General features: G+C 45.8%; 1 protein-coding gene across 2 annotated transcripts; it reads right to left on the reverse strand.

Annotated features, from left to right (window-relative positions):
* Positions 1 to 13,023: 13,023 nt before the first annotated feature.
* Positions 13,024 to 115,358, reverse strand: FAM78B (family with sequence similarity 78 member B). 2 transcript variants are annotated; one of them, XR_005021749.1, is made up of 3 exons: positions 114,906 to 115,358; positions 22,229 to 23,152; positions 13,024 to 13,092 (listed from the first exon to the last, which is right to left on the reverse strand). XR_005021749.1 is itself a non-coding variant. In XM_036868450.1 (2 exons), the coding sequence occupies exons 1-2, from the start codon at positions 115,166 to 115,168 to the stop codon at positions 22,630 to 22,632; spliced, it is 786 nt and encodes a 261-aa protein (XP_036724345.1). In that variant the 5' UTR covers positions 115,169 to 115,358; the 3' UTR covers positions 22,116 to 22,629. The 2 variants fall into 2 exon arrangements, 1 of the variants encoding a protein (XP_036724345.1); XM_036868450.1 differs by lacking the exon at positions 13,024 to 13,092 and having other exon boundaries at positions 22,116 to 23,152.
* Between the last annotated feature and the right edge of the window lie 28,821 nt (positions 115,359 to 144,179).

The following is a 144,179-nucleotide window of genomic DNA, read 5'->3' on the forward strand; positions in this document are numbered from 1 at the left end:
TTTTTTCCTCCTGTTTGAAGGGCTGTGTTTCAGGCTCTCCTTTATTTCATGCTTCTGCTTTAATCATCTCAACCCCCAAGATTTTTTATGCAGCTTCTCTTGCCAGGGAGCCAGTTTTACAGAAAACATGATTTGAAATGTCTAACAAATAAATAAGCATTCTACACATTTGTTCTACAAAGGATTTGTTTTCTCACACCTTGGTGCCCCAGACAAATACATCTGCCTCACTGGCACCTTCAGTGGCAGCTGGTGTGCTTCTGTGTGATGGCTAAGAGGCAGGGGCAGTGCCGTGAGTGCATAAGGTGTGAAAGACAAATGTCATTTGGGAGTGCGCTTTCATGGGCATTTGGGGGAAGGCTGTGGTTGCACCTGGGCCACTGCCTCTTCTCACTGAAGTGTGACTTCCACTGGTTACTGGCTCCTGCAAAACGGTCTTTTGTGATAGGGGCATTTGAGAGTAAGCCCTGCACTCTTGAAGTAGCAAATACCATGGCTGAAATCTCACTTTGGCAAAAGATAAGCAACCAAAGCCAATGAAAGTTTTCTTTTTCCTGTTGGGCCCCTAAAAATGGCACCGATGTAGATTCCTGCTTGGGTTTATCGTATAAGCACTTAGTAGCAGTGATGGGATCCCCCAACCCCATCCTGCATCCCCACTCACCTCCATCACCTTTCCAAGTCTTCATGGAGACAAGGCTGTGTTCAGTCGATTCCAGCTCTGGGGAGGCCCGGCCCAACACCAAGGGTGTCAAGTCTCAGGCCCATGGGGAACAGGACAGATGGCCTGTTTCAAGGGCCTAATGCATCTTCCCACAGATGCAGTGGGAAAGGAACTACAAAAAGGAAGTGTTTTGCTCCAATGTAGATGCTCCCTCCACTGGCTGCAATAACCTCAGAGCACTAGATTCTAAAGAAAGCTCCGTGATCCTAGAATTTCATATCCATTCACTCAACAAACATCTATTCTGAGGTCCTGGGTGTACGGCATTGCTCTTGACCTCGAGAAGCTCACAACAAACAAACTGCAGAACAGCTGATGTGAGTACAGAGGTATGTGTGGGTAGATGGAATGACCGGGCACTGCATCATGAGTTGGGGCAGGGAGCAAGGGGCATTCGTAGAGGGGACAGCTTGTACAAAGACACCAAGAGAACAGCATGACATGTTCGCAAAGTTCTGTTCCTAAGTGTCCTATACTTGCTTCTCCTCATTTTATTTTCTTCCTTTCTCCATTCAGAGTTCCGAAATCACCTCGATCCCCTGTCAGAGACCTAGGAACTCCTGCAGAATCTTCATGGGGAGCTTGGCCATCCGGCCAGGACATCCTTACCTCTGATGAAGACCAGTGGGCAGTGTCAGTTCAGACTCAGTAGGGCTCTCGAATGAGCTCCTGGCATGCTGGGTCTTAAAGACGAGGCTCATTCTCCTCTCACCCCACTGGGCCTCTGCTCTTCCTCAATTGTATCCACATCCGGCCTGCTCCAGGCACAGGACCTTTGCACTGCCTGTTTCCTCTTCCTGGTAAGCTTCCTTCCCTAGGTATCTGCATGACTCACCCACTTTTTTTTTTTTTTTTTTTAATGTAGCTGCCATTTATTAAGTGCCTACCATGTGACAGGGGCTGATCTAGCATTTTATGCATTATCTCATTTAATCCTCACAATAAGCCCATGAAGTAAGTATCATCATTCACTTCTTAAGAACTGGAGGTCGCAGAGATTGAATGACTTGCCCAGGTCTCCTCTGCTAGGAAGTAAAAGGCTCTGTGTGTGTCCAGGTTTATCAGGTTTCAATGTCTGTGCTCTGTTCCTGTTGCTTTTTTTTTTTTCCCCACCCACTTCTTTTAAGTCTATTTTTAAACGCTCCCTTCTCAGTGAACCTTCCCTGGCCATCGTATCTTCAACCCCTCATCAATCTACATCTTCATTTCCTGCTCTATTTTCCTCCAGAGCATTTATTAACATAGCTTATATTTTGCTTACAAATTGTCTTTATTATCTACCACTCCCCAGCCTGCAATTAGAATGTAAGCTCCTGAGGGCAGAGCTTTGCCTGCCTTGCTCGCTCCTGGGTCCCTCAACCCTAGAACAGTGCCTAGCACGTAGCAGGTGTGCCCTACATGTGTGTTGAATAAATAATGGAGACATGGATATTTCCGAGGACTGAATAATGGGACTGAAGAGACGTGGCTGGGCCCATCTTGTACCTCTGCTGAGGGGTGGTTGTGCATTGCAAGAGAAATCGCTGGGAAATTCCTCCGCCTGGTTTCCAAACCCCTGCTCCCGTGACTCGGGGGCCCACCAATTTCTTTCAGAGAGGCCTCATGCCCCTCTGCCAGGTCCTGTCACAGCATCTTCACGATCTCATTGGGGCATTGGCACTAGGAAGACAGTGGCGGCCCCTCTTCCCATCCTCCACACAGCAGATGCTGCTCGGATGTTTGTTCAGCTGAATGGGCCACCCCCTCCCTGCTCTCACCACAGGCAGTATTTTCTTAGCGTAACTTGGCAACAAAGGTGTGAAACAGAGATATAAGAATGTCCTTGTTCACGACTTCTGGTTTCTGCCTACCTGAACTCACCAGCAGGAAGATCTTTTATTGGGGGGGGGGGGGTGGGCGGGGAAGAGGGAATGCAGAGCCGGGGGCCCTGGTTAGCTTTCTCGCTGTTTCTCCTGCTGCTTTTGCAGTGGCCTCTCTGCCCTTCGGATCCCAGGCTGTCTGGTTACTGAGTAACTCAGCTCCCAGCCTCGCCATGCGTACACCACCACTGCAGTGATGCTGGTCTTCGTTCCGTCCACCCTGAGACCTCCTAGCACCCCTCCCCTGTCTTTAGGGGAGATGGGGGTTGTGCAATAGGAAGGTGACACAGGAGCCAATCATGAGGGGAGAGATTGGAGGGAAATCCCATCGTTCCCTCACAGAGGTGGGTCAGACCAGAATTCCCTTAAAATCCCCCTTCCTAGAATGGGGCCAGGTGAGGGGGATTTCCTCAGGGCTGGAATAGCCCAGCCTTCATGGGGCCTTAGCAGGGCTCCCAGACACAGCTGCCTCTGCTGCCCCTTCCCACAGCAGAGGGAACCTTGGTCCTCCGGGAACCTTCAGCTAGAAAGGAGCTCGAGTGGGAGTCGGGACCCAGTGCTGGACTGAGCAGGCACGTGAGCGCCAACTCTGGATGAGTTGGTGGACGGGCCAGCTCTGGCATGGGCCAGCCCTCTGTGAGCTTCAGTGATGTTTGGGGCTCTCATCCAAAGGCAGGTGGTTTCCCCGGTCCTCCCATTGCTTCTGTAGCTTTAGACACAGAACTGATGCTATGCATGAAGTAGTTTACTTGCTGTTATCCCCAAGAGGGCCCTCAGCCCTCCCGTGCTGCAGGGTTCAGAGGGAGAATTCTAGTTCTGGGGCCTGTTCTTGTGATGGAGGCTGATTGTGCCTGGAGGGTCGATCTCTGGTGGAAGAGATACACCAGTAGCTTTCCAGGAGAGCACAAATCCATGGGAAATAAGTTGCGGCTTTCCCTGCCTGTCCCAACCTGACAGGGGAGAGAGAAGCCTGGGCTGAGAGTGACTGCCCGCTGAGTCACCTCTCGAGGGAACTTTCTCTGGATTGGTCACCTCTCCATCCCTGAACCCGGGGCTAGACCCTGACCAGCCTTGTGCTGGGGATCCGGGGACCTATTCCCTGCGCTTCGGGTAAGTCCTGCGGCCAAGCAAAAAATGCAATGACTTTTTGGACCTCAGTGTTCTCGTCTCTAAAATGGCCTGACCGATGATAAGTGGGCTTTTTCTTCCTTCTAAACTCCCAAGCTGGAGCCTTGCAATGTGCACTGCATAGACCAGAGACCAGGAAACTCCAATTACAGCTCCAGCTCAACATTTATTCGCTGTCTTTCAGCCTCATTGAATCTCTTTTTTTCTTCCTATGCAAATATGGGCTCATAACACCCCCCAAGGTTACTGGTAGGATAAAGTGAGGTATTATATGGGACAAAACTTTATAAACTTCTAGGTTTTATACAATGGAAAATGCTTAGAAATCTCTGAATCTGGGAATGAGAGGAGCCTGCAAGTCAGGGGGCATATGGGACCTTAACTCTCAGGGGGCTGGCTCACTTCTCTCTCAGACTAAATTATCACTACAAATGGACAGCAGCCCTGAGGTAGCTCTTTATTTGACCTTGAAGAGACATTTGAATATCATTAAACACTCCAGAGAGTCAGACGACCTGAGAACTCTTGACAACTTTAAAATGCAACCTGGTCATGGGCATCCCAAGTTGCCCTGCTTTCCACTGGGCTGCTTGGAGGTGGGCTCTCTTAAAGAGGTGGCATTTGGGGGGTCCTTCTAGCCATCAGTTTACAACTTTGGTATTTGGAAGAAAGAGCCAGAGTCAACTCAGAATTGCCCAGGACAAACTCTCCAGTCTGCTGTGTTTGCTGCTGCCAGATGGACCCCTCTATCTGGGATGGGAGAGGGATGTTAGGAAGAGAAGAAAAATTCTCCACCAGATACCATTTTTAACTCGCTCAGAAATTTAACTAGGGATCTCTACAGCTTCAGTTGGAGCCCATTTCTCTTTGTCTTTCCTCAGTGAAAGGAAAATAATTGGTTCCCATCATCTTCAATGTAGATAATCTCACTAGAGTGAACAATTGCTACACCACAGATTGGGCTGTGGGGCTGAGACAAAGGCAAATTCCAGAATTTTGCAGATAGATTTGATTTATTTTGTGTCTCTGTCTCATCTGTGACATGAATTTTCGGTTTGAAAACTATGATCATCATGATTTTAGCTTTTCCCACATCCTTTTTATTTCTTCCTGAAGTTCTTTTATCATCTATCTTGGTTCATTCTCTATTCTTACACATGAAAATGAGATTTGCCTACTTCCTTCATCTTGAACCTGGGCTCATCAAGGTTTCTCTGTCTTTTGGGTGGTTTTATCCAACTTCTCTTGGAATCTTGATGGTAGGAGCTGCAGGAGCAGGGTGAGGATACTTTTTATACATCCTTCAGGCTGGGAGGGTGGATGGAGAGGTTACTGTCTTTCCTGGTTGCTCTAAAGCCTCCCACCCTGACCACGGGGAGAAGAAAGCAGGCAACATTTGGCAGCTCTATAAAGGTGCACTTTATTTTTGTAGAACTTTCAAATTTTTTCCCGAGGGCAAGTACATTCCCTTTGTAGAAGCACAGGGATTGGGCAGTTATATTTAAGAACCATTTCAGAAAATAGAGTATGCCTCTTGTCTTAGTTTGGGCTGCTGTAACAAGAACACCATAAACTGGATTGCTTAAATAACCACGAACATTTATTTCTCACAGTTCTGGAGGCTGGAAACCCAAGATCAGGGTACCAGCATGATTGGGTTCTAGTGAGGGCCCTCTTCCTGGTTTCTTCAGATGGGGGATGGTAGGGGGGAGAGAGAGAACAAGCTGGGATCTTTTCATGAAGGGTACCAAACCCATCATGGAGGTTCCTCCCGCACACAACCTCATCCAAACCTAATTACCTCCCAAAGACCCCATGTCCAAATACCATCACTTTGGGGATTAAGGCTTCAACATATGAATTTGGGGGGGTACACAAATATCCAGTCCGTAGCACCTCTCCTCCTGTAGCTTGCATCTTCTAAGCTTTCACAGAAGCCATATTCAGTCTTTTTTTTTTTTTTAAAGAAGTTTTAATTAATTAATTAATTTCTTTATGGCTGTGTTGGGTCTTCGTTTCTGTGCGAGGGCTCTCTCTAGTTGCGGCAAGCGGGGGCCACTCTTCATCGTGGTGCGCAGGCCTCTCACTATCGCGGCCTCTCTTGTTGCGGAGCACAGGCTCCAGACGCGCAGGCTCAGCAATTGTGGCTCACGGGCCTAGTCGCTTCGCGGCATGTGGGATCCTCCCAGACCAGGGCTCAAACCCGTGTCCCCTGCATTGGCAGGCAGATTCTCAACCACTGCACCACCAGGGAAGCCCGCCACATTCAGTCTTATTTCCTAGCTTAAACTAATGGGGTCAGTACCAGCTGCCTTTCAGGCCAATGTGACAGTTTTTTGTGTTCACTGGTGGGCATTCTCCAACTGCTGAGATGACAAAGTTAACAAAGGGGATGCAGAGGTCTGGAATAGGACAAGAAATCCAACTGGTTGCTCACAGCCACAACTGAACCCCTGGGATCTGTCACAGGAGTGTCCTTTTCTCCACACTGATGCTCAGAACTTCCTAACAAGGCCCGTGTACCAGTGCTTCTTCAATACGTTTAGTGTGATTATGCACCTGCTGTTACAGAACACCTTTGAAGTGGGCTTGCTTTGAATTTACTTGAATCAGATAATTAGTTTACAGACAGAAAATATATACCGTTTTAATTTGTCCAACTTTAGTAAGAACTGCTTTGGGAGTTGTGTGCAGCATGCTATAAAAATAACTCCTTTTAATTATATTTATTTACTTAATGAATCACACAGATAGTAGGTAAGTGGAATGTTGAGGCAGCCTGCAGAGTTGCCCCAAAGCATCACATTTGTACCGTGCCTTACGATTTATAATGTAATTTCAAATCCAGTCTTATCTTACATCTGCAGGGAATTTTTCGAGGTTTTGTACACCTAGTAAGATACAATGCTGGATCTCAGTTTTGCATCTTCTGGCTTCATGTCTTGTGCCGTTTACAAATGCATTGAGAAAAATCACACAATGGAGTCAAGAGAGCCTTATTGGAGTTCTCACTCTGACGCTTAGTAGCCATGTGACCTAGGGAAGGTCACTTAACTTCTCTCAGCTGCAGCAAATGAAGTCCTCATAGGTTAAAATAGGAGACAATAAACCTGAGACTGCTTTGGAATGCATATAGTGTAGATCTCAAGCCTTACATGGAAAAGGATGCCTGTTAATGCAGAGATTAAATGGGGTGCCTGGAGAGGCCATAATTATTCATGTTGTTGTTATTAGTCAGTGCAATTGACAACTGCTTCTTTGTATATAGCCTACACAGAAATTCACCTGGAAGCAGATCTTCTAGAACTCTTGATCCCTCTTACCTGTTCTTTTTACCCCCTCCCATAGTACTTCTCACCATCTAACACACTATACAATTTCCTTATTTATTGTGCCTATTGTCTGTCTTTCCTCCCACCAGAATGGAAGCTCCAGGAGGGATGGATTTTTGTCTGTTTGGTTCATTGAGGAATGTCCGGCATCTAGAATGTAGTATCTGGCACATGTTGGTCACTTTATAAGTATTTGTTGAAATAAAAAATCTTTTTGCTCTGTGGGTCAATCCAGTGATTTCCTTCACTTATGCAAATGTGGGCTTTCAGGGAGGGGGCATGGAAGAAACGCAGCAACTTGCAAAGGTAACCTGGGCCTTTCTGTAAGACAAAGAAAGCCAACTCCTCCTTCCCAGGCTGGAAGTTGGGATCTTCAGGGGGCCCAGAACCAGGCTAAGAGCAGGATGAGTTGAGATAGCTGACCCGGGGAGGAAAGGGCTCAAGTCGTCTGCCTGGGTATAATGCAGAGATGTAGAAATTTGTCAGGAAGGTGATTTCAGCACACCGTAGGACTGATTCTGGAAGTGCCTCCAGTCCCAGCCCCATTGGCATCCTTTGAGAATAGAGACTGAGCAAAGCATGGTGCTCAAAGCTATATCAAGGGGACAGCTTGTGTCCTGGGCATCCTGGATGTCTTCCCTCAGGCAGTGGGCAGGGAAGGCAGGAGGAAGGCAGGGCAGGAACGGGTTAATGTGACCCTGTTCTTTCTGCTTGGTGTTTTGGTATGAGTTCAGGATCCAGGGTCCCTGAGAAATGGGGGTGTGGGTGGGTGGGGAGCCTCAAGAAGGGACTGCTGAGCTCTCTGCTAACAGGACCTAAGAAAGTTCAAGTAATGAATTTGAAAAAGAAAAGAAAGACGACCATATTTGTACTCCAAGTTGATTAAGTTGTGACGTTCTTTTCACAGAAATAGCAATAAATACATAGTTTTTGTTTGAATATTCTGTCTTTGCTCCCCCAAATCTCTTCTTTAAGTGTATGTGTATATAATTAGTTAAGTTTTAAAAAATCAAACACATCCCTGTTTCCTTTTCCAAACCATTACAGAGTTTAACATAGAACTTTACAGTTTTTTTTTAAGTGAAAAAGAAATACCACTTATAATTTCAGTTTGCCTCAACTGTCACTTACGTTCCCCAAACCTCATCTGTACATTTGAACTGTACAGATATCCCCCACTTTTTGTAAGTTTGTTTTATGAAACTTCATTTTTATGAAAGACCTACATTAGTACCTGTTTTTGCTGACGGAAAGAAATCTGAAGAAGATTTTTGCTTTGCAAGGTGAAAAGCGAAAGTTCAGTGTTTCTTTTGCAGGAGCCCTTATAGAGGCAGCAGGCATCTGGAGCAGTGACAGTGGCCCTGCGAAGCTCCTTCCCCAGGAATTACGCTCAGCGTCTTAGCACCAAGCCGCCATGGCTTTGACTTGTGTCTGTGAGCATCTGTGCTTTGTCTCAATCTGTTTTGTGCATCCGTTAGCAAGATGTGTCCTGAGGTAATTGCTTCTTCGCTTTACACCACTTGGGTTAATGCAAGGTTTTATCGGATAGTGGGGGAGACCTGTATATATACATGCATTCACACTTGGTGTGTTCAGCCAGCACCAACGCATGGTTTATTTCTTAAAATAAATGAACTGGGAAAAAAGTGCAAATTGCCCTTTCCCAGAGAGTGTACCTCAGATCACACTTTCTAATGGAGAAGATGCGGAAATTCCTCGCCTAAAATGTGTCTACAAAGCTGCTTCCCATAGAATTGAGCATGTGTTGCTTGGTTGAGTTGGTGAAGGTTGGGGATGTCTTAGATTATAAATACATATGCTTAAAAATATACTCCCCTCACCTCATGACATGTATGATAGAGAAATTTTTTTTTTCCAAGAGTGGAAACCACTATTTACCACTCTCTATTTCAGTATCTGGGTCTCCTTTCTTGCTTTACCTCTTTTGAGTGGTGGTGGTGGTGTGTATGTGTGTGTGTGTGTGTGAATGTGAGAGAGAGACAGAGACAGAGAGAGAGAAAGAGAATGAAAGAGAGAGGAGAGAGAGAGAATATGAACTAGTGACTCTCAGCCCTCTTAGAACTGCTGATCCCACAGAATGGTCACATCTCTTATTTAAAATAGCCATGACAGATTTGAATAATAGGTGCAGTAGAGAGAACAGCTGGTACCTAGAGGACACCAGGCACTTAACAGTCAGGCACTGGCTTCCAAAGCAGAAAAGCAGGTCGGGGTGAGGCGGTCAGGAGAGGCAGGGGGCAGGGTTCTGATGGACTGGGTCCCCAGTTCCTCCTACCTCCATCGGGTTTTCAGAATACAAGTACAGGTCAAGAGCTCCATCCCCACTATACTTCCCACTCTTGCCTAACTGTGGTCTAATCATTTAAAAATGCAGCTCTGTGGGAGAGAAGGCAATATCCCGAAGACTTAACTGCCTTCGGGAGCTCAGACTCTTCCAAATATCTTGTTTTAGTCTGACCTTGGGTAGCAAGTGTTAAGCTAAAGGAAAATCATTTAGCAAAAGCAAAGCAGAAACTGATCAAAGGGTGCTCTAGGGAGGAGTGGAGGTGGGGAGAGGATGGAAGGGCAAGATTTGCCCTCTGTGTTTCTAGAATTTCTTCTTCCCCCAATTTCACAGCACTGAGTCACAGCCTAAGATAGTGCATTATCAGGGAGAAGGATGAGGACCCCTTTCTGTTCCTTACTCAACGTCATCCAGCTTCTTTCTCATCTGAGACTTGCCTTCTGGACCAACAATGATTGCAGCGCTCTGCCTTAGTCTGCAAGTTTTCCTAGCTGGGCAGGACTCCTGCATCTGCCCTCAGTATGTCCCTGGGGCCTTCCCTGGGCTTTTTGGAAAACCAGGCACTGCATCTTTAAGGACCAAATTAAAAAGAAAAGAGACGTTGTTGTTGTTCTTGAATACATACTGTATTTAACATTTTTTTTAATCCCAGAGAAGTGAAATGCAACATCTGTTTGAGTTTATGTAACATCCAAAGACTGACGACTCAGAATTTCCTAATTAAAGTCATTTTTAAGGCACTCTGCAGAGCCAGCTTTCATCTCTTCCTTCGTTGGGTTTTTCTCCAAACTGTAGCAGAATACCTGGGTTCTCTTTCTTCAAAGTGATACACACATGCTCATGCTTTTAACCTGCTCTTTGTCCGGATGACACCGAAAAACAGCACAATTCCAATTGGGAAACAGGAAAGGAAGGAAATACATGTGGGGAGATGTGTGAGGAGAGCGCGGAGAGAACATCCAAGTCGATGAACTGATGTGGTAGAAGAAAAGAGAAGGAGCAGAAGGGAAATGGAACAGGGTAGCGTGGGCCAGATGGCTGGCGGCCGGTGAAAAATAGGCTACATTTCCCAGTGAGGTTTCAATTAATTTAGCTGGTTCCTTTTTTTTTTTTTTTTTCATTTTTAAACATAGGGAAAGTATAGGAGAGGTGTCTCAAAATTATGGAAAGTGTATATAGGTTAAGTGTGCTTGCTTGTGCTCATGCACTGATGAAGGTTTGATTTTAGAGATAGGTATGATTTGAGGGGTTGTAAAACATCCCCCTCTGATAAAAAATAATCTCCCCTACTGGCCCACTACTGTGCCTGAAATTCCCACCATGAGGGCCACTCTTTCAGATTAAGGCATTATCTGTAGCCCCTATTAAAACATAATTGTCACCTGGGAGGGGTAACACTCAACTCTTTAGCACCCACTGACTGAACTGTCTGTCACCTATCAGAGAGTAGGACCCTGAGAGATGGGACGTAGGGCAGGGACATTCTGACTAATTGGGAAACAAGGCTTGGTGATATGGGATACAGGAGAGGGACCAGCTGGGCAGCTGAGGGTGTGCTTGACATAGTAGTTGCCCCAGGAGGTTACTTGGGGGCAAGAGAGTAACCTTTGAGGGCGATGGGGTAGCAAAAACAACTCTTCCCACATCACAGGTTTCCCTAGGCTGTGTGTGTGTGTGTGTGTGTGTGTGTGTGTGTGTGTGTGTGTGTGGTGTGTCTAACAGTTTGTAGATATTACAACATTCTGTGTATATATCCAATATAGAATTCACTTGGGTCTATTATGAATGTAGTATATCTCTATGATTTGTATATAGTGTGTGCACATGTGTACACACACACACACATATTTACTCACACTCAGCAGTGGAGATCGTGTAAGTGTGAAATGTGAGGTGTCTCTTCTTAGCCATCTGGGGTATGGATGGTCCAATTCTTGGGGAAAGGACTGGCGTGGGGCAATGTGACTCCTTTCTCTGTTATCAGCAGACCTGCGTTCAATTCAGGTGGCTCTGCAGAAATGGCCGAGGCTTGGGTTGTAAAGACTGGGCACGGGCCTTCCCATCTGGGTTGGGATTTGGAGAATAAATGTCTCCAGCTTTGGAGTTTGGGAGCCTGGGGGAAGGGCAAGTAGAGAAAGAATCTGGGAAAGGGTAGGTTTCTGCTCTGAGAAAAGCTGGAAGTTGTCTGAGAGCAGCCCCCAGGCTGGGTGCAGGTACCAGCCTCTATGTACAACTGGAGGGACCTGCCAGCTCTCCAGGGATCTGCTCAGGTTGGTTGACCTGATGGGGAAAGTTCAGTGGGAAGGGTCAGAGATGGGGAAGGTTCAGGGCTGGAGGAATGGGAAGAGAACTCATCATTCCTCAATGGCCTTTTCCTATTCTTGGTGCTGAAGAAAGCTTGGGAAATAAAGGATGAAGGATGTGGGTGGTGGGAAGAAGCAAAGGAGAGAAGACACTAGAAGTGCTTCTCAACTCTAGTCTCACGTTAGAATCCTCTGCATAACCTTTTAAAAATATCAGGGCCAGGCTACCCCCAGAGATTCTGCTGGAATGAGCTGGGGAGGGGACCAGAACTGGGTTTTCTGTAAGCTCCTCAGGTGTCTCTAATGTGCATGTGGCATTAGTTAAGAAGACAGTACCAGAGCAATTGAGAAGTCTAGTTCTGAGATGGTCAGGCTGGAGCTGAGTGGCTAGTCCCCGTCATGCACATGAAGAAGGAGGAGGGGAGGACTGATCCGAGGGGGTAGGGGTAGGGGCTTCTGAGAGCTTCTATTTGGACAGTCAAGCCTCTGCTGATGTGTGTGGCTTTACAGCCTCACTAGCTGGTGGTTTCTAACCCCACTTCTGGTTAAAATCTGCTTGAGGTGGAGGTGTTTGGGCAGAGGGAGAGAATTTCCCCCCCCCCTGTTTTCTGTCATTTAAAAGAGGAATAATTCACTGTGCCCCATGGGGTCAAGAAGACAAATTCTGGGACTGGGTGCTTCAAAGATGGGAGTAGATTTTCTGCTGTATAATAAATACATATTTCATAAATAAATAAATCAATAAGCAAGGCAATAAATAAAATAATGCACACAGTTTTTGCCTTCTTAGGGTGGTTCTCCCCTCACCCCCCGATCCTAGTGACATACACTTTGCCCTTGGTTACCCGAAGGTACCCAGCCTGGCCATGTAGGGGAAATAAGACTGCTTTGGCCCTGGCTCTCCAAGGATCAGAGAAATCTAGAGAGAGTATTAACACTGGCCACCCATGTGGAGAAGGGAGAAAGAGGGGAGATACGTACTCCCTCTGTTTTTCACCCAAAAGTGTAGGGAGGGCAGGCAGGTTTGGGAACCAACGCTGGAACATTTTAGGTATCTGAAGTCCAAGCTGACCAGTGCTTCATCCCAGCTTCACTTAGAGGGATGGGCATGGACTTGAGATCTGGATGGACCCACACTTTCCACACAAAAAGATACAGCAGGCACAACTCTCACTTTAACACAGCTCCCCAGGAGCCAACCAGCCAGCCAGTTAGCCCATGGAGACTGCTGCATGGCGCGTGGTGGGGTGGGAGGGGGTACAGGTCATGGGATGAGGGGATGGGAGGATGGCGAGGAGACAGGTAGGATGGCACCCATTTTAATGGGAAATCAGCTGTCCAGGGCTTCAGCTTCTGGAGCCACCAGCCATCGCTCATTTCGTCCTCTTTAGTCTCTGCCATGTGGTTCTGCTCCTGGGTGTGCCTTGTCCTACTAGGTGACCTGTATGTGGACATGGAGACATGTAAATAAAATGGGCATTAAGACAGTGACCAAAGAATGCCATTCCTTAAAAGAAGATGTTCATAATCTGGGCTCCATAAATAGATTGCAAGGGGACAACGACCCTGAGATTTTTATGCAAAATTATCGGTACTTATTTACATATGCATTGCTCTGTCAAGATGGTCAATAGCATTTATATGGTTCTTTAAAAATGATTAAAAACTAAAATAATATTAAGGGATTCTAGATCGTTTATAGAGGTAACCCATCAGCAAGGCACAAAAGGATCTACAGAAATGGGTGGGAATTCCAGACCCTCCATGGCCTTGGTTCTCAGCATCCAAAGGCACAAGGTAATTTGCAAGAATCGCTGATTCACCAGAACCCTATGGCTCACCCAGTATACCTGTGCATGGCCACATATTCCAACTGTGCTAAAACTTTTTGAATATGCCTGTATTATTCAACTTGAAGTTGTCAATCAGTTTTTCTTTAAAAAAAGAAAAAAATTTGCCACTATTTTTTGGGGTACTTGTATATATTGCTTCATGTAATAGTGGTGGTCCTAAAGAAGAAGTGGTGAACTGAATTTTTAAAATAAAAAGGGTATTTTTGAACGTATGAAAGGAGTTGCTCTGAGGTAAATCCAAGCATTGGGCATCTTCCTCTTTCTTCCCTGATCATTTCTGTATGCTTTGTATCGTTGGATTATTGACATGCTGGGTTTGCTTACAGGGATGTACTGCTATATGGCATAACTAGTTTTTATGATTCTAAATGAACACTGTTGCATTTTCAAATTTTATGCATGGTTTCAGTTTCAGAAAGAAACCAAATTCCAAGTTCTTGTAGAGATGGTCAAATAAACTTGTTCCAATTGTTTGAAGTTTGCAGACAACCCCATTATACATGCAAATGGGGACTTAGTAGCCTAGAAGCCATTCTAGAAACTGTCCCTCCCTACACCTTGTGCTCTGGAATAGCTACCATGCTGTAGTGTCAATGAATGCCAGTTCCTCTTCCTGCAGTGAGCGATTGGTCAGAGGCACTGATCGTGCTAGGCTCTGCCAGCCCTTGATGTCGCGCATGGCACAGAGTGAAAGACATGGTGGGTGATGGGGGAGAGTAAAGTACCAAGTGGGTACAGGTGTGCAGAGGCTTTGAGACAACCTCGGAGTCTCTCTGTTGCTGATGGACCACACTGCCTGTGTGCAGAAGTCATATCATCATGATGACTGCTTTACATGACTATTATATTCATTATCATATTATTCATATTATATTAATTATACAATAAAGATGCCTTTGGGTTAGCATAATTTTTGTACAAAAAATATTTTAACTGCATGGTCGAGTTCTGTCTACCAGTTTTCCCCAAGGCAAGGCACAAGAAGGTCAGAGCTCTATGTCAGTGTGCTCCCGCAAGCCTAAAACCTTTAAAGGGGTGACTGTGGCACTGAGACAGGTCTTCTTCCCATTTCACAGATGGAAAAGTGCAGGTGATCTGCATGAGAGGACCTGCACAATAAAGTCAATTCAAAAATCAGGCCTCAGGGGTCTCAGATTTCCTGGTCCACTAGACCCTCCTGAGCATTTGAAATAGGCTTGGGAGATGCTTCCTTCTTTACTGAAGAGGAAAAGACATTGTTTTGGCTGCAGAAAGTTTGGAATCCAGGTGAATTTAGAGTTGCTTATTCTCTCATAAGAAATGCCACATTTCCTTTCTGATAAACACGCCCAAAGAAGGAATTTCTCTTTTTTGATTTTGTGAGTGGCTCTTAGGAACAGGTATTTTCTTGCTGTTTCAGAAGACCCATGAAATTCTCCAGGTGAGACAGTAGATGAGTCTTTAGTCCCTGATGTGTGTGTGTGTGTGTGTGTGTGTGTGTGTGTGTGTATACACATGCATGCATGTGTACTGTGCGTGAAGAGGTAAGTGAGGTAGCGCCTCAGTCCCTGTTCATCTGATATGCATACGCAGAGTCCTTCTTTCTTTCCTAATTAATTAGAAGTAATAGCTTTCTATAGTTTCTGGTACGTGAGGGAATGAAGTGGGAAATAATCTAATTGGCTGTCTTGCTTTCAAAGCCCAGTTTAATGAAATAGTTCTTAGCCTGAAGTGCATGTATTATCTTTCCTGTTATTTTTCCAATTAACGTTTCATTGGATCACGTCTGTGTGGAATATTCTAATTGGTTTGAAGGGTGGGGGTGATGGGACGAGAGCAGATGGAGAGAGAACCAGCTGTTCCCTTCATCACCGGAGCCGTGTATGTACTGATGTGGCTGTAGGTTTTCCCCAGTGTGTTTCTTTGGAAGCGCTCAAAGAGCTCAAAGAGCTTGACAGAGTGCTGCCTTGTCACCTTTGCCATCCTCATTGAGCTCTTGGGCCAGACAGGCTGACTAAGGGAGCACTTGCCAAGATTCTGGGCTTCCTTTTGTGATGTATGACTCCAAAGGGGAAAATGAGTGGCTTCCAAAGTTTCCTGTGGGCACTGTCTACCTGCAGACTCTGTTTAGCCTGGAACATAGGAGACACCCCCTACAAATACTTGTAAGAGTGAGTGTCCAGAGGGGTCTCACAACACCCTCCCATATCTGCTCTTCTTGTGAAGAGAACAATGCATAGAACATGGCACGAAGCAGGGCTGGGGCTGGGGCTGGGGTGAGGCAAGCCAGGTGCCGAGGGCACACACTGAAGGGAGCTCCCTCTCAGCAGATACAGAATCACAGCTCGCAAACAGGAGTTGGCACCTTCTTAGATTTTTCCAGCCCAGGCACCTTGGTTGGTTCACGCTAGTCCCGGGTCTGGCCTGAAGCAAAGCATTCTGTCCTCCCTCCTGTCTCCTCCCTGCTCCTAGTGATGCTGGGTCTCAGCCAGCCTGAGATCAGCCCCAGACTCAGCCATCTCTCCGTTCAAATGCTTCACGTGCACTATCAGAGCCCCTCACGATCTCCAGGGAGGTTTGACTGCAGCGGGGCTGCTGCTCTGTGTCTTGGTCTTCTCCCCTCACTGCTGTAATTCGAATGTCTATATTCCCTTCTCCCGGGCATTTCTGACCCAGCATTCAGCTGTTTTAAGGGTCAGGCCACGTTTTCTGGGTTAGTGAAGGACAAATAGGAGCCCGGAGGCAGAGAAGAGCCTCCTTTGCAAGGCCACACGTGGCCTGCTACCCAAAGGCCTGTTTTCACATTTGTCTTGGTGAGAAGAGATAGTAGGCTCTCTTCAGGACCACTCTCCAGCTGGGCAAAATTACCTTTCTCCCCAGATAGTCTGTGGTGGGGCCCACCTGGCAGTGAGGCACAGATTGGGGTTTGGGGCAGGGAGCCTTGGGAAGTAGCCCTGAAGCAGGCTATGTGGCTGGTCCAGATGGGGCCATGTGGAATAGGGCTATAGCAGGCAAGGCCGGCAGAGAGAGGGGCCATGGCCAAATATGCCTCCACGGTGGTGAGACAGCTTGGGAGTGGAGGCAGCGTTGGAAGAAGTATTTCCTCCTTTTATGTGCACCCATGTGACCAAATCTGTAATGTTACCTACAAACTGTGGCATCCCAGACAAGATTTGGGACATCAAAAACCGTCTACGGACAGACAGGCCAGTGGAGACCCACATAAAATTATATATATATATATAATGCTAATAATTTTTCCCTCTGTATCTCTTGCCTGAGCCAGTGACAGGAAAAACATAGCTGTCCCTGGCTGGCTTCTCCAGGAGGCTTAAACTAGGCAAATTGTGCTGGGATTTCAAGTCCAGCCCAGATCTGATCAACCTCTTTTCCTTTCCAAAAGGCAAGGAACTCTTGGAATTCCAGCTATAAATTCTGCTCAGAGCTGCTTTCTACAGGGCTATGCAGTGGTCTCCTTTCTTTTCTTGACTGCCAGGGTCCAGTTCTCTCCATCAAGGTGTCTGGGGGCAGGGGGAGCTCAAAAACCCCACCTTCCCCCAAGGCCATGCCTCCCTTGGCAGGGACAGTGGGTTTCCCTGAGATGGTCTTGGGCTTCCAATTCGATGGCACCCGAGGACCTGCAACTAACCCTGGGCCCCATGATTCTACTGAAGTGACAAAACCTTACATCAGGCAGCACTTTAGACACTTTGGAGTGTTTCCAGACATCATCCTGCTGTGTCTTCCTGACTATGATGTTGGCTGGGCTGTATTAGTGGCTCAGTTAACAAAGGAGAAAACTGAGGCTGAGATGAATTACGTGATTTGCTAAAGGTCTATCTAGTTCATCAGCTGCATTTAGAAAATTCAAGTCATGCTGAGGTCTTGGGCTCTGGCCTCCTGTCTCAGAGTACTCTTCCAAGGTGGAAGAGGAGAGAAATCACCTGAGAGCACAGACCCTGAGACAGCTGAACCCAGACTCTTCAGGACAGCTTATTCTGTCTGGACAAAGTGCATCCGGAGATCAATTAAGGTGACCCTGCAAAGACTCCCTCTGCTAGTCAGTCAGCCCTGCCTGAGGAATAGCAGTGGCTGGACAGGCAGAGAAGGATGCCTGCATTTAACTAGGGAGAAAATGCTCTGTGAGAACGGAGTAAAAGTGTGGTGCCAGAAGACTGAAATCCAAATCTTAAGAGCACCACTGATATTAGTGTGACCTTGGACAGGTCACTTGACTTTCAAATCCCTCGTCAGTAAAGTGGGGATATAAAGCAGACCTTATAAGATTGTTGAGAATCAAATGACAAAATTTTTGTGTCTGTGCTATGCGAACTGCAACATACTAATCAAATGGGAGTTATTGTTAGTAATAACAATAAGAAGAGAAAGATTAGACCAATACTAAGATTTTTTATCTTGAATAGAGATGTTTTTTACTCCACACAAAGGAAGGTAAAAACCCTTTGTAAACTGTAAAGCACTGCAGACCTCAAAAGAATTATTAGGAGGACTGAGGTTAGTTAGTGATGGGATCCATCACGGGAGGGGGCATGGCTGACCAAGGTGAGCGACAGCACTCCGTCTCCCTAGAGGCATTCCTATAAGAGTGTTTAAGGATGGCCAAACAACCTTGGCTGTCCTCTGGCCACTGAGCTGGCAACTCTTCTGAAGGCCTTCCATAGGCAGATGTCCTACCAGGGAAACTGGAACCAGATGTACTCAAGATCTCAGAAGAAATTAGTGACAATAAGACTCTGGGGTAAAAATATCTCTGGGCACCGAGCTTGCTCACTCCACTCCCTTTCTATCTAAGGATCTTTTAGGCTTAATTATAGAGTTCAGGCGTTCATTGGGGTTTTAATTAATTTTCTTTTCAGCTTGAAGCATGTGTGAGTGTAGCGGGTCTGTGTGTGTGTGTGTGTGTGTTTACATCTTTCTTTGCAACTCAGTCGGGAGCTGGCTCTGGCAATGTTTAATTGTGCCCTCAGTTCTAGCAAGAACGTTCAAGGTGCCAACCGGAGCTTGGAAAGCCATTGTTTCCAATGCCTCTGCCCCACATGCTGCTCCTGACGCACTGAGGGATGGCGGGTGGCAGGGCCTTGCTCAGCTGGGACCTCAGCTGTGGGATGCATGCTTTCCTCCTCCTTTTGTGCTCATGGTGTTTCAGGGACTCTCAGACCAGGAGAGCAGATTTCCTACTCCACTAATTACCAGTACTGTGTTAAGAGATGCCGAGTGACAGCCAGCTCACCCACACTGCAGCCCCCGACAGGCTTTTTTTCTGGGCAAATCTCCCTGGGGATTACACAGTTTTCTGCATAAGAAAACAGTGTTACTTCTCTTATTTTAATATGTCCACTTAGTAGACTGGTAGGGACTACATGACTGTGTGGGTGAAAGTGACTTGCTTTCTCCTTTCCTTCGTTCTCTTTTGTGCTCTCTAGGCAGGGAACAACGCGGGAGGCACCACAGTATAGTGTAATAGCATGGGATTTGGAGCCAAGTGGCTCAGTTTGAATCCTAACTCATGACATTTGCTATTTGTGTGCCTATGGATAAGTCACTTAACCCCTTTGGATCTCAATTTATTGTCTGTAAAAAGGGGATAATAATAGCAATATCAACAACAATATTACACTCATAAGACTGTCTGGGGATAAGAAAATGCATGTGGAAGCCTTTTGTAAAATACTCCATAAATTGTAGTTCTTTTATTTTACTGCTCAGAACTACTGCTGAGAACATGATTTTGACCTGTGAGATATTCCTAGCACCAGGCAAGAGGGAGTTGCAAAAAGGCCCATGGAAGGGGAGGCAGAGAAGGAACTCGCCTCTAACCTTCCCGGGTGCTGTGGACCAAAGCAATGAACTGGGAATGTAGGATGCTGCAAAGGGCCCAGATTAAGAGTTCAATCTCAGAACAGCTTGCATAGATAAAAGGAAACCAGGAACATTCATTTTTTTGAACATACTTGTGACAAGGATTTCCTCCTATTCTTTAAAGGATGGATTCAATTGTCTCTAGTGCTAAAAGGGTGAATGGCTCAAGGATGGTGACAATGCTTTAGCTGGAGACAAGGGGAAAACTGTGGGTCTTAGGTAAGTGTGACCATGCTGTGATATGAGATATGGGAGACCCAGGGTCTTCTCTTGGCTCTGCTGCTAATTATGACCCCTTGAATGATGTGACCCTGAATAGATGAGCTAATATAGCTCGACCTCAATTTCCTTGAGATCATGGAATAAAAAAATCTCAAAGGTGACTAAAGAATCTATGACCTAATGAAATGCTCTTTTCCACACAGGAATTAAAAACTCTTGTGCCAACTGTTGTGTGTATATGTGTTTGGAATCCAAATATATTACTAAGACCACCCAACTAAAACCTAATCAAGGCACCACAGGAGCCCCTTTAAGCTGATGGTATCTGGCATCAGACCCAGGGACTGTCAGGGGAAGAAGGGCCTCATGGGAGGATAGAGGTGACCCCAACCGAGATTTCAAGGTGAATTCTCTCTTGTTGGAGAGTTTCATTTGGCAATATCCTGATTAGCTGAAAGGTAATGATCTAAGGATGACAGAAAGAAAAGGGATCATTTCCTTGTAAAGCAACTATAACTTTAAAATAATAGGCTGCAGGGCAATAGAGCATTCTGCCAGGCTGATTTCAGAATTGAGAGACCCAACTATGGAGTTCACAACAGTATCACTGACAATAATCAAAATGTATATTTGCACAGTGCCTTTAACTTTCATAAGCACTTTCCCATCTACTTTTCTCATTTTTGTTGTTACATAATTTTCCAGAAAACTTGTGGAAGATCATTTCTTTTAAAACTCTGAAAAGTGTGAGTTTTCAGTAGGAACAAGTCTAGCTAAGTATGTAGCACCTTGCTTTATAAATACAATAAAAGTTATGCTATAAACATAATTGTGTAAGTAATATCTTATTTTAATGGGCAGAAATCTTGTGTAGTATTTTGCAATGTAAAAATTCCTTCCTCATTAACCCTCTGTTTGTTACAATTTTAGATTTTTAAATATCAGGTTTTCTTAAAGTAGGGCCAACAGGGATTGGATTTCAGGATAAGTATCCACACTCCAGAATTCCATAAGGGTAGCATCTAATTCAATCACAGGGAGAGAGTCCTGTTTCTGACATCAGCATGGAAATTAAGCAGTTTTATATTTAAACCATGGAGCTCTCTGGGACTACCTCTCCCATAAAATAAGGAGGCATAACATGGGAAGGGACAGAGGAATCCAAATGTAATAGCTGAATTATTTCTAAATGGAATGTCTCCAGGTCTTCTGTGAGTCACCGATGTGTCATTAATGTGGTGTTATAAATAGCTCAGCTTGCCATCAATAACTGATCTATAAGAGAGTAGCTGTTGGTTGGAGTGTGAGATTAACACTGCATAATTTGGAGTGGATCTGTTAACCCTCTCATGTAAATAAGCACCATCTCCTGGGACCTGAAGTGACCTGAAATAAATTAGACTGAATTGCATTTTTAATAAAAGTAATAAACAAGTCCTCCTGTTTTTTCTTCTCCATTTTCAAACTCTGATAAAAGACAGGTCACTGGAGCCAACCATGGGATTGTAATAATTGTGTTGAATCGTAACTCTCTCACCTCTGAAATTAGGCTGGCAGTATCCACCCATAAAATCCACGATGACATTACGAGAGTTTTATAATTATTTTGCATGGGGGGGGGCTTGAACAAGGATCTATCTATCTATCATCTATCTATCTATCTATCTATCATCTATCTATCTATCAATCAAAATTAGCACTACGGAGAACAAAAGGAAAAGTTCTTTTTGTAGTGATTTAAAAGCTCTTTCTGTGGTGATCCATATGGTGAAGACTGGATACTTTTAAAAGTTTATATTGGCCTGACTAAAGATCTCAGCAATACAGGTTTGCTTACTGTGAGTAACTCAGATTTTCATTAAGAGTCTGAAGTTAAGACTTATGAAGCACTTTCTCACAAATGCTCAAGCAGTTAGAGTTGAGCTTCTGTGAAACTGAGCTAAAATAAACATACATAGGTACACAGTATAGGTACTGGGTATGCATAAAGGCTATAAGCACACATGCAGGTACAGCTGGCAAATCTGCTAGTAATTATGCTGTATATATCCTGGCATGTGTGCTTGCACGTGTGAATGTGTAACAGTAAAAATACTATTCTTACTTGTAAAAATGTTCTTGAAACTCTACATGGGTTCATGGCTTACAAACAATTATCTTTTTGTAAATTTAGGGCTGGTAATGGGAACAGAATAAGCAGCTGTAAACAAAATCACATTTCGGGTTTCACTAAAAACATGGTGAAGGCCCCAAATATCACAGTTATTGCAGAATACAGAAACTATCTATCCAAATACTGTGATTGAGGATACTTTAAATAAGCAGTTTTTGGAAAGAGGTGGGTAGATGGAACCATTGAGAGTCACCATCAATTAGAACTACGGTCAGCAACTTGGACAGTTCCTAGGAGGCTCTCCCTCAGAATGGAACCAATATCATGTCTCCAGTTTTCTTAGCGTTTCTTTCATTCCAGTGAGTGTGTTGACGATCTGATGATTAACTAAGACATGCACAGGTATTATTTTGCAATAACAAATTATTCCCTCCTCCTTCCATTGCCCATTCTCTTCACCACCTGACTTTCCTTCCACCCCTTTCCCCAGCACCCTCCAGTTGGGCAGTGGAACTGTATGTCTTACAAACACCTGGTGTGGATGTTTTCACTCCCACTTCTAATTGGTTGGGAAGCAGCATTTGCCACAGGCACTGTTTAATTTTGTTTCCATCCCCTGCATCTCACAGGAAAGAAATGGTCAATAGTTCAAAGAATCATCCTGGTCAGCTCCAAAATATGGCTACTTGCATGGTAATCACAGCAAGTCTGTCAAATCAGTGATTTCTTTATTCCTAAAAGGAAGGGATTTTTCCTAAGGATTATGGTTCTACCACCCAAGGAGCAGCTCTACTCTTCACAAGTGGCTGCAAAGGCTGGCAAACCACGAGGTCTGCTTTGGCTCAGAAACTCAGTTTGGCTCCTGCCACCCCTGGCAACCTCACTGTGTGTCTCAGTGGCGTGTGCTCCACACAGTTAGGCCAGTCTGCTTCTACTTAGGAGGGATCACAACCAGAGGTGGCCCCCGCTTGGGCCTCCACATGAGGACCTGGGCATCGTTGGCATTGGGTTTCACTAGTGCGTTGGGGGGGATAGGTTCCATCCGGCTCAGGATCCGGGGCTGCTCCTGCTGAGTCCTGCCCACCAGCCGGGCCCGTTGCCCCAAGAGCTGAAGAGGGTCCACCTCAATGTCCACCCTCATCCTCCACTTGATAGTCTGCAGAATGATCTTCTCTTTCGTGGTGGTGTTCATGGCCACCAGCCAGGTAGTGAAACTTTGGTCCCTCTTGATCCTCGTGAGCAGTGGCACATTGCTGTCACTCACTGGCACTGCCCATGTCACACTGGGGTAGAAATTGTCATTCATGCTGACGGAGAACCTGGAGATCTTGTTGGTGGGGCCAACCAGGGTCACAGTTTCTGTGGTGTTCCCGTACCAAGGGTAGCTCACCCCATCTGAGTCACTGATGGCTTTTACTCTCCCTTCCCTCAAGTCAGGCAGTTCCCAGCTTGACCTGGCAAAGCAGAAGAGATGCACAAGAAAAGAAGAGGCTGAATGAATTTTTCAAAAGCTGGAGAGATGCCCACCACTTACTATCACAGTCAACTTGGGCAAAATGGGAAGTTCAGAGGGGAATTCAGGTCAAAAAGTTCTATGCTGTGCTGTTTTGGGATTAAATGAGAACAAATCAAAACAAAACAAAAATAAAAAAGCAATACCAGAACAAGTTAAATTAAGCCATAGCTGGTCCAACTGGAAGCAAAAATCTCAAAGAAGCATTTATGAGACCCACAAAGAGGCATCAATTAGCTGGAATGGTGCAATTGTAATGAACTACCTAGAGGCATTCAATTGCAAAAACCACTTTGTCAGGAAGTATGCGCACCTCTAAGGTTTGTTAAGAAAAGGTGGTGGTTGAAATCTGACATACTTGGAAGGAAGTATCAGGTGGAAAGGAGGGCAAAGGGAGGTAAGGTTAAAGGTTATACTGATTTCCTAGGAAATCAAAGTAGTAGAATATCTACTCAACAAAGAAAGTTGTTTAAATTCTAGTCATTGGCCAATCCAGCATTTAGAAAACAGACGTAGAAACTGATAACACAGGAGATAATGGTCACCTTTAGGAAAGCACCTCAATGTGCACGTTGTGCCGTAGGCTGGCATACATAGTCTCTACTATGCTGTTCTCCCATCAACTTTAAGTCCAGCCTGGAAGTCTAATTGCTTAGTTTAGCAAACTTGCCATTCTGGGTACTTTGTTACTCCTGGCTGCTCCCAACCTTGAACAGAGGGAAGGAGGAGGATATGTGCCCTACTCTTAGCCCATGTTTCTCCCCCAGTGCTATGGACTACTCATCATCATCATCATAGCTGCTACTTACTGAATGCTTGCACTATTCCGACCACCGTGCTGAGTACTTTAATTACGTCATCTCAGTTAATGCTCAAAATATCCCACAAGATAAATACATTTTTATTTCCATTTACACATGAGAGGGTGGAGGCTTAAAGATGTTAAGGTACATGCCAAGGGTTCTACAGATTGTAAGACGTGGAGCTTGGAGTTGTCTGACTCCAAAGTCTATGTTTTTGACCACCGTGCTACACTGGTTTCTGAAGTGTCCTTACAGGATGCTGCAGGAAGCCAGAGTGGAGGGCTTTCAGGCTATCCAGTGGGCTAGCAGGTCCCAGAGCTGCCATGGGAAGGTGGACTGGGTCCTCCTAGGGGCAGACGTTTAGGCAGCAGAACCTGGCTATGCAGCCTCCATAAATCCTTTCCTGGGACCAAGAATGACTCTCAGCAACGTTGCATGAGAAATTAATAATTAAGGAAAGAAACGAGACTGCTCCACTCATCAGCTAAGAGGTGGAAGTCTTGTTCGAAATGAAGTTCTTCTCTTAGGAAGTGACAGAAGATCCTACGACTTTATTTTTTTTCTTTTTAAATATTTTTATTGAAATATAGTTGAACAAAATATGTTACATGTGTGTAATATAATGATTCACAATTTTTAAAGCTTATACTCCATTTAGTTATTATAAAATATTGGCCATATTCCCTGTGTTGTACAATATATCCTTCTGGCTTATTTTATTATTTATTTATTTATTTATTTATTTTTTAACATCTTTATTGGAGTATAATTGCTTTACAATGGCGTGTTAGTTTCTGCTTTATAACAAAGTGAATCAGCTATACATATACATATATCCCCATATCTCCTCCATCTTGCATCTCCCTCCCACCCTCCTTATCCCACACTTCTAGGTGGTCACAAAGCACTGAGCTGACCTCCCTGTGCTATGCGGTTGCTTCCCACTAGCTTTCTATTTTACATTTGATAGTGTATATATGTCCATGCCACTCTCTCACTTCGTCCCAGCTTACCCTTCCCCCTCTCCGTGTCCTCAAGTCCATTCTCTACGTCTGGGTCTTTATTCCTGTCCTGCCACTAGATTCACTGGGACAGTTCTTTTTAGATTCCATATATATGTGTTAGCATATGGTATTTGTTTTTCTCTTTCTGACTTACTTCACTCTGTATGACAGACTCTAGGTCCATCCACCTCACTACAAATAACTAAATTTCGTTTCTTTTTATGGCTGAGTAATATTCCATTGTATATATGTGCCACATCTTCTTTATCCACTCATCTGTCAATGGGCATTTAGGTTGCTTCCATGTCCTGGCTATTGTAACTAGCACTGCAATGAACATTGGGGTACATGTCTCTTTTTGAATTATGGTTTTCTCTGGGTATATGTCCAGTAGTGGGATTGCTAGGTCGTATGGTACTTCTATTTTTAGTTTTTTAAGTAACCTCCATACTGTTCTCCATAGTGGCTCTATCAATTTACATTCCCACCAACAGTGCAAGAGGGTTCCCTTTTCTGCACACCCTCTCCAGCATTTATTGTTTGTAGATTTTTTGATAATGGTCATTCTGACTGGTGTGAGGTGATACCTCGTAGTTTTGATTTGCATTTCTCTAATGATTAGTGATGTTGAGCATCCTTTCATGTGTTTGTTGGCAATCTGTATATCTTCTCTGGAGAAATGTCTATTTAGGTCTTCTGCCCATTTTTGGATTGGGTTTTTTTTTTTTTTATATTGAGCTGCATTAGCTGCTTGTAAATTTTGGAGATTAATCCCTTGTCAGTTGCTACATTTGCAAATATTTTCTCTCTTTCTGAGGGTCTTTTCATCTTGTTTATGGTTTCCTTTGCTGTGCAAAAGCTTTTAAGTTTCATTAGGTCCCATTTGTTTAATTTTGTTTTTATTTCCATTTCTCTAGGAGGTGGGTCAAAAAGGATCTTGCAGTGATTTATGTCATAGAGTGTTCTGCCTATGTTTTCCTCTAAGAGTTTTATAATGTCTGGTCTTACCTTTAAATCTTTAATCCATTTTGAGTTTATTTTTGTGTATGGTGTTGGAAGTGTTCTAATTTAATTCTTTTACATGTAGCTGTCCAGTTTTCCAGGTACAACTTATTGAAGAGGCTGTCTTTCCTCCACTGAATATTCTTGCCTCCATTATGAAAATAAGGTGACCATATGTGCGTGTGTTTATCTCTGGGATTCCTATCCTGTTCAATTAATCTATATTTCTGTTTTTGTGCCAGTACCATACTGTCTTGATTACTGTAGCTTTGAAGTATAGTCTGAAGTCAGGGAGCCTGATTACTCCAGCTCCGTTTTTCTTTCTCAAGATTGCTTTCGCTATTCGGGGTCTTTTGTGTTTCCATACAAATTGTAAACTTTTTGTTCTAGTTCTGTGAAAAATGCCCTTGGTAGTTTGATAGGGATTGCATTGAATCTGTAGATTGCTTTGGGTTGTATAGTCATTTTCACAACGTTGATTCTTCCTGTCCAAGAACATAGTATATCTCTCCATCTGTTGGTATCATCTTTAATTTCTCTCATTAGTGTCTTATAGTTTTTGGCATACTGGTCTTTTGTCTCCTTAGGTAGGTTTATTCCTAGGTATTTTATTCTTTTTGTTGCAATGGTAAATGGGAGTGTTTCCTTAATTTCTCTTTCAGATTTTTCATCATTACTGTATAGGAATGCAAGAGATTTCTGTGCATTAATTTTATATCCTGCTACTCTACCAAATTCATTGATTAGCTCTAGTAGCTTTCTGGTAGCATCTTTAGGATTCTCTATGTATAGTATCATGTCATCTGCAAACAGTGACAGCTTTACATCTTCATTTCTGATTTGGATTCCTTTTATTTCTTTTTCTTCTCTGATTGCTGTGGCTAAAACTTCCAAAACGTTGTTGAATAATAGTGGTGAGAGTGGACACCCTTGTCTTTTCCCTGATCTTAGAGGAAATGGTTTCAGTTTTTCACCATTGAGAATGCTGTTGGCTGTGGGTTTGTCATATATGGCCTTTATTATGTTGAGGTAGGTTCCCTCTATGCCCACTTTCTGGAGAGTTTTTATCATAAATGGGTGTTGAATTTTGTTGAAAGCTTTTTCTGCATATGTTGAGATTATCATATGGTTTTTATCCTTCTATTTGTTAATATGGTGTATTACATTGATTGATTTGCATATATTGAAGAATCCTTGCATTCCTGAGCTATACCCCACTTGATCATGGTGTATGATCCTTTTAATGTGCTGTTGGATTCTGTTTGCTAGGATTTTGTTGAGGATTTTTGCATCTATGTTCGTCAGTGATATTGGCCTGTAGTTTTCTTTTTTGTGACATCTTTGTCTGGTTTTGGTATCAGGGTGATGGTGGTCTTGTAGAATGAGTTTGGGAGTGTTCCTCCCTCTGCTATACTTTGGAAGAGTTTGAGAAGGATGGGTGTTAGCTCTCCTCTAAATGTTTGGTAGAATTCACCTGTGAAGCCATCTGGTCCTGGGCTTTTGTTTGTTGGAAGATTTTTAATCACAGTTTCAATTTCAGTGCTTGTGATTGGTCTGTTTATATTTTCTGTTTCTTCCTGGTTCAGACTTGGAAGGTTGTACTTTTCTAAGAATTTGTCCATTTCTTCCAGGTTGTCCATTTTATTGACATATAGTTTTTTGTAGTAATCTCTCATGATCCTTTGTATTTCTGCAGTGTCAGTTGTTACTTCTCCTTTTTCATTTCTAATTCTATTGTTTTGAGTCTTCTCCCTTTTTTTCTTGATGAGTCTGGCTAATGGTTTATCAATTTTGTTTATCTTCTCAAAGAACCAGCTTTTAGTTTTACTGATCTTTGCTACTGTTTCCTTCATTTCCTTTTCATTTATTTCTGATCTGAGCTTTATGATTTCTTTCCTTCTGCTAACTTTGGGGTTTTTTTATTCTTCTTTCTCTAATTGCTTTAGGTGTAAGGTTAGGTTGTTTATTTGAGATGTTTCTTGTTTCTTGAGGTAGGATTGTATTGCTATAAACTTCCCTCTTAGAAAGGCTTTTGCTGCATCCCATAGGTTTTGGGTTGTCATGTTTTGTTATTTGTTTCTAGGCAATTTCTGATTTCCTCTTTGATTTCTTCAGTGATCTCTTGGTTATTTAGTAGTGTATTGTTTAGCCTCCATGTGTGTGTATTTTTTACAGATTTTTTCCTGTAATTGATATCTAGTCTCATAGCGTTGTGGTTGGAAAAGATACTTGATACAATTTCAATTTTCTTAAATTTACCAAGGCTTGATTTGTGACCCAAGATATGATCTATCTTGGAGAATGTTCCATGAGTGCTTGAGAAGAAAGTGTATTTTGTTGATTTTGGATCGTATGTCCTATAAATATCAATTAAGTCCATCTTGTTTAATGTATCTTTTAAAGCTTGTGTTTCCTTATTTATTTTCATTTTGGATGATCTATCCATTGGTGAAAGTGGGGTGTTAAAATCCCCTACTATGATTGTGTTACTGTCAATTTCCCTTTTTATGGCAGTTAGCATTTGCCTATGTATTGAGGTGCTCCTATTTTGGGTGTCTAAATATTTACAATTGTTACATCTTCTTCTTGGATTGATCCCTTGATCATTATGTAGTGTCCTTCTTTGTCTCTTTAATAGTATTTATTTTAAAGTCTATTTTGTCTGATATGAGAATTGCTATGCCAACTTTCTTTTGATTTCCATTTGCATGGAATATCTTTTTCCATCCCCTCACTTTCAGTCTGTACGTGTCCCTAGGTCTGAAGTGGGTCTCTTGTAGACAGCATATATATAGGTCTTGTTTTTGTATCCATTCAGCCAGTGTATGTCTTTTGGTTGGAGCATTTAATCCATTTACATTTAAGGTAGTTATCGATATGTATGTTCCTATTACCATTTTGTTGTTTTGGGTTTGTCATTGTAGGTCTTTTCCTTCTCTTGTGTTTCCTGCCTAGAGAAGTTCCATTAGCATTTGTTGTAAAGCTGGTTTCATGGTGCTGAATTCTCTTAGTTTTTGCTTGTCTGTAAAGGTTTTAATGACTCCATCAAATCTGAATGAGATCCTTGCTTGGTAGAGTAATCTTGGTTGTAGGTTTTTCCATTTCATCACTTTAAATATGTCCTGCCAGTCCCTTCTGGCTTGCAGAGTTTCTGCTGAAAGATCAGCTGTTAACCTTATGGGGATTCCCTTGTATGTTATTGGTTGTTTTTCGCTTGATGCTTTTAATATTTTTTCTTTGTACTTAACTTTTGATAGTTTGATTAATATGTGTCTTGGTGTGTTTCTCCTTGGATTTATCCTGTATGGGACTCTCTGTGCTTCCTGGACTTGACTATTTCCTTTCCCATGTTAGGGAAGTTTTCAACTATAATCTCTTCAAATATTTTCTCAGATACTTTCTTTTTCTCTTCTTCTCCTGGGATCCCAATAATTTGAATGTTGGTGCATTTAATGTTGTCCCAGAGGTCTCTGAGACTGTCCTCAGTTCTTTTTGTTCTTTTTTCTCTATTCTGCTCTGCAGTAGTTATTTCCACTATTTTATCTTCCAGGTCACTTATCCGTTCTTCTGCCTCAGTTATTCAGCTATTGATTCCTTCTGGAGAATTTGTAATTTCATCTATTGTGTTGTTCATCATTGTTTTTTTTGCTCTTTAGTTCTTCTAGGTCCTTGTTAAACGTTTCTTGTATTTTCTCCATTCTATTTTCAAGATTTTGGATCATCTTTACAATCATTACTCTGAATTCTTTTTCAGGTAGACTGACTATTTCCTCTTCATTTCTTTGGTCTGATGGGTTTTACCTTGCTCCTTCATCTGCTACATATTTCTCTGTTTTCCCATTGTGCTTAACTCACTGTGTTTGGGATCTCCTTTTCACAGGCTGCAGGTTTGTAGTTCCTGTTGTTTTTGGTGTCTGCCCCAGTGGCTAAGGTTGGTTCAGTGGGTTGTGTAGGCTTCCTGGTGGAGGGGACTGGTGCCTGTGTTCTGATGGATGAGGCTGGATGTTGTCTTTCTGGTGGCAGGATTGCGTCCGGTGGGTGTTTTGGGGTGTCTGTTATCTTATTATGATTTCAGGCAGCCTCTCTGCTAATGGGTGGGGTTGTGTTCCTGTCTTGCTAGTTGTTTGGCATAGGGTATCCAGCACTGTAGCTTGCTGGTTGTTGAGTGGAGCTGAGTCTTAGCATTGAGCAGGAGATCTCTGGGAGAGCTTTCTCCATTTGATATTATGTGGAGCTGGGAGGTCTTTGGTGGACCAATGTCCTGAACTCGGCTCTCCCCCCTCAGAAGCCTGACCCCCAGCCAGAGCACCAAAACCCTGTCAGCCACACTGCAGTTTTATGATCTTGAGTAGGTTATTTAACCCCCACCAGATTTGCTTCCTTGTGTGTTGGTCTTGGAGAGTCTCCTAAAGAGGCAGAGGGCAGCTTCGGCTCATGCTGGGGCAGAAATATTTAGAAGCTTGTTCCAACGTGATAAGCCGGTGCCAGCAGGTGCCACTGTCACTGCTGGACTTTATACCAATGGCCCCAAAGGGAGTTGCATTGCCAGGTTAATACTGAACTGTCTCAGAATCCTTCACACAGGGACATGGAGAAATTGACTGCTGCCTCCTGCTGCCCCCCACAATACTCCCTATGCTAGGCAGCCCCAGCCTGAGGGAGGGGAAGGCTGGATTGCCTGGAGAGGAGGTGAGCCCACAGCTGCAAGAACCTTTTCTCTTGCCTCCATGCCCTTGATAACCGCTGGGAAAAACTGCAGTGTATAATGGTTGGCAGAAACTAAGTAAGAGGAATTGACTTGATGCATAAAGTTGGAGACTTCAGTTACCATTTTGTTACCCATGCTAGTTGTAGCTTGGCCAAGGAGTAGCTCCCAGATAATTCTATAGCCACTTCTTACTCTACAAAAGGGAATAAGTGTTGTTTGAGTGGGATATAATCATACAAGGTCAGGTCAAGTGAGAACCAATCTGCCTGCTGGGTTGATGAAATGGTCAAACTGGAGGCAGTTTTGTTCCCCGAGTCAAAGGGTTGTGACAATTATTCAGTCACCAGGCATTCATTTTCTGTGTTGCTTCAACCCTGTTCTTCATTTTACTTACAGTGATCAGGCTCTGCTGGCCTTTGGTTTCCTCTGTGGGACTGGAGGACAAGTATTCCCAATAGGGTAAAATTTTACTTGCTCTCCTGTCCTAAACACCGGGTCAGCTGTGGCGTGTTGCCTGGGGAGTTTAGCTTGTTATAACACTGTCCTTTTCAGGACTGGCTAGCTTGGCATTCTATTCAATTACTTTGTCTATAGAGTCTTTACATTCATGTTTTTTCTCCATTTTCCCATCCAGAGCTATGTGAGCAACGACTCAGGCCCAGGGTCTAGAGGTAAGTTTTGTGGGAAAATCACAAAGCTTTGTTTGGTCCCAGGTTTTCTGAAAACAGAGATAATACAATAAAGTTGCACTCTTGTGCCTGTCTTGAAAGAGAAAGAAGGAAGCTACCCTTGTCTTGGAGGATTCTCTGGAAGAGAGAAATAAAATAGCTTCTTATCATCACATCGAAACAAAGGCACCAGAAATGCAAAGGATAATGAGAGACTACTACAAGCAACTACATGCCAGTAAAATGGACAACCTGGAAGAAATGGACAAATTCTTAGGAAAGTACAACCTTCCAAGACTGAACCAGGAAGAAACAGAAAATATAAACAGACCAATCACAAGCACTGAAATTGAAACTGTGATTAAAAATCTTCCAACAAACAAAAGCCCAGGACCAGATGGCTTCACAGGTGAATTCTATCAAACATTTAGAGAAGAGTTAACACCCATCCTTCTCAAACTCTTCCAAAATATAGCAGAGGGAGGAACACTCCCAAATTCATTCTACAAGACCACCATCACCCTGACACCAAAACCAGACAAAGATGTCATGAAAAAGAAAACTACAGGCCAATATCACTGACGAACATAGATGCAAAAATCCTCAACAAAATCCTAGCAAACAGAATCCAACAGCACATTAAAAAGATCGTACACGATGATCAAGTGGGGTTTATTCCAGGAATGCAAGGATTCTTCAATATATGCAAATCAATCAATGTGATACACCGTATTAACAAATAGAAGGATAAAAACCATATGATAATCTCAACATATGCAGAAAAAGCTTTCAACAAAATTCAACACCCATTTATGATAAAAACTCTCCAGAAAGTGGGCATAGAGGGAAGCTACCTCAACATAATAAAGGCCATATATGACAAACCCACAGCCAACAGCATTCTCAATGGTGAAAAACAGAAAGCATTTCCTCTAAGATCAGGACAAGACAGGGTGTCCACTCTCACCATTATTATTCAACAACGTTTTGGAAGTTTTAGCCACAGCAATCAGAGAAGAAAAAGAAACAAAAGAAATCCAAATCAGAAAAGAAGAAATAAAGCTGTCACTGTTTGCAGATGACATGATACTATACATAGAGAATCCTAAAGATGCTACCAGAAAGCTACTAGAGCTAATCAATGAATTTGGTAGAGTAGCAGGATATAAAATTAATGCACAGAAATCTCTTGCATTCCTATACAGTAATGATGAAAAATCTGAAAGAGAAATTAAGGAAACACTCCCATTTACCATTGCAACAAAAAGAATAAAATACCTAGGAATAAACCTACCTACGGAGACAAAAGACCTGTATGCAGAAAACTATAAGACACTGATGAAAGAAATTAAAGATGATACAAACAGATTGAGAGATATACTATGTTCCTGGGTAGGAAGAATCAACATTGTGAAAATGACTATACTTGCTTTGACTATACCCAAAGCAATCTACAGATTCAATGCAATCCCTATCAAACTACCAAGGGCATTTTTCACAGAACTAGAACAAAAAGTTTACAATTTGTATGGAAACACAAAAGACCCTGAATAGCTAAAGCAATCTTGAGAAAGAAAAACGGAGCTGGAGGAATCAGGTTCCCTGACTTCAGACTATACTACAAAGCTACAGTAATCAAGACAGTATGGTACTGGCACAAAAACAGAAATATAGATTAATGGAGCAGGATAGGAAGCCCAGAGATAAAGCCACACACATATGGTCACCTTATCTTTGGCAAAGGAGGCAAGAGTATATGGCAAGAATGGAGAAAAGGCAGCCTCTTCAATAAGTTGTGCTGAGAAAACTGGACAGCTACATGTAAAAAAATGAAACTAGAACACTTCCTAACACTGTACACAAAAATAAACTCAAAATGGATTATGGACCTAAATGTAAGGCCAGAGACTATCAAATTCTTAGAGGACAACATAGGAAGAACTCTATGACATAAATCACAGCAGAATCCTTTTTGACCCACCCTCTAGAGTAATGGAAATAAACACAAAAATAAACAAATGGGACCTAATGAAACTTAAAAGCTTTTGCACAGCAAAGGAAACCATAAACAAGATGAAAAGACAACATTTAGAATGGGAGAAAGTATTTGCAAGCGAAGCAACTGACAAAGGATTAATCTCCAAAATATACAAGCAGCTCATGCAGCTCAATATCAAAAGAACAAACTACCCAATCCAAAAATGGGCGTAAGACCTAAATAGACATTTCTCCAAAGTAGATATACAGTTTGCCAACAAACATATGAAAGAATGCTCAACATCACTAATCATTAGAGAAATGCAAATCCAAACTACAATGAGGTATCACCTCACACGGGTCAGAATGGCCATCATCAAAAACTCTACAAACAATAAATGCTGGAGAGGGTGTGGAGAAAAGGGAACCCTCTTGCACTGTTGGTGGGAATGTAAATTGATACAGCCACTATGGAGAACAGTATGGAGGTTACTTAAAAAACTAAAAATAGAACTACCATACGACCCAGCAATCCCACTACTTTCTCAGGGCATATACCCTGAGAAAACCATAATTCAAAAAGAGACATGTACCACATGTTCATTGCAGCACTAGTTACAATAGCCAGGACATGGAAGCAACCTAAGTGTCCATTGACAGATGAATGGATAAAGAAGATGTGCCACATATACAACGGAATATTACTCAGCCATAAAAAGAAATGAAATAGTTATTTGTAGTGAGGTGGATGGACCTAGAGTCTGTCATACAGAGTGAAGTAAGTCAGAAAGAGAAAAACAAATACCATATGCTAACACATATATATGGAATCTAAAAAAATGGTTCTGATGAACCTAGGGGCAGGAGAGGAATAAAGACACAGATGCAGAGAATGGACTTGAGGACACAGTTGGGGGGAAGGGGAAGCTGGGATGAATTGAGAGAGTGGCATGGACATATATACACTACCAAATGTAAAATAAATGGCTAGTGGGAAGCAGCCGCATAGCACAGGGAGATCAGCTCGGTGCTTTGTGACCACCTAGAGGGGTGGGATTGGGAGGGTGGGATGGAGGCTCAAGAGGGAGGGGATATGGGGATATATATATACACACACACACATATATACATATAGCTGATTCACTTTGTTATACAACAGAAACTAACACAACATTGTAAAGCTAATATACTCCAATAAAGATGTAAAACAAAAACAAAAACAAAAAAACAAAGGCACCTGGTGCGTGTAGCTAATGGGCATGGTGACCTTGGGAGGCTACACACTCGTTCCATCCATTTCTGTGACTTTGGCCACTGCTCTATTGGAAATCCCTCAGGTCTGAGGCATGTTCTTTTCCATAGCCCCAGGGGCCCCAGGACTACATGATTAATGGAGGGTTTGATTTTGGAAGCAACCAAAATTCATTATGACTTAAGCGTAGTGAATAGGGACTTAAGCCTAGTGTACAGGGAGTAGGTTTCTTTTTGAAAAGTACCATATCATTTTTATTTCTTTTATGAAAAATAGCTATTAATGTGCATTCCAAGGTAGTGGCTTTTTTATTGTTTATTTTTGCAAAAAGAGTTTTGCCTGTAAAATGCATGGCTGGTTTATGTAGCTGCTAAATTGGCTTTCATAATAGCTTTCAAATAGTTCCTGATAAGTTCCAAGAATAACAGCACCATTGGAATCACTCTATGACCATTATGACTACTTTGAATGGGATGCCAAAATCACTTCAAATTCCACATAGCCCAAACCAAACTCACCACATCCACCATAAACTTGGCCCTTTCCCCCGTGTCTGCTGCAGGCATTGGCCCACTGCTCACCCTGTCTTCCAGGACAGAAGTGAGGGTCATCTTTGGCTCTTCCTCTGCCTTCTCCTAGACTGCCAAAGCTGTTGTTACTGCATCTTGTGATTTTGCACCATAAGTGATGCTTGAATTTATCTCCCTTTCTCCATTCAACTCTCACTGCCCTTGTTTAATCCGAGTCTTCAGCATCTCTTACCTGGTCTACTGTAATGGTCCATAACTGGTCTCTCTGCATCCAATCCTGATCCCTCTCAAATTCATCTTTTAGGCTACACTCATGTACAAATATGCAGATCTGATTATGTCTTTTCTCTACCTAAAACCCTTCAAAGTCTCCTTTACCTGGACATCACTGGCATCACCTACAGGATAAAAGTCAAGTTCCTTAATAGGACATATGTGGCCCTCTGCAGTCTGACCTCCCTGTCTCCACATACCATGCTGTTTCTCACCTCTGCCCCTTTGCTCACTCTGTGCCGTCTGCCTGCACTACTCTTTCCTCTCTTAAAGTCTCACTGTGTTTAACTACTTGACATTTGAGAATCATTGCATGCATCACCTCCTCCAGGAAGCCTTCTCTTCTGTGCTCCCATGGATATATCCAGATCTTTACAGGTCCCAGATTATATTATAATTATCTGAAAGGCTTGCTCCCTTGCCTCCATCATTCCTGGCTCAAATATCATGTTCTCAGTGCAATAGTTCCTGACAGCCATATTCAAAATGGCAACTTCCTGCCCCAGCCCTCCCCATCCCTGATTCATTTTTCTTTATAGCACTGTCTAATATACTATATAATTTACTTAGCTAGTGGTCTATCTCTCCTCATCTCACTCCCCAAATATAACCCCAAAGAAGGCAGGGATTTCCTATGTTTTATTCACTGCCATATCTCCAGTACTGACAATTTATTCACTGCTATATCTACAGTACTGACAACAGTGCCTGACACACAGGAGTTCAACATTATTTGTTAAATAAATAAGCATTGAATTGATCTGAAGTGAAAGATGGGAGGAGACTATTTTCAGTTGGGATGTTGCTGATTTTATGAAGTTGCAAAGTTGGGTCTAGAGCTTAGGAGAAAATCAGGGCTAGAGATGTAAATTTGGCAACTATCTGCATGGAGAGAATTGGTTGATGTGATGGGGATGGGTGAGATCTCTGGGGATGAGACAGAGATCTTAGGGGGCTTGTTAGATGGCCAGGAGACAAAGAGGAATCTGAAAAGCAGAATAGCCAGTGAAGGGGGGGGTAGAACTTGCTTCCAAAGTCAAGAGAATTTCAGGGAGTCATCACTGTCAAAAGCCACACAAATGGAAGAGAGTGGGGTTAAGAAAAAGCCATTAGATTTACTATCAAGACAGCAGTAAAGATATGCTGGTGGAGGCCATTCTGTAAGGGGTTATGGAGGGAATGAATAAACACAAGAAAAAATGGAGAGCTCAGGGAGTTCCTTCAAGAAGTTGGGCAAGGGCTTCCCTGGTGGCGCAGTGGTTGAGAATCTGCCTGCCGGTGCAGGGGACGCGGGTTCGAGCCCTGGTCTGGGAGGATCCCACGTGCCGCGGAGCAGCTGGGCCCGTGAGCCACAATTGCTGAGCCTGCGTGTCTGGAGCCTGTGCTCCGCAACGAGAGAGGCCGCGATAGTGGGAGGCCCGCGCACCGCGATGAGGAGTGGTCCCCACTTGCCGCAACTAGAGAAAGCCCTCGCACAGAGACGAGGACCCAACACAGCCATAAATAAATAAATAAAATAAATAAATAAATAAATAAATAAATAAATAAATAAATAAATAAATAAATAAATAAATAAATAAAAATTAAAAAAAAAAAAAGAAGTTGGGCAATGAAGGGGACAAGAAAGATAAAGTAGAGAGCTGATCAAGCAAAGAAGCTGAAGACAGGATTTCTGGAGCCAGACTGTCTAGGCTTGTAAACCTAGTGCTATCACTTAGTAGCTACCACTTACTAGACAAGTTACTTGCCATTTCTATACCTGTTTCCCCATTTATCAAATAGACATAAGAACAGGACTTACTTGATGTACTTGGTGTGAGAATTAAATGACATAATGAAGGGAAGTACTTAACACAGTGTGGCACAAAGTATGTTACATTGAAGGTTAGGTATCAGTAAAGAACAGAGATGGGGCAGAGTTAGAGAAAAAGGAAATGAACAGCCACTGAACCCTTCCACGTGCAAGCACTTAATAGTAACTATGAGGCAGGGATTATTATACGCTGTTCATACATGAGGAAAAGTGGACTAAGCAAAGTCATATAGATGGTAAGGGGCGGTGCCAGGGTGTAAAGGCAAGCCTCCCTGGCCCCAAACTCTGCCTTTTCTACTGCATCACACTGTGGGAAGAGCTCCTTTGAGTTCTAAATTTCATCTCTCTTTCCTTGAAGTGTTTGGTGTGGTGAATGGAGGGAGCAACCAAGACTGCCCTCAGGAGTCTTGGATGTCAATCCCAAGGTGACAGCTGGCTGACCTCAGCAAATCAGCCTCAGGCTGCTCATGTGTAAAATGGGAATAAAAATAACCCCACCTCCTTAATCTCAGGGCTATTACAAGGATCAAATGAAGTGATGATCTGTGAGCAACTGCTTTGTAAACTGTAACACACCTGGTCAATATTAGTTCTTATCATCTCATTCCCCTCCTTCTCCAACCACCCTTCTCCTCACTGTGATAAACACAGTGTTTTCTTTTCAGACAATCAGCTATTGACCCAAAGCTCACAGCTACTGGACTCGCCAGTGGAGCTAATAATGAAAACATCGATTATTGCAACCTACATGCTTTCTGCATTCCATTTTTAGAAGAAAGAGACAAATCTCAATCAAACAAGCTCATGTGAAGCATTTCATTCAAATAAGTGGTCCCTGGGTTGAGGTCCGGGTCTCCACCCAGACCCAGCCAGTTCTTCCAGTGTCCATGAGGGCCAGAGCAACCTCTCTGAAGGAGCCTTGCTTTGCTCTTGCCAAAGCCCTGTGGTCATCAAGGGGATGGGGGGCCAGCAGCAGCATTCTTGAAGGCAGGGAGTGGGCAGGTGTGCAGGGGCACTGCTGAGACTACTGTCCCCTGACGGAGACTGGAATGGGAGTCAGGGGAACCACACATGGAGAGGACTGATGGTTTCAAGCCTGTAGAGCTCCCAGGGGAGGCCATCCGGGATGGTACTGCCCCTAGGCCTAGGTAAGAGAAGTCCCTGCCTGGCCCAACACTTTAAATGTACCCACTCTAGTATCTTCTGGCTATGCCCTTACACATTGGGCAAGGAGTTTGTGGGGCTAAGAGGGCATGCCCACCTAGAACCTGTGCTCTTCCTTCTAGACCACCCTCCGGGTATCTGGGATCCAGCTCAGATGGCCCCAAACTTGCCTTCAGGGTCTACACAGGCCTTTTTCCTGGTCGGTTTTCCAAAGGGGTCCACTCCACCTGTGTGTACACCCCTGGCCCCAAGGCTGTTTGTTGGGGGTATGCATGGAGTTTGGACATACACATGTTAAACGTCCACTTGCATATGTGTGATGGTCCATATCTCGATATGGTACAGAGCAAGGGGAAGGAAGAGAAATGCAACCAGGGGCTGAAGGTTGGCTACTCCTACGCTGCTACATCTGGCACAGAACTTTTGGAATCGAAGAATTCTAAACCTGAACCTGGCTTTCAGGTTGTTATAAAGATACATCTGTCAAGGTCAGAGGATAGAACTTAGTGTTCTGTTAGTCTGAATTATACATTCAGCATTGTGTTAGTTCGGCTTAAAATTAATATTAATATTTTAAAATATGGTTCGTGGGCCTTCATTCTTCCTCTGGACCCTACAAATATTAGGGATGGGTAACAGGTGGGAGATCTGTATCCACAGCTCTGGAACCATGGACAGTTCCAACCCTGAATTTTCTTTGGGTATGTGAGTTTTATTCACATCTGTTTAGTATTAACATTTACTCTTGGAAACAGCATTGCACCTACTTCTTACATTGATCGCATGACATGGGCATCATTCCATTTCCATTACACAATAAGGAACCTGCTCAAGGTCACACAGCTAGTGCTGGGCAGAAGTGAGTTGCGAACACAAGATCTTATTCTAAATCACACGTGTTCCCTAAAGTGACTCCCTGGTACTAAATTAGTGCTCCAAAGGCTCTGAAAATAATAACAGTCATGGATGATATTAGCTGGCACACAATGCTCTCACCGTATCTGTTGTTAAAATATTAAAACAGTTTTGGAACAACGGCTAAAGAGACTCGCCTCTCCCCAAGAGCGTCCCCCCTGGCTACCCAGGTTCCTTCTCGGGCCCTGGTTCTGTCCCAAATCCAGCAACTATAGGGTTAGTGTAGGCAGAGCAGAGGCAGTTCTGTATCTGGGTATCAGCCCTGGTCACATGCCAGGCGCTGTTCTGAGAGTCTGTGGTCTAACCGCCTCAGCGCGTCTGCTCTTAAAGAAGACTGACCGCTGTGTAAACTTTACTGCACTTAGAGGGTGGAAAAGAGGCCTCTACCTTGTTTCTTTATGTCATGGCTCAAACCAATAGAGTTACCAGTGAGGAACGTGGAAAGTTTAGTTAAAGAGAACACTACGCTTTCTGAGAATTCAGCGTTTCTGCTCCATCCAGCGCGGAGAAGAGTCATGTGCCTACGTCCTGGGAAGCCTCCTGCTCAGCGTCACTTCGGACTCGGCAGAGGCGGTGCCCAGCATCTTTCCTCCCCCCCACACCCCTGCACAGGAGGCTCTGGAGACAGCAGTCCCTGGTGGGCAGGGAGGTCGAGAGGGAGAGGGTGGAGATAAGTCCCTTTGGAAGGAGCAGAGCTCAGGGCTGGGAGAGGGCGGAGGTGGGGCTGGGGGGAAGCCAATACCCTGTATCACCCAGGGAGTCACGAAGCCCATGGCCCCTGGGTAGCCTCCCAGCCCACTCAGGCACCAATCCCAGCCCCGGCACTGGCACACATCCCGATTCTCAGATGGTCTGCACCATGATTACAGAGTAAGTTTCAAAATTAGGCTTTTCCTCATTCTGCACTGTTTATGTCAGACTCTGAGAAGCCTGTAAATACCACCCTCCCACCTCTGCCTCCGCCCCCTTCCTTCCTGACCACATCCTTTTCTTTCTGGCACACAGAGAGGCATTTGTTCCCCCCCAACAGCAGAAAAGACAATTTCCAGTGTTTTTAAAGAGTCATCAGCGTTGGGCGAGGCTCCATGTTTAACCGAAAGGCTTCTTTTGTCAGCCACCCTCATGTTCTGTTTAGACTGCGTTTCTCTACCAATGGAGACACCTTCTCTGTATGTATTTACTCTTGGGCTTCCCTGGTGGCGCAGTGGTTAAGAATCTGCCTGCCAGTGCAGGGCACACGGGTTCGAGCCCTGATCTGGGAAGATCCCACATGCCGCGGAGCAACTAAGCCCATGCGCCACAACTACTGAGCCTGCGCTCTAGAACCCGTGCTCCGCAACAAGAGAAGCCACCGCAATGAGAAGCCCACGCACCGCATCGAAGAGTAGCCCCGGCTCGTCGCAACTAGAGAAAGACCGCGTGCAGCAACAAAGACCCAATGCAACCAAAAATAAATAAATTAATTAATTTTAAAAAAATATGTATTTACTCTTCAACACTTAGAGGTCAGTTACTGTCTCGAAGCCCTTGTCCTGGCTGGGTTCTCAGAGACCTCTGCTGCTTCGTCCTACTTGACAGCCCTGAGGTCTTGGATCGGCGGCCAGTTTTCTGGGTCATGTCTGAGTATGGTTTGCCTCTGACTCCAATTCTGAGCGTCTTGGAGCAAAGCGCCTTTCCCGGCAGAGAGAGCTGTGGGCCTCGGTAGCCTTATCCACGGAGTATCCTCATGCGTGCCTGCAGGGCGGGAATGCGGACCCAGGCTGTGTCCCTTACAGAGCCGGCCAGGCATGGGCACTCTGCTGGGCATGTGAGGGTCTGTGCTTGGCCTCAAGGAGCTCGCAGCCAGCCTGAGGTGACCGGCCAGACCTCCTGATGGGTCAGACGCCAGAATTTGTCTTTACGCTCTATGTGCATGGCCACCATCCCGCTCCTCATCATTTTTCCTCTCTCCAGGACACTGCAATGACCTCCTTGCTGGGCCCCCATGTCTAAGCTTGCCCTGCCCCCACAAGCCACGAATGTGGTTTTTAAGAAATGTATGTCAGATCATGCCTCACCTCTCTGAAAACTCCGATGACGGCTTCTCTTGCACTGCACATCCACGCTGCATTATTTGGCCCCTGCCAGTTCTCCAGTCTCATCTCCACCACCTCCCCCTGGCTCCTTATACACCCCCAACACTGACCTTTTTCATCCTGGGACAAGACAAACTCCTTCCCACCTCTGAGCCTTTGGACTTGCTGTTCCCTTTGCCCAGAACCCTCTTCCCCCAGCTCTTTCAATGCTTGGCTCCTTTTCATCCTCAATTTGCAGCTCCAAGTCTCCTCCTGAGAGGGGCTGCCCGACGGTGCCAGTCTCCCCACCAGACTGCAGGCATCTCGAGGACAGGCCTCACTGCGCCTCCAGCGAGCCCAGAGCAGGCGCTTCCTTCAAGCTTCTGCAATGAGCGGGCCCAGTGTTTCCGGCAGAGCAGGCAGGGCCGGCTATTGAGGTTAGTTCCAGAGGGCAGTAGAGGGGATGCTATGGGAAGGGTCTTCAAGAGACCAGGGAAACAGGCCTGATGTGATGACCAAAGGAATGCGAAGGGATTGGATGAAGACACATTGGGAGGAGCGTCTTAAGGTTCCCGGCTTGGAGCTCGAGTTGAATGTCCTTCTGACGTTCAGCATTGCCCATGAGCCCGGCCCCCCCAGGTGCTGGGAGAGGCCGGAGGCACCAGGTGGTGGGGGCCGTGATCTGGCCATGGCAGTCAGCTGTATCCTCTACTTCCATCCCTCTAAGCAGACAAATAGTGGACAAGAGAAGAGGGAAAGTGGACATGTGTTTTTTTTCTTCTTATTTTGGAATTCTGCTACTACAGGTAGAACCTCAGTTAAAATTTTAAAAAGACATTTTTGGATGGAGACTTCAAAATGTTAAAAGTATGATGATAAGATTATGGATATTTTCCTTTTATTTTTATTTTGTATATATCCTCATATAAAAAATAATTAATTTGCATTTATTCTGCAATCAAAAGAGATGAATTGCTTCACAGAATTGTGTATCATGAGGGTGAAGCATTTTGGGGAAAAAAAGAGGAGGAGGAGTGGCAACATAATGTAGGTTGAATTGAGCTGGGCAGGCCGAGGGGCAGCTGGAGGTGACACGGAGAGGCAGCGAGCAGAACTCACGCAGACCTGTGTGCAGCCCTGGACAGCACTGCCTGCAGGGCCGTGCAGACTTGGGCAAACAGCTAGGCCTCTTGGGTCTTCAGTTTCCAAGTATTATGGGAATAATAATAAAACCCACCTTATAGGTTGCTTTTAGAAATAAATGAGAAACCTATGCAAAGCAATCTCTGCAGTGCCTGGCACAGAGTAGGTGCTTCACGAATGGGAACTGTTATTACAGATACTGCTCATTTAAGGAGAATGTTGACTGGTTGGGACCCAAGCATCCTCAAAGGGTAAGAGGTATTTCCTCCTTTAATGCAGGTGATGTGGGCACCTGAGTATTTCCCTCCCATACTGACAAGGTTACAGGAGGGTAGATGGCCACCCTTCATTTACATGATGGGGACACTGAAGGAGAGAGAGAGATGATCCATTCATGACACTCACCAAGAAAGACACACATCCACATGTTCATTTCGCAAAGATTTTTGAGATTTTCTGCTCAACATTGAGTCAGACTTTGTAGTTAACAGAGAGGACCTAGGACACCAACCCTCTCAAATTTGCATGCGATTTCATGGGAGAAGGGCCCCTGCTTGGAAGCTACTAGCTTGGCCAGAGACCACTCTCTCATGCTCTTCTGGGATGACTTTTGGGCTACCTTCTCCCAACCGTTGAGCCCTTTCACCTTCAATTTTTTTCATCTATAAAACTGAGAGGGTGGAATACACAATAATCTCATGAATAAGGCCATGTCTAGTCCTACGTTCTTTGATCAAAGACTTCAGTCCTTGTACTGATGGCCAGTGGGATTTTCAGGGCCACAGAAGAAGAAGTTCTGCTTTCAGAAAAGAATTGTAGTGGGTATTCCCCAGGGATGGGCTGCTCTCCCCAGAACACAGGATCCTACACAACTGGTTCTCCTTGAGATCCAAGGCCACTGGGGACTCAGGGTAGCTTCCCTGGGTCTACACTGGGCCAGGGTCCCCATTCACATTCCACTCCAGGGTCTGGCACCGTCCTGATTGAGTCTCCTGCACTACCTGCAGCTGGGGAGCCACTGCAGCTCTTGAGCCCTGGTGGGGTCTCTGACTTGCCGGTTGTCAGGCTTCCAGTCTGTGCCTTGGGTGGTGGAAGGAGACACTGCTCCTGCCTTCACACCACCTGGATCCCAGCCCCAAGCCAGGCCTCTCCTACAGCTCCCACTGGAGCCTAGAATCTGGGAGCTCCTGTGATGATGAAAGACCTTTGACACTGTCAACACCCAACCTCTTTCTTTCTTTGCATTTTTCCTCTTGTTCCTTGTCCCTGACTGGGAGGAGGTGTGGTTCACTTATTTCTTTTTTTTTGTTATTCAAGTGGGATTCCTAGTAGGAATCTTCTGGTGATCCCTGGAGGAGGACGTGTTGGGGTCCTCCCATTTACCCCGTCTCGGTGAGCTGACACAGTCTGGCACTGTGCGCCCTGTAGTCTCATTGACTCTTTTAGCCCAGAACATCTGCAGCTTTAACTGTTATATATAAAGATACAGCTAGTTTTTTGTGGGCTGAATCCAATGGTGGCACATGTATCTGATGAAGACGATGTGAGGAAGGTTGGCTGGGGGCCCCCCTGAGGAGAAGAGAGCCACTCTGCCAACCCCACTCTGCCATCTGGACCTAACGTGCATGGGAGCTGGGGCCAGAACTCAGAAGTCTTCCTATTTCTTGGCCTGGACAGCAGTTGTTGTGATTTCTTCCCATCCAATTTGGGAACAATTAAGGGCAAAGATTCTTCAAGGGCAAGGAGATATTGGTAATGACACGATTGCCAAATCTTCCCCAAGATGAACAGGAAGTCAATAGATATATACCATCTGAATGAATGAATGAATGAATGAACCACAGCAGGACTCCTGGGCACAGTGTCTGAGCAGGAGTGAAGGGGCACCGCCCACCCTCTGGTATCAGAGAGCATTCTTACCCTTCCCCTGCCTCTGGTTACAGAGGTCTCAGGGACCCAGGGAGAAGTGACCAGGATTTGGACATGTCTGCTGTCATCTTGTTTAAACCTAGCTCCTCTGACCAGAGCTGCCCGAGGCTCACTGATCCCAGCCTGGGGAAGAGAGAAGGTGGCCTCCTTCCACTCCTGCCCACCCCATCGGCTGGCCATGAGGAACGTCCCACAGGGTTGTGGCTCAAGGATCTGGGTACTGGGGGGGAGGGGGGAGAGTTGATGCAGGGTCTGGGGAGGGGGCTCCTTGGCCTCAGCATCTAGAGGAGCCTAAAGTCTGGAAACCAGGAAATAAAGTCAAAGTCAAAGATCTGTTCATTGGAGCAAGAACAAGACCAGGGGAATCAGATTGAGCAAAACAGCCATGGTGACGGGTTGAGAAGATTAAGGCAGACAGAGGGGAGACTCTCAGAAGTCAGGTATTATTAATACTGCTACTACTCATAAGAACCGCTAATATACACTGGGGGCTTACCATGTGCCAAGCATTCGACTAAATGCTTGATACATCAACCTCAAAGGAGGCACTGTTACCCCCTCGACTTTTTTCTTCCCCCACATAAGGGACCTGAGGCTCAGGTTAAGTCACTTGGCAAAGTCACAAAGCAAGTAGGTGGCTGAGCTGGTATGAACCTAACTCTCTAGCACCTGTGCCCACCTGTTGCCCAGAACCAAAGGTACTGACCTGGGTCCCCTAACTTGATTCCCCAAACACTGGTTCTCTGTACAGGTGAAACCACAGCTAAGGTGAGTCCCCAGGGGGAGCATGGTGGCAGAGGGACAAGACTGCCAGGAGCTGCTGGGACCAGTCCTCTCTCACCAGCACTGGGCCAGGTGTGGCCGGGAAGATGGAAGCTGCCCTCGCAGAATGTGGACATGCCAGTTCCCCTTCTCCCAGCTGCCAAGTCCTTCCGCTGCTTCTTTAGGGAGCTCCCATTTCCCACCAAATAATGGCCAAGGAGAGAAGGGGAAGGGTGGGGAAGGGTCAGGTTCATTAGTCTAAGCCGAGGAGGGAGGCAGACACAGGCTCACAGGAGGGACCAGGCTGAGGATGGAGGTGGAGTTACGCAGCGGCACAGACTTTTAAAATCAGAGTTTACTGTTTTCATTAACTTTCCACTGCGTGTTCGTCACAGGCCACGTTTCACTGCCCGCTGAGCGGGGCAGCAGATGTGGGGAGTTACCGGCAGCAGCGAAGCTGGGAGCAGACCATGTGAGGATGCCGGCGGCTCAGTGTGTGTCCTGGCGACAGGGCTGTGAAAATGATTTATTAGACAGGTCCCTGTTTAGCACACAGAAGGGGCGCCTGTGTGCAGGGAGTTGCGCACATATGTGAGCACAGAGGACTTCACGTGGGTGTTATGACACTAGAGGGCAGAGAGATTCCAAAGCACGCAGGGGCTTCTAAGTTTTCCCCCAGTACAGCATGTCCAGGCAGGATGCCCCTCTGGGCGACGGTCGAGGTAAATGCTTCACACACTTGCTCTCTTGAATCTGTGCTAACCCTACCAGGTGGCTTCTACTACCACCATCCCATTTTGCAAAGGAGGAAACTGAGACTCAGAAAGATTAAGAGGTACCTGGGATCACGTGGCTGGTAAGTCGTGGAGCCAGGATTCACACCCAAGCAGTTGCCTCCATGGCCCATATTTAAGCACTCGGCTCTCCAGAGACAGAAGGAAAGTACCTTTTCTTGAGCTCCTACTATGCTTCAGGCACCATGCTAGGTCCTTTGTCAACTCATTTGGTCTTCGTAACTGTCTTTGTGAAGGAGGCAAAACCCTGACTTAGAAATGCAGCAACTTAGGTTGAGAGAAGTTAGGTAACCTGTGTACATTCTCCCAGCTAGTAAGTGCAGAGCTGAGATTTAGCCCAAGAGAGACGCCGCACCCTTTCCCCTAAACTGGGTGCCTCCTACCTGACGGTATTGTGTTTTCAATTTTAAAAAGTTACACTACAGCTGACCCTTGGTATCCAAGGGTTCTGCATCCACAGATTCAACCATTGGCGGATTGAAAATATTGGGAAAAAGAATTCCAGAAAGTTCCAAAAAGCAAAACTTGAATTTGCCATGTGCCCTGGCAACTATTTACATAGCATTTACATTGCATTTATAACCATTTACATAACATTTATATTGTCTTAGGTATTATAAGTAACGTGGGGATGATTTAAAGTATATGGGAGGATGTGTGTAGGTTATATGCAAATACTATGCCATTTTATATAATGGACTTGGGCATTCCCGGATTTTGGTATACTCTGGGGGTCCTGGAACCAATCCCCCATGAATACTGAGGGACAACTGTATTTTTGACACCGCCTGCCCCAAACTGTTTTGTTTGTTGGTTGTTTAATTACTTCCTTTAGCACGTAATTCTTGAAGTCCTTTTGTGTCCAAGGCAATATGAGGGAGGGGACACAAAGCTGTCTGTGACCTGGCTCCTGGTGGGTTTGATGACCTTGATGCAAGGAGGAAAGTGAGGAGTGCCGCTCAACCAGAGAACATTCTGGGGGTGCTGGGATGGCAGAGGGCACTTGTTCTCAGTATTTTGAATGGGATTGTTTTACTAATTTCCTTTTCAGATAGTCATTATCAGTGTACTGAAATGCAACTGATTTCAGGAAGCGCTGTGTCTGCTGCTGTTTCCTTCCGCACCCCAGGGGCGGTGGCTCAGGACTCAGCCTTCCCCAACATGAAGTCCAGGCTTGGATGCTTTGAGCCAATTCTGCTCCAGCTGTCGGTCACCTCCATCAAACACTCAGGGGACTGCCTTTTGCCCCTGGATGTATCATCTCTGCTCTGATGATTCTGGCATCAGCCTGAGAGCCAGCAGGGGAGCTGGCTTTCAGCAGAGGCCTCTGGAAACTCATGCTTTTTAGATGTTCAGTTGAAATCAGGAGCTTTATGACTCTTCCTTTATTCAGAAGCCCATCAAAGCCAATGTGGGAGCTGCCGTGGATTCAGAAGGAACACCAGCATCACACCTGCATGGCCCTTCAGCCCCACCATGTTCCACTCTGTCCTCACTCTCTTTCCAAGGGAATTTTCTTTCTTCTGCAGACCCTGCTGGGTGGGGCAGAAAAAGCACTGGGAGGCAGAAGATCCAGGACCGCTTTCCTGACTGTCACTCAGCCACATGACTCGCATGGGTTACATTTTGACTCTCTTAGGCCTCAGTTGTCTGAGCTGTAAAATGGAGATCATAATGCCCCCTTACAGATTCACCATGTGGGTTACACAAGAAGTAAGTGCAATGTTAGGTTTTATGCCCATTACAACTTCCAGGCTTCATTGAGTAACTTCCAGCTACAGCCAAGACATTGCTACCCTGTGATCCTATGTGAAGGGCTTCTTGATCAGTCTAGCCCACCTGACTTTCGGAGGGCTGTGTGACTTCTTCCCAGGAGTAGCGGCAGAGGAAGCAGATGCTGGATTAATCTGGGGTTTGGGTTTTGCTGGGTTGGTGGCCTCTCCACTCTACGACTCTTCAAAGGCTTCCTATCACAGGCAAAATCAAACCTGGAGCCCTAACTTGCTCCACACGGCCCTGCTTAATCTGGCGTCTGACTCTCTCTCCAGCTTCATCTCACCCTACACTCCCCGTGCTCTCAGGGCTCTATCCCCACCAGCTTCCCTTACAGTCCTGAAACACGCCTGCTCTTCCCTGCCTCAGGGGCTTGGCACATGCTGTTGGGAAAGCACTTTTCCCACTGTTTGCATGGGTAATTCTGAATAACCCTTAGCTCTCAGTGCGAGTATTACTTCCTCTGGGACCTTCTCTAGTCTGCACACACCCTCCCCCAACGCTGAACTAAATTAGGTCTCTCTTATTGAACCCTGTTCTTTTTCTGATTCATAGAACATATCACTGTTTGCAGTTACATATGTGAGTGTGTTTATGGTTTAACACCTGTCTCTTCATGCGGACTGGGACAGCTCAACTCTGATCCCTGTTGTAGACCCGGCACCTGCCACTGTCTGCCGCACGGTGGTATTTCATGAACGTGTGGACGGGTGAATGTCTGCAGAAGAGGCAAGAGGATGGAGGGTGTCGGAAGAAGAGTGATGGTGATGACGTGCCTGAGAGGTAAGGAGGCAGGGAGAAGGCACAGGGCTCTATGAGACGGAAGATGAGTCCAGTGGAAGGCCTGAGGGTGACTGTTTGAATTTAAGATTTCACAGGAGCAGCCTTGAAGGATGGTCTGTTTTGAGGCTCCCAGAAAGGGTACTTGCTGCCTCCTGATGGGGTTTTGTGCAGTCGGGGCATCCAGAGGGCCCCGGGAGCTGGGAAATGGACTGGGAAGTAGGAGAGGACTCCATGGACGGGCCCATGTTGCCGTGACCCTGTGCTATGGGGAAGCCCTGCCCTGCAGGTGTCTGAGGGAGTTGGGACTTCACGTGTATCCCTTGGACTCAGCAGGAGGGAACTCTCTTTGGGAGGCAGGGGCTCTGTGAACACAACTGCAGTGGGGGTTAAATAGCAGCTTTCCCTCGTGGTCTGGAGCCCTGTGGCCAGAAACGCTGCATGGACTCTGTGAGACTCAGCTTACACCTTCCCTGGGCCACACTGGGGCTCTTAGTCCTCTGGAAGCAATGAAAAAGCTGAACAGCAGAGGCAGGGATGGAAAACTAGACAGGAAGCTGGTAATAGCCTCTTGGAGATGTAGCTCTTTTATAATAGAAAGGTTCATACCAAGGTCAGATATACAATACTCCTCCTGTCCCGCCCACGCCTACAATTCTTCCCAGTGTTCACTTTCTGACCCTTTGCTCTCATGTGGGTTGAAAGATGTCAACATGAAAACTGGGAAACAGGAAGCCCTATCTCGTATGTGTCAATTTTCGGGGCTCTTGAGCACACAACCATGGGAGTAACTCTTTTTTTCCAAGCCAGGACCATGATACCACCTGCTCATTCACTAGCCCAGCCCCTGGATGGACGGGCAGACCAATGCCCCAGCCACTGAAACTGACCCTTATGCAACAGGAAGACTGGGCTGGAAAAGCAAAAGTCATCAGGAGAAGTAGGTGCCATGAGCTGAAGGAGGAGGCCACGTTGATGACAACAACAGGGTAAGAGCCATCCAAGATCATAGGTTAAGTCCATCCTTCTATGGCTAAGACTAGACCCACCGAAGGGAATGTTGTCCCAATCAAAATCGATAATAAAGAAAAACCACCCCATGGTGACAGATGGTAACTAGACTTAACATGGTGGTCATTTTGTAATGCATAGAAATATTGAATCACTATGTTGTACACCTGGAACTAACATAGCGTTGTAGGTCAATTATACTTCAATTAAAAAAAAATCATGATGAAATGGATGTGGAGGCAGGGAAGTTTCCCAAATTCCTCTTAGCAGCAACCTGCTCCCAAACATAATTAGATAAATTGTGGGAAGAAGTTACATTGAAGTCTCACCCAACTACAGTGTCTGTATTCCAGACCCCAGGTCTAGCTCAAATGCCATTAGACAGGACAGAAATCATCTAAAGTGTATACTGAAATATGATGTTATCTCTGAGAGTGGCATCGTGGGTGATTTTATTTTCTGCCTTATACTCTTATGTATGAATTACTTATATAATAAAAAATGGTATTTAAAAAAAAAAAAGAATAAAGAAAACCACCCCAGAGATATGGCTCATTTTAAATCAGTTCCCTGATTTCTTGAACCCTTACCATGTGCCTGGCTCTGTCCTGGGTGCAGAGACATCAAGACTCATAAAACAGGGTCCCTGCCCTCAGGGAATGTTGACATTATTTGGGGAGGACTCAGAGGCAGATTACTTCAATACAATGTGGGATATTTGTGGACAGAGACATGTCATCATGAGGGCAGCAGTGCTTTTGCTGGGAGAGGACGGTGGTGGTAATAAGGACAGCCAGCGCTGATGGAGTGCCTGCTCTGTGCGGGCCTCGTTCACGGCCCTTCACATGCATTAGCTGATTGATCCTCACAGCCACTCGGTGAGGCTGGAACCAGCCTTGTTCCCATTTTACATGGGAGGAACTGAGGTTTGGGGAGGTAAAGAAAGTAGCCTAGGGTAACGCAGGATTTGAATGCAGGCCAGCTGGCTCCTGAGCAGAATCTGGATAAAGAATGAATAGCAGAAGAGGAAGCAGCATGAACAAAGGCCTTAACGAGTGGTGCGGGCAGAAAGGGTAGAAGTAATTTCTGAATCACCCGAACATAATGTTGGGCTAAGAGCGAGGGAGGACGAGGCTGAAGGGGAGGTGGTGGCCTTGACAACTGCCCCAGGGCTGTCTGGTCAGGTTGGTGCAAAGAGGTGGGGGTCTCAAGAGTGATTCCTTGTGGGTCCTGCCACCTCCTGCTGCTACGGAGATGCTCCACAATGTTCGGTGGTTGAATGAATGGGAAAACCACCACAGCCAAATACTGGCTTAATATTCTGCTTTTCACAACATCCTCCCCTTATAAATGATCTCGTTTAACCTTCATGCTAACCCTATGAAACAGACAGTATGTCCTCCATTTTATAGACAAGGAAACCAAAGCTCAGAAAGACTAACTGATTTTTCTCTAGGTCCAGCAGTTAGTAAGCGATGGAGACAGGTCTTGAGCCTATATCCACATCCTGTATGTTTCCTACCACATGCCCCACTGCCGTCACTGAGGCGGGAGGGCCTGAGAACCTGGAAACGCAGTGGTTGACACAGCTGAGCTATCATTTCTCTGAAATACAGAACGGGTGGGAGGTTTAGGTATGAAGAGCCCATTTTTCTGAAGAATTTTCCGGAACTTGACTCTCAGGAAGAAGATCTGTCCAAACGGTCTATAATACACTTAGTAAACATGAACAAGAAAAAATTAGCTAATGAGCTGCCATCAACGCTAATCATCTGTGCCAAAGGAGGCGGGCACTGATGAGGGAGATAAAAAGCCATGGGAAACTGTCTTTTGGATGTTGGGACCCCGGCCCTGCTCCCCAGCAGGGGGTCCCGGGCTGGCCTGCCTTCTGCACAGCCTGAACTCCAAACCTGCCTGGTGTTCCTGACCCTACCTACTCTGGGGGCTTGTTTAAAGGGACCCCTCCAGGTGGTCAGTGGTCTCAACCCCCCTCCTCCTCCTCCTGCCCCCAGTTAGTCCTGCTCGGTTTCCTCTCTTCCACAGACCTTTTGCCTTGGATTCACTTCTGGTTCTCTGCCTAATCTCTGCCCATTAGTCTTCGTGCTTCAAACTTCCTTAGCCTGTTCTTGTCATCCAGGATGCAGTCCTGGCTTCTCCTTTATTCCATACTCCTCAGTTACAAGCCAGCCTTGCCCACCCAGCACTCCATTTCTGACCCTTGGGAGCCCTAGGTGGGAGCCCCACAAAGTGAATTTTGTGTACATGGCACAGTTTTTATCTTAGGTCCAACCACTCCAAACATAGTCTCTTAAATTTGGTGACATCTGCACAGTCCTTTTTGTGTGATACGGTAAAAGAGGCTCTCAGAAATGTTATTCTAATTTACACTTTCGATGAATGAAGTAATAAGGAACTTGTTTAATCCTCCCAACAATGTCCATTTTACAGAGGAGCACACTGGATCTCAGAGACCTTCTAACTTGCCACTAAGTGGCCAGGCCAGAATTAAACCTGGGCCTATCTGAGCCTCAAACCTACACTCTTTCAAATCCACTTGGAACTTCAGCAGTAGTTAAGGATATGTAAAGAAACAAATATATTGCGGCAGCTACTCCTTAAAGGAGCCTCGCAGAGAAGCATTATGGAACAGAAAAATCTTTATGTAACATAAATAAGCACCCATTAGTTTTCTGGTTTTATAAGTTTCTCTAAATATATATATCTATATATCTATATATCTATATAGATATATAGATATATATATATATATCTATATCTATATCTATCTCCAGTTCCTTAAAGTGGGGCATGCCAGTTTGTGAGAAATAACCCAGAAAAGTGGCCAAGTTGTGTCTCAAGTCTAGTTGTGAATGGTAGTTGTGAACAGCAGGAAAAATAGGCAGCTGATAATAAATTCTAATTTTCAAGCAGCTATTCTAAGTCCCTGCCCTTCCCACTACTTTTACCAAGAAAAAAAGGGGTCTTATATAGAGACCTGTGATTGCCAAGGGGGAGGGGGTTGGAGGAGGGATGGATTGGGACTTTGGGGTTAACAGATGCAAACTATTATATATAGAATGGATAAGCAACAAGGTCCTACTGTATAGCACAGGGAACTATATTCAATATCCTGTGATAAACCATAATGGAAAAGAATATGAAAAAGAATGTATGTATGTTTATACATATATATATATATATATTTATGTATAACTGAATCACCTTGCAGAAATTAGCACAACATTGTAAATCAACTATACTGCAATAAAATAGATTTTTTTAAAAAAGGAGTCTTGGGGGGGCATTTGTTACCTTTTGCTTCCTTTTCCCCTGGGCCAAAAGCAGAAGGAAATAGGCTGAAATGTCACTCCCTGCCAGGTACTATGGGACCCAGAGTTCACAGAACCCCATTGAAAGCAGGGTGCTTGCCTTCTTTGCCATCAAATATCTTTCGGGGCTCTTCCCACATGTAAAGGCTCTAAGAGATCGAACCTGTGCTACACGAACGGACGACAAACTCATGAGAGAAAAGTGTGTCAAAGAGCAGTTCTCTGCAGAATAAAAGAATCCTGACCAGCAGAGGTTTCTCAAGGGCCTGGCAATGGTAGGCAAGCAGGTCACATGGAAAGGGCTCTTTATTATTTTTTTAAAGAAAGTGAGAAAATGAGCAGATGTAGATTAGGCACTGAAGGTAAGGCAGGCATTGATTTTCAGGAAAGACTTGATACCTCCTGATTGGCTCGGATGATATAAGGATAGCGCTGCTAGGAGGGGACTGCGTATCTTGGGATCAATGACTGTGCACAGAGGAGAGGTGGGGATGTGGGGAACAGGGAAGGGGGGCACACAGGGAGTGTGAATGAGTGAGTGAGTGAGTGAGTGAGTCTGTGTGTGTGTGTGTGTGTGTTCTGGAGTCCATGCTTATAGAGCCAGAGGTCCGGCACAGGGAGGGGAAGCAGGAGGTTGGGATGCAGGGATGATCTCAGACAGCAAGTGCTGAATGCAGCCCCAGAGCAGAAGTCCTCTGAGGGGGAATGCGCCTAGGGAGTGTCCATACCCACAGCCAAAAGAAAAATGGTGGTAACTGAAGAGCACACAGAGATGGTGGGAATGAAAGTCTCGGTCCCGATGGAGAGGGAGGCTGCAGCCAGGAGGGGGGCGCAGAAGTGGAAGGCTGTCACTCCACTATGGAAGGAGGAAGTATCCTGTGCTCCCTGTGAAATCAGTCTCCAAGCCTCTCTCCCCGGAGGTGTGTGTGCCACGCTGACATCTGCTGTCTGCCAGAATGCTGCAGTGGGCGTTCTGCAGTCAAGGTGGACCCAGCGCTGCCCTTGGCCATGCTGCATCAGGACTGCAGTGAGTCTGTGGATTCCTGCTGTCATGTTCTGTCACAGCAGATTTCCCTCTGCTTCAAACAGTGTGTACTTAGGAGGCTGACAATGCAAGACAGTCCTATAGATGCAGGGACAGAATGTGCCTTAATTCTTTTGCAGTGAACATTCTGGCCCCGTATGGATGCTGCCATGAATCAAAATGGTCACATATTCTGGAAGGATCCCTGGGAGGAGCAGAGGATGTTTGGGGCCAAATGAGGCTGAGATGTGCAGGGGAGGAACCAGCTGGGGCTTCTGTTGTAGTGACAGCAATACAGGAGTAGTACTAGTTACTGTGGTTTATGCACCTATGACATGCCAGACAGGATAGAGCGTTTTATGTACATTTCTTCCCTTAATCCTTAGTGCCATGCTTCTGCACAGTGGATAGTATTAGACCCATTTAATATATAAGAACACAAGTTCAGGGAGCTGAAGCAGCTTGTCCAAGGTGGGGAGTCAGAGGTGGCCCAGCTGGCAGGCTGCTCTGACACTTAAGATGCTCCTGTGCCCCCTCTTTAGGCAGGGGGAGCTCTGTCCTCGGGCCCCTGCAGGAGCAGAGTTGCGGGCACACGTGCCGGTTCAGGAGGCCCGGCCTCAGGTGGCTGCATTTTCCCATTGCCCAAGGGCTTGCCAGGCCCTGTGGTGGCAGCTTCCCATCCCTCCCCTCCTTCCTTTGAGCACGGAAAACTCAGCAGACAGGCCCCTCCCGCTCCCCAGTCCCACTGTGGTGGCAGGCCAGGCCCAGGAGGACTTGGGCAGAGGGGTGCACAGGCATCACAGGTGAGACCAGGGGTGTGGGGAGCAATCTGGACAGGTGAAAAAGAAGGCAGAGGGGCAGGTAGAGGCAGCGGTCAAGGTGGCCAGTGGGCCAGGAACCGGGGCAGGCAGGCAGGAGAGCTCACGAAGATGGAGTGGTCAGAAGACACGGAGGCAGGCCTGGTGCTGGCCCGAGGTTCGGGCACATCTGGGGGCGTGGGCACACAGCTTCACAGCTTCTCGATTCTGCAGCGTGGGCTGTCAGGAGCCACCGGGGAGGGGAGGTTAGGGACTACCCTGGAAGGAAGGCCACCACGACCGTTTTCAATAGGAGCAGTACAGCCAGAGCCTCTGGGCACAGACTGCCAGGCACCGCCCTGGCAGAGAATCCTCACTCCCTGTCTCTGCCCCAGAACTCTTGCACCCCAGGGACCCCTAGGCCTCCTCAGTCATCCCTCTCTTAACCCCTGCCAAGAAAGGGGCTGGGGGAAATGGGCAGGGCACTGCCCAAGTGATAGATAACAGTGAGTGAGGCTCAGACCCTCCCCCGCCACCTCCCAGAAGGTCTCTGGGGCTGGAGCAGGGGATGGAATCAGGAACTTTTGTGGGTGGAGACACTCCGCTGGCAGAGAGGAGTAAGGTGCCGATGCCCGAGGACTGGTGACGGTCAGAATAAACACGGAGATAATCAGATCCTAAGTGCAGCAAGCTGCAGACAGCAAGGTAATTCCCCATCCGGCAATGGCAACACCTAAAAGTACTGAACTGTTGTTCTCACAGGAATGCTTAATGGCCCACATTCAATCTAGAGCAGCTTCTGGATTATGGGTTAGGGTAAATAAAGAAGATCATCTAAGCGACATAACCACAGGTTTTTAGCTTAAAATGACATCTGGTACCAACAGAGTGTCTGTCTCTAAGAAACTCAGATTGCCAGTCATCCCAGGAGCCTCTCTGCTGCTCTCAGCAAGTTTTCATCCTGACTTGTTCTGACTGGTGGGAAGAACACAAGTTTGGACCTCCAGCTCCCCTTTGGGGCCCTGTCGTTTGTTAGCCAGGAGCCACTGCTGAGAACGGGCCGTCACCGGTCAGCACGTGGGCCACGGCTCTGGCAAGGGCGGTGAGCTGGGTGTGCTTCCACCCGTGGGCTGGAAGCTCACCCCGCTGGCCAGCCCAAAGAGGCCCCCACGCACATCACTATACCCCCGTCTCTTCTCCAAGAGAAACAACTTTAAGCACACAACTTCCTGGTGGCTGGTCAGTGGCAGCATTTCCTTGGGAAGGAAGGAAAACTCAGGATCTAATTCCTCGTTCTATAATGTCCTGGCCATGTGACCTAGGGTGGGTTACCTCGCTGCTTTGTGCCTCAGTTTCGTCATCCAAGATGGGGACTAAGGAGGGGAATGTCTCTGACTGCCCTGAAGTCATCAGAGAGGTCTGCTTCAATGCTGTCATCTTCTCTTCACCCAGTTGACCTTCCTGCCCTGAACACCCATCATGGCAGGTCTGCCTGCATCTCACGGCACCCTGACCTTTGCCTCTGGAAGCCAACCTAGTTGCCATGGAAACAAGGCTGGAGTCCTAGGATCAAGCGATGATGAACAGCTGTCTTCAAAGGGAAAAGAACAGGATTTATCACTGGCCCTGACCCTGGGTATCATGAAACCCTGACTTCACATCCTCCCTCTGCACAGGTGGGCACCTTTGAAGAGTCAGGCAGTAAGAGACTGTAACTGCTCTCTTACTTCCGCTGTTTTGGATGTTGTTATTCATTATCTTTTCTTCCTCTGGCTGAGGCCAAGGCAAGTGGTGAGCAATCCTGGCTTTTCCTCCCGTGAGCTGCTCCCCAAAGCCCAGCTAATAGTTAACTTCGCTGCTTCTTCCTTGCTTGCCGGTCACTGATGCCATGAGCGCATGTCATGTGCATGCTGGCTGCTGGCTAGTCCTCAGCTTTGGGAGAGTAGAGTTTGTGGCCCTCAGCTATGAAAGACTCAGCTTCTGCTATCTCATCAGGCAGAGCTCCGGGAAGCTGAGCACATCTGGACCTGTGAGGAGTGAGACAGAAGATATAATGGGATGACGGCTTAGGACACACACAAGCTCTGAACCTCCAGCTTCTCTGCATGTAATACTGAGAATTAAGAAGTTACAAGTGTGAGCATGGGCTGGCACTATACCATCAAGCTTTGGGAGGTCCTATGCCCTGTAAATATTGACAGGAATGACCGAGAAACCTGAAAGGTCCCTGCTGAGCAAAAATGAAGGACACCACAGTTGTGAAAAACCAAGTGACCAGTATGAACTGTCTTTGGTGACCGATGTTGGAGGGTGGAAAGCATTAGGCCTCTGCGTGAAGACAACTGATGGGACCACTGTAGACAGGGGTCTCCTGACCATCCCACAAATGCTGGCCTGAACCTGACCCTTCTCTTTCATATGTTCCCCGGATCAAGCAACTGTGGAATTTAGGTGGCTGAGATCAGTCCAAGGAACACATTTTTCAGTGCATCTGCTCTTTTCTGCATCAAGGAGACCCCAAATGTATGGCTTGTTAAAAACAGGTACTCTCTCCAGGACTCATAGGCAGGAATAGGAAGGATAAGGTTATACTGGGTTTCACGTTTGTTCTCTGCACCCCAATAAACGGGTCTCTACTTTCAGAGCTTGGTTGTCAAGTCAAGACGCCTAATATGATGATCACACCAATGCAGAGAGAAAGCTAGACGTCTCAGACGAGTCCAGGACAACTTGTAACACAGGCTAGAACAGCTGTCATCCGGCAAGGACACATTGACTATGGTTCACATACAGCATCTGTGCTGTACCTACAGTCTGTTCTGGAAATGTAATAAGTCTCTTACTTTAGTTACAAATAACTGGGAATTACCACTTCCTTTTGGCCACCTGAAATGGGAGAAAAGTCAAATCCACAAGGTCCCAAATTATGTCTTTATAACAGAAGATTGTCAAGTGGTTACTAGACCAGGATGCCTTCTGCACAGGGCTTTTGAGGGGATCCAATGAGTGCAGGTCATCAACGTTCGAAGCACTTAGTAGGTACTTGGTCAATGTTCAATGTTATCTAATTTTCTGTAATATTTGAAATATAACCAGCCAGAAACTAGGGCTCCTGGCTTCCCAGAGGCTAGTTCATTACCTGTGGCTTTCCATTCTTTATTGCTCTCTGGCTAAGTTTCCATCCAGGTCATAGTGATTTTGCCTAAGATAATATAAATTGAGTTCAGTAAGTTGCATGATCTAGGTTCTCAAAGACTTGATTAGCATCAGGAGACATTACTCAGCACCATGGCCTTCCCTGGCTATAATTCTGCAATCTCGTCTCCAGAAGCAGCCAGGTCTCTCTGGCATTGCTGTTTCTGTCTAAATTCTTGGGGTGTATCTCCCCACTGGCTCTGTCTGCAATTCTCTTTCAGCTTAGTCATTCCCTCTTCAGAACGGATTTACTAGGGATTAGCTTTCTTATTCATTTATCACATTTCTATTATAATCATACTCACGACCCCAGTCCCTGGATAGACACAAAACAGAGAGAAAAGTCGAGAGAAAATATAGGTCCAAGCCCAAAGTAGGCTTCAATGGAGTCCAGCCTAGTTCTTCTCTTCCAATCTTCACCTCGCTTCACCCGATTTATTTACTTTTTATTTGTTTCTTTTCCATTATGGTTTATCACAGGACATTGAATATAGTTCCCTGTGCTATACCGTAGGACCTTGTTGTTTATCCATCCTATATATAATAGTTTATATCTGCTAATCCCAAACTCCTGATCCATTTCTCCCCCACCCCCCTTCCCCTTGGCAACCACAAGTCTGTTCTCTGTGTCTGTTCGCTTCACCCAGTTTATAAAAAAGCACTAATCAGGTTCTTAGGTCAACAGTCTGAATTACCTTGGAGAGAAACCTCTGGAGCCTGAAAGGGTACTTTCCCTTAGAATCATCCTCCAAATGCTGCCAGACCAAGCTCTGGGCCCTCAGCCCTCATGGCACTGCCTCAGATAAGATAACTGAGGAAAGGCTTTGAGGGAGATGTTAATTCACGGATTTCCCTGATGAAGAGCAGAGTACACACTGACGTCCCACTCTGGCCATTACTTTCTGCAGACGCCCCACTATTCAAGGAGCAGCTGGGTGCTCTGTTACTCCAAGAGGCAGGTGTTGTCTCGGCTCCTGCCCTCAAACCAAGGAGGATAGGGATCTGACAACAAGGCCCTGGACCACCTACAATTCTGGGAGTACTTTCTGTATGCCAGGCTCCATGCTAAGTACTCTATACATTCACCTCTTTTCATCTTTGCAACAATCCTATAAAGCACATACTAGGTGACCCCCATTTTACAGATGTGCAAACTGAGGCCCAGAGAGGTTACATAATTCAGCCAAAGTCACTAACAGGTGCCAGAGCTGGGATATGAACCCATTAGACTCTGTATTCTTGGGAAACCCATTTAAAATACATTGTTAAATTGGCTAAATTAGAGAGATGAGAGGTTAAAAACAAATCTGTTTTCTAATTAAAAAAATAAAACCACAGAAACTTCCTATCATGAATCAGGCTTGGCTGTGCCCCATCTGATGGTCATTCAGTCTGAAGATGGTCACTGGCCCCCCAGACTCCGCATGCCCTGTCCTGGCCCAGGTTGGGGGTGGATGTGGGGGGTGGGCAGCAGATGAGCAAGCTGAGTCTCATGACGGCCCTCTGGACCAGTTAGCTGTCCTCAGCCAGGATTCCCCACCTGCGGGCTCCGGACTCACAGCCTGTCCCCATCAGGGGCCTGCCCCCTACAGGCTTCCTCGGAAACAATGTGGTTTAGTGACAAGAGACTCTTTGCAAGGGGAAAAAGCTGGATTTGAAATTCCATCTCTCTTATTTGTAGCTGTATGTTCAGATGACTTTACCACTCCAGCTTCGGTTTCCTCAACTGTGAAGCAGAGCTAATCACTCCAACAATGTTATAACGATTAAATTAAATGTGTGGTGAGAGAACACAGGGAAAGCTTTATAAACATTAGCAATTAAATATATAACAAAGTTCATTTTCATCAGGGTGTGAATGACCATTAGGAGTTTTGCATTTTAAAGAATACTTGCATTTTAAAAGAGGAATCTGATAAAACAAATGACGCTCAAAGCAGTGGGTTGTTGATGTGACATCAGAAATCCAGGAATCCCACTTACTTCCTCTGGCAGGCCTGGAGGACAGGAATCATGCTGTCCCTCCCTTCAAAGAGGCTCTGGCCCTGCTGTGTTGTTCTAGCTGGCCTCCCGTGCATTCACACTTGAGTGTGTTTCCTTGAACGGCCCTGCACAGAAATGAGTTGGTGCTTCCTGGTATATATGGGTTGCTGAAGGGAGGGTAAGGAGGTGGGGTCTGCATGCAGATGGGAGCAGCTGTGAGATCTCAGCTCTGCCGTGTAGGATGGGGAGGTCGGGGGAAGATGCCACTTCTGGCAGGAGCAGTGTGAGGATCCAAACGCATAAACCATTAAGGTCAAACACAGGGCAAAAGGAAGCAGCCCATCAGAACCAGTAACACCCCCTACCATGCTGGGATCCACCACCCTGCAGGTACTTGTTGGCATGCAAATTCTTTACATAACAAGATGCAGGGCAGTAAGTAAATCAAATAGACACCATTTATGCTCTTAATATTCAGCCAAAGGCCCCCTCTGTGCTCACGTTATGTCAGGCACTGCTGGGGGATACGATGTATGATAATAAAAAGACATTTTTATCGCACATTAGGATTTCTGAGGTGCTCACACATGCACTATCTAACTGAATTCTTGAAACGAACTGTGCAGAACATAGTCTAATGCCCATTTTGAGGTCGGGAAACTGAGGCTCAGGGAGGGTGTCCTGGGTCATAGTAAATGGCAGAGCTCAGGCTAAAGGCCATTGGTTCATTCATTCGTTCATTCAGTCACAGAGTGGCCAGGATTTTTCCGAATTGATTTTGGTGTAGATCTGTCACCTTTAAGAAAAGACTGGCTGCTGAGGCTAGAGAATCCAGGAGCCTGTGGGAGGCAGGTACGTCTGTTTGGTTGATGTGGTCTCCCCGGGACAGTGGGTGCTCTCTTGGACACAGAGGGGGGAGTAACAGGTAGAAAAGTGAACTTTTACCTCCTTCAAACTGTGCCTCTCTTCTTCTCAGCTCCTACGAGTCCAGGGATGGATCCCATTGGGGAAACAGGCAGCCCAGCATCCAACAATCACACAGGCGGTCAGCTGCCACTTTACACCTGGTTTCGTCTCCACAGCATCCCTGGGAGGTGTTAAAACCCCACTTTACAAACGAGAAAAGCAGGAGAGGGATAGGAGGCAGAGGGCTGCTTCATCCTCCTGCTGCTCTGCGGGTCGCCAGGAACGCTGACCGCTGCAGGGCTGTCCAGCACCTCGCACGTCCTTCCCCTCCTTCCATCCTCCTGCTGTCACGCCTCTAGTTTACCCAGACCCTGATTTTCTCTCTCTTGCACTACTGCAATAATTCCATTTGACATTCATTTAAGAAAAAAATGTATATACTTAGTGAGCTCCAGCAGTGTCAATGCTGGGCACTGGGATAGAATGATGCGCGTAAGTTAGTGCCTGACGTTCTAGTGAGGGACACGACAAGAGAACAGGCAACCCTAAATGAGGATGAGTGCGGCAGCGGGGAGAAGTCCAGGTGCAGCATGAGTGTGTGGCAGATGCACCCAGTCCAGCTGGGGGAAGTGGGGGGAGGTGGTGCTCAGGGTCAAGGGAGGTTGGGGACCTCCAGGATGAATCCAAATCAACCATCTTCCTAAGAACCCCCTTTGAGAGTCCTTCTGAAGATGAAAACCTAAGCGAACCACTCCTCTTCTCAAAACCCTTCAGTGGCTCCCTATCATCCACAGAATGAAGGACAGGCTCCTTAGTGAGGCTCCCAAAGTTCTCCAGGTTCTGACCTCATCTCCCACCATGTCCCAACGTATCTACATGGTTGTCTCCTCCAGAATGGAAGCATCTTGAACGCGGGGCCTATGTTCAGTTTAGTTCTCTGTATCCACGGCCCAGAACAGGGCTGCTATATATTTAGGTGTGATGGACTTATTAAAAGAATGAATACATTCCTGAGGTCTGAGCCCTTGTCCCCAAAGAGAAGGCCAATTCTGCCTTCCCTTGGGTCTCCTGGTAGGAATGGTCCAAGCCCCCTGCAATTTTGGTCACTGAGGGGAGAAGAGAAGTTTAATAAGGAGTGGGGCATGTGACTCTTCTGGGATGTAGCTCTGCACCCCAATTTCCTGATCTCAGCCCTACGGCGAGTTCTTCCTAAGTCTTGACACAGAGGAGTCCTGGGTCAGTTTACACATCCCCCAAGTCAGAGTGCATGGAAATTCCTTTAGGTGACCTGTCCCTTCCCCCAGTTCTCTGCATTCCATCCCTAGGAGCCACAGCCCCTCACACAGTGCTCTGTGCACATCAAGCATTTAGGGAGTTCTGTGTGAATACTGAACACTCTACTCTTGCCACCAGGATGGGGTTTATAACGGAGACAAATTCTCCTGTGCTAATTTTCAGGGAGAAAAGAAATGCACTTCAAGCAAGAAAACTGGGCATCTGGGAAGGTTTCCAGCCAGGAGATTTCCAGCAGGAGTTGAAAAAATGTAGTCCATCCCGCACTGTAACACGCTGGGGGTGGGGTGGTGGCCTTTACACCCCTTTCCCCAGCCCTGTGCTAGTCACCGCAGAGGACACAGAAGAGGAAGATGTGGAGCCTGCCCAGCACAGTATAACAATGTGGATTCCTTATTTCAAAAGAGACAACAGTGTAGCTTAGGTTCTCTTGTTTTCCCCCCACCAAAACTCAGAAACCATAGCTGTGCTAGCCAATATCTTTGCAGAGTTAGACTGTGTCTGACCCACGTCAACCTCAGGGCTCCTGACTCCCACGGAGACAGTCTGATCATGTACAAAAGGTTCCCCGCAGCCTTCTCTAATTGTTAGCATAGAGACAGAGAGTCTCAAATATTTTTTTGGGGAGGGCAGAGGATGAGGAATGAGGGAATAGGAGGGGCATGTGGTACCACTATGCTCTCCAGATGTAACAGGAAAGCAGCTTTTGGTGCCTTAACGTGGAACAGCATGGTTTGTTCATTCATTCGATAAATGTTTGCCGAGTGGCAGGGACTGTTCTAAGCTCTTGGAGTCACAGCAGCAAACAAAACAAAGCTCCTGCCCTCAGGGAGCTTACATGGTAGGAGAAAAAGACAACAAGCAAACAAACAAACAGGATAGAGGTAATGAAGGATGGGGCTGCTTTTTAAGACAGAGGTGGAGGGAAGGTCTCTTTGGGAATGTTGTCCCATTGTCATATTAAGCAAATACCGGAATGAAGTGATGGAGGGAGCTGCTTGAATGTGTGGAGGTGGAGGGTTCTGGGCAGAGGGGCCAGCAAAGGCCCTGGAGTGGGGAAGTACTTCTTGCATTTGAGGTCTGCTTGGGGAAGGTGGGGAGAGGTGAGGTCAAAAGGGCTGTGGGCCCAGGGGTGATGCAGATCCTATGGGCCCTGGAAGCCATGTTGAACGGACTCTGGGTGTCTGCTGTGCACCTTCTATGTGCCAGACATGTCCTAGGACCTGGGGATACTCCGATGGACAGTCATGACCCCCTGCTTTCATGCAGCTTATGATCTAGGGAAGGATGACGGACAAAGAGAGGGAGCCCAGGACCCCATGGTCAGTGCTAAGGGGGCACTTGGAGGAGCTGAGGGCTCAGGAAAGGCCTTCCAGAGGAGATGTCAGCAAAGCTGGCAGGAAGAGTTGTGAAATAAGCCAGAAGTCAGCTGTGTTATGGACCCAGTTTTGCTCACTTGTTATCTCAGTCAAGTCCCTTGATGTCTCTGAGCCTCGACTTCATTGTGCATAGAATGGGAACAATAATAATACCTGTTCTCTAAAGAAAAAACAGGGTCATAGGTGTGAAAGTGCTTTGAAAACTGTAAAGCCTCAGACAGATGTAAAACACTGCTGTTAGCTCACTGCATTGTTTTCTCTTCCTACGTATTTTGTTACTCTGGGTTTGAGCGCACAGGCTCACAGCCTCTCTCCTTCCCCCTGGAGCCAACCGGAGCTGGTGGCTCAGTCTGTGAAGACCTAAGCCAGGCTTCTCGGCCAGAGGCCTGGTTGCATCGTGTGGACTCCATGCATACCGTGGCCACCAGTAGGGCTGCCAGAGCCACCCTCATGGCATCTGCTCCAGTGGTAACTGGAATTGCTCAAACGTGTGTGTAGACACCTGTTTGCTTCTGGGCTCTTCGTCTTCTCCAACCAGAACCAGAGATGGGACCTTGACCCTGCTCCCCAAGCCCCAGATGAGAGGCGGCCACCCTGCACTGCCGTTTTTCTGCATCCGGGATGGGGACATTGTTGCCACATACACCAGGCTTGGCTCTGTCCAGAGCTGCATTTCTCTGTAGCAAGAGGCATTCAGCCAGGGAAAGAGAAGAGCATGCTCTCTCTATAAACAAGGTCCATCTGGGGAGTAAATTTCCATCTGCAGATTGGCAAAGTCATAGTTTAACACCAAACAATCCCCAACGAACGTAGAATGAAGTGCTTTCCACAAATCTTATTCCATGGTTAAGAAGCTCTTTTTCCTAGGTCCCTTCAGGAAGAAGAGAGTTTCCTTTCAATAATCTTAGGCTTTAGGTATTTCATTTTCCAGGGTATTTTCTCCAATCAGAGTTGTCCTATGGAAAACTCACCCTCCTCAGCTGAAACACCCACTCTCAATTCCTAGGGGAACACTGGCTGGGTTCAGGTACTGGTTCTGTGACCCCGAGCACCCCTTGGGCCTCAATAACTATCTGTAAAATGGGGAGGATGAGAACAGATGACTCCAAGGTCTCAGGACCCTTTGTTTTTGTTTTTTAGTTTTTATAAAATAGACTTTATTTTTAGAGCAATTTTAGGTTCACAGCAAAATTAAGTGGGAGATAAGGAGATTTCCCATATATGCCCTGCCCCCACTCATACATAGCCTCCCACATAATTAACATCCCCACCAGAGTGGTACATTTGTTACAATGGATGAACCTACACTGACACATCATTATCACCCATAGTTTACATTAGAGTTCACTCTTGGTGTTGTATATTCTATGAGTTTGGACAAATGTATGACAAATGCATCACATGTAGGCACAATTATAGTATGCAGAGTAGTTTCACTGCCCTAAAAATCCTCTGTGCTCCGCCAATTCACTCTTTCCCTCCTCTCCACTCCTGTTTTAAATTCTATGCTTAAAATATATGATTTCAACTACTGCTCTATGTTTAGAAACTCCTCCGCTCTGAGATTCAATACCAAGTTACCTGTGCTAGTTTGACTTGTTTTGTGTGTTTCCTTCTATAATTTTTTGGTATAAAGTGAAGATCTACATATTTAACAATAAGAATAGTTAATCAATCATCCTACTAGTATTTCTTTAAACTCTCTTCCCCCAAATATATGTGACTCCCATTCATCACAAGCTAAATTGTAACTATATAATAGTCTACTTCTGCGTTATATTCTGTGCCATTCATCTGTCCATTTATTTTTTTGTCAATTAAAACTATTTAATAAAAGTGTATTTCAGTATTTGATAGGGCAAGTCCCTCATTTTCAAAACATTCTTGACTATTTTCATTGACTTAATTATTCCACAGGAATTTTTTGATGTGTTTTTCAAGAAAAAATATCCCGGGCTTCCCTGGTGGCACAGTGGTTAAGAATCTGCCTGCCAATGCAGGGGACACGGGTTCGAGCCCTGGTCTGGGAAGATCCCACATGCCGCGGAGCAACTAGGCCCGTGAGCCACGACTACTGAGCCTGCGCGTCTGGAGCCTGTGCTCCGCAACAGGAGAGGCCACGACAGTGAGAGGCCCGCGCACCGTGATGAAGAGTGGCCCCCGCTCACCGGAACTGGAGAAAGCCCTCGCACAGAAACGAAGACCCAACACACCCAAAAATAAATAAATAAATAAATTTATAAAAAAAAAAAAAAAAAAGAAAAAATATCCCATTAATATGTAGTGGAATTAATTTCCATGATTTAAAAATTATGTTGAGTCACGAGTTACTTAAGGAGCATAACCTTGGTTCTCTGGTACGGCTACTCCTGGAAGACTAGTATGAGCAACACTTTTAATTGGCAGCCTGGGAGGAACAGGAAACAGCTACATGGGATGTAGCCAAGAATGGGGCCAGCCAGAACTCACACAAGAAGAGATCTGACTCCCTTCAAGAAAGAGCCAAACCATTTACTCACTCAATATCTATCTGAATATGAATCAGAAAACAAATTTGGCTTTTAATCCAAACACAGAATGACTGGAGTCTGAGCTACAGAAGAATAGAGAGGTAGCAACTCTTTAGATTAGCTAACCAAATCCCATCTGCCCTCACATTTTTCTACTCCAGATACTGGGAACCAAGGCTGTAAGCGATTGAGAAAAAGTCATCCAAACATATCAGATCATCATCACTGATAAGAGTCTGAGACTTAGAAGTCTTTTTTTTTACCCTGAGGGACCCTTTGTTTTTAATGGCACCACCCTGCCATCTTGTCCTGGCTGAGGAGTCACCATGTCCTTTGACTTTTATCTTGACTGTTCCCTTTCCGTGGTCTCTTTCTGCTTCCCCCGACAGTTGAGGGAAAGATACAAGTCCCTAGGGAGGATTCTTGCCTAATATGGCATGGTGTGGAGCATGTAGTTTGCTGTTGGTGTTCAATAAACACAACAGCAGAATAACAGACCCCAAAAGCGTTTTTCTTTGTTCATTTAGATAATCAGCTGTTACCCTCATTTCCTCGTCAGCACAAGCTACTGCTTCTCTGATAGGCTAACAACCTAAGCATCAATTTATTCCCATCTGAGAAGCGTAGTTTCTAGGGCCACTGTTTCATTCCAGTTTTAATGGCACTTATTTTTCTATGGATATATGCTTTCATTAGCATAGATTTCTGTTGAGAAGGCAGTTAGCTCTTTTATTCATGGTAGGAATGGCTGAACTGTGGGTATATAGGTAGGCTGAAAGCACTGGGGGTCTGATTGGTCTGGAAGAGAGTGGACTTTAAATACCTAAAGAGTTATCATGTATTCTAAACATTCCTGGATAATTGGGGCCCAGGGGCTGGACACAAGCAGAGCTTCTGGATATCTGGGAAGGGCACAGGGGCTGAACCAAGTGCAGTGTGATACGTAGAGTTGGGAGTGCAGCTGGGATGGAAAGCTAACATGCAGTCCTCCTGGAGTGAGAGTGCTCTCTCCAAAAGTGTGGGCCTGCCCGGAGCCAGCCTGACATGAGGCAGCTGGGGAGGAGGTGGGGGGGCCCAGGAGCGGTGCACCAGGTTTCAACTGGAAGCAAGGAGGCAGCGCTGAAGTGGTCCTTTGAGGCAAACCTCCTGGACTCGACAGGGGAAGTGCGACTCATCTGTGGGAGATGAGGGTAGAAGGAGACGGTAGAAGCAAGGAGCATGCACAAGTGGCACCAATGGGGGAAGTCACAAGGAAGCAGAGTCTGCCTTCGTTGAGAACTTGTTGACAGCGGGAGGGGCCTGGATGGAGTGGGCTGTCTCCTGAGATGAGAAGCTCAGTGCAGACTACAGGTAACCAGGAGTCAGGAACTCGTAGAGGGGCTTCCAGGATGGAGCAGGTGGTGGTCCCTAAGACCCTTTTAGCTCTAAGAGTCTGACATTCTATGAGGTTTTGAAAAAGTATATACCAAGGTAGCCATCTAATGTGTAACTTCAGTTAATCACATAGCAAATAAAATCAGCAGTAATTTCACACTCTAATGGGTTTTGTGACTTCACAAGATAAACGTGTAACTTAACTGTTAGGAAGAGCCTTATTGGATATGTTTATTACCTTGACTGAGGTGATGGTTTCATGGGTGTATGCATATGACTTTAATTTTAAACTCATCAAATTAAATATTAAATATGTACAGGTTTTTGGTATATCAATTATACCTCAACAAAGCTCTTAATAAAAAAATTGTGAATTAAAAAACAAGAACCTTATTGGTCATCTAATCCATGGTTGGCCAATTATGGCCTGCTGTCTGTTTTTACAAATAAAGTTTTATTGGAACAGCCACGTCCATTCATTTACATATTGTCTTGGCTGTTTCCGTGCTATGATGGCAGAGGTGAGTAGTTGCAACAGTGACCAAATGGATTGTGAAGCCTAAAATGCTTATTTTCTGGCCCTTTAGAGAAGAAGTTTGCCACCCTTCAATCTAATCCAGTCCCCCATTTTATAGGTAAGAAAACGGAGGCTGACATAGTTAAGTGACTTCCTTTAGGTTGAGTTAGTTGGTGGCTGAGTCGGGACAAGAACCATGGCATCTGATGCTCAGGCCTGTATTTCTCTGCCTCAGCCCCTAGTGTCCCAACGCTGGCTGGTCTGTGTACAAGCCCCTCTTAATGTCTTGCCACATTCACGTTTCACAGACCCAGGGCCCGAGGGGCAGAGGTGAATAGACCAGCCCACGGTCACTCCACCCACCCGCCAGCCACATGACGGGCCTCACGCTTGCGAGTTCCGACCCTCCAGAGCTGGCTCCAAACCACTACTCCAGGAAAGCTGAGGCCTTGGGAGGCAGTGAGAGCTTCTAAGAGCGTCTAAGACAAGCACTCATCCAGCTTCCCGAGTCCCTCTCAGCATTAGCATTCACCTTCTGTTATCCAACAAAAGGACACATTTACAACTGTCTCAAATTCAACCTGAAAACCCTTTTCACAGGTTTCCAGGGAAATTACTCCAAGCAGCCCTGATGGGTTAAAATGATTTTAACACACCCAGTTGCCTTCCATTACTTTGGTGGCATCTGCTACAAAGAGCAAAACATATGAGTACCTGATATTTACCTTCTTTTGCAGTAAGAGATTCCAAAGGAGACAATGCAAAGGGTAAACAAAATAAAACAAAACCAAGCCCTATCTACCCACAGTCATATTTAAAGGAAAAAACAGCCAATCTGAGGCCCAGGTCAGGCCTCCACTTTCCATGTGGGAGATTTCCCAGAGGGATGAGAACCAATCAGACCATTAGAACGACCTGTATTTGTCCAGGAGAGTATAAATTGAAAGCCAACACCCACTTTCACCCTTCTTCCAGCTGCCTCCCTAAAAGGGCTGTTTTCCTCCTCCTTGCCCTTTATAAGCCTTTAAATTTTCTGCATTTCCACTTCTCTTACACATCTCTCTTAGACAGATAAGAATGAATATTCATGCAGGAGACTAAAGCACATCAGCAGTCCTAACATAAGTGGTCAAGAGAATAAAGGACGAGGTTTGTAAGTGGCCACATGAGACTCCTCAAGCCTTGCCAAGGCGATACTTTTGACATGCGTGTGGTTCCCTGGGGCCACAGGACTCCTGCCCAGCTCTGACACAAGCTCGAATTCCAAGGGTGACGTTTCCCACCCAAGGGAGGAAAGCTAAGGATGAGAGAGAAGACAGATCCACAGAGGCAGCTCTGCTTGGGGCTCAGCCAGTGGATCTACTGTTACTTGTACCTTTGAACTCAGTCCGCCCCTCTCAGCAGAGTCAGATCTTCACAGCGCAAAGATGAGAACCAACACACATTATGTCAGGCACTGGGTGGGGTGCTGGGAATCAACGGTAAATAAGGTCCTTGTCTTTACATTTATTGAGAATCTATCTGTGCCAGTTCCTGTGCTAGGGGTTTTACATGTGCCATCTCTCTAAATCCTTGCACAGCACTAAGCTCAACATTATTATCCTCATTTTATACATGTAGCACCCACAACTCAGAGAAGTGAAGTAACTGGTCCAAAGGTGTACGGGAGTTAAGTGGTGGAGCTGTGCTTTGAACTCGTGTGCGTCTGGGTGCCTTCTATTTCTCCGTGCCAGCGCAAGACCTGGGGACTTTCTTTCACCGCTGTTGCTGGCTGATTGTGCCTCACCCACCTAGCAAGGTGCCCAGCAGCTGCAGGAACACGGGTCGAGGAAGAGATGCATGGGGTGTGCTGCGTGTCATGTTGAAACGAGAGCCCGTGGAAACGCTGAAGGTCATTTGGAGAAGAGAGGCAGAGGAGTCAGAGGAGGGAAGAACAAACCCGATTTGCGTGGAAATACAATTGTTTATGTTGCTGTGAATTATATGGATTGACCTTGGCTGCTGTGAGTGCCAGATGTACAGACAACTGTGCTCAGTCAGGCCCCAGGGGCTCCTGAAGAGGGGTCCCTGAGGGCCACTGGCAGGGATGCTGAAGATAGTAAAAACACCAGATTCCAGCTGAATCTGGAGGGAGGTGGGTGGAGAGAACAGGAGGAGCTGAGAGCTGTTTCCAAGAGAAGGGAGGGTGGGGAACAGGGGACCTCTACCGAGAGCTCGCAGTTAACCAGGGTGAACGGCTGAAGGCTTGAGGCGGGAGGGGTCGGTCTGACTCCAGAACCCCTGGACGCATCTGCACACACCATTTGTTTTGTCCTTTGCACCTAAGTTTCCAACACCTCTGCCTTCTCTCTACTTGGCCACAGTTAGCAGAAGGAGGGAGTGAGAAAGCATATCAATACAGTCCTGCCGTCAGCTTCAGGTGTTGGTTCCCAGGCCATCAGCTCAGCAATCAATCGCTCTCCATCTCCCTCTTTACCACCAACTTCATCACCACGTTCCCCCAATTCCCCTAAAATTTTCAGGGTCCGGGACAATAATGTTTTTAAAAAGCCCACATACCATATGACTAAGTATTTAAAAGTTATAAGTCAATCCTACAAATTGCTAAATAAAATATGTGCTCTTCTCTGACCTTGACAAGCTTCAGGTCTGGAAGGCTAGATTCAAATTTAGAATTCTCGGACTCCACCGAGTTCTGCTGGACCATGGTGGTGAGGGACGGCAGTCACACGGATGTGGACACCATGATCCAAGAGGAGCGACACCCACATCATGAAAGGCCATAAGGGGCCCCGTACAAACAGGTGCAGACACTGTGGCCCACAGGGGGCTGATCACACCTGGGCATGGACACCGAAGTCCACAGGTCCAGGTTCCATCCACACCACCACCTTTGGTCACCTGGGGCCTCTGGGGGTTCCCAAGGCAGTGGAGTCCACCCTCAGGTGGTAGACCTGGGGAAAAGGTCTACAAGGGTCCTGGAAGCAGGCATGAGGCTGTTTCAATAGGGAATTCTGAGGTCCTGGTACCTGAAGTATAGTCTAGAAGGAGGAGTCCAGACATGTCTCCTTGGCCCTTCAGAACTCCATACTCTGTGGAGTGCAGGGCCCTCTAAGGCATGGGGCCCAGGACAAGGGTCTAAGAGTGGCAATGATCTTCACTGATAGCCACTGAGCATCACATACTAATAGTTGTCCTAAGCATTCTATGTGGGTTAACTTAGGTAATTCTCACAACTCCATGAGCTGGGTACCGTTATTGCCATTTCTCAGATGAGGAACCTGAGACCAGAGCAGATAAGCCACTTGCCCACCGTTATACTTGATGCAGCAGGCTGTCTGGCTTCAGGTCCTGACTCCTATCCATCACCCCATGCCCCTCCTCACATGGGAGAGCCCAGCTTTGGGGCACATAAGGCTCACATGGCAGCCTCCCAGAGGGATACACAGCCCTCAAGACAACTCCCAATCAGGCACTATGGAGCTCCTGCTGTATACTCATTGCCTATATTCCTGAATGTTTGGAACAACTCTTCGTCATATCCCTGCATCTCTGACTGCTTTGCTGAATCACAGATTAATTCCCAGATCTGTGTGGTGGACTTGCATCATTTTGAGGAGTTGGAAGTGACTTGGAAGATGGATTTTTTTCTTGTCTCAGACAAGATAAGGAATAGAATCTTCCTTAAGGGAGGGGACAAGCATGGTCTGAGGGCACGTGTGGTGTGATGCCATAGCTGGTAACCAGAAGACTGCTGCTCTACCTGGGACACAGATCTGCCTAAAGTGTAAGAGGTGGAAAACAAACAGCCCAGATGAGCAAGGTTTCTAACAGGCAGTGATGGTAGCTGCTCTTGAATTGAGGGAAAGTACAAACCAAAGGAAAGAAAACTTTGGTACCTCATCTTGGTTCTCTTAAAAGTGCAACCCACCTCTACCTAAATCAGATAAATGTGAAGGAAGATACCATCAGCTCGATATTTACATATGTTTGTAAAGTTTATTATCCAACGTTATGTCAGCCAACTCACATCTTAGATAATCATAGATGTTGGACTAGAGATAACAGCAACCCACTCTTAAATGGTTAAAAAAATCAGTCTAGGGCTTCCCTGGTGGCGCAGTGGTTAAGAATCGGCCTGCCAACGCAGGAGACACGGGTTCGAGCCCTGGTCCGGGAAGATCCCACATGCCGCGGAACAACTAAGCCCGTGTGCCACAACTACTGAGCCTGCACTCTAGAGCCTGTGAGCCACAACTACTGAGCCCGTGTGCCACAACTGCTGAAGCCCGCACATCTAGAGCCCGTGCTCCCAACAAGAGAAGCCACCACAATGAGAAGCCTGCGCACCGCAACGAAGAGTAGCCCCCCGCTCACCACAACCAGAGAAAAGCCCACATGCAGCAACAAAGACCCAATGCAGCCAAAAAACAAAAAACAAAAAACAAAACAAAACAAAAAAAATCAGTCTAAAGGTGAGAATCACCAGGGAGCTGGGCTCAAATCCTCATTTATTCCCTTAGCAGCTGCATGGTGTTGTGTATGTCATTTGATCTTCCTGAACCTTGGCTTTCTCACCTGTAAAATGGGGATAGAAAGTATTTACCAGGATTATTGTGAGAATTAAATGAAATGATGCTTGTAAAGTCTCTGGTATATAGAATGTACTTTTTTTCCTTTTAAAAATTTTTCTTTTTAAATTTTTTTATTGCATGATTCTTCAAATTCTATAGTGCTTTACAATTTTCAAAAGTTTCACATGCATGATTTCATATAATCCCACAGAAACCCTTTTGTCTTTTTCCCTCTGCCCCTATATTTCCTCTCTCCACTGGAAACCACTAGTTTGTTCTCTGTATCTGTGAGTCTGCTTCTTTTTTGTTTTATTCACTAGTTTGTTGTACTTTTTAGGTTCCACATATAAGTGCTATCATACAGTATTTGTCTTTCTCTGACTTCTTTCACTTAGCATAATGCCCTCCAAGTCCATCCATGCTGCTGCAAATGAAAAAGTTCCAATCTTTTTTATGACTAAATAGTATTCCATTGTGTGTATATGTGTGTGTGTGTGTGTGTGTGTGTGTGTGTATACATACACCACATCTTCTTTATTCATTTGTCTGTTGATGGACACTTAAGTTGATTCCATAGAATGTAGTTTTTTTTTTTTAGAATGTAGTTTTTTTTTTTAACATCTTTATTGGAGTATAATTGCTTTACAATGGTGTGTTAGTTTCTGCTTTATAACAAGGTGAATCAGCTATACATACACATATATCCCCATATCTCCTCCCTCTTGCGTCTCCCTCCCACCCTCCCTATCCCGCCCCTCTAGATGGTCACAAAGCACCGAGCTGATCTCCCTGTGCTATGCGGCTGCTTCCCACTAGCTATCTATTTTACATTTGGTAGTGTATATAAGTCCATGGCACTCTCTCACTTTGTCCCAGCTTACCCTTACCCCTCCCTATGTCCTCAGGTCCATAGAATGTACTTTTTAAAGTAGAAGCCTAGTGCTTTTTTTTTTTTAAGTTGTTTATTTTTTTATTTAATTAATTAATTTATTTATTTTTGGCTGTGTTGGGTCTTCGTTTCTGTGCGGGCTTTCTCTAGTTGCGGCAAGCGGGGGCCACTCTTCATCGCGGTGCGCGGGCCTCTCACTATAGTGGCCTCTGTTTTTGCAGAGCACAGGCTCCAGACGCACAGGCTCAGTAGTTGTGGCTCACGGGCCTAGTTGCTCCGCGGCATGTGGGATCTTCCCAGCCCAGGGCTCGAACCCGTGTCCCCTGCATTGGCAGGCAGATTCTCAACCACTGCGCCACCTGGGAAGCCCCCAGAATGTACTTTTAAAATGCTATTTCCCCCACTCTCAGGCCATTTCCCCTTCCACTCCTCCCTCCTGGGAGCCTCGGTCCCCATGCTGTCTTTAGGATCCCATGGAGCGGGATGTTCACAGCTATGGGAGGCCTCTTCTGCGTGGGAGAAACATGGTCAGGCTGGGAGGCCCGGGAGGAAGGTACAAAAGCAGCAGAGGGCAGGGCCTGCTTTTGATGAGGAACCACTCTAAGGAAGATGGGAAAACAGACAAACACATTTAAAAGAAGTCCCTCGGCAGTGACAGACAGCAGAGCCCTGGGGGGCAGACCTGACACGGCAAGGTGACAGCGTGCTGAGCAGAAAGGGTTTCCTGCAAGGGGAGAACAGAATTTCTTGCTGCCTCTGCCACCTGCCGCTTCCTGGCCTTGACCTTCCAAGCCAGGCCACCTGCAGCTGGTCCAGGGATCTTTAGGTCGTGGGCCTCATGGGCAGAGACACAGCTGATGGTCAGTCAGCGCCTGGCTCCTCCTGCTCTGGGCCGCCTCTGGTTTCTCAGATCAGCCTGTCATCTCCATTCCTACTTCAATTCTTTCAGGTCAGGCCCCCGCCACTTCTCTCCTAGATGAGGATGATAGCCCGTCACTGGTGTCCCCAGCTCCAACCTTTCTCTCTAATTCATCCTCCATACTGCTGTCAGGGTGACATCCCTGAAAGGCTCAAGTGACCCCAGTTTAACACCCTTTAATAGCTCCTCACTGCTCAGCGGAGGAAATCCCAGCTCCTTGGCGTCATCTATTAGTCAGGCCTTTTTCATTTGCAAATATCAGAAACCCACTTGAAGAAGTCAGGATTGGGAGGGAGACGCAAGAGGGAGGAGATATGGGGATATATGTATACGTATAGCTGATTCACTTTGTTATACAGCAGAAACTAACACACCATTGCAAAGCAATTATACTCCAATAAAGATGTTAAAAAAAAAAAAAAAAAAGAAGCCGAGATTCTAAAAACAGGTTTGCTGGTAGGACAGTGAGAAAGTTCACAGCACAGAAGGCAGGCCTGCAGGAACCTGGGCAGTTCCTGGACCTGAGGGGCCAGGACTGGGGACCATGCCACAGTGGGGAAGAGGTCTTTAGTCACCCAGAACCACACTCCTCCAGCAACATGCCACGAGGGGCAGTGGACTGGTCCACCCAGGCCCCGGCGGAAATTCCAGGGGACCATTATGATTGGCCAGCTTGGGGCGCATGCCCTTCCCCCCCGTAACTCTCATGGCCAGTAAAACTGGGAAGGTGACTGGTACCTGGGCCTAGATAGAGTGGGAAGTAGATTGGAATCTGAGCTAAAAGAAGTCAGGAGAAGGGTGCTGAGCTGATGAAACCCCCCATGATCTGACCCTGCTTCAGCTTCATCCCTCAGCATCCTGCCTGGAACTTTACACGGTAGCAACACTAGCCTCCGTGCAGCTCCTAACACACTCGGGTATGTCATATGGTTTCCAACACCCCTTTCCTGGACCATCTTCCACCTTCTTGGCTTGGGTAATGCCTACTCATCTTTCCAGACTCAGTGCATTGTCACTTCCTCCAGGAATCCTTCCCAGATTAAAGTCTCTTTTTGGGCTCCCAGCACTCCCGTGCATCTTTATATCACTTATTACAGAATAACACTAAACAATAATAATGACAATAAAAACAAACATATATAACATTTACTGTATGCCTGGCACTGTTCTAGGTATTTGACATACTTTAATTCATTTGCTCCTCACAAAAACCCGATGAGGTAGGCACAATTATTAGTCCTCATTTTATGAAGCAAAGAAACCGAGATACAGGTGGTTTATGTAACTTCCCCAAGATCACAGACCTAATAAATAGCAGGGCCAAGTTCAGACACAGGACTGGTGGCTCTGGGTCTGTGCTCCTAACTACTGCTTCTAGAAATGGCTTGAAGAGCCTCAGTCGGCCTTGCTGGGTTGTGAGCCCTCAAGGGCAGGGATGGTGACAGCCATCCTCACACACCTAGTGATGGCTGAGCTGTCACTCACGAAATACTGCCTGAGAGAACTCAAGAGAACTTTCTCTGTTAGGTGATAGAAGGAGGAGGATGGAAGGAGAAAAGGCTACTTGGGCCCTGGGAGCTGGATTTTGCAGGGCCGTGGAAGGAATGGGGTCAGAGATGTCCAGCCCCACAATGCCTGTGTCCTAGAGGTCATGGTATTGGGCGGGCGGGAGGCGGGGTGTGGGCACAGACACCAAAGAATCCTGCCAGAGCCCTGCTGCCCACCAGGCCATTTCTGTGGAATGTCTCTGGCTGACTCGGCCCCACTTTCTTTCTCTCCAACTTGTCTCCATATTCTTTAAGTAAATTTGACTTCTCCTATGGTTTGCTGAGACTTCCTTAGCGGCACAAACAAGGAGGCTTCTGCACTGAGCTCTCACAATCGCAGTTCCTTGCTCTACATAACTTGGTAAGGCCAGCGTCAGGGTGTGCTGCGCTGGGGGGATTCTCTCCCGGAGCTGAGGCATTCCTCAATTTAGCTGCACTTTACTACAGTTGTCTTTCCTTAAACAAGCTACCAAATGCTCCCTGACTTGGTTTCTCCAGTTGCATATTGAAGCTGACTCTGATCACCTGCCCCAGTGGGTCATAGAGCTCCATGAAATAGTCTATTTGTGTCCACGAGGAAGGTGGGCGGCAAGGGGGGATTGCGCCCATAATGGACAGACCATGGAACACGGCCCATGTTTCCCTCCAGTGGAACCTCAACCCAATACAACCCAACAGCAAATTAATCGATATGAAAGTCAGATACAATGAGAGCAGCCTTTTATTGAGTCTTTGCTATGGGTCAGGCTTTGAGCTAGGCTATTAACAAATACTGTCTACTTTAATCCTTACAAATCCGTGTTAATCCTTTCAACACTATGACTGAGTACCAGTATACGCCAGGCTCTGTATTGGGCACCTGGAACACGGCACCGAACAAAACAGACAAAGAACTTTGACTTGAATGCAGATAGCAAGCAATAAACATAATAAACAAGTAATAAACAACAAGGTCAATATGTAGTAGGTTAGGGAAAAATACTATGGGTAAAACAGTAGCACAGGTAAGAGGGACTGAGAGTGCTGGGGGATGGTCCAGGGAGGTCTCATTGAGAAGATGATATTTGAGCAAAAATTCATTGGAAGTGAGGGAATAGGCCATGTGGATATCTGGGGGAAGATCTTTCTGGACAAAGAGAACGGCCAGTGTGAAGGCCTGAAGGTGGGAATGTGATGGGGGTGTTCGGGGAGTGGTCAGGAAGCCAGTGAGGCTGGGAAGGAGTGAGGGCAGGACAGATGAGGATGAGAGACGATGATGGGGCATGTAAGGTAGGGCCTTGTAGGCCATAAGACGAGTACCATTGTTATCCTCATTTTACAGATGAGGAAACTGAAGCAGAGCAAGCTTATGCCCAAGGTGCCATGACCTGTAGGTATTAGAGCTGGGAATTAACCAGCTTTAACCACATCCACAGCCCATGTACATATCCTAATACTGTATACTCCCCCTCTCCACACATGGCAAACCAGGAAGTTTCTTGATATCCTCCCATGTCAACCAAGTTAGGCTAGGTGGGACCCAAGACTCAGAAGTTTCTGAACTTGGAAGGAATCCTAGAGATCTTCTTGTCCAATTCTGGCATTGTGGAAGGAACAATAGATTTTGAGGCTGAAGCCTGGGTGTTCTCTCTTGCTGGGTGACAAGACTTATGACATATGACAGGTATCCTTACCTGCAAAATGGAAACAATCACTCCTGCCTCATATGGTTGTGCAGATTAAATGAAATGATGTATGTACCAGGGCTCTGAAAAATGCTGGCAGTTCCTCTTTTTTTTTTTTCCCATCTCCTTCCCTAGCTTCTTGGAGCTGCAGTCAGTGACAATCCATCTTCAAGTTCAACCCTGCCTCAGACAGAGACAGGATATGTATTTTAAAAAAAAATTTTATTGGCGTATAGTTGATTTACAATGCTGTGTTAGTTTCAGGTGTACAGCGAAGTGAATCAGTTTTATATATATATATATATATATATATATCTCAATTCTTTTTCAGATTCTTTTCCCATATAGGTTATTACAGAATACAGAGTAGAGTTCCCTGTGCTATACCATAGGTCCTTGTTATTGACAGAGGAATGGATAAAGAAGATGTGGTACATATATACAATGGAATATTACTCAGCCATAAAAAAGAACAAAATAATGCCATTTGCATCAATATGGAGAGACAGGATATGTATTGATAGCCTCCCCTGTCCCCAGTCACCACCAATCCAGTGGGGAGCTTGGAGTTTCCCTGGGACTGGGGAGCAACATCCCCCTTATCTGTCCCCACACATGGTGAGTCCACTGTCCTCAAACTCTCATCTGGTGCTCCAGGGGTCCCCAACCTTGAGTCTCCTCACTCCCTCTCCCATCAGCTGGGGCCCTACTGTATGTGCTTACAGCTCTGTTTAAAGTGTTAGATACATAATAGGTGCTTATTAAATGGTTGTTATTGTTATTACTAGTAGAAATGGAACTCGCTGCCACAAAAATATCTTGCCAGTTTGAACAGACATTGGCAAAGGAAAACTTGATGATGGAAAGAGAAAGATAAATTTAGTTCACCAATCTGTCTGAACAGCCATTGCACATGTGGGGAAGTCAGTGAAACAGCTGCACCAAGATGCGAGATCACACAGACGGCCTGCCGGGGTTAACCTGCAGGCTGAGGATAGTATCAAGATCACACCTCACCTGCGACAGCCCTGGTGGGTCAGGTGGCAAATGGATCTGCACAGAATTACTGAGCATGCACCTGTGATTATCTTCGAAATAATCAGTATAAAATGCAAAGCCATCATACCAGACAAGGCATCTTGCTATCAGATAAAAACGATCTGTGAAGTTGGCCTCATTAATATAAGCTTTATTGTAGGGATATCAGAAAACCTGTATAAAATAAAAGCCTAGGACACAGGGGCTAAAGGAAATGTGTAAACTGAGAAATAGGAGAGCTCAGCCAACAAATACCATTTTGACACCCTAATTAGACATATTCCCAGGATCTAATCTTTTCTTCTTTGCTCGTCACCTTTCATTCCTTCGTTTATTCCTCTAGTTAATTCATTCCTCATTCATTTTCTCCTCACTATTTTATTCATACCCTAGTCACTTATTTTATGCATTTATTTTCTTCCTCCCTAGCTGTTCCTCACTCCACGGCGGCCCTAATCAGCAGTGAGATGGACCAGAGGAAGCCTGCCGCTGGAGGAAAGGAAGCAAAGGTGATGGACTTGACAGAAGTTGCCATGTGGCAGGAGCCTGGACAGAGGACTGGGGTTCCAGTCCTTGCTCTGGCACACAGGAGCTGTGTGGCCCTGGACGAGTCACGCACTTCTCTGCACCTCAGTTCCCCACAAAGCGGGGGCTTAATACCTGTGTTGGTTTCCATCGTGACAGCTGGCTTGGCTAACATGGATGAAACGGTGAAAAGTTATCCACACGTAAGGCTCAGTTTTTTGATCATCAGCTGGAGAATAGAGGAGAGAAGTGTTCACAGATGGATCCCACTGCCAACATATAAAAACCAGAGCCAGGGGACCTGGTCCTTGGACCTCTCCTCCCACTCTCCCCCTGGGAGCAAACCTGGCATGGGGTTGTCAGCGACAGTGGCTGAGGTAGGATGGCCTTCTCTCCTGTGTCAGCCCCACAGATGCATGAAGCATCCCTTTAGCTGGTTAGCAGATAAATATTAATGACTAAACATGTATGTAGGATGGAAGATGGACGGGTGTCCTGGGAGCCATCCCTTTGATTGTCCCTTCTTAGATGCATTTAAGGATCTCAACATCATAATTGCAGAATGTGCTGGAATAAAATAATAAAAAGGGTGGCAGGGGGGCAGGGGAGGTAAAGGAAGGTTCATGGGAGGAAAAATAAACCAAAGCCGAATCACCTGCTGAGGGGACAAGATGAGAATGTGACAGAGGCGTCCCTGGGAAGGATGGAAGCCTTTTGTGGGAACATAAACATGGAGATACTTGCTCACACACTCAAGGGTCCAGCCTCTGTTTTCCTGCCTGGGTGTGTGAGCAGGAAGTCCAGCTGGACCAATTTGGGCTCAGAGCCCCTGCTGTGGGCACACTCCTGTGTATATAGATTTAGAGCGTCCCGGTGTATTGTTAGAATATTAGGAAAAAGCAGCATATGGCATATGCTCTGTGTGCAATTCGGTTCCTGCTGTTAAATTAGTTAATTCCATACTCTGATTCTTTCTGCTTATAAAAGGTGCTTTGCACAGGGACTCAGGCCCCAGGCTGAGCTTCTTTTCTTTTTTTCACTGAACGTTATTTTTTGAGATAAATAGTCCCTAAAAAATGATAAATGGATTTGAGAAGCCCATCTCTATTGAAAAAACAAAGCACTGAGCAAACGACTGTGTACTTTTTCCCACAGGAAGCATGCGAGACTGTGTACAGGCATGGATGCGGAAGGATTCGGGAAACCCACACATTTAATGCTTTTCCCTGGCCCCTGCTCGGTGCCCAGAGTTCCTGATTTCTGGTTCTTCCTCCGTTTCCTCCTGTTCTATTAATGGAAACCTCTTTCTCAGGGATCAGATTCAAAGCTGTAGTCCCCTCTGCCTCCTTCCCTTCCTCCCTGCCCCCGGCCCCCAATTCCTGTTGTTTCTCCCCTTGTACTTTCTTCTCCATTTCCTCGTCCCTCCACTCCAACCACTATCACTCTAGTCTAGTCCCCCAGTCATCTTGTACTTGGCCTCTCCTCACTCCCATCCACCCCAGACACTACTGCCAAACCCCTTAAACACAGTTCTGGCCATGCCATCCCATTACTCAGAAACCTTCCATGGCTCTCCATGGCCCACCAAGCTAAGGACAACTTGCAAACCTGGCATTCAGAGCCTTCATAAACTGGCCACAAGGCCATATCTCCTGCTACCTTGTCCTCTAGGATAATCCTATCAGTTAAAGCAGTGCTTCTCCACTGAGGCAATTTTCCCACCACGGGACACTCAGCAATGTCTGGAGACACATTTTGTTATCACAAGGCAGAAACGCTACTGGTAGAGGCCCGGCGCGCTGCTAAACATGCTACGATTCACACGACAGGCCCCCTCCCAGCCCCCCACCAAAAAATTATTTGGACCAAAATGTCAATAGTGCTACCGTTGACAAACCCTGGATTAATGTAAAAAAGACATGATTAACCCCACAATTCAAATGAAGAAACTGGGACACAGACAAGTCAGGTGGCTTCCCCAAGATAACACAGCACTTTAAGTGGCAGAAATAGGCCTTAACTCCAGGTTCCCCGATTCTCAGCACTGTGCTCTTTCTCCTAGATTATGCATCCATCTGCATAGCCAGACACCATGGCAGGAACTCAGAAGCACCAGACTGGACCGAGATGCTATTATTAAGCCTGGTAGATGCCAAAGTGACCACAAGGGTGTGGGCCCAGGTTGGATAACTTGGTCTACCAGCCAGTCCTGCTCCAGGATGCTTTTCTATAGCTCCTCCTAATTGAACAAGACAGTGGGAGGCAATGCCAGCAGCCCAGAGGGCGGCTGACCCCTATCCCAGTAGGCAGGGCCAGACTGCTCTAGGGTTGAAGCAACTCCACTGGACCATGTTGGAAAGGGTGCCAGGGAGAGGAAAATAATTACCCCTCCCATCAATGGATAATTGAACCCTCCAGCAGACAGTGGCTTTGCAGAGACCAAATAGCATCAAGGTCAGTCTTCCTTACTCCAAGTGCTGTATGCAGCCTGGGAAGCAGCCCAAGGAGGGTTGATATCCAGTGATGGGAATGCCAGCTGGGAAACTCTACACAAAACCTCGCTTACTGAATTTCTTGACTCAAGAGAGCAGAGGGGCAGCATGTTGGCATGGAGGGCTTGACAGACACAGATGTCACTTTTTCTGAGCATTTGGGCCCATGCCCTGAAACCCACCACCTACAGGAGAGTGGTGAGATGGAAAAGGGCTGAGGAAGACTGATGGGGAGAGCAGGAGACTTGCGGGGCAAGAGCTCTTCCTCAAGTATCTTCAGGGCAGCCACGTGGATCTGTGAAAAGGCGTATCTTAGGGGTTTTCATGGGCAGAACTGGAACTCATGGACAGCATAAAATTTGACAGGTGTGGGCCCAATATGAGGAAGAATAGGGATAACTGTATAAAACTGTATGAGGTTCCATGTCGTTGGGATTCAGGGTAAGCTGGATGATCTCCAAGGGATGTTGAAGAAGTTCCCAATTGGATACCTCCAATAACCTGCATGTTTTATGAAAGAAAAAGCAAGGCTATGTGGCAATGTGCCAACTGTAGGGCCTAAGCTTATGACCCATCTAGCATGGGACATGTGACTTGAAAAAGCCCTGCCCCAAATAGCAGGAGATGTTCAGCTGAACGCAGAAGGCCTAGGTCTTAAATTTTGCAGTGACAGTGACACATATGCATTGCTTTCACTCTGTTCAAAGCTGTTGACTTCAGTTGAGAAAGACTTCTGCTTCAGTCTAAGGCTGAAAGTCAGGAAGGCCATAAAAGCTCACCTAAGTACACTTTTCATCAATTAAAAAAAAATTTGTTAGGAGATGTCTCTACAGTAAGCACAATAGGCTATGAAGACTGGGCATGTATTAGCCACCATTATTAAATAAAACTTGTAATAAAGTGAATATGATATGTTCAGCAATATCTTATCATTACTGTTCTGTAACATGGGGATTAAGCAGTTCACATAAACAACTGAAAGGCATTTGTTTGTTTTTTCTGTTCTCACTTTGTTACTTAGAGGGGTGGCTCCAAATCTCCTCTCCCCCAACACTCACAGTATGAAGAAAATGACACACTGAGGTTGACTGCCATTGCCTGATTTCAAATTCTGGCACTGCAACTTAACAGTATACAAGTCATGTAATTTTCATGTTGTAGTTCCCTAATCTGTAAAATGGGGATGATACTACTACTTACCTTTATAGGGTAACTGCTGAGGATTCAATGAGATGTTTGTACAGGGCACAGGAAGTGTGGGCACAGCAAGTGGCTGCTAAACGTCAGCCGTCATTACAAGGGCTTTCCCACGTCATCTCCCTTCTCCTTCTACCACCATAACGTGCTGCAGAGAGAGCTTCCCCCCATCCCTCCAGTGCATCATTCTCCACCTAACAGTTGTTCCCTCTTGTTCTGCCTAATTAGACAAAGATTCTCATGTTAGGATGAAGGCACCAAGTTCAAAAGCCACTTGCTTCCAGTTATGTTCTGTGAAGGAACCACTATAAAGTGTAGTATATTCATAAACTATGTGAACCAGTAAGGTCAGCTGTGTTGCTAATGGCCCCAAAGTATTATTAGATAAACAGTGACTTGAGCTATAATACCAGCTCATTGGTGTGATGAAACAATGCTTCATAATATCTGCTGGCTTCCCAAGATGAACCATGATGAAAGCAGTAGGGCAGTTTGTAGGGGTGTCCATTGTCCTATTTATCTCTTCAGGGATACGGGAACAATCTCTGGGGCCAGTCCAAGGTCTTCAGCAGTGCTGGGGATTTGCTGGGCAACTTGTGCTTCCAACAATGAGGGAAGGTATGGGTAGTTTATTAAATGTTTATTAAACTGGCAGGATCTTGGCAGGAAAGGGACATTGCTGACTCTGGGAATGACAGAGTGGCTCTCTTCTTATCTTTGAGAACAGGATTTCTGCTAGAGTCTGGATCCCAGTGTTCTTCTCTTGGCTTCGTGTATGGTGAACGGCTGAGCTTTGCAGAACTGAATGTCCTGATCCAGCAGCTGCATGCAGTGCTTGAAACTCCTAATAATGCCCCCTTTGGTCTTTCTCAAGAGCAGGTTACAAGACCTCTAGCAGAGGATGCTTGTTCCTGTATAACTTTAGGTTTAGAGTTATCTTTCCCAAAGATGTATGCAGAAGGTACAATTTCTTAAACAAAAGAACCTGCAATTTGAATACTCTTCCAGCAGGTGGCAGTGATGTGAACCAAACTACAAGCTATCTGGTTCATGTGGGGAATCTCTCCCCAAACTCCACAAGTGTAAAACTGTTTTTTTTTTAACAGTTTTTCTTGGTAATGTCTTTTAAAAAAATATATTTTATTTATTTATTTATTTGGTTGTGCTGGGTCTTAGTTGTGGCCGGTGGGCTCCTTAGTTGTGGCTCTCTGGCTCCTTAGTTGTGGCATGCAAACTCTTGGTTGCAGCATGCATGTGGGATCTAGTTCCCTGACCAGGGATCAAACCCGGGCCTCCTGCATTGGGAGCATGAGTCTTAACCACTGAGCCACCAGGGAAGTCCCTGAAAGTGTATAACTGCTATTTCCACTGATTTATTAAAATGTATACAACTTTCAAACAATATTAATCAGCAAAATTGAGCAACCTTAAAGAAAGAAAAAATATAGGTATAATGTGGAACACTCAACCTGATTTTTACTGGTTAAGAATGTTTTTTACCGCTAATTTCACACCCAGTTAATTGCAGCGGACTTTGCATAGCCGTGGGCTGCAGGCTGTAACCTTTCCCAGGCTGCTTCCTTAAGCTGCACCAGCTTCTCTTTCCCTGATGGTTACTTACGAGGAGCTTGCCATTATAATTGCCCTGTTCTGGAACACCTCTCTCCTTTCTCTAAACATTATTATTTATTGAGCACTGACTCTATACCAGAAACTGGACAGAACACTTTATGCCACTAATCTCATTTCTGCCTCACCACAACCCCACAAGTTCCATGTTATTATTTCCATTTTACCATTGAACGACTGGGATCTGCTGGTGACTGAGTCACATCTGAACTCAGATTTTGCCTCACTCTCACACACACTGTGAGCTCCCCACTCTCTCTCTCTCACTTCCTCTACCAAATTCAAAGAAAAGGAAATTATGGGGAGTTTCCTGAGGCTGACATGGGTTTCCGTGCACTGCCCCTATAATGTTCATTTCCTGTCAGAAGGGGGAAATTGTCTACTTTATCCTTTTTGAAAAATAAGACAAAACAGTCTCTCCACCCCACTATTCTTTTATTCTAGGCATTCCCTGAATGATTGTGCATATCGTATTTATTTATAGATTCATAGAATTTTGCCACCAATGGGACCTCAGAGGGGGTTTAATCAAACTCCCTTTCTTTGAGATATGAAAAACTAGGGAGGAGAGCTGCAGTGACACCCCAGGGCCAAGCAACTGGTTAGTGGCAGAGGCAGGATTGGAGCTCAGGAGTTCCGTCTTATGGTTGGACTGTAGTACCCTGTAGGTTTTTCCAAATCATTTCAGAGAGTTCTGAAGAAGTGGCCAATTGAAAGAGATCAGAACATCAGCATTATCATCAACAACAAAAGAAAAAGAGAAAGAAAGAAAGAAAGACTAGAGGTTAAACTAGTTAAACTGGCTTAAAAAGAATGGAGCATGAGAATTTAAAACATCTCAGTAGGTCAGATCAGCATTCACCCCACCTTACCCAGAACCCTTGATGGTGGTGTCACCAAGGGTCATGGGAAAATATGGGAGACCCATCTGTAATGTTAACTTTAAGCATTTAGAAAACGTTACCTAACTTCCCTTTAATAACCCCATTTATATCTGTCATCCATGACTCTCTGAAAGTTCATTCCTGGAATCTATTTATAATTTCAGTCCATACTGTTTCTAGGAGTAACAATTTTTACACATTTACTACCTGCAGCGTAAAGCACTACTTCCTTCTACTTGGCCTAAAACTATCAAGCTCTCTGGCTGTGCTCAGCAGGTCAGGATGAGAAGCCATTAACATCTTTCATCTGAAGAATTATTTTTAAAGAAGCTAATTAAGTCTACAATGAAAATAGGTATATTTACTATGCAAAAACATTAATTAGGACAATTTTGAGGTTCCTACAAGTTTCCTGAAAGAGTTCAGTCCACCTACAGGGCTTTATCTTCTCCAGATGTCTTCCAGGTAGAACCTACTTCAGTAGGAATTTTCTTTACACACCTGTGTGGACATGGTTTGTGTCTGTCCCAGAAGAAAAATGAAAATAGTGAGTCCAAGGGGCAGGAATATATAATCTATAACTACAGTATTACAGCAATGACATCGTGAAAATGCATTCTTTTGTTTCCAAAGTCCAAAACTCTGAAAACAACTCCTTTCTAAACAAAGGTATGTTGGGAATGGTTAACTGACTCCAATATCTAAAGCTGGGAGATGGATAGCAGGAAACACCATCTCGATGAAGATTCAGGTTTCATTACCTGAATCCTTCCAGATCACGATTTATATCGAAAGCATGCGTTGCCCCTTGTCTGTTTCACTAACAGTAAGGAAAAAGCTTCCGTTGCTTTTCTATTCAGCCCGATAGCATGAGACCTGTTGGGTGGAGACATTCTCCTTGAAGATTCAAAGAAAGGCAGATAGATGGCACTCTCTGAGTCTCCTTTTGTGGCCAGGGGAGGAAAGGGATGGAGAGGCAATCAGGCCAGAAAGAATTCCAAATGGAACAGTTTCCATGGAGGTGTCAGGGTTCTTGGGTTACCAGCCCCAAATGACACAGGCACAGAGTGCTTCTAACTCAACACCATGGCGTCTGTCCAGTGAAGAGGGGAGGTTGGTGCCCAAATGTGTTTCTCTCTCCTCTAAATAGATTTACAATCTGTATGCATTCCACAGAGATAGTGCAAAGGTTAATAATCTGAGGTATTTTAGAATCAGTACAGACCAAACCCCCTTTCCAAAAGCTGGTTTCTGATGTATTAAGAAGAGATCTAGTCTCCCAAGACCCAGGAAATCCCCAGGGGTTCCTGCATTTGCAAGATGGAGCAGAAGGAATGTATAAACATTGCAAGCCTCAACACTAAATCTTTTCAAGGAGCCCCTTTGAGGGGGACTTGTCACTCACCAGTATTTTAAGATGGGCTAAGTACAGTGTCTTAACCAAACCCTGCCAGTAATTTGCTTGTCTATGAGACCAGCTGGGAACTAGCAAAGGACACGGAAGATGTAACAGAACAAGGCTCTAAGAATTCTAATGCATGGAGGGTGTCAGAGATTTAATGAGTTCAATCTTATACCAATGTCTGAATTCACAGCATGGCTTTTCCCAAGAAGTGTCAAGTACTTTAAGGATGACACGTTAATCTTCCCAGAGCCTGGGTAATGGAAAGCCTGAGCCTGCAGGGACAGGGTGTGAGGTTGGGGAAGCAGACTTCTAGCAGACTTCTAGCTGTGTGCTGGCCCCCGAGAGTGGATCGGTGACGTGGGTAACAGGACAGCCGTATCCAGACGCCTCATCTTTTTGCCCTGACTGCTGCTGCCAGGGCTGCCAACTCTCACTCGCAGTGTTATTGCAGACTGTGACCCCTTACTTCTCACTTTCTTTATAGCAGCAGAACTTTATTGATAAGTAATAACCAAAAATAAAAGAGCTGAAGAGCAGATAAGTGAGTGAAGGGGGTAACAGGAAGATTTGCCAAAAGAAAAAAGCAATGAACTTATGGAAAGTAACGCTATAGGATGGACAAATCCACCTTCTGTCCAAGGTCCTGGGTTACCTCACCCACGTTTGGGGGGTGTGCTTGCTCCAGACCAAGAGTCTAGGCTCTCTGTCCCTGAGCAGAAAGAAGATCTAGATGCCTGGTGGGGTGCTTAAGTTCCTGGCCTGACCCAGTACAAATAAGGCTCTACCCCACGTGCTAGTGCAGTGCCTGGCACACAGCAGGTGCTCACTGAGTGTCTGCTAAGTGAATGTACGTGTACTGCACTCTACAGTTTAGTAAAGTGCTTGCTCACCTTAACTCCCTCACTCATCGTAACTACCATGTGAGGTAGGTGTTATTACCCTCGAATTAAACTAAGCCTGTAAGGCAAAAAGAAAGCGCCTGAACCCAGATCGTCTCATTCTATTACTTTTTCTAAATATCTGTAGAAAAGGAATGTTCCAGGCTGACCTAGTGGAAACAGCATGGGCTGGAAGGGAGGAGACCAGGTTTCTATGCCCAGAATGTTAGACTGGAAAAGAACCTGGAGAGCTAGTTGGGGGATGACAAGCAGTTTCATTTTATGTGCTAACTCTGATTTTCAGCAGTGGCTGTGGGCCGCTGGGGAGCAGGGTACTGAGGACTCTGGGGCTGCTCAGGGGAGCAGCGTGCTGTGATCGATTAGCCATGTCTGCCACAGGTATGGAAAGGGCTAATAGGACCAAAGATGTTACCTATTTGTCATATTTTCTTTTTCTAGTCTACCTACTTATTTCATAGATAATAAAATTAAGTCTATCAGAAAATTAATATACTTGAAGTCACACAGCTAGACAGTAGCAGAAGGGAAATTTGAAGCCAGGACTCTTGACTGCTAGTGCAGTATGTTTTCACTGTCATACTATTCTGGTTCCAATACTTAGTTCTAGCTCCCTAAATATGGATAAATGAGTCCCCTATGACTCTGTTTCCTCACTTGCAGATTAGAGGAGGTAATTCCTGTTTTATCTTTCTCACAGAATTACTGAAAACCAAATGAAATGCCAGAATCCCAGAACTTGAAGCTCCCAGGCCCACGTTCTTGCTACTGCACCATGATGCTATCAATAGACACGAAAACATTGAAAGGCGTAAGCAGCCCTAAAAACGTAGAGCAGTATTATTGGAAGTGAGGAGTCTGGAGCCCTAGATTCTGCTTCAGTTGCATCTGCTCCACACCTGCAGGCTTTCTCTCTATAGCCCTGCGCGCAGGAGCTCAGGAAGAGTCTGAATGGGAGCGAATCAAGGCTAACAGGGGAAGCAGACCCCAGTCCCCTGGGAGGCAGTTGGTCCCATGTATGTTGCAGAGGAGAGCATGAGACTGGAGGTGGAAGCTCCATCCTCTTATATTCCACTCATCCCTTCTAGCCTGCTCTCCGGAGTACGCGTCCCAGACGTAGTCAATGAACATGAGCTGTGTGATCGGAACCTGGGATACTGCAGGTAGCCTCCCAGCTTCTCAGCAGTATGGCTTACATGGGAGTGAGGCTGGGATTCCTGGGTCTTGCATTGAGGGGTTTCCTCTGTCTCCTACTTCTGCACTCTCCTCATCAAAGGCTCCATCTCCACCTCCCCTGCTTGTTGTCTCCTCCTCCTCTTCCTCCTGACTCACTCTCATTGGTCCTTCAACCAAGTTGCCTATCCTCTGAGGTCCTCCTTCTTCAGCCTCAGTATCACAGTGATCTCAAGAAAAGGCAACCACCCCTCGCCATGCACCTATGTGAAGTACTGGGTTTTGGTACCTTTCATAACAACAGCCACTGCATCTACCTTGTCTCTCTTAGAATGAGAGTTGTCATAGAGTGGAGACCATGATTAAGTCTAGAAGCGTTAGAATACAGAGAGATCACTCATCTTAACCAGCCTCAGATTCATAAGATTGCAGAGCTAAAAGGAACTAACAAGGTCTAGTCTAACCAGCCACTGGAAACAAATTCTAAGTATTAAAATTAACGTATCTGAAGTCACGCAGCTGGACAGTAGCAGAGGTGAAATTTGAAGCCAGGACTCTTGACTACTGGTCCAGTACTTTTTCACTATGTCATACTATCCTGGTCCAAATACTTAGTTCTAGCTCCATAACTATGGATAAATGAGTCCCCTGTGACTCATTTAGAAAAGTATCCCTGAACATAGGAAACAATAGCTCCCAGGCAGCCCACTTTGGAAGTCCAAGAAGCTCTGACCCAATACATTTATTTTATTTTCGGATTGTCTCTGCTCACTAGAAAGTAAACTCCATGAGGGTGAGGATTTTTGTCTGTTTTGTTCACTACTGTGTCCCTATTACCTAGAATAGTGCTTGCAAATGGCAGGTGCTCAATAAATATTCATTGAACAAATTAACAATTGGTCTTCTTTCTAGCCCTTGGGGCCTTTTGAGAGTCTGATCCTCTTCATCGTCTATATGATAGCACCTCAAGATTCAAGACAGCTGGCATGCCCCTGAGTCTTCTTCCTCCCTCCCTAAGTACTGACAGTCCCTTGAACATTATATGAAGAATATCCAGACCTTTTGCCATCTTGGGGTGTTCTCTGAAGTGCTCCAGAATCACAAAACAGCAAGGGGGAACACGTGAAAATTTTCCTAGCTAGTCCCTGTTCTCATTTTACAGACAAGAATTTGGAAGCCCATAAAGGTACAGTGGCTATGTTAGAAGGACAGGCCTGGGCTCAGAGCTTTATTCAGGAGCAGGTAGGCCAACATCAGAAACAGTTGAGATAAGCTCCATGATGCGGAAACTTTGTAGGTAAAAACAATCCCACACCAATGTATTTCCCATCTTTTTGATGCTATTCCTGTGAGTAGCAAAAACAGGCGTCTCCAAAAAGAAACCAACCACTATGGCTTTCCATGCAATCAGACTTTTTATTCATTCAACAAGCACTGCTGACAGGTCAGTGTGTGCTATGAACTGTGCTGGGCTTTGAGGCTACAAAGTTGGGAAAAATAAGTTTCTACACACTTGACACTTACAGTCTAGTGGAGAAACCCGAGCAAACAAACAAGATGGCCACGGTAATAGAGGGGCAGAGTTGACAGGGAACAGAGAGGGAGGAGCCCCAAAGTCATTGTCAGGGAGATGGGGAAGGCTTCCTGGAGGAGGAGGTAGCATTTGAGCACCAACAAGCCCCACCAACACATGCCTGGTCGGGGTTTGCCACTGGTTTCAGATTGAACCCTGATACATATAAGATGAGCAGCTGGCAGAGGGGGCTGTAGGGCTCATCTTAACCAGACTAGTAAATCCCCTGGGCTACTCTTCCTGTGGACACCATCAGCCAGGCTTGTGTTGCCCCAGAAATAGCACAGTATGTTCTTTCAGCCAAAGAGTTGAACAGCCCTGTTGCTTTCTCATGCAGCTGCAAGTTGGGCTGTCCTACTTTGGAGATGAAGGTTAAGAGGCTGGACTCTTCCACGATGCAGAGCAGGGTGGCAGCCTTCCTACCACCACTGCCAGGGCCCCCTCGAAGGCAGGATGTGATGAAGGCCATGCAGGATGTGGGGCAGGGTGGAGGCAGATTTCTCCAAACCCTTTTGGAGGACTGCTTTAAATGAGCAGGAAAGAGAGGTGTAGAGCACACACGTGTCTGACACCCTACAGCAGAGCCACACTCTTCTTAGCTAGAAAATAACCTTTCTAGTAGTGACTAGGATATTCCAGGAGCAGAATTGCTACCTACCCACTGCATCCACCTCCCCACCAAACCTTCAAGTGGGCAGATCCCATGTTCATTCTTTCAGCCACTGCACAATCCACTGCCAGCATGAGACTCCTAAGAGTTGCCCCTGTCCTGGAGAGAGAAGGCTGACTTGCTGGGAAAGAGCAGAGACCACAATCAGGTGAGAGAACTGGCCCCAGCTGGATTGCTGCCTGGGAGGATTTGGATTGGACAGTGAAAGTGAATATGCAAATTAGACTCCAGACATTGTTAGTGCCTAGAGACTGTGATTATAAATCTGGGAAGCCAGACAGCAGCATTACAGAGCTCTGGGCCTTCAGGAAATGATAGGACAACTAATAAATCTGACCAGAGGAGGGAGAGAGGCGCCATCATCTCTGCTCCAGGGTGGGCTGAGGAAACTGACCTGCAGAAGGTCTCTGTCCTTTGCTAGGATGCTGATGCTGAATAAGTCATAGGGTGTGCCTCAGTTTCCCTTATTGCAAACAGTAGGCGAAGTTGCTGATTGTTAGGAAACAGCTGAGGTTTCTAAGAAAATACTTGATGATAAAACACAACAAAGAAGACGTGTTTTTTTTTTGGCAAGATTTGTATCAGTCCTGACCACTGGTCTGTAGCATGGAGAGGAGGGGAAGTGTCCTGAAGTTTACAGAATGGTTTCCCATCATCCTATTCGCTCTCAAGACAGCCCTGTGAGGCAGGTATCATTATTAATGCCTCCATTTTCCAGATGAAGAGACGATGGCTTAGAGATACCAGGCAACTTGACTTGCTCAAAGTTCACGGCTAACCCACAGCAGAGCTGTGGCTGCAATCTGGCCTTCGGACACTAAAGCCCAGGCTACCTCTGTAAGTGAAAGTAGCTAAATTAGAGGCGCATTAAGTGTCTACAAAGCGGAAATCTTCATGTATTAGCAATGCTCCCTTGACATCGAAGGCTGGGCCAGTGAGCAGGCAGAATGCTCATAAAGGGCTCACCCACCGTGGTCCAACAGATATGTATGATATGCCCACTGGGGCAATGACATACAAGGTGCACAGAGACAGTCTCTGCCCTCATGGTCTCTAGTGCAACAGAGAGATAAGTCAACATGCAATTACATCACAGTCAGACAAATAGTTGATGGGGCAAGTGCCCCATCACAAGCAGAGGTTTGGGGACATGGAAATCTCTGTGAGTTTTACTCCAGTTATTGAGCAAGACACCCCATTTCCCTGCATATCCTAACAGCATCAAACAACTGAAGGAAAGGAGTTGGAATACTGCTACCTGTGCATTTTCCATGTAGCTTTGAAACCACTTTGTCTAAGACAGAGTTTCTTAAAACTCTTTCAATTGAGTGTTTACTATGTGCTGGAAGCTGGGCCCCTACAGGTTACTCAAAAAATTTGTTAAACAAATAGATGCAGGACCTTCACAAACACTCTGCAAGGAAGGCATGTTTCTCCCCATTTTACAGAAGAGGAAAGCGTGTTCCTACGAGGAGGTGATGGGAGGTGCACATCCATGCGGGGCCTGGTAAGGGGTGACCTACAGATGAGTGGCAGCCACGTCTGGTTGTCCTAGCTGCTTGTAGAGGCAGTCCATGACAGCATGCATTGTCTTCTGCATCCACATTGGTGCATGCAAAGCCGTACAAGCCAGGGACAGACTGCAAGTGCCCCCCACTCTGTTGGAGGGAGACTGCTCCGGGCTGGATGGGGTAGAGAAGGGGAGGGGGCGGGCTGACAGGTGCTGAGCTGGTTCCACAAAAATGTGGTGCTCTCTGCACTCCTGGCAAGACGTGCCGACTGTGAGAGGTCCTGGGTTTCCCTGCTCTGAGCACAGTTCCCCTGTGAGCAGACTGGCTATGAGGGTGATTGGCACAGTGGCAGACGGCCCTGCTCTGTCCTGGGGCATGTCTGCATGGAAGGGGACTGCTGCCTTGTAGAGGTCTATACCCAGGTAGGTCACTAGGGGATGCTGTGCAACGGAAAATAATTGGTAGTGGGTGGAGGGGTCAGACTGCACTGAAATGAGGCTCTAGAGTCCTGAACAAATTGGGTCTATTTCAGCTTGGGGTTATGTCCCCAGAAACCCACTTCCAAACTGGAATTTCCCAGATGTCTGGGTCTTTTGCGTGACCTCACCCAGGCCTGGGAAGACTGTATAACTGAGGCTAGGACACGGGGCAGCAGCAGAAGCCTTAAGTCCATGGAGAGGCACTTGCTGAGTACCGGGTACTGAGCTACAGTACATTGGCCTTCTCTTCAAGGGTACTGGGGTCTAGCTGGGACAAGTGGGAGACTATTTTTATATGAGGACTGACCATAAGACAAAGAAACTGGGGCTTCCCTAGTGGCGCAGTGGTTGAGGGTCTGCCTACCAATGCAGGGGACACGGGTTCGAGTCCTGGTCTGGGAGGATCCCACATGCCGTGGAGCAACTGGGCCCGTGAGCCACAATTACTGAGCCTGCGCTTCTGGAGCCTGTGCTCCGCAACAAGAGAGGCTGCGATAAAAGAGTGGCCCCCACTTGCCACAACTAGAGAAAGCCCTCTCACAGAAACGAAGACCCAACACAACCATAAATAAATAAATAAATAAAACCCGAAAGTTAAAAAAAAAAAAAAAAAAAGACAAAGAAACTGGTTTTGTTTGTGATTTGAAGCACCATTATCATTCCTTTAGGTTTGTGTATAATCTTGTTTATTTCAACCAAATTATAAGTTCCCCAAGGGTGCAGCCTTGTCTTCTAAGTCTCTGACCCCAGAGTTCTAACACATGAAGGCATTCTAGGCCTTTTTCTATGGACTGATGTATGGGCAACTAGTTGCATAAAGTAGGTTCATCTTAAATCTACTGAGTCCCACAGGCCTAGAACAATGGATTGACGGAAGGGTTACCTGGAAAGGAATTGTGCTTATACCCTGAGTGAGGCAGGGAGACACGCTCCAGGATCAAACATGCATAGCACAGGGCTTCTCAGGTCAAGGAGCTCAGTCCATGAGGGACATGGCTTGGCCAACAGCACCAGAGGCCAAAGAGCCCAGCGGTTACGGTGTAGACACTGGAGCCAAGATCATTTGGGTTCAAAGCCCAGCTCAAAAGTGCTGTGAGATCTTAGACAAATCAGTTAATTCCTTTATGTCTGAATTTCCTCATCTGTTAGTGGCCATAATAACAGTGCCTAGTTCATACGGTTGTTGTGAGGATTAAATGTGTTAAGAGATATGAAGTATCTGGGAACACGTAAGTGCTAGCTATTAACACATGGAAGAGGCTGGGGCAGTGGAAGGGAGGGACACCGAATCCAGGCTGGGGGAGGGTGCCAGGGAAGGCTCTCTGGGGAGACACATCCTGGCTGGGAACTGCACGTAATTTGGTGTGGCTCTGGCTGAGGGACCAAGGAGGGACAGGCAGATGAGATGGATAAGAGACGCCTCTGGTCCCCTAAGCAGGGAAGGTTTAGCGTAACTTGCTAAGGAGTTTGAATTTTATCTCGAAGGGCATGGGGAACTGTAGGAGACTTTTAAGTAGGAGGGGGTGACCTGATCAGACTGATAGTCTGAGGTTCTCGCTCTGACCGTGATGCAGAGGATGGCTGGTAGAGGGGAAGAGTGTGGAGACGGGAGGCAGGGAGGCCAGTAAGGAGGCCATGGCATTAAGGCAGGTGAGAAGCTGAGGCTTGCACTAAAGGAGTGGGGATGGAGAGGAGAGGGCAGACAGACCCGAGAAAGATGAGTTAAGTAAGTCATGTTAAACAACAAGACTGGCAGATACTAAAACACCGACAATAATAATATGTATGGAGCCTTTAACCAGGCCCCATGCTAAACAGTTGGCATGGCTCATCTCATTTAGTCCTTACCCACATCCTACAAACCTCACAGGGGTGCGGGGTGGTGGAGGGATGGGGAAAGAACAGATGTCCACACGGACTGGAGGACAGATAAGACACAACCTACTAACCTACCTTTGATGAAAATAAAAAAGGAGATTTTATCAAGGAGTAAGTAATGATAAGGAAGCCAAAACAGCTGACAAAAGTCACCAGTGAAATCCTGAACCCGAATCAGTGGGTCCAGTAACCAGGGTTCCCAAGGAATAAAGGGATTGGCAGGTCTCTACTGTTAATTATTCAGGAAATAAATACCAAAACGTAAAATTGCCCGACAGTCTGCAGTCTGTCAAATGTGTGTGTATGTGTGTGTGTGTGTGTGTGTGTGTGTGTGTGAGAGAGAGAGAGAGAGAGAGGGAGAGAGAGAGAGAGAGAGAGAGAGAGAGAGAGAGAGAGAGAGAGAGAGAGAATATGTTTTCACAGATCCACGCATGCTCCGGCATTTGGATGGGAAGGGAAGAAAGAGCTGTGTGTAAGAGGGGGTCTAGGAATGGGTCTCATCCTCCTTATGAATGATCTTGATGTGGGTGTCACAGGAATGAAATCAACAGATGGCAATAAATTTGTAGGAAATGAAAGAGACAGATTTAAATCCAGGATCACAGGAACCCTTAAACTGCTTCTATGCAAGGGAGGCATATGAACATTAAATATTTCCTGAAGGATTAGCTCAGTTCTGAAAGGTGGGAGGCAGGGACAGGGAGGAGGAGGCTGGCTGTCCTCATGATGGAGCAGGAAGAATCAGAGAGTAATGGGGCGGGCGGAGACGGGAGCAGAGAGAGGTCTCCCATTCATCTTAAGCTGTACTGGCTCTTGACAGACAGGGAGTGGGTGGCTGTTTATTTCTCAAACCTCAGCTATTTTCTTCAGCAACAAGGTGTAAACTAACTCTGCTCAGGGCAAAATCTTCTGCTGCAAAGGGGAAAAATCACATCAAAGGTATAGAGCCCACAGGGGAAGGAGGGACCTTCCAGGGAGGCCCCCTCTCTGTTCTCCACAATGGTACCTCTCCCAGAGGCTCCCCTAGGAATTCATTCATCTTTCCATAAAAAAAGCAACTCCCTCTTCCAACCCCCTGCCTAGGAAAGGAAGAAGTTTGGGGTTTCTTTGAAAGAGCCAGAGATGGGGTGGGTGTTAGGGGGACTCAACACCTGCCAGGCTTGACTATCATTTGAAAGGTACACATCAGCCCCCAGTTCCTTGGATCTCAAACTTTGCCAGAGAAGACAGGTGGGAGGAGGCCCTCAGGTTGGGTTGAGTCCATTCTAGTCAAAGTGAAGGATGTGCCCCCCAAATGGCCCTGGGACAAAAAAATCCGAACCGTTGTCTGACATCCCCAGGATGCCAAGGACTGCGGTCATCACCAAACCTGCCTCAGACTCTCATCTCTTCCATCAAGGTTGTTCCTATCATGCTCGTCTCTCCAAGTCAGAGGTGCCTCCTAGACATGGAACTGAGGCAAGATTTTACGTTCTGGGTGATTTTCCACCTGCCCAGCCTGTCTGAACGGCAAAAAATATCATTCCAGAAGACATCTGGCATCCTGCCTTCCAGGGCATCCTGCAGGTTGGTACCAGATGCCAGCTTGGCATCAGTGCTTTGCCTGGGCTTTCAAAGGAAAAGAGAGCTTCTCAATGGGCAAAGGGGGTGTGTGGAAGGGCCTGTGTGGTACAGGACATTCACCTGCTCTGCGCTGTGTGGAGGAAGAGTCAGATGTCTCCGCCAATTCCCTTCCAGCTGCTTCATGAGTTTAAGAGAGGCCACAAAGCATTATCTTAGCGAAAGTCAGCAGAATGTCCAGTCCTGGGTCTGTATATGATCAAAGACAAGCTCAAGTCTGACACATTTGTGGCACCCAATGGAGCCCATCTATGCAAGTTTTCCAAGTGAAAGGGGATTGACTCTTGTTCTTGGTTGGCTGCACATTAAGCTGATGCTCAAATTCAGGACCCAGAAGGCCAGTGGGATGGTAAAGTGGACAAACAGTGCATAATGAGTCAGAGGACACTTTGTTAGCCTATGCCTGCATCCTTCTGGCCTTGGACAACTCACACCACTTCTGAGTCTTTGTTTCTTCATTTGCAAGAGAAATGATACCTTCTCTACCTTTAGTCTCATAGTTACTCTGAGAAGCAAAACAGATGTTATGAGCCAAAGCACTTTGTAAGGTTTTATTACCAAAATGAAGGATGGTTATTAGTAACATGGCTTGGAAGGGCCAGAATCTTCCCGGAGGACAATTCAGGGGAGTGCTTTAGGCCTTCAGTTCAATGGACTAATGTCTCAGAGTTACTGCCACTGCCATTTTGTTGACAAGGCTTTTGACCTCAAGGGCCAATTTCTACCTTCTTCATTCAGGGTTTTATGGCATCTGGGACCACAAAGCATTGGGTTTATTGAGGATCCTGTCTGAGTCACTTTTTCTACCTCTGAATTAACCTTATTGATTATTGGGTCAGGGGTGGCACATTAAGCTGGCACTCACATTCAGAACCCATAAGGCCAATAGGATGGCAAAGTGGACAAACAGTGGGGAGTGAGTCTCGGGGGACATCTCCGTCAACCTCTCAGCAGAGGCAAAGGGCCTCCTGAGCATTGGTGTTCATTTCATTTTGGTTCGTGGGGCCTGGAATTTTCCTGGGCTTCCTTTTCTAGAAGCATTAGTTCCTTAGCCTTCCCCAGTATTCAGTGCTCAGGCTCAGTTTATGACTTTGTGATAATGACCTACAGTTCCTCTTTGCAGGTTTCATCCCCTGCCACCAAGCACACACACAAAGCCATCAGCGTTCCTAGAAATTCTGAGCTCATAACCTAATTCCAGGCCTTTGAGCTCTGAGTCTGGTTCTCACCCGCCTGGGGTTTAAGCGAGACCACATCTAGGGGGAGATGAGCAGAGAGGTGGTCAGGAAAGAACAAAGTGCAGCTTCGCAAGCCATCAATGGACACGGGGAAGGCTGTGTGTGAGGTGAGGACAGCCAGCAAAGTCCTAGGGGTTGCTGAAGGTAACAGCTGGCATCTCTTACTGGAACGCTGTGGTTCCAGAGATAAGAAGCAGGTACAATGCCGGCAAAATAACACCCAGGTGGGAATCAGTGAGCAGGAGGCCTGGGGAAGTCCACTCGTGGCTGCTGCCCACTCAGGCCAGATCTTATCTGAGAACAGAGTCCAGGGGTGAGCAAGTTAGACCCAATAAGGATGCTTTAGGGAACTGGCACAATTCTGCCCGGAGAAGTCTCGGTGAAAAGGCGACTTAATGGTGGTTGTCAACTGGTGTTTACTCATCTATAGGGTTCTCCCTCCTCTGGGTGAGCTCCCTGACCACGAAGCTTATGCTGGACCCAGCACAATGCCAAGTACCAAGGTGCTCAAAACACCAGCTGGCTGATCCAGCTGGATAAAGGGCTTTTACACAACCACAGCAGGTTTTTCTTCACAGTATGAAACACTTCCCAGCACAGTTCCTGGCACACACCAGGTATTCAGTAAATTTTTGTCTATCTAGTTATTTGTTCACCCGTTTAAAAAACATGTAGGGGGCTTCCCTGGTGGCGCAGTGGTTGAGAATCTGCCTGCCAGTGCAGGCGACACGGGTTCAAGCCCTGGTCTGGGAAGATCCCACATGCCGTGGAGCAACTGGGCCCGTGAGCCACAACTACTGAGCCTGCGCGTCTGGAGCCTGTGCTCCAGAGAGGCCGCGACAGTGAGGCCGCGACAGTCAGCGGCTAGCGCACCGCGATGAAGAGTGGCCCCCGCTCGCCGCAACTAGAGAAAGCCCTCGCACAGAAACGAAGACCCAACACAGCCAAAAATAAAATAAATAAATAAATAAATAAATAAATAATTAAAAAAAAAAAAACATGTAACAAAAACATAGTGCCTGCAACGCCTCAGGCGCTGTAACTAAGCACTTTGTAAACTCATTTCATCTTCCTAACAACTTCATGATGTAGGAACTATTATTACCCCCTTTTATGAATGGGGAAGCAGAGGCACAGAGAGGTTAAGCTACCTGAAGCTACACAGCAAGCAAGTGGTGGAGGCAGGATTTGAACCTATGTGCAGAGGCTGCAAGGTCCATGCTTTTTAACACTACATTGCCTTCAGTCAAAGAGGAATGAAGGGCGATTTTCAGTGACCAGTGGCTCTGAAAGCCATGCCCTTCTCCACTGCGGCACACTCTTCCTGTTAATCTAAGGCTTCATCTTTAACAACACCAACTACAACAATGATTCTCTAACTCTGTGGTCCACCCACGTAGAAGCCCCAGATGAACACAAGGGAAGATGTGAGGGGTCTAGAGAGCTGGTAACACAAAGAATTCAAATCTTGGATACTATTCTTTCAAGAGTGGTTTTTTTGGCTTAACAGATAAATCCTGAAATACCTTTCATATGCGTGCAGTTTGGTAAGAGTGCTTGCAATAGTTTTGTTATCAGATGTTCAAATTACTTGCTGTTCCCACCATTCTCAAGCCCTGCTTGGAATCTGAAGTTAACTTTTCTCTTTTAGGTGAAGCAATAATGTACTAATAATGGTGGTCAGGGCATAGATTTGGAGTCCTTTGAACCTGGTGTTAAATTCTGGTTCTAGCACTGTTACACGATCTTTCAAAAGCCTCAGTTTCTTTATGAGTGAAATAGAGATAAGATGAATTTAAATGAACTTTAAATGAGGTATAATTTGTGTAAAACACCTAGCATCTCATGTTTGTCTTGTCCCTATTAGGTGATGAAACAATGATGGTTATCTGAGTTAGGAAAGGACTTACCCTGACAGTCAAGTGGGTGAGACACAGCTCAGATTTCTGATGGGTACTAAATGGACATGAGGGACGGGACAATTCATTCTACCACTTGGAGTCAGGAGGCCCAGCTGACAATCGTGGTTCAGACCCTTTCTTCCCAATACAGTTGTCTATTAGGCTAGGCCATTCCTGTAGACTGTCGTTCCATTTTGGAGTGTGTTTCCCAGAGAAATGACAAGATTTCATAAAAAAAATTAAATTCACTGAATTGAATTGCTATCAAAAGCACAGACAAAATTTTTAAAATAAACACAATCCTTCGAGGATCTCAACTGGTCTACCACTTAACTCTTTGTATGACTTTGGACAATTCCTTTTACCTCTTTTAACATCTGGGCTTTTTTTTTTTTTTTAAGCCTGTAAAAAAAAATAAAGGAGTCAGACCCAGGAACTCCAGCATCTTTTCAGCTTCCAAAGTTCTATCACTTTTTCTTTTACCAGCATCAGCTACCTAAAGGGAGCAATCAATTTGGAATCAGATGGCAACTGTGGCCACTTCCTCACTTAACCTGCCAAATCGCTTAAGCTTATGGAGCCTTGGTTTTCCCCTTGCTACATGGACAGTAATATCATCTCTAAGAGTGAGCATGAAGTTCAACAGAAGTAACATACACGAAAGCATTTCTGTAAATGCTGAAGTGCTAGCCTAGTCTTTTGTCATCGGAGTCTAGCTTTACGTGGTCCCAACCACCTTGAGATCTCCACAGCCCTGAATAGCTCAACGTAGGGAATCCCCCCCTCCTGCCTCCACCTCTGGAGAGAATCAGCCTGCTGAGTGCCAGGGCCATGCCAGGCATGTGCGCCTTCTCAGGGGTCCCTGGGTATGCCTTCCAAAGAGCAGACAGCTATTGGAAAGCATACCCCGCCTCCCTCCCACCCTCCTGCCTCCCGTTGGTCTTTCTCAGAGCCATCTGGAAGAGAAGGAGGCAAAACAAGCTCACGAACTGCCAGAAGCCAAATGCCAGTGCAAAATGAGCCTCGGGGGTAAGGCCCAAGGAAGAAAAGTGTGGAATCCTGGAGCCAACTCGAGCCTCTGATGCTACAGAGAGACACTGAGGATGGCTGTGCTCGAGCAGGGTCCTGAGGCTCTCCAGGAAAGCAGCTTCTTTTCCAGCAGGACATTCTGGCTTGTCAAGGCCAACTCGGGGCCCTGAAGTGTGTACAGATGGGTGGCAAATGCAGTAGTCATTCAGCAGTCGCTTACCACACGGCAGAGACACTGGGTCCGCGGAGAGAGCAGTTTGCGCCCGTCAGCCATGCCCAGCGCCCAGTGGGGGTCTGACGGGCTCTCTCGTCCTTAGCTGTGGACCCAAGATCCTCAGAGTGCCTTGGCTCCCCTCCTCACCCCCCAGCGCCAGAGCGCTAAGAAACCTCAGCTCTTTCTATCAACGCGCCTTGCCTAGGCAGACAACTTGCTTTGAAAGACATTCATTCAAACCAGAAAAAGTAGCCACTGAAAGCTCTGTCTATGGTTGAGGAACAGAAGGATCTCGCAAGCAAATCATAATGTGGTAGACTAAATATCTTGAAAAACCCTCCATTACAAATTTCTTACTGAATCCACAGTTGAGCTTTGCAAAATAAACCCCCAGGGGTCAGAAAAGAAGAGGAAACTGAAAGCCAAAGAGGTAAACAGGCTCAGCCTCAAAATGCATAAAGAAACAGTGAACAGCCCTGCAGGAAGAGTCACGAACACACAGGCAAGAGGGAGAAATTTCAGCAGGCTTTCTCAGTAATTGATAGATCAAGCAGATAAAACTTGGCAAGAATACAGAACATTTGTATAACACAGCTAACAAACTTGAGCTTATGGACATAAGAAATAGTGAAAACACATTCATTTAAAGCATACATAGAAGCCAATCAGAAATGTTCAGAAGTTGGATGGAGTGACCCGGAACTGGGATTTTGAACTCGCGTGGAAAGTGATTTCCCCCAGGGGGACCCATCTCAGTTCTGTCCTGGGTCATGCATATATCACACCGCTGACAAACGGGTATGGCACCGGAAGAAAATGAACACCTGAGACTGGAAATGATTGCATGTAGAGTTGTAACAGCTCAGGAGTTCATTGTTACCTTGTAAATTGGTCTGCACTCTTGAACTCTGGATATATACTTAGCCCTTGACCTGTCCCAGAGAAGACAGCCCGACCATTCCACCCACTTCTTTTTCTCCGGCTACTCTGCTTCCATTTAACCAGAGGTGTTTCTAAGAGAATACTTTTTCAATGTCTTTGTTCTTTCAAAATGGCATGACAACACTGCAAGATGCTTTTCCTTTTCGTGGAAAGTCATCAACACTAGCGTGTAATTCTAGATCCCAATCCTGATGCCCAGACATTCCAGGAAGCACCAGATGCTGAGGGAAAATCTTGAAAAAAAACCTCTCGGCATCCAAGTAGGGGATTTCCTTCTCAGAATAACCACCTAAACATGCCTGTGTTCTGATCTAGAAGCATCCTTACTCTTCTGGGCTCAATGGTGGTTGTTTGTCCAATTGTGGGGTACCTGGCCTATGACTCCTCAATCCTGAGTCTGAAGACATTGATACAAACCGCAGAAACTGTGGCCCCATGTGAGTGGAGAGGAAACTGTCTTAAACGCTAAGTGGTCGCAAACAGTCCCCCATGGGGGCTGTGCCCGAGTGTCTCAGCTTCAGTGCTGGACCCACGCCACTCTTCATCCATTTGGCGAAAGAGATTGGCCGCTTAATAAAAAAGTAACGGTGCACAGATCCTAAGGTCGACAGACAGGGTTACCATGAAAACTTTCGCACGTCGGCAAATGCACCTTCCTCGTGTGGACAAATTCCCCCCTTCCATTCGGCACTGAGGCCTGGTGGTTACTGCGGGAGAAACGGGCCCTCAGCGCTACATCTGCACCGTGGCCCCTTTCCGTCAGCCTTTCTCCAGGTCCAACTCTCGGTATAAGTATGCAGCAGGTCCATCTCTGAAAGTCTTTCCAACGGTGACTAAGCAACCCCACCGGTACCCAGCTGGTCTAGATTCCCTGTGGGATTCAGGTCCTGAAAAGACAAGCTCTCCAGAGACATCTGAGAGGAGTCGGCATTGGCCAGCGCAGGAGGATGCCTGCCTCGACCACAGAGGGGCCGCTTTGGCATTCCCAGCTCCTACCCTCCCTTGCGTCTCAGAAGCCTCTCAGCTGGGGCCACTCAGCTTGGCCACCCGCCTGGAGATGGTTACCTTAAGGGGCTTTTCTGCAGAGAAGACTCTGGAGTGTGGCTGTTCTCTGGCCTCGGGGCGGGGGGGGGGCGGTGAGAGCAGCTGCCACCCTTGCTTGGACCCCGCCTCCCCCGCCCCCAGCTTCACACCTGGCAGGACAAAAGGTCAAGAGTTTGTCCCGACTTGTCGGGCAGGAACTAGGCTGCATGTGGCTTCCCTGGGCCCTGTCCACCCCCCCATCAATTGTCCTCTTTATCTTAGGGTCTGCTCTCGACACCCAGGCCTTTCTGATGGCTGCTGAGAAGACAAGGGCAGTACAGCATGTTCTGAACCCCCTTTCGTGCTCCCTCTCTCTGCTCCAGACTGTGCGCTGACAAGCCCTGAGTGCTTGTCCAATGAATTCCCTCCTCCCTGCCCCCACCCGCTCTGGGGATGTCCACAGCGCTCTGGTCCTAGCTGTTTCAGCTTCCTCACCAGACCTCTGGAACCTAGTTTAGTTGCCCCTTTAAGTCACAAGCAATTTTCCTCATAAAGATCATCCCCACTCATGAGATGAGAGTGGAAGCCCAGTGCAGTCTCAGAGGGTCCAAGGAGGACAGAGGATCTCATGGGCTCCCCCGGCGGCAGCCCCCTCTGCATTTGTGTCTCCTACCTCAGAGGGAGAGGGTAAGCCCGACAGGGAGGACCCAGGAGGACAGGGGGCCTGGGGGCAGGCGTCCGGCTGCGGCCCAGCAGCTTGAAGAGTGCCTGGCCCGAGCAGGGAAACCAGAGGGTCAGAGAGCAAGCAGCAGGGAGACACTGAGATGGACACAGAGACAGCACAAGTGGTGGACAGGGACAAAGGCAGGCAGAGCCTTCATATACTGAAAAATATACTTCATATACTTCAAATACTGAAAAAATCAGGCAGCAGGGCTGATCAGACAGGTACAGGGAGCCCTGAGAGTTACAAGACTTGAAAAGGCCAAGCCAGGTTGGTGGGACAATGGCGAGAGTCCCAAGGAGGCCAGGAGACCTAAAGGTGCCTCCTCCTCCAGGGAGGCCTCCAGGGAGGGCCAGGGGTAGGTCCCAAGTGCAAGTTTTGAGAGGGAGGGCCAAAGCTGGAATGGGACCGTGTGTGGGGAAGGCAGACCCCCTGACATCGCACCGTATTTCCAGAGTCTTCCTCGTGAAAGGCAGTCTGGAGTGGTGCAAAGATCTTGGGTTCAGCCAGACAGGCAGAGGTGACAGGCTGCTCGGAGGCACAAACTCGGCCCCTTCAGATCCCAACAAGGGCAAAGCAGATTGTATTGTAGCCCCGACCCGCTGGCTCCTGCTCCCCCCCACCTCCCACCTCCTTTAGAGTAAGCAGACACAGGACAATTGGATCATGCCCCTATGCTAAAATGTATCGAGTTCACAAAAAATAAAAGGGGGGAAAAAAATGGAGAAAACCCAACTAAAAGCCACAACAGAAACAGAGTCTCCAGGCTGCTAGGATCTCCCTCTCAGACTCCCCCATCTGCTCTGCTCCACAGGGGCCGCGCAGCTGAGCCCTGCTGTAGGGGAGGGCCCTGGCCCCCTCACAATCTGTCATCTCTGATACCACTTGGATCCCGTTTCTTCTGGAGCTGCCAGGGGCCATGGAGCTATCCTGCCTGTCTGTGGGCAGGGCCCAGGGGCCCCGGGATGGCATCAGCGCCTGGCCTCGGGGGGGTGGTGGTGTTGAGGGGTGGAGAAAAGGATTTCTGGGTTGTTGGGCATCCATGCTGAAACTCAATTTCCAATTTTTCCATACACCCCTCCTCCCCTGGGCTGCCGAGCCCTCCCATTTCCTGCCATCTGTGATGGGCGTCTCTGGGGAGCCCCTCTGTTTTCTGGCTTGCTAATCACTGCCTATGGACACTGGGAAAAGGCTGGTTTCTCTGCTCCTGGCAACTGTGTAGACATCCCCTGGGCCCATCTGAGTTCCTCTCTGTGCGGCCCAGGGCTGTGCTGCTTCCTCCCTTGGGCCCGTGGCCATCTCTGCCCACAGACTTGGCCCCTCAGCAAATGGGGGGCGGAGGGTGTGTGGAAAAACAGGCGGTGGTGAGCCCTGATGACTGCTTTACAGATCGGGGTGCCCCCAGCCTTGACCCACGGAGCGAGCCACCTGCTCCCCCTCAGGTCTGGGGTGGCCCGGTGGTGAAGAACACTGGCTGTGAAGTCGGAGGGACCTGGGTCTGAGGCCCAGTTCCAGCACTCCCTCGCTGGAGTTCAGTGTCCTCTCTGGGCTTCAGTGTCCCCATCTGTGAAATGAGCAGCTGGGCCAGACGATTGCCCACAGGGCCCTGACACCCCCAAGTCAAGGAGGACTCTGCTGACCCACCACTTGCATTTTCCCGGCTGTTCCTCTGCCCTGTAATCTAGACTCTGCTATGACTGGCAGCTGGAAGCAGTCACGTGCAAGGCAGCTGGAAGGGCAGAGTGCTGACCTGGGTGCTGGGATGGTCTCCTGGGTCTGACCCTGAGACCCTGATCTCATTAACATGCCCTGACCAGCTGAGCAAACCGGCTGGGAGGTGAGGAGACTGGCTGTTTCCAAAGTGATTTCAACCCTTTGTTCCCCAGGTCCCCACAGCAAGGACAAAAGCAAGCACTCAGGAAATATCCTGAATGCTCCCTGCTCATCCATTTGTTCATTCATTCACTCTATCGTGCAATCATTCGTTCTTAATGTGGCAGTGAAACATCATAAGGAATCACTGGAATTCTGGTTTCTGATCCTGGCTCTGTCACTTATGAGCTGGGTAATGTTGGCAAGTTACCTACCCTCTCTGGGCCTCTGTTTCATCATCTCTAATATGGGGAAAGCATGGCACCTGTCTCTCAGACAGTGCATACGAAGCATTTAGCACTGGATAAGTGTTCAACATTAAGTTGATCATCATTAAGTTGAGTATGTTGTTCATGGCCTCGTGGGGAGACAGACAATAAGCAGATACCTGCCCACTCCTTAAAGTGTACACATGTCCCAGCAAGACAGACTCCCGGCTCTGAAGGCCAAGAAGAAATCTTCAACAGGAGTTTGGGTTTAGTTTTTTGGCACAAATCTCTTCTCCATCCTTAAACAAGGTGAAGGCTATTTATGGAAGTTTGAAAGGGAGTCTCAAATATTTGAGTCACTTAAAACCTGGTCTTGAAGTGACTTCCCCAGGCTCAGCCGTGGAGGCTGCCATTTTGGAATGGAGGCTCAGCTGGTGGCTCGTGGGAGGGGGAAGAATGAGAAGGCCACATCCTGTTCTCTTTCAAGCCTCTCCCTCCTCACACATACCAGCTCCTGAACCCTTCCTCCCGCCCATGCCTAGGGCAAAGGAACATCTCATTTGTCTGTTTCTGGCAGTTCCCAGGCTTGCCAAAGGCTGTCCCTGTCACCACTCATGCCCTCAAGCCATGACCTCCTTGGCCTGCATGCCCCCTCAGGATGCTGCAGAGCTTGCTGACTGAGGATGCTGATTTATTGCTGCCCATTAGCCAGACCTCTGACAGCCTCTGAGCACCCCGGCCTGACACAGCCCACAAGCCAGCTTGGAAAGGTCAGGTCTCAAGAGAGGAAGCCAGCCACCAAGGTGCCATCACGTGGCACATGGCCTTATTTATTTTGTCTTAATCAGACAGTCTGAAAATTTCTCTTTGCTTCTGTTGAACATATTTAGATGTTTCTATCTACCTTCTCTTGTCTTCAGAGGCCATAAATGACGCCCCCCAAAGTGCCCGTGTGCCGACTGACCCTGGGGTGCTCAATGGCTCTGAGCACGTGACTCTGAAGATGACCTCTCGCATCCCCACCTCCTATCCCGGGTTGGCGCTGACCATGCACTTGGCTCAGGAGGGCACTAGGGCAGGAGCTGGGAGCCCTGATTCTACCAGCGCCTGCCCTCATGACCTCAAGTGACCTTGAGCACATTACTTATCTAATCAGCTTGCTTATCTAAAATGGGAAAAATGTTTACCCTAAATAGGTTTCATAATTATTTTGGGATTATGTGAGGTCCCCTTATAAAGGGTTTCTTCTTCATGGTTTCTTCTTATAAGGAAACAAAATCATGGAAGTATATGTTAAAGATATACTAAAGATATATTGGAAAGAATATATTAGAAATGGTTTCGGACACAGATTATTTCAGGTGTGGGTCTCATCGTCCACCCAGGCTGGCAACTCCAGACCTTCCTGAGCCTGGACAGCACGGCTGACACGCTCTAGTACCCCCCCAGCCCCGAGTCCTCGGCTCCTCATCTGGGCCTGACTGGTACACCTCAGGAGGACCTGGGGGCGGGGCAGGCAGTCCCCACGAGGACATGGCCGAGTTGCAGGCATTGCACCAAGGACTGGGAGTGGCCAGGGCCCTGCGTGCTGCTCATCTGCCCGGGGCAAGAGGTAGTAGCTACCACCCTCCGCTGAGTATGAATGGAAAACAGCCCTGGCCCTGAAGGATCTACAAAGCGAGTCTCTCTCCTCCCCTCTGGCTCTGAGTGGGGCTGTGGGAGAGCAGTGGCTGATGCATGAGGGACCCCTCTCCAGAGTGTGAATGCTTCTCTCTGCCAGGGGAAGCCACAGGGTCACAACCTCCCTGTTCCTTGAGGCTGATCCAGAGTCACCCTCTAGTAATAATCACAGCCACACTCTATAATAATAAAAAAGCAACATGTGCACAATACACTACAGTTTGGAGAGCCCTTTCACACTTTTCATCTCACTTGATTCCCGACCCCCAGCCAAGGAGACAAGACAGATCTTTTCATTGTCTATTTACATGCATACAAACTAGACACTGGATTGTTAAGGAACCTGCCAAAGGTCACACGGCTGAAAATCGAACCCATGTTTTCTGACTCGAATCCCTGTGCTGGGGAGCCAGCTGCTATACCTTCAACTGGCACAGTGAACAGTTCCAACTGGCTTGTATCAGAGCCACCGAGGGAGCAGGGTCCACACAGCTAACACACTGGCCTGAGGGGGCCTTGGAAAAGGAATAATAGTAAAAGAATTCCTGGGAGCCAGCGGAATGTCCAATGAGCTGATGGTAGAGCCAGGGGTCCTTCCCACCACCAGAAGGGGGTCCTCTTTTCTTCCTAATCATCTGTCCAAACAGCAATTGTCTGGAGAGTTTGAGGGATGAACAGACTCACAAGTCCAGTAACTGAGTGGTCTGGGTGACTGTCAGCTGGGGCCCAGGGCTGTCCATCTGAGCTGACATGTGATCCCCAGGGAAGATTCTGGAGAAGACAGCACGGGGCTAAAACCTGCAGTCCAGACTGGCCAGCTCGGGGTCCTTGAGAGCTGAGGAGGCATTCCCCTGCTCCCAGGGAATGAGCTTCTCAGCAATGGATGGACCTGGTCCCTTGCCCTCTTGGCTCCACCCTCTCACAAAGATTCAGCTCAGCCACTTACTAGATGTACGGTCTCATCTGACCCCCCTGAGCCTTAGTTTCCTCATCAGGTATAAGAGTAGCTTCTAGCTCCCAGGGCCATAATAGAGAGGGTCAGACAAGATCAGAGTGCTACACAAATCAGAGGGAAAGGGGATATTTGGGATCTTGCGTCTTACACCAGATTCTGCATTTCCTTACTCAATCGCCAGCCTTCTTTAACCTGGAACATGAAGCATCTGCAGGCCTAACCCCGCAAACAGCATTTGCCTCTGCTGTCATGTGGAAGGTCGCTGACGTCTTGCAGTCCAACACCTCCCAGCTCACCCGTCTCTGCTTTCTCCATCCTGTGCAGCTGTATTTCAGCATCCCAGGCTACACAAGCCACATCCCGTTGTTAACTCCCATTTATTTCTCCCCTTCTCTTTTCTGAATCATTTGTTTCCTCCCCTGTTCCTCCTACACCTCCCCTCCAGCTCCAGAGTTGTGCTTTATCTCCAGAGAGCTTAATGCTTCCTGATAAGACCAGCTAATCCTCTCCTGCTCCTCTTTTGCGGAGATGCAGAAGATTAGAGGCAAAGGGTCAGTCCGCCTCCCCTTCAAGGGCACTCAGGACTTTAATAAGGGAATTGGATCCTGCTTTCCCATCTGATGCTCTGGGACTGAGGGTCCCCATCGTTTCTGATGAGGAGCAGCTCTCGCTACTTCCAGATCACGAGGCCCCTGACTGGGGGGTGTGATGGGAATGGGGGATGGGTGTTGATGCAAGTCTCCGCGGGGAGACAGAGGAAGTAATAGATGTGAGCCCTGTGCTGAGGCGCATTGGACCTGGTAGGACAATGCACCTGGAGACTCATCAGGCTCCCTGGACAGATAAGCCGAGCTGGCCCTCAAGAGCAAAATGCCTGAAGGAGGCACCTCTATGACCAGTGAGAGCCACACTCACAGCCATGCCGCACACGCAGCCGTGAACAAGGGCGGAGGTGTTCACTTTGTGGGCAATGACCCTATCAGGCAAGGTATTTAAGTGATTGCTAGGGCCATCACCTCCAGAAGCCCTGGGGTTCAGGCCGCGAGTTAATGATGCAGGTGGAACTGTGCTACGACAAGGTTTCTATGTCCCATCTCCTTGGGCAGACGGTGAATGCCACTTTGTAGTAGGTGACGTGACAGTGAGGCTTCAGTGTTTGCTGAACCTCACTCGTGGTGTTCAGAACACCTCAGGGCGACAGAAGAAGTGACGGACACGAGCCCTGGGCTGAGGAGCAGCGGATCTGGTGGGACGATGCAGGTCAAAATGACACAGAAACACAGCGGAGTTAAACTGTATGTGCTACGTGACTGCTGGAATGTCAAGAGTTGGACAGCTTTGTGGGGTTGCCGTAGGTTTCATATGAAAAGCTAATTCTGCAGAGGCATGATTTGTTGAAGAGGACACAGACTATCTGAGGTCAGAAAAATGGTTCCTTTATTTATTTTTATCCAATGTTTATTGAACTTCTGCTATGGGTCAAGCACTGTTCACAGAGAATAAAATGGATGTAATACCTGCTTTAATGGGGCTCATATTCTTGTAGATAAGTCAGATGTTAAATAAACATATAATTACTTGCTTACTTGCAACAATTACTTGCAACAACTAAAAGAATAGTGTATTACTCAAGAGAACAGGAGAACCCTAATTTAAACTATGAACTCAGGGCTGCCTCTCTGAGCAGGTAACAGTTGAGACCTGAATGAGGAGCAGGCATTTTGCGAGACAAGCGTGGGCGAGAAGAGCATTTCAGACAGAGAGCAGCACATGGAAAAGTTCTGAACTGGGATGAAGCTGGTTCCTTTGAAGAAATGGAAAAAGGCTGATGGGGCTTAAGAACAGAAATCCAAAGAGTGGGAAGAGATTTTCAAGTTTTATCTTGATTGCAATGGAAAGTCATTAAAGGGTTTAAGCAGGAAAGCGACAGCATTTATGTTTTTAAAATATCACTCTGGCTATCGTATGGGGGATAGACCAGAGGGAGGGCAAGAACGGAGGTGGCAAGTTTGGTCAGAAATCCTCCATCGGAGCAAGTGATAGGTGATGGTGACATGCTCTAAGATGGAAGGGGTGGACGTGGTGGCTGGATTAGAGCTATCTGTGAGATGCAATCAGCAGGATTTGATGATGGACTGGACGTCTGGGGAAGTATCCAGAGTGACACCCAGATTTTCAGCTGGAGCAATCCAGGGACTGGAGGTGTTATTTATTAAGATGGGAAAGAACGGTGGAGGTGCAGCTTTTGGGTGGGAGCTACAGCAGAGATCAAGAGTGCAGGTTTGGATACATTAAGTTCAAGATGTCTTTCAGACAGCCAAGTAGAAATTGTATGTAGGCACACACACCTACACTGCAGGTGACTGTGTAGCACAGAGACCATCTGCTGCTATTGGGATGGATGAAATTACCATCCATCCAGTATGGCGTGAGAAATGTCCTGATGAACTGTCCTAGGAGGTCAGCTAGAGGAACAGCCAGAAAAATAGCATGAAAGCTAAATGATGGAAGGAGTCAAGACACAGGAAGCTGTCAACTATGTGGAATATTGATGAAAAGGTGAGTGCGTCTCAAAGTGCCTGCTGGATCTGGCAACATGGAAAAGCCCAGACGAACTGAGCAAGAACAAATTTGGAACAGATAGAAACCAGCTTGGATTGAACTGAACAGTCAACAGAGGTGGGTGGGTATAGTCAAAGCCTCAACAGTGTTGGCTCTGAAGGAGGAGTAGAGAGACAGGCAGGAGCTGTCTCCTGAGAGGAGTAAGCTCTGACCTCCTCAAGCTTCACCCAGGACAAGGTTCTCCAAATTCTATACCATCAGCCCTAAGCTGACCAGAGAGCTCCCTACGGCTCTAGAAGACAACGCACATGGGCTCAAAGGGAGCGGGAAGGGCCTCCAGCCAGCCACTGCCGGCTCTCCCCTTGACCTCAGCTTCACCTTCATCCCTGGCACGTGAACCTCACTCTTTGTTCTTGGGTATTATACTCTAGCATGCAAAACTGTTCCATCATGGGGTGGGGGAGGGATGGACTGGGAGTCTGGGATTAGCAGATGCAAAGTATTACATATAGAATGGATAAACAACAGTCTTACTGTAGAGCACAGGGAACTATATTCAATATCCTGTGATAAACCATAATAGAAAAGAATATGAAAAAGAATGCATATATGTGTATAACCGAATCACTTTGCTGTACAGCAGAAATTAACAAAACATTGTAAATCAACTATACTTCAATAAAATAAATTAAAAAAAAGAAACTGTTCCATCATAAAGGTCTCATGCCTCTACTGAAAAGCTCCTGTATGCCCAAGAGGCATGGAGAAGGTATGAAGAGCTTCCTTATACTCTTCTGGTTAAGAAGACCTGACCTTACTTAACCTTCTCTTTTCCAGATCATATTGTCCTAGGCCTTCCCCAACAGACCCTTTCTGACCTCATCTCCCACCGTTCTTCCCCCTGAAAGCTCCTCTACTACCTACGCATGCCCCCTTAAGACACCTTATACTTTCCGACCTCCATACCTTTGTTTTTTCCCCTTTAGAACTAACTAGTCCCTCCTCCTTGCCTCACTGAATCTCATCCACCTCTCACATTCAGCTTGAGTCCTTACACATCTAGAAAACCCGGCCTGGTCCCCTGCCCCTCTGTCTGGCCTTCCTCCTACACTGCTTGGGAGCACTGGCTTTTTCTGCGTGTGCCCCTACCTCCTACACTGAGGATCAGTGACGCTGTGTGCTTATTCCTTTGTTTTCTTTGCTGGCGCTGGTACATCAGAGGCGCTTGGTAAATATTTGTTTATTGATGGGTTGATTGAGAGAATACAGTAGCCCTTCCTCCCTGAAGGATGAAGCCTTGCAGTGGTCTCAGCAGGGCTGCATGACCGGGGCTCATCAGGGCCAAATGAGAAATAAGTGGGTTCCACAAGCATTTATAGCCTGTTTCCTGTAGAATTATTGAAGGAAGTTCCAAGTCATTTGAGTTCAAGTTCAAATTAAGCTCCGGCCATCCTGACCATCAACTATTTCAAATGCTCCTGTAGAAGCCTACTCGTTTTTGGAAATGTTGCGAATTTAAACCACAAAAGCTCATGTTTTCTTTTAAACCTATAGATAGAAGTTTCTTGGCATTTTAAGTTGCGGGTTTCCTCTGGCATAGTCCCTTTTAAATGTTGAAAAGGTAGCTTTCTAACCTACACTGTCTCTTCGTGTCATGCTTCATGTAACAAGAGCATTGCACAGGGGTGAAAATTCAGCCTGCAGTGTTTTTTCCACTCAAGGTACTGGCTAAAGTGGACATAGTAACTAATAGACTTCAGTGACTTTCATGCAATATGAGTTTCCATCAAAAAGTTTACACTGACGAAGTTTTCAGGGCAGAGACATTTTGTGGAAATTGGTTCAATCAAATCTGGGCTCCAAAGTGGCCTTAGACACATAGCAATTATTGCAGCCATGAAGAGACAGGTAGACCCTTGACCCATTTCTAAAATAATATGCTTTGTGATTTGCTCCCTGGCACCAACAACAGGAAAACCAAGAATCTTAAAATACAGAAAGTGGTAGTTTAAAGGCAGAACTTTTTTCCCAAATCCCAAAGGCAAGAATTCAGCAAGGAAGGGTCAGGGAAGATGTGGCCCTCTGGGCGGGCACCAACTCATGCCCATTAAAGCAGGTTCCCATGAGGGCATATCCTCTCATAGTCAAGGAAGTTCAACTACCGTGTGTGTTTATACCTCACCTCGGCTTCTCCTGAGGTAGAATATATTTTCTTTTATGGAAAGAATGATTTATTTGCTTTCCGATTACTAATTTACAAGAGATGTGAGGCAACAGAGAGCCTTGGCTGTGCAGTCTTGGGAAAAGTAAGGCTGTTTCGGCTCAGTACCTCCTAGCCTCCTCCAGAGGGGCCCCAGGCTGCAGTTACAGCCCCCCAGCAAGGCTGCACACTGCCATTAGGGCCAGGCCAACAGGACAAAAGGGAGGGTGCCCTTGCCCTGTCTGGGGCTTTCTCTGACTTGGCTGGAAATAATAAGTTTCTTAAAAAAACATCTTTAAGAGACACATGTGTTCAGATATAATCATTCTTTCGAGGATGTGTCTGTTTTTAAATGGCATGATTCACCCCAAATAGTATGTCCCCCATTTCTCATATCCAGCTGCCATACAGAAAGACAAGAACACTCTACGTGCAGAGGCACAGAAGAAACTGGGCTGTCACACATCTTCCCTAGGAAGGAACTTTCTCCAGCATTTAGCTTTTACGGTTAAAGAGAAAAGTTCAAACTCTTTGGGGTGGGGATGGGAGGGGGGAGAAACAAAGCGACCTGTCAAAATTCCTTTTAGCACCTACGACTAGTGTTAACTTACATGCTCTCAGAGCGCAATAAAAAGCCTCCAAACTGCTGTTAAAGAGATAGTTTGACCTTTTAAAATGGAAACTCTCCCACCTTATATCCATATTCAAAAGATGAACCTTGGGAACTCTAGAGTTTTAGATTAATAATGAAATGAGGCTGCCTTTCCAGAACAGGGTTTCCCTACAGGCTGCAAGCTAATTAGGGTGCTCTAGACCTACATTGTAACAGCAGGTAGAACGCAGGCCCCAAACCTTTTAGCCATTGTAGTTGCCAACTGCCCATAGTCTACTTCTGAAAGAAGGCTGGCAGGGAGTCATGAAAATTTAGTAAATAAAAAAGTCCTGGACGAGACTGTCAGTAGCCTGCGGTTCCGGGGCAGGCTGTCGGCCCCTGGCGGCAGAGGAGTCGCCGCGATTTCGGGTCTCCACCACAGCCGCCGAGCTCGGCGCGCACCGAGCGGCGCTGCTGAAAGAAGTTGGAGAGCTCCCAGATCGCCAACAGAATTCGGCGGTGGGCGCTGGGGAATCACTTCCAGCGTCGCAATCAGTAAAGTTTTGGAGTAAGTAAAGACTTTAGACCGACAAGAGACCCATGCTTTCCTTGAGCATAAGACACACACCGCACCACGCCAGCCAGAGGCTGCTCTTACAAGGCCATCAGCCCTGCTCCACCGGGACGCGCCCGATGCCTTCCAGTTCCCACCACCCCAGTACTCGTCCAGAGGGAGCCGAGCCAGAAAAGCGGCTCTCCCGGGTTTGCGGTTCCGGATGCAAATGCCTCCAGGCTTCCCGGCCCGGGGGACAAGGGCTAGAAGTCAACAGTCGAGGGAACAAGGGCAGAACCACCAAGTCCAGCTGGGACACCCGGTACCTTCTCCTCCAAGCCCGCTCGGGTTTCTCCAACGGACGCGCGCGGCACAGCCCACGCGCCCCCGGCACTCCACTCCACTCCTCTCTACAGGTCCCCCCCAAACTCTTCCCGGGAAGCCCCACAAAGCACAGACGGCGCCCCGAAACTCCCAGGGCACTAGCCAGCCACCCCCACCTCCGTCTCTCGAACCCTCCTTATCGCACCGTTCTCGCGTTCATGGGGAGTCAGAAGCAAACCACGAGAAAATGCCTTCGCGAGGAGCCTCCCTACACACACCCGCCCTGTCACTGAAACAAAAGCGTAGGGAGGAGGGAGATGGAAGAGGAGGCGGGAGGAAGGTTTAGAAAGAGGATGGGGAGAGCAGTAAGAAGGAGCTGGGGAGGAGGGTCGGGATCAGAAGAGACCGGGGCCAGGGACCCCGTTCCGACTCCGCGCGGCCGGTCGCTTACATGCCCAGGTCGCTGTAGGTGTTGAAGAACTCCATCTGGTTGCACGCCTGGATCCAGCCCACCACCCAGGTGTCGTGGCGGGGGATGGGGGGCATGACCACGCGGGCCGAAGCTTTGAAGTAGGGGGTCTTGTAGCGCAGGACGATGGGCGAGGTCTCCTCGATGCGCGTGGGGCACTGGTCGATGGTGGCGCACACATCGTACACCACGATGTTCTCGCGCCGGATCCGCGCCTTGCAGGTAATGCTTTGGATACAGCCCATCCTGCCGCCCGGCGCCGGCGCGGCGCGGCGTGGGGCAGCGCGGGGGACCGCGCGGGCAGCCGGGGGCGCCCGTCACACCGGCATGGCGACGCGCCGCCCGCTCCGGGTCCGGCTCAGCCCGTGCCTAGGAGCGGTGAGTCGGCGCCGGGCATTCTCCGAGGCAGCCCCCTCCTCTCGTCGCCGTGCCGGGTCTCCGCTGCCCCGACGCCCGCCCGCCCCTGCCCACGCCCGCCCCCTCTCTCCGGCAGGGCGCGCGGAGCGTGCGCTCCTAGGAGGCGGCGGGCGCCCCCGCCGGCTCCAGGGCCGGCGCGGAGGGCAGGGAGGGGAGCGGCACTGCGAGGAGTGGTGCCCACCCCGGGCCGGAGCCCCCCGCCCCTCGCCGGAGAGGAGGAGGCGGCAGCGGCGGCGGCATGTAGCCGGGGGAGGGCGGCGGCGGCGGCGGCAGCGCCGGGTCTGTCTGCCTCCGCGGTAGCAGCAGCAGCAGCAGCCGCCGCCGCCGCCGCCGCTGCATGAACCTCTGCACCGCGGCTGCCCCCCGCGTGCAGCGCGCCCAGAGGCTGGCGAGCGGGCGGCCCGAGCGGCAGGCGGAGGCAGCAGTGGCGGCGGCGGAGACCTGCGCTCCCGCCGGCCCCGCCCCGCAGCTGGGCCGCGGCGACACTCCTCTGCCCGGCCGCCGCGGGCTGGGGGGGCGCCAGGGGGACTGTGGCCCAGGGTGGAGGGCCCCACGGGCTGGGCAACCCCAGACGAGATCCGCGGAGGAAACTGGCTGTACGCCATCAGTTTTGTCCCTCTCCGGCTGCCGTCCGGCTGCCGTGGGGGGGGGTACTGTGTAAGGGTGGGGGTGTTTAAAGGACAGCCAGCTCAGGGGTGGGGCCCGACACGTGGGGACCGGGAGGGGCGGGGCCGCGGTGGGTGGTGTTCCGGGGGTGGGCGTGGGGGCTGTGGGGACCCCTCGTGGATTGGGTGGGGCCGAGAAGGGTGCGGCGCTGTCCAGGGTCGAGGAAGGAACCCGGCAGTGACTCTTTGGGGTAGCCTGAGGGTTAGGGGAGCAGCTATATCTGAGATTGGCCAGTTATTTATAATGTAGTTTGTTAGATTAGAGTTAGGCTGAGGTCTGGGCTCCAGTATGTTGATACATGCAGTGGATTTCCGTCTTTCCCTGACTGGGTTTGCTCTGGAAGCTTTTCTTTCCACCACTGTATATGGGGAAGGTACCCAAAGAATCCTTCCGTGCCCTAACACCAAGTCACCAAAACTCCCAAGAGTTTTGACTGAAGCTCGAGCTCAGTTTTACTCATCGCCTGCCTTCATCCAAATCTTTTCCTTCTTAGAAAACGCTCTTTCAGCAAACCCCCGCACATTGGGGAATTAGAGCAGGAAGGGACTTACCCTAAACACTGCCTTTTGAATGTAGCTGCATCCCGAGACAGGTTGTGCCTTGCAGAACCAACTAGCTGGATTAGAATGCTTAGCAGCCTTCTTGAGGTTACCCAAGGTAACCTGTGACCTGTTAAGTACATGGAGAACTTGAGAACATTTTTGGAACCGGGCTGGATTTAAATAGTAACTGCTTAATGATACATGTCCAGGGTGCCCGCTTGTAGTAATCCACATGGCCTACAGAAAGCCTGTAATCTTAGGACCTATTCTTTTCTTTGCTTGTCCAGGGCACAGCATGGTGACTGGCACATAGTAGTTGTGCAATAGTTGTCTGTGAATGAATGAATGAATGAACAGAAAAAGCCTCACTGTAATTGTCCTGTAGAAACTGCCACCACAAATATGATTCCTTGTGTCTAATATTGTGGTTTACAATGCCAAAAAGAAAAAAAATTAGCAAATGGTCTTATTGGGCAGTTATTTTTAACATTTGTATTTTCAAAGCCAATAGCTTCTCTTTAAGTATTTCTTCCATGATCATTGAGCATTTGCTGGATCTGGTGTCCAAGTGTGAAATATTCTGACTTAACAGGCTGCACAGGAGGCTGGCTAGAGTTAGTCTTTAGCTAGGACAGATGTAATGAGTAATTTAAAAGTCAGTTGAGATCTAAAAGCACTCTTCATCCTTATTTTAACTTTCCTGGTACCTTGATTCACTTTAGAGTTAACAAAAAAGCAGTTTTGCCCTTTGATAACATGCTTCTCTCATTTTACCATTTTAGCCACCGATCTCAATCACTGATCCTTTCATTCAGCAAACAATGACCGCCTGGCAGGAGCCAAGCAGTCAAGCATTGTGCTGAGTACTAGGATTCAAAGACAAGAGCTTGTGGATCACTGGAGAAGATAACCTTGTGAACAGTTTGTCACTGTAAACTATGACACATGCTTTAATAGTGTGTATTCAGGGCCACAGGAGCCCAGATAGGAGAGCCACTGAGAGATTTACATGTGGCTCCCTTGAAGTAGTGGCATTTGAACTGGATCTGGAAGGTCCAATAAGAAGCTCATTAAGAGTAGAAGAGTGAAAGGGCAGTGCAGGATGAGAGTTGGGCAAATGCAAAAATGCACAGAAGTATGAAAGAACACAGCATGTTTAGGGACATAAACAGCTCAAGTCAATGCAGTTCTCAAAGTGTTATATGTAAACCATTGGCATCAGACTCACTGGCCAGGAACCAGCTATTGATGGGACCATATTTTGATCTTCAGTGGAAACTAATGAATGCAAGATTTGCATTTTGAGAAAAATTACTCTCTATCAATTTGGAGGATAGAGGAAGGACAGGTTAGAGGCACTGTGTCAGGATATTGTGATGACAGATGATTTGGCCCTGAGCTAGAGCCGTTCCACGGGACTGGAGAGGCCCGACTGCTTCTGAGAGTCATTTAAGAGGTAAAACTGATTTACTTTGTAACTGAGGAGATGCTGGGGGAAGAGTCTGGTCAACTCTGAGTTTTCCAGCTTCAATTAAATACATGTGATCCTAATAGCCAAAACAAGGTGACAGAAGTGGAAGCAGATTGAGGTTGTGTGTTGTCATGTTAAGTTTGAGGTACAGGGAGTGTATTTTGGGTAGGGAGCCAGAGTTTGAGTTTCAGTGGTTATTAAGTTCCAAGAAATAGACCAAGAGAAAAGCATTTAACTGGGAGAATTTAGTTATCTTTGTTGATTTGAGTTGCTTGTCAGGCTGCAATTTTGTGGATAAATATTATCCTTTGTCTTCTGGTAATACATGGTATGCCTGCATAAATAGGGAAGGGCAATAGTAGCCTTCTCCAAATAATAGGAAAATCATATAAAGGAGAATATATCTTACTTTTCAAACTTAAAATGAGACCATGTTATGTCCAATAGAGTGCCAATAAAATATAACTCATCATTCACAGACATGGACCCTTGACATTCTCAAAGGGTTCATCCATGACCTTCATGAGTATCCAGAATCATGACTCTCACCATGACATATAATTTTCACTATAAAAAGCAGTAAAGTGTAACTGAAAAATGTAAGGGATCATTTTTAGACTCTTAATGGTTCTGTAAACATGGCGCCAAGGTAATTTCAAAAGCTACTTAAATAAATTTCGCCATTAAAATAAACTCTTTACTTCATTACATCTGTACCTTATTAACTCCATATTCCTCTGACTCTGCAAAGAAAAAAAAAAGTCAATCAAAGTATGAGAATTACTCCATAGATGTCAATGAGAAGAGCTAAGCTGTGCTGGGGCACAAATGCCAGGTGTTGGGTGTGGTTCATTCACTAACTAAGTGGCTGGCAAGTACACTCTGGCCTCCTAGCAGGCCATTCAGATTTGTGTCTCAGAAAATTACCTCACTACAGGGACCTTTCAGATCACTCAGTGGAGACTATTTTCATCCATGAACATTCAGTCTGCAAATGCCAATGGGCCGCTACATGTAGCTCAAACCAAAGTCTTCAGAAGTACAACAATGTCTCTGTGCTGCTCTTTTAAGTTCCTTTCTCTCCTGGTGAAGTAAATCTCCCCTGCCTCTATTAGCATCCTGTACCTGCCTCTGTGAGCACCTTTCCAGCTGTTTCACAGTTGTTTGCTCACACTTGTCTCCCTCAATAGGCTGTACACTCCTCAAGGGGATGTGTCATCATGCCCTGTTGTCCAGCCTAGTGCCTGGCACCTAGGAGCCGCTCAGTAAATATTTGAATGACTAAATTTATTTTTTTAATCTGGTAAAATACTATTTTCCATAACTTAACTATAAGCTCTGTCTCCTTACTTACAATGAGCATATTTTTTTAATCTACTTCTTTCTGCATGGTACCTCTTTGTCTTCCCACCGTCTTTCCCCCCAGCATCCCTCCTAGATGTAAAAGTGATGCCCTTTGTCTTTGAGCACTAAATCTCCTCTCAAGGGTTATCAGTTCTAGGCACCAAGAAATGGAAAAACTTCAATGACAGGACCTGGATGACAATCATTCCTTGTGAATAACTTCATTTGAGTTTATTCTCAGGGCACAGCACAAATACTCCTTTGTACTTCATGCTTGTGATATTCTTGAGCATGACAGAGCCCCTCAGATCCCTGAGTTAGAGCCCTAGAGCACACTCTCCAGGATACTGGCCTCTGCACCCCCTTTACAATCCATTCCCTCAGCCTCCAATGACCCCATGCTCCATCTTTCCAGAAGCAGGGCAATCTCTGACTTTATTTTTCCTATCAGTTGACTCATTACTCAATTTGTCAAGTGAGCTTTTTAGAAACTTTGGGCCACAAAGGCCTATTTTCTAGTTGACCTTGGCAAGGGTTTTCAGAAACTGTAGAACAGACTACCAAGTTTGCTGGGAAATTACCTCTGGAACTGCTAAAAAAGGAGATAGTTTCTATCTCGCTTATACGGTCTGAAGGCAGGCAACGGGTTACATGAATCCTCAATGTCCAAGAGAACAGGATTAAAGAAACAACTCTTTTTGGGGTGAACTCCTCCTACGACCACTTCAAGTCAGAGTAACCAATTTCCCTTCCAGGCTAGGCTAAGAAGCTCTACAGGAGGTGGACCCTGGCAATGGACTCTGACTGCTTTGCTAAATGCATTGAGCCCAAGGTATGGCAGCTGCTTCAGGTAGCCAATATTTATCAAGCTTTTCCCACCAGCCTCACATTACTGTAGGCTGCAGAGACTACCAAGAATGCCCTAGTCTGTGAGCTGTCCTGTTGAAGGTCACTCGTGCCTGTCTCTGCCACAGAGTCCTTTTCTTAGTCTTTTTTTTTTTTGAATTAATTAATTAATTTATTTATTTATTTTTGGCTGTGTTGGGTCTTCGTTTCTGTGCGAGGGCTTTCTCTGGTTGTGGCGAGCGGGGGCCACTCTTCATCGCGGTGCGCGGGCCTCTCACTGTCGCAGCCTCTCTTGTTGTGGAGCACAGGCTCCAGACGCGCAGGCTCAGTAGTTGTGGCTCACGGGCCTAGTTGCTCCGCAGCATGTGGGATCTTCCCAGACCAGGGCTCGAACCTGTGTCCTCTGCATTAGCAGGCAGATTCTCAACCACTGCACCACCAGGGAAGCCCCCCTTTTCTTAGTCTTTATCTGCAGGACTTGATGCTCTTCTTTTTATTCCATGATTCTGCAAATCCTAATTCTCCTCTTGGCTTCTCTGATTCCTCTTGCTTTCCCTGGTTCCCCCAGGGTAGTATTTTCTGAGGGTCCCTCCTCCCCTGTCTGAACGCCTGCAGGGCATAAACCGTTGATATTGGTTTTAACTATTATTTTCTATGATGTCTTCCAAGTCTGTCCCTCCAGCCCAAACATTTCCTGAACTCAAGGCTAGCATGTCCATCTGCCTACTACTAGATGTTTCCGTTCAGACATACTGCCCGTTTCTTCATCTCAGTGAGTTGACACCTCTCTTCTAGCAATCAAATGTCACCTCCTGACTACCCTGTTTCTTTTTATTTTATTTTTTGTGTTCAGTATTTTTTTGAATTTTTAAATTTTATTTTATTTATTTATTTTTTATACAGCAGGTTCAGGTTCTTTTTTTTTTAACATCTTTATTGGAGTAAAATTGCTTTACACTGGTGTGTTAGTTTCTGCTTTATAACAAAGTAAATCAGCTATACATATACATATATCCCCATATCTCTTCCCTCTTGGGTCTCCCTCCCTCCCACCCTCCCTATCCCACCCCTCTAGGTGGTCACAAAGCACCGAGGCGATCTCCCTGTGCTATGCGGCTGCTTCCCACTAGCTATTGGTTTTACATTTGGTAGTGTATATATGTATATGCCACTCTTTCACTTTGCCCCAGCTTACCCTTCCCCCTCCCCATGTCCTCAAGTCCATTCTCTAGTAGGTCTGCGTTTTTATTCCCATCCTGCCCCTAGGTTCTTCATGACCAATTTTTTTTTTTTAGATTCCATATATATGTGTTAGTATACGGTATTTGTTTTTCTCTTTCTGACTTACTTTATACAGCAGGTTCTTATCAGCTATCTATTTCACACTGATTAGTGTATATATGTCAAAATTTCTGCCCTTGGTGTCCATATGTTTGTTCTCTACATCTGTGTCTCTCTTTCTGACTTGCAAACCAGTTCATCTGTACCATTTTTCTAGATTCCACATATATTTGTTAATATACAATATTTGTTTTTCTCTTTCTGACTTACTTCACTCTGTATGACAGTCTCTAGCTCCATCCACATCTCTACAAATGACCCAATTTTGTTCGTTTTTATACCTGAGTAATCTTCCGTTGTATATATGTACTACAACTTCTTTACCCATTCATCTGTCAATGGGCATTTATGTTGCTTCCACGATCTGGCTATTGTAAATAGTGCTGCAATGAACATTGGGGTGCATGTGTCTTTTTGAATTATGGTTTTTTCTGGGTATATGCTCAGTAGTGGGATTGCTGGGTCATATGGTAGTTCTATTTTTAGTTTTTTAAGGAACCTCCATACTGTTCTCCATAGTGGCTGTATCAATTTACATTCCCACCAACAGTGCAAGAGGGTTCCATTTTCACCACACCCTCTCCAGCATTTGTTGTTTATAGATTTTCTGATGATGCCCATTCTAACTGGTGTGAAGTGATACCTCATTGTAGTTTTGATCTGCATTTCTCTAATAATTAGTGATGTTGAGCAGCTTTTCATGTGCCTCTTGGCCATCTGTATGTCTTCTTTGGAGAGATGTCTATTTAGGTCTTCTGCTCATTTTTTGATTGCATTGTTTGTTTTTTTAATATTGAGCTGCATCAGCTGTTTATATATTTTGGAGATTAATCCTTTGTCTGTTGATCCATTTGCAAATACTTTCTCCCATTCTGAGGGTTGTCTTTTTGTTTTGTTTATAATTTCCTTTGCTGTGCAAAAGCTTTTAAGTTTCATTAGGTCTCATTTGTTTATTTTTGTTTTTATTTCCATTACTCTAGGAGGTGGGTCAAAAAAGATCTTGCTGAGATTTATGTCAAAGAGTGTTCTTCCTATGTTTTCCTCTAAGAGTTTTATAGTGTCTGGTCTTATATTTAAGTCTTTAATCCATTTTGAGTTTAATTTTTTGTATGGTGTTAGGGAGTGTTCTAATTTCATTCTTTTACATGTAGCTGTCCAGTTTTCCCAGCACCACTTATTGAAGAGGCTGTCTTTTCTCCACTGTATATCCTTGGCTCCTTTGTCATAGATTAGTTGACCATAGGTGCATGGGTTTATCTCTGGGCATTCTACCCTGTTCCATTGATCTACATTTCTGTTTTTGTGCCAGTACCATATTGTCTTCATTACTGTAGCTTTGTAATATAGTCTGAAGTCAGGGAGTCTGATTCCTCCAGCTCCGTTTTTTTCCCTCAAGACTGCTTTAGCTATTTGGGGTCTTTTGTGTCTCCATACAAATTTTTAAGATTTTTTGTTCTAGTTCTGTAAAAAATGCTGCTGGTAATTTGATAGGGATTGCATTGAATCTGTAGATTGCTTTCGGTATTATAGTCATTTTCACAATATTAATTCTTCCAGTCCAAGAATATGGTATATCTCTCCATCTGTTTGTGTCATCTTTGATTTCTTTCACCAGTGTCTTATCTGTTTCTGAGTATAGGTCTTTTACCTCCTTAGGTAGGTTTACTGCTAGGTATTTTATTCTTTTTATTGCAATGGTGAATGGGATTGTTTCCTTAACTTCTCTTTCTGATCTTTTGTTGTTAGTGTATAGGAATACAAGAGATTTCTGTACATTAATTTTGTATCCTGCAACTTAACCAAATTCATTGATTAGCTCTAGTAGTTTTCTGGTGGCATCTTTAGGATTATCTACGTATAGTATCATATCATATGTAAAAAGTGAGAGTTTTAATTCTTCTTTTCCAATTTGTATTCCTTTTATTTCTTTTTGTTCTCAGATTGCCATGGCTAGGACTTCCAAAACTATGTTGAATAATAGTGGTGAGAGTGGACATCCTTGTCTTGTTCCTGATCTTAGAGGAAATGCTTTCAGTTTTTCACCATTGAGAATGATGTTTGCTGTTGGATTGTCATATATGGTCTTTATTATGTTGAGGTAGGTTCGCTGTGTGCCCACTTTCTGGAAAGTATTTATCATAAATGGGTGTTGAATTTTGTCAAAAGCTTTTTCTGCATCTATTGAGATGATCGTATGGTTTTTCTCCTTCAATTTGTTAATATGGTGTACCACATTGATTGATTTGCATATATTGAAGAATCCTTGCATCCCTGGGATAAATCCCACTTGATCATGGTGTATGATCCTTTTAATGTGCTGTTGGATTCTGTTTGCTAGTATTTTGATGAGGATTTTTGCATCTATATTCATCAATGCTATTGGTCTGTAATTTTCTTTTTTTGTAGTGTCTCTTTCTGGTTTTGGTATCAGGGTGATGGTGGCCCCATAGAATGAGTTTGAGAGTGTTCCTTCCTCTACAAATTTTTGGAAGAGTTTGAGAAGGATGGGTGTTAGCTCCTCTCTAAATGTTTGGTAGAATTCACCTGTGAAGCCATCTGGTCCTGGACTTTTGTTTGTTGGAAGATTTTTAATCACAGTTTCAATTTCATTACTTGTGATTGGTCTGTTCATATTTTCTATTTCTTCCTGGTTCAGTCTTGGAAGGTTATCCCTTTCTAAGAATTTGTCCATTTCTTCCAGGTTGTCCATTTTATTGGCGTAGAGTTGCTTGTAGTAGTGTCTTATGATGTTTTGTATTTCTGCAGTGTCCACTGTAACTTCTTTTTCATTTCTAGTTTTATTGATTTGAGTCCTCTCCCTCTTTTTCTTCATGAGTCTGGCTAAAGTTTGATCAATTTTGTTTATCTTCTCAAAGAAGCAGATTTTAGTTTTATTGATCTTTGCTATTGTTTTCTTTGTTTCTATTTCATTTATTTCTGCTCTGATCTTTATGATTTCTTTCCTTCTACTAACTTTGGGTTTTGTTTGTTCTTCTTCCTCTAGTTCCTTTAGGTGTAAGGTTAGATTGTGTATTTGAGATTTTTCTTGTTTCTTGAGGTAGGCTTGTATAGCTATAAACTTCCCTCTTAGAACTGCTTTTGCTGCATCCCATAGGTTTTGGATCGTCGTGTTTTCACTGTAATTTGTCTCTAGGTAATTTTTGATTTCCTCTTTGATTTCTTCAGTGATCTCTTGATTATTTAGTAACATATTGTTTAGCCTCCATGTGTTTGTGTTTTTTACGTTTTTTCCCCCTGTATTTGATTTCTAATCTCATAGCGTTGTGGTCAGAAAAGATGCTTGATATGATTTCAATTTTCTTAAATTTACCAAGGCTTGATTTTTGACCGCAGATGTGATCTATCCTAGAGAATGTTCCATGTGCACTTGAGAAGAAAGTGTAATTTGCTGTTTTTGGATGGAATGTCCTATAAATATCAATTAAATCTATCTGATTTATTGTGTCATTTAAAGCTTCTGTTTCCTTATTTATTTTCATTTTGGATGATCTGTCCGTTGGTGTAAGTGAGGTGTTAAAGTCCCCCACTATTATTGTGTTACTGTCAATTTCCTCTTTTATAGCTGTTAGCAGTTGCCTTATGTATTGAGGTGCTCCTTTGTTGGGTGCATACAATTGTTATATCTTCTTCTTGGATTGATCCCTTGATCATTATGTAGTGTCCTTCCTTGTCTCTTGTAAGATTCTTTATTTTAAAGTCTATTTTATCCGATATGAGTACTGCTACTCCAGCTTCCTTTTGACTTCCATTTGCATGAAATATCTTTTTCCATCCCCTCACTTTCAGTCTGTATGTGTCCCTAGGTCTGAAGTGGGTCTCTTGTAGACAGCGTATATATGGGTCTTGTTTTTGTATCCATTCAGTGAGCCTGTGTCTTTTGGTTGGAGCATTTAACCCATCCACATTTAAGGTAATTATCGATATGTATGTTCCTATGACCATTTTCTTAATTGCTATGGGTTTGTTTTTGTAGGTCCTTTTCTTCTCTTGTGTTTCCCACTTAGAGAAGCTCCTTTAGCATTTGTTGTAGAGCTGGTTTCGTGGTGTTGAATTCTCTTAGGTTTAGCTTGTCTGTAAAGCTTTTGATTTCTCCTTCAAATCTGAATGAGATTCTTGTTGGGTAGAGTAATTTTGGTTGTAGGTTCTCCCTTTCATCACTCTAAACATATCATGCCAGTCCCTTCTGGCTTGTAGAGATTCTGCTGAGAAATCAGCTGTTAACCTTATGGGAGTTCCCTTGTATGTTATTTGTTTTTTTCCCCTTGTTGCTTTCAATAATTTTTCTTTGTCTTTAATTTTTGTCAGTTTGATTACTATGTGTCTTGGCGTGTTTCTCCTTGGGTTTATCCTGCCTGGGACTCTTTGTACTTCCTGGACTTGGGTGGCTATTTCCTTTCCCATGTTAGGGAAGTTTTCAATTATAATCCCTTCAAATATTTTCTCAGGTACTTTCTCTCTCTCTTTTTCTTCTGGGACCCCTATAATGCAAATGCTGGTGCATTTAATGTTGTCCCAGAGGTCTCTTAGTCTTTCTTCATTTCTTTTCATTCTTTTTTCTTTATTCTGTTCCATGGCAGTGAATTCCACCATTCTGTCTTCCAGGTCACTTATCTGTTCTTCTGCCTCAGTTATTCTGCTATTGATTCCTTCTAGTGTATTTTTTGTTTCAGTTATTGTATTATTCATCTCTGTTTGTTTGTTCTTTAATTGTTCTAGGTGTTTGTTCTTTAATTCTTCTAGGTCTTTGTTAAACATTTGTTGCATCTTCTCAATCTTTGCCTCCATTCTTTTTCTGAGGTCCTGGGTCATCTTCACTATCATTATTCTGAATTCTTTTTCTACAAGGTTGCCTATCTCCACTTCATTTAGTTGTTTTTCTGGGGTTTTAGTTTTTTCCTTCATCTGGTACATAGTCCTCTGCCTTTTCATTCTGTCTATCTTTCTGTGAATGTGGTTTTCATTCCACAGGCTGCAGAATTGTAGTTCTTCTTGCTTCTGCTGTCTGCCCTCTGGTGGATGAGGCTATCTAAGAGACTTGTGCAAGCTTTCTGATGGGAGGGACTGGTGGTGGGTAGAGCTGGGTGTTGCTCTGGTGGCCAGAACTCAGTAAAACTTTAATCCACTTGTCTGCTGATGGGTGGGGCTGGGTTCCCTCCCATTTGGTTGTTTGCCCTGAGGTGACCCAGCACTGGAGCCTATTTGGCTCTTTGGTTGGGCTAATGGGGGACTCTGGGAGGGCTCATGACAAGGAATACTTCCCAGAACTTCTGCTGCCAGTGTCTTTGTTCCTGCGGTGAGCCACAGCCACCACCTGCCTCTGCAGGAGACCCTCCAACACTAGCAGGTAGGTCTGGTTCAGTCTCCTATGGGGGTCACTTCTCCTTCCCCTGAGTCCTGATGTGCACACTTACTTTGTGTGTGCTCTCCAAGAGAGGAGTCTCTCTTTCTCCCAGTCCTTTGAAGTCCTGCAATCAAATCCCACTAGCCTTCAAAATCTGATTCTCTAGGAATTCCTCCTCCTGTTGCTAGAGCCCCAGGTTGGGAAGCCTGACGTGGGGCTCAGAACCTTCGCTCCAGTGGTTGGACTTCTGTGGTATAAGTGTTCTCCAGTTTGTGAGTCACCCACCCAGCAGTTATGGGATTTGATTTTATTGTGATTGCACCCCTCCTACCATCTCATTGTGGCTTCTCCTTTGTCTTTGGATGTGGGGTATCTTTTCTGTGAGTTCCAATGTCTTCCTGTCAATGATTGTTCAGCAGTTCGTTGTGATTCTGGTGCTCTCGCAAGAGGGAGTGAGCACACGTCCTTCTACTCCACCATTTTGAACGAATCTCAACTACCCTGTTTCTACCTGAAGGTTCTTCCATCTCTATCTTTGCCACTCTCCTCCCACACATCAAGGCAGAGCAAATTTTTATCATGATTCCCCCTATTGTAGAAACGTTCAGTGTTTTTTTGTTACTATCAAATTCACCACAGATCTCTTGACTTGGTAGTGAAGTACACCATGATGGGACCCCAAGCAGCTGTTCTAGCCTTTTTTCCCTCTGCTTCTATTATACCCTGGGCCTCAGGCCAAGCAGATGGCTCACCATTCCCTTAACAGGTCTCCATCCTTTCCTCTTCTCTTTGTTTAAACTATGTCGTCAACTGCATGTTCATATCCCACCCTGCTCCATGACCATGATAATAATAGCAATGGTGTATGTCTCATTGATTCCTTTCTTAAGTCTGTGAGGTAATATCGTTATCCTCTTTTACAGACAGTGGTGCAAAGAGAGTAGGGGACTGCCCTAACGTCACAACTAGCAAATGGCTGGGCCAGGATTCAGATCTCTGTCTGACCACACGCTCTGACCTCCTGACTCTCATGAGAAATTCTGTAAGCACTTCATTTAGAAATGATCTTTTCAACCCCTGACCTCCTACTCAGAACATTCCTTGGACACTGAGTAACTAATACATGAATGAATAGAATAATAGCAGTTTTTAATAGCTTTATCGAAAGATCAAAGGAGAAGAAAGAGTCAAGGATAAATCCAGATTTCTAGGCTAATTGTTTACTGAATGATAACACCATTGTCCAAATGAATCACATGAGTAAAGGAGAGTTTGGTGGATTGGGGGCTACAGTGATCTCGTTATCAGGGTATCCAAGTGTCCAAGTGAAGATGCCCCTTGGGGAAGTCACTGATGGGTATATCTTGTTTGAGTTGTCATTTTAGAAATTATAGTTTATTTTATTTATTTGTCTTTTTTAGGCCGCGCTGAGTGGCTTGCTGGATCTTCCAGACCAGGGATCAAACCCGTGCCCCCTGCAGTGGAAGTACAGAGTCCTAACCACTGGACCTCCAGGGAAGTCCCTAGAAATTATAGTTTAGTGAAATTCCTTCTATCATTTCTCTTTCCTTCCCTTTCTATGTCTCACCTTCCCCCCTTTACTTTCTTACAGAAATATCATTGACCTTTACTTGGTATCTGGTATTATGGTGGTGCTTAGAGATAGTGAGGTATGGAAAATACTACATCCTGTTCGTACCCTTACCTTGTTCATAGCACTCACCCTTTAAAAAATACTATTTATTTACATGTCTTTCTCATGGATACATTATCATCATCTTAAGTTTGTGCCTCATATTTAATTTGACTTTGTATCGTCAGTTCTAAGCACAGTGCCTAGCACATAGTAAATGCTCAAAAGAGTAAAAGGTGGTCTGATGCAGAACAAAGGAAAGGGTATTTCAGTTTGAGACCAATGCTCCTTAAATTATAATGCACATATAAAGCCCCTGGGGATCTTGTTAAAGATTCTGATTCAGTAGGTCTGAGGTGGGGCAGAAATGAGATTCTGCATTTGTAGTGAGTTTCTAGGTCCTTATTATTCAAAATGTGGTCTGTGAACCCACAGCATTGGCATTCAAGTTGAGAAGCATGATGAAGAAGATGGTGTGTAAGGGAGCAGCAAGAAGTTTAGTGCGGCAGAGCATAGCACCTGGGAGGGCAGGCATGGGGATTGATAAGGTCAAAAAGGGAGGCTAGGACCAAAGCCCACAGCTCCCAGTAACTACATGAGGCAGAGGCAGGTATAGTGAAAAGCTAATGCAATTGGAGTCAGACATACCTGGGTTCTAATCTCAGTTTGGACAAGTACAGGTGGTACAATGTCGTTGTCCCTAATCCTCATTTTCCATATCTACAGCATGAGGACAGGGAGAGCACAATGTCTCCTTCACGGGGCTGCTGTGAGCATCAACTAAATGTAAATTTCCTTAGTCAATGCCTGGCACGTGGTGGATACTCATTAAATGGTAGTGATCATCATCACCAGGGTAGATGATGGGCAGTGTGAGTCTGGGCAGACAGAGAAAATACGATTTCTGCCTATAAGACTTTCCAGAGTGGATGAATCATCAGCGTGGATGGGCCTTCTGGCTATTGCCCCTCCATTTTCTGTTTTGGCTTCATGACTAGAGGGAATAAACTGTAAATTGATTTCACAGCTTGAGGCCCCAGGTGAGATTTCCACTCACAGGTAGATCCAGGTCAGTAAACACCCTCGGCAGAAGGCAGTTACCTTCTCTGGATTTGCTTTGGCCTCAGCCACATTTCTTCTAGACACCTTCCCTTCTTCTCCCTTCTTACCGCACCCTCAGGTTATCCGACCAAACACCAACTAATCCTGGATGAGGTGTATTTGACCAGATTCCTCCACGTGGGTCAGATAGTAAAATTTGTTGGAGCAGCAATTCAACACTGTTTTCTATCCATGTATGTTCCTTCTCATCAGGGCTGGCCGCTGTCCAGCTCTTGTGCTGTATGGGACGCAGACCCCCACTTGTCCTCAATCACACCCCTCTCCATCTCCATCTCCTTTGCCTCTTTCACTACTCAATCCTCATCATCCAGAGCACTGGTCTCCAGAACAATCTCCACTGGAGCAGAGGAAGAAAATAATAAAATTCCTATTTTTATGTGTGTTTTACTAATGACTATATCAGTATTGTGATACTGAGGTATACAATTTATAAATAAACAGGCAAACCCATATGACAACTACCAATCTGGACAATTGCAATTCCTTCTAGCTGGTCTCCTTGTCTCAATCCCATCTTCTGTATTACACGATTATCTTTTTTTTTCAATCTCTTTTTTAAAATGGAAGTATAGTTAATTTACAATGTTGTGTTAGCTTCAGGTGTACAGCAAAGTGATCTGAAAAAGAATATATATATATTCTTTTCAGATTCTTTTCCATTATAGGTTATTAGAAGACATTGCATATAGATTCCTGTGCTATATAGTAGGTCCTTGTTGTTTATCTATTTTATACACAGTAGTGTGTATATGTTAATCCCAAACTTCTAATTTATCTCCCTCCCACCAAAGATTTTCTTTCTAAAATATACTTCTCATTGTTCACTGGCCTGTCTAAGGTCATTCATTTATTTATGTGCTGAGCAGCTGTCATCTGTCAGGCACTGTATTAAGTGCTGGAGATACAAAGATGAGTAAGATGCTGCCCTTGTCTTTGCAGAATCCAGGGAAGTGGGCTCCTTGTGATCTAATTCTCCTCTGTGTGATGAAAAAGTCTTTGTAGTCTGGCCCCCTCCTACCCTGCAGCCTAATCTCCAAGCTCTCCCATTTACATTTGACCACATCGAGGTGATTAGCATTGCCCAGTTTTCACCCTATGTGTTTTCCACTTTCACATTCTGCAAACATATAAGCTCCATGAGGGCAGGGATCTTTGCCTTTTTGTTCACTAATGTATCCCAAATGCCAGCATATAGTGGGTACTTAATAAATAACTTATTGAATGCAGGACTGCTCAGCACATGTTGATTCCCCTCTTCTTTGAGGTCTTTTCTCTCTGGTGAATGTCTTTCAGGTAGCCAGCTCATTCTTCAGAGCTCAACCTAAATGCCACTCCCTCAGCAATGCTTTTGGCCTCCCAGACCCAGCGAAGGCTCACCGTTGTGCATCCTTAAAGCCCCTTGTACCTTTTCCTCACAGCACATATCATGAGTCAAATTCTGGGATTATTTAATTATGATCTGTCTTCCTCGCTAGATTATAAGCTCCATGAGGGTAGGAACTATGTTTAATTTTGTCATTGCTGTTTCCCCAGCCTTCAAAACAATGCCCAATACATAGTGGTTGTTCACAAAATATTTGCTGAATGAGGTGAGGGCTTCATCTTGATAACCTGCCCAGTATCCCAGTCCTTTGGGAGTTATTGCCCTATCTCACTCTTGACACTCCCTTGCTCCCTGGGTGGGAAGGAGATCCCCAAACTCCACCTTGGTGATTGAACCCTGACACTTGCTCATGGACTCCTCCTCTCATGCTGCCTCCCTTCTTGCTGCTCCTGGATTTGCCCCACTTTGCCCCCTGCCAGGACACATCCATCATTCCACTAGAGGTTCTGATGAGGCCAGGCCTGCCTGTCACCATGCTGTCCCTGTGGGATGAGGCACATTTCTCTCAGCACCAGCTTTGGGATCTCCTCCTTACTTTCAAGTCCTACTCCTCCTGGACTGCCCCATCCAAATTGTGTTGGGGAAATGTGTCTGGAGATACCACAGGAAGTTTTGAGGAGCTGGTGTGTGGATCCCCAGGGACTGATTGTGTGGGGTGCTCTAATGTGTGCTGTATTTACTCAGAAAATGCAACCCTGGGATCAGTGAAGGCTAAATAAATACAGCATGAGGGTAGAACTCTTAGTGAGCATTTACCATTTGGAATAAGTATTTATTTTTATTACTGCTGGAAACTATGAATGGAAAGCAAGACCAAATCACATTATAATAAAGGGAATGAACAGTATAGGAAAAACACAATATAAAAGGGAAGGAGAAAAACAGAGACGCTCTTTAAATTGGATATTTGCTGGAACAGAAACTAATTTTATCTGTATTGCTCAGTAAGTATCACACACAGTGGAAGCAAAATAACATTAGTGTTTACACTTCCTGAGGCAATTGGAGGCAACACCCACAATCCAGTACCAACAAGAGGCAAGTATCAAGCAGGTCACACATCACAATTTCATTTCACAAACACCTCATGGAGCTTGGTGGAGAAGACCATGCTGTCTTCCCAAAATGTTTGAAGCACAATTGACTGCATCTTAAAATAGGCCCACAGTCTGGCACTGGGAGCTTTATTGGAAAGTTATGTCTCTGAGGCTTTGTGTCTTCCGCCTGACAGAGGATTGGAAGTGATATCAACTTTCTAGTCTCAGGCAGTCACATAAAGCCTTTGAGCCTCAGTTTCCTTGTTTGTGATCTCTGTAGCTATCTCCAGATTTCCTCCTGTTTTTGTTTTGTGAAACACCTTGATGTACTGCTTGGGGCAAAAGATGAGAATTTGACAACAGGAACTTGAGACCTGGTAAAAAGATGGTAGTTGGTTCTCCCATAGAAGGGGATATGAATTTGGGAGATGGGAAGAGAGTGAAGAAATGGGAAGACAGGGGAAGGAAGAGATTGCAGGTGGTCTGCCCAAATTGGTAGGAAGATCTACCCATTAGAACAGGGAAATCTAATGTCCAGTTTTAGAAGGTTTGTATTATTTTTTCACATAAAAAACCCACTCTTCTTTGTCCACAGACCTTTAATACAGTCTTCCTTATTTACAAAGGCATTGTGTGTGTGTGTGTGTATGTGTGTGTGTGTATGTGTGTGTGTGTGTGTAAATTAAGGAATAGGGTTGAGTTCCATGTCTGGGTCAATTAAAGGGCAAACAACTGTATGAGTTAGAATGAGACCAAGTGTTGAGAAGTGACATGAAGTCAGAGTCAGGCACATACGACATAAGCCTCCTGGAATTGACAGAAACCTTGGAAAAGTGAATTAATTTTCTGAGGGCATAGGTAAGCATTTGAGCCAATCCAATCCTTCTTTCTCAAGGAGAAGGAAGACCTGAGTACACTAGGTCACATGCAAAAAAGCAAAAACAAACAACACAAGGGCAAAATTCTTTGTGAGTACATACCATTGGAGTCAGTAATTCTTTTTCATTATTGCTGGAAACTGCCCTGCCCTGTTTACCTTATATGGTTGTTAAGGGTTGAGGAGGGCCATCAGTTGGATAGTGTATGTATGTGAAAGTTTATTACTTTGTCAGATATTGTTATTACTATTACTATTTTAGGGGGCTTAAAGCCCTCTCTGCTGTGTCCTCAGATTTTGTGACTCAATTTTCATGCTGGAAAGCATTACACAAAGTTATTGTTTGTTTTTCTTGGTTGTTGGAGACCAAAGTCCACTCCATAAGGACATCATCTTTCTTTCTTTTTATTTATTTATTTATTTATTTATACAGCGGGTTCTTATTAGTTATCCATTTTATACATATTAGTGTATATATGTCAATCCCAATCTCCCAACTCATCACACCACCACCACCACCACCCCCACCACTTTCCCCCCCTTGGCGTCCATACGTTTGTTCTCTACATCTGTGTCTCTATTTCTGCCCTGCAAACTGGTTCATCTGTACCATTTTTCTAGGTTCCACATATATGCGTTAATATAGGATATTTGTTTTTCTCTTTCTGACTTACTTCACTCTGTATGACAGTCTCTAAATCCATCCACATCTCTACAAATGACCCAATTTTGTTTCTTTTTATGGCTGAGTAATATTCCATTGTATATATGTACCACATCTTCTTTATCCATTCGTCTGTTGATGGGCATTTAGGTTAAGGACAGCATCTTTCTAAGCATGCTATTGTATCTATGATAATAACTAAAATAAATGCAAAACTGAGAAATTTTGCAAAGGTATAAAGAGATTGAGCAATTTCCTCCTCAAAAGGGAAGAAATTAAAATATGACATTAAACAAATGAAAAAATGATCAATGGGAGGGAATTCAGCTCCTTTTCCAGATGACAGAGAGTAATGGGACCTGAAAAGAGGCGATCTAAAGGAAATTCTCAAGGTAAGGAGTGAAAGTTTCTCAAGGTAAGGAGTGAAATTCTCAAGGTAAGGAGTGAAAGGTAAGGAGGAAATTCTCAAGGTAAGGAGTGAAATTCTCAAGGTAAGGAATATGGCAAAAGCAAAAGAGATTTTATCTACTTTACCCATGTTTCAGGGGGATGTGGAGACAATTGAGCAGAGTGTGTAAAGCAGATATATAAATAGAAATTATAAAAACCAGAAGACAGACTGGGGAAATAAATGTCATAAAATATATGTCAGACAAGCATAAAGGGATCACCCCCAGGCATATTAGACTGGGACAGTGACCCCCAACACTCCCAAGGTGGAAGACACCATCATCATGGAACTGGAAGGCTGTGTCTGGGAGATTAGATGATTTCTAAGATGTAAAATGGGAAAAGCTCACTGGACTGTTGGCCTATCTGGCTGTACCTATTAAACTTCAGTTCAAACATTCTCTTTTCCATTTTTATTAGTATTTTGGGAAGAGAAGTAAAGGAAGCTGAGTGCTTTGTTGGAGGTGAAAGCAATGCCTAGAACGTCTGGAGGTCAGAGGAGCATGGTACAGGACTGGGGAGGCCAGGCAATTCAGAGGACAGGCAATTCAGAAATACAGATGGGATGCATAGAGTCCAGCACAAAGGCCCTATTAATTTTTACCTCCTTCAGGCAGGGGTGGACAACCGTGGCATATGCTCAAAGGAGTAGTCAGAGTAGGGAACTGTCAGCCAGGTTGGGAGTGGATCTTAATGCTCTTCCACTATCTCATACCATAAATTTGGGTGAATAATTTACCCTTCCTGAGCTTCAGTTTCTTCATCAGAAAAATAGGGTTAATCACATCTTCCTCATTGCCCTCAAATAGAATATTATATGTATAAATGCTTGGACATGGTGGAACTCTGAACACATGTAAGCCAGATGATGTAATGTTGAGTGGAAAGGATGATATGTTTGTTTTTGGAAACCTTCCAAGCCCCTCTGAGGATCCTTTCTTCCTTTTGGATTAATTGCCTCTGTCCCCTAAAACACTAGGCTCTATCTCAAGTGACTGTCAACTATTCTCCACTAAGATGTTTATTGACCAATAATTTATGAAGGGTCTCCCCCATGGCAGGCACTGTACTAGCCATTGAGGATTCAAAGGTGAATTGGATGCCATTCTTGCCCTGGTAGAACTCACAGTCTAGGAAGAAAGAAATAATATAATAGAAGGTGAAGTCCTATAATAGAAGACCTAATAGCATGTTGTGAGAGAGATAGGAAAGATGGGGAGGAGGAGCTTGAGGCAGAAGAGGAAGTTTTCTCAGAACAGAAGAAGTTATCTGTTCTAGGATGTGAAGGGTGAATAAGTGTTACCCATTGAGAGAACAAGAGAGGACAGTGTTTGCAGGGGAATAGCATGGGAAAAGGCATGAGCATATGGAGGTAACATATATTTAGGAAATGGAGAGAGGCTGATGCAGATAAATCCTAAGTTAGGGATGGAATGGGGAAAGGTGGAAGACGATATAGGATGGGTTGCTGGAGACCAGGTCTTTTAAAGGAATTTGGAGCAGGTTGGAAAAGCAATGGAATATTAAACCGTAACAGCTTTCCTGGGTTAAACCCCATTTGGTCATGATGAATTATCTCCTTCATAAATTGTTAGATTGGGTTTGCTAAAATGTGGTAATGACATTTAGTGTTTATATTCTGTGGTTTCTTTATTGTAATGTCATTGTCTGGTTTTGCTATCGAGATAATGCAGGCTTCATAGAATAAGTTGGAAGTGTTCCCTCTTTATAGTATTAGTTTTTTATTGCTGCTGAACAAATTAACACAGATTTAATGGCTTAAAACAACAAAAAATTATTATTACACAGTTCTGGAGATCCAAAGTCCAAAATGCATCTTACTGGATGAAAATCAAGGTGTTGGCAGGGCTGACTTCCTTCTGGAGGCTCTAGGGGAGAATCAGTTTCCTTGCCTTTTCTGGCTTCCAGAGGCTGCCTGAGTTCCTTGGCTCACAGCGCCTTCTTTCATCTTCAAAGCCAGTAGTGTAGTATCTTCTAATCTCTCTCTCATTCTAAGTCTCCTGCCTCTCTCTTTCACTTATAAGGACTCTCTCTTATGATTACATTGGGTCCACCAGGATAATGCAGGATAATCTCTCCATCCTAAGATCCTTAGTTTAATCACTTCTGCAAAGTCCCTTTTGCCATGTAAGGTAACACTTCATGTTCTTCCTTCCTACTTTTCTTCAATTTTTTTTAAAAGAAGATTTTGTGTAGAATTGGTATTATTTCTTCCTTAAATGTTCGGTAGAATTTGCCAGTTTGGAGTTTTCTGCATGGAAAGATTTTTAGTTACAAATACAGTTTCTTTAATAGGTTTAAGACTATTCAGATTATCTACTTCTTTTTGAGAGAGCTTCAGTAGATTATGCCTTTTAAAAGAAATTTGTACCATTTCATCTAAGTTGCTGAATTAATTGGCATGAAGTTGGTCATAATATTCCTTTGTTATCTTTTTAATTCTATAGGATCTATTGTGATATCCACTCTCTCATTCTGATATTGGTTATTTGTGTCTTCTCTCTTTTTTTTGGTCGTGATCAATCTGTGTAGAAGTTTATGAGTTTTATTGATATTCTCAAAGAACAAGCTTTTGTTTCATTGATTTTATCTATTGTTACTCTCTTTTTTATTTTATTGGTTTAATTTTTATTTTTTATATGTCATGTATTTATTAATATCAGATATTTATTTATTTATTTTAAAATATCAGGTATTTATTTATTTATTTTTGGGTGAAGTAGAAAAGAATAGCTTTGTTGCTTTGCCAGGCAAAGGAGGCCACAGCAGGCTAATGCCCTCAAAACTGTGTGTCCCAACCTGGAGAGGGTAGTGAGAAGTTCTGTGTGTGTTTTTTTTTTAACTTTTTATTTTATATTAGAGTAAAGTTGATTAACAATGTTGTGTTAGTTTCAGGTGTACAACAAAGTGATTCAGTTATACATATACATGTATCTCTTCTTTTTCAAATTCTTTTCCCAATTAGGTTGTTACAGAATATTGAGCAGAGTTCCCTGTGCTATACAGTAGGTCCTTGCTGGACCTAGAGCATGGAGATCTAGGGCATGGTAGGGAGCAAGTGACTAATATCAGTATGCCTAAAATCTATATAATCAGTTCCACGCTGCCTCAGATCAGAAGTCCACACTAGACCCTCCTGAAAGCTCTGCTGGAGCAGGACACAGAATCCCTCATCATCACTGGGTGCTGGGTGTTACCTCACTTTTGGTTCTAGGGAACCCACTTGCCCTAATATGCTAGAGGTTGATGAAGTCATCAGGCAGGGTTGGGCCTGGGCCCCTGGTCACAGTGGATTTGCCAGGCTTCCTTGAAGACTATTTCTGCCTGTGTTTCCAGGGAAACAGGCCTGAGCCCCATGGAGCCTCCTAACACCTCAACACTGAAACTCAGGACTAAGAAGTGAAGCCATCTTCCAGTGCCTCACTTCTGCCCATTGGGATCATGATTAACTTTGTGGCAGCAGAGTTAGGATAAATGACTCTCTTTCCTTATAGTAATTCAGATCTCCTAGGTGGAGCAGCTCTGCTGGGATAAGGAATAAGAGTTGGGCAGCTCCCTGTGTTGCAGGGGAACTGGTGGCCTGGATGGCTGAGCATATCCCTGCTGACAGCCCTCTGGGGATAGGCAGATGGGGATACAGTTATCTACAGGCTAAGCCTCTCTCCCAGGCCTAGAATCCTCATTTTAAAGAGTCTGGAGCTAAATAGCCTAGAAGATCCTTACCTTTTATCTTCTTGAAACTCAGTATCATTTCCCTTTTGGTTTCTTTTTATTGAGGCAGAGTCCATAGAAACCAGTGCTAAAGAAGTGTAGCCAGGTGGCCCTGCAAGGGAAGCTCTCACCTCTTTGAATGACCATGAAGGGCTCTTCCTCAGGGCCAATTGTGATGGCTCCTATAATGATGACAGATTATCATAGTGATGACAAATGCCAGGCATCACCTCTGTACACTTTGCTTAGAAGGCCTTGTTGACTGCAGGCAGTAAGCATATGTGTGTCCAATATGTCTGCTGCATCAGCTGCAATGCCTAATGTGGGTCAGGACACACAATAGGCACACAGGAAATGCTCACTGAATGAATAAGCAGAGAGACTTTTATAATTGTCATGGGCTGGGAGATGGATGCATTTATTGAGCTCTTCCTGGGTGCATGGAACCAATATTATGGCACACAAAATTAAAAATGGCACCTCACCTGACACAGGGAATTTTCCAGTCTGGGGCAAAGAACTGTAGTACAAAGTAAAAAAGCTGTAATGTCTACAAAAGCAGTGATTCACAAAACCCAGGAGGAAGAAAACCCTTAATTCGAGCTTCTTCTTAAAACAGTAGCCCTCTAAAGTTAATGCTTGTCTATTTTCTAATCAAATGTTCTGAAACCCTTCCTATATTTGGGGCATTTTCTGCGTTACAAGTCTCCCCTCCCCTAGGGGAAAGTCAGGCACTCAATTTTCCAGCCTTCCTTGCACCTGGGGTGTGTCTATTCACAGATCCAAGTTCTGCCAATCAGTTATGCTGATGGGAACCTCTGATTAGGAAAACAGTAGAGTGAGGAAGCAGGGGCTGGGACACTTGGCTATTGGAAGCAGCAGAGGCAGTTTTAGTCTTCCAGGGCCCAGTGTCAGGGGTGTGAACTTTGTGCTATGTCACTCCCTTCTGTGGAATCTCCAAGGGAGACCTCAGTGTGGTTCAAATGTTGTCCCTGGTCATGTCACCTCCAAGGCTGGCTTTCTGGCCCTCCTAGAGATTTTCTGAGCTACCTAATATCCTTTAATAATTATTTTTTCTGCGTAAGGTAGCTGCAGGAGGTTGTTATGCGCAACTGAGAACCTGAGTGAAAAAACTCTCCGTTGTTGGCTGATAAGGGCCAGTGCTTCCTTTTCAAGTGAATGTGAAGAGAACTCATTTGTTTGTTCTGTGACTCAAGGTACAACTTCCTAAGAGCTGCTTAGTCAGAATGAGAGAGTAGGTCCCAAACTTACCCTTGAAGGAGTGAGCATACTTCTCACTTCTGAAAGCTTCCTTGCGGTTTCTGCACTCTAAATATATGGACATGAATGCTCTTCTGCCTGCACCCCCCATTTTCGTTAGTATTCCTGGATGCACAGCCTGAAGTGTGCAGTCATCCCAGACCCTTCTTCTCCCTCACCTCCCAGTGACAAACTTTCAGAATTTGACCTTGTTATTATGGCTTAAATGATTGCCCTTCTTCCCATCTCCACTGCTGTTTCCTTAGCTTAGACCTCCATCTATTGTATTTGTCTCCCAGTTCAGTCCCTGTCTCCATCCTCTTCACATTTCAGGCCATCTTCCATGCCACTGAACTTAATCAGGTCATCCTTCCTTCCGAGATAAAACCCTTCACTGGCTCCCTATTTCTTGTAGAATAATGTCCAAGCTCCTTTGTGATCTTGCCCCAGAAAATCATTTCTAATTCACTTCCTGTCATGCCCTCATCGCCTCCTGCGTCTAGCCACCCACCAGTCTCCTAGCATCAGGTTCTCATATCTGCATCTCAGTGTGCACTACTCTCTTTTCTTGAAATGTCCTTTGTCACATTATGCATTTGGCATACTCCTACTCATCCTTCAAGATTTAGTGAGAATGCTACCAACTCTGGGAAATGATTTCTGCCATTTCCATCAAAGTGTAGCACTTTTTTTTCTGTGCTCCCAGCCATTTTCCCATGCCTTTCTCCATCCTTCTAATATAGCACTTACCGCATTATTGTGTTTATTGACTCCTACGTGTGTGTATCTTCCCACTAGATGGTGAGGCTGTGAGGAGTAGAGGCAGAGCCTTCTTCATCTCTGCGTCTTCAGGGCCAGGGACAGTGCCTGGTACTTAGTAGATACTCAGATGATGCTTGTGAAATTAGCAAATTAATTAATAATAAAAGCACTTCCAGGAATGAATCTTGAAATTAGTCAAAAACATTGGCAACATGCATTCCCAAATAGAGGCTGTTATTAAAATAGTGAGATTCTAGTCACTCCGGCCACAGCTGTCCCCTCTCCAGTGAACCATGTGCATCTCCCAAGGGAAATCTTTCTGCACAGACAGCCTAAAGGCAGACCCAGAAAAGGAACTGAAGCACCTGCTAATTTACAAACACCTAGGTATTTAGAATAGTAATTAACACAAAGCTCACTAATAGTTAGGGAGTAATTAATAGCTAAATGTTGGCATTTAACAAAATGTTTTTCCCTTTTTCTACCCAAGCAATGATTTTAAGTTGAGGATGCTCAAAATGGCTTGAAATGGGAGGAAATCATTCCAGACACCACGTGTATTTAAAAGGCAGTGCTGCTGGTGGGCGTCCTTCATTGCCATCATTAACCACAGTGGGAACAGCCAGCGTTTGCTGAGCCCCCGCCAGCCAAGGCAGAGGTGCAGACTTCAAGGCAGGCCTGCTTTCACAAAAATCTCTCATATGAAAACAAATTACAGTTGCAAAGCAAGTGAATTTAGAGGGAGGTGGGTGATCATTCACAATCCAAAGAGACCCTGTGCTATACAAAAGGACCCCCCCCTAGGGCTCCTTTAAATAGGAAACTGGTAGGGAGCACTTAAACTATCAGTGAGTTTATAAGGAATCGATTAAGGACCGATTCTTTCAGAAACCAATCTATTGCACAACGGGGGTGTAGCTACCTTTAGAATTGCTGCTCCAACCTTTGCCTTGCCATTAACCTTTGTCAGCAACCATTACGCAGCAACAGTGTGTAAAGGAAAATACATACACAGGGTCAAGAGACCTGGATTTGAATCTGGCTTTTGACCATGCTGGTTCGGCCTCAGTGTTCTCACCTGGAACTAGGGCCAACAGTCTTGGGGACAAGGATTAAAAACGAGTATGAGTTTGAAATAGCCCATGACATGGGTGGTTGTTCACGCATGTACTAGTTTGCTAGGGCTACTGTAACAAAGTACCACAAACTGAACGGCTTAAACAACAGAAATTTATTGTCTGAAAGTTCTGAAGGCTAGAAGTCCAAGATCAAGGTGTTGGTGAGGTTGGTTCCTTCTGAAGTCTGCTCCATGTCTCTCTCCTAGCTTCTGGTGGTTTGCTGGCAATCTTTGGTGTTCCTTGTCTTCTGCTGCATCACCCCAATCTCTGCCTTTATCATCATATTGCATGTTTTCCGTGTGCATGTCCACTATGACCCCATCTTAACTAATTACATCTGCAATGACCCTATTTCCAAATAAGGTCACATTCTGAGATACTGGGAGTTAAAACTTTAACACATGAATTTTGAGAGAACACAATTTAATTCATAACAACTCATTATTGCTCTGGCCTTAAGTCACTGAAATGACAGACGTGCCGTGTTTTCTATTGGTAGATATTTTGCTTTTCTTGGCTAAGATGTTGCCAAGTGAAAGGCATTTTTATAGAAACAACAGCAAGCCACAAAGAGAAGATTTTGAACATAGAAATCAAGACAAAAGGGAAACTTTAGGAGAGAGCATATTAGGCAACAGCTCCAATAGCAGTTTTCTTCTTCCTGACAGCCTTTTATCTTTTCCCTCATAGGGAAAGGAGTGTACTCACCAGGGATTTGGTCACATTCTCCTTGCTACATGAGGAGTACAAAGGAGGTCTGGCACTCTGTTCTTTTTTTTTTTATGATTTTTTAAATCCTTTATTCTGTTAATTATGTGAATCATTATTTATTTATTTATTTATTTATTTATGGCTGTGTTGGGTCTTCATTGCTGCGCACAGGCTTTCTCTAGTTGTGGCAAGCAGGGGCTACTCTTCGTTGCGGTGCGTGGGCTTCTCATTGCGGTGGCTTCTCTTGTTGCAGAGCGTGTGCTCTAGGTGCACAGACTCAGTAGTTGTGGTTCGCGGGCTCAGTAGTTGTGGCTCATGGGCTGCAGAGCACAGGCTCAGTAATTGTGGTGCATAGGCTTAGTTGCTCCGCAGCATGTGGGATCTTCCCGGACCAGGGCTGGAAACCCATGTCCCCTACATTGGCAGGTGGATTCTTAAGCACTGAGCCACCAGGGAAGCCCTGGCACTCTATTCTTATCATGACTCACTTTTTGCAGGAAGAAGATTTCTCACACCTAGCGGAACCATCTTTCTGTCAGAAGGAGAAGGCTCTCTGCCTCCATGGTTCTGCCAAACCAGCCACAGGAGCAACAAATTGGTCATTTCCTCCCAAGTGTGGCTTCCAATAAACTAAAAAAAAAAAAAAAGCCAACTGATGTTATAAGCCCATAGATTATATTACCATTGGATTGCTGGAGGTTTGGAGGTCAGAGACTGGAAGAAATAATTTGGGGAGCTTTAGAGTCTAGGACACACTTGTGTTATGCTCTGGTCTCCACACAGTGACCTTTGGATATTGGCGTAGATTGATTGTAGTAATGACCTAATTTGTTCCTACCACCTGTATCCAGGCATTTGCTAATGCCCTCCCACACTGACTTTTGGCATATCTATGTGTCTTGATATGGCCAAAGGGAGCAGCTTGCAAAGTGCTTGTACATGGGGGCTGGTCCTCTTGCTGCTCTTGCAGCCTCTGCTGCTGCCACCAAACAATCAAGCTCAAGCTAACCTCCTGGAGGAAGAGACACCACATGAGCAGAGATAAACCATCCCAGCTGAGCCATCATAGACTAACCAGTTGCCAGCCAACTCCACAGCTGATCACAGATGTATAAGTTCCCAGCTGATATTAGCAGAGTCTGTCCCCAGGCTGGAAGAACCACTCAGGCACAGGTGGCCCAAACTGCAACCTCTCAAAATTGTGAGCTAAAGTAATGTTTTCCTTTCCCTTTTTCTTTTTGTTGTTGTTGTAAGCCATTTGGTTTTGAAGTGTTTTGTTATGTAGCAAAATTTAACTGACACAGATATTTTCCTAAGGGTTCTTCTAGAGTCTAGTGTCACTGGTGAGATCATGTGTATTGGGATTTTAGGGACAGTTTTCTATCTAGCCAGGTGTAATTTGGGTGAACTTGGCTAGGAGGTGGGATTATATTACCAATCATGCTCTGTGGCCTTTGAGAGCACAGGCTTTGGAGTCAAACTGACCTTGATTCAAATCATGGCACTGTGTCAGTGTGGAGTAACAGCTGTAATAACATCAAAATCTCAGTGGCTTCACACCATAAAGGTGTATTTCTCTCCTATATTACAGCCCATCTATATATTAATATATTTGGTGTCCTATACAGCTGTGATAATCTGCACTGCTGGCTGGGGGCTGGCTAGTCTAAGAGGGCTCAGCTGAGATGGCTTACATCTGCTGCATATGGTATCTCGTCCTCCACCTAGCTAGCTTATGCTTGATTACACTCGTGTATATCCATGTAGAGATTCAGGGACCCAGGCTCCTTCCATCTAGTGTGTTCTCTGAGTCCTCCACTGGATCCTCTGCATCCAGCCAGGAGACAAGAAAAGAAAAAGAACGTGGAGAAGCTGGTGGGACTTGGTTTAAGGGCCAGGGCTGGAAATGCCACAAGTCACTTCCTCCCTCATTCCATAGGCTAGAACTAGTCACATGATCCCACCTAGATATAAAGGGACTGGGAACATGATCCAGCAGTGTGCCAAGGAAAGAGAGAAGATTGGTGAGATCCAGAAGTCTGTCTCATTCAGCAATTCATTAACTAGGTACTTGGGCAAGTTATTTGACTTCTCTGCTAGTCAAACAGTCCCGTGATTATGCAATTTTTGCAGAAGTGGCTTCACTCCAAACTGTGTCTTTTCATTCTGGTCTGTATCCATTCACTCTGGGGACTGAGGCCGTTTAGTGCCACATCGCTATGCTGTTGTTTTTCAGAATTAGGCCCTATCTGGCATACCAAGGACAGGGGAACAGGAATGGTCTACCCTGGGTGCAGGTAATGAGTGGGTGTGTTTTCTGTAGAGAAATTTTTTAAATTATAAAACTAATTGAAAGTTGGTCTGTTTTTTATTATTGTCATGTGCCAGCAAGTAATAATAAAATACTCGTTCCTAAAAGAAAAATTGTTATCTAAGAGCTAAATAATTACTGCATTACTGTTGAGATTTAGTGATATTATGTAGCTAGAATTGGCCTCTAACATACAAGGGCTCAGC

This window comes from Balaenoptera musculus, chromosome 1 (genome assembly GCF_009873245.2).
Source record: "Balaenoptera musculus isolate JJ_BM4_2016_0621 chromosome 1, mBalMus1.pri.v3, whole genome shotgun sequence".
In the NCBI taxonomy this organism is placed as follows: domain Eukaryota; kingdom Metazoa; phylum Chordata; class Mammalia; order Artiodactyla; family Balaenopteridae; genus Balaenoptera; species Balaenoptera musculus.

What these genes read in the sequence shown, in the direction of transcription:
- FAM78B (XM_036868450.1), bottom strand. Translation starts at nt 115,168, where the DNA reads ATGGGCTGTATCCAAAGCATTACCTGCAAGGCGCGGATCCGGCGCGAG. An exon ending in ACCTACAGCGACCTGGGCAT is followed by an intron (nt 23,153 to 114,905) that starts GTAAGCGACCGG and finishes CTGCTTTGCCAG; the next exon opens with GTCAAGCTGGGAACTGCCTG.